The following is a 143,534-nucleotide window of genomic DNA, read 5'->3' on the forward strand; positions in this document are numbered from 1 at the left end:
CGCAACAAAATCAACCAATTTCTGAAGCGGTTCGTCACTGGTGATGAAAAGTGGATCACTTACGACAACGTCAAGCGAAAACGGTCGTGGTCGAATCGAGGTGAGCCGGCGGAAACGGTGGCCAAGCCAGGATTGACGGCCAGGAAGGTTTTGCTATGTGTTTGGTGGGATTGGCAGGGAATTATCTACTATGAGCTGCTCCCCTACGGCAAAACTCTTAACTCGGAACTGTACTGTCAACAATTGGACCGTCTGAAGGAAGCAATCGCCCAGAAACGGCCAGCTTTGGCCAATAGGAGAGGAATTGTGTTCCATCAGGACAACGCCAGGCCACACACGTCGATAGTGACTCGCCAGAAGCTCCGGGAGCTTGGTTGGGAGGTTCTTATGCATCCACCTTATAATCCGGACCTGGCATCAAGTGATTACCATCTGCTTCTGTCCATGGCGAACAATTTTGCTGGTGAAAAATTCGCTTCCAGAGAGGCTTGTGAAAATCGACAGTCTCAATTTTTTGCCAATAGGGACGAGGGCTTCTATGAGAGAGGCATAATGAAATTACCTTCAAAATGGCAACAAGTAATCGAACAAAACGGCGCATATTTGACCTAAATCGGATCATTCTAACTATGGTAATTAAAGCCTTCAATTTCATGCAAAAATAATAGATTTCTTTTTACTACACCTGATATTTCGTTATACATATGGATATTCTTTTGTCCTCCCCAAGAATCAACAAGAAATAAAAACTGATGATTACCAACGTACGGCTTGAGAACCAGTTTCAAATATTGCTGGTAGAGAGACGTTGTTAATTTCCCTGATTTGGAGCAGACTGGAACAACATTTTTACATAATAGCAATAACGCATCTACCTCTTTCTGTACCCGGACTCCAAATGTGTCGGAAGTCTCTTGTAAGCAAACGAACACTTTATTTAATAGTTTGCCCGATTGTGTGACAGAATATTGTGCAGTATAAGAGTGAGTCACTTTGTTTAGATCGCCGATATATAATTGTACGAATTTTTCGCCAGTATGCGTGTACGTTCATGCAACATTTACGCGATATTCGCAGCCCGTTTGGTCAGAATTTATTATGAATTCCGGGTCGTAATCCGGTGATATACTTTTAATTAATTCTTGAAAGTGTACAGCGGAATCCATCACAGCTTGCGGTGATATTATTTCTCTTTTTGATAAATACCGAACAACTCGACAGTTAGAAATTTTGTATCCACGTAGAAATGACGTTAACCATGTGTTCGATGCTACAAAGCGGAAAGCTTTGTCATGTTCTTCGCTTTCTTCTCCTTGTTTGTTATATTGAACGCTGCAGCCATCGCCCACTGTTGAAGGAGACGTCGTATAACAAGTTGCCTTTGCTCTCTTGCTTCCGTAAACCGATCATACACATTCCGTTTTATTAATTGCAGCTTATCCCAATAATTTCCACCAGATAAAATGTATTTGCGGAAGCGTGCAACTTCACTGTGATATTGCAAATGCTGTTTAAACTTGCTTTGTAACGTACGGAAGCTCCAATTCGGATGTTCGTTTGCGGTCATAACTATTTTCAATTTTACGTCATACGGCACTAGATCCATCGCTGCAACTTTTTGCGGAGGTTCGTAGTCTTCCGTTCTTTGACTCGAATCAGGCTTGTCCGGAGAAGACTCTTCCGTTCTTTGACTCGTATGAGGCTCGTCCGAAGAAAACGATTGAACATCTTCCATCGCGTCTTCTTCAATCACGTCTTCTCCTTCTGCTATATAATATTCCACCTCATCTGATATTTTATGTTTTCCCAACAGTTTAATTAACTTTTCAAACAATTTTCCGCCAATTAATTTGGAATTTTTTGATAATTTTCTTGGCGCTTCATTATTAATTAAATTAAATTGTATCAGGACATCTGCAAATATGAATTCAATATAATTGATATTGTATTGTATGCAAGGCCAATAACAATACGTACAAATATATCTCTCCATTGCTCACACATTCAATATATTTAGCTCGAAGATATTCTATTGCATCCGTCAACTCTTCTTTCGTAATATCACATTTTGCTAGATTTTGCACATAGCTGATCGTTGTTTCATCTACAAACGTGGTTTCCATTTTTAACACGAGTTTTTCACTGTTCACGTTACGAAGACTGCCCAGAGAATGAAGCGAGCATGTCACAAAACATGAGAATCCCTCTACGAGAAGGGGAAAGGGAAGAGGGTTCCTTTCCACTTGTAACGGTTCTAACGGCTCTCGGGTTTCTCTCACACAAAATAATCACTGTCTGGCCATTTCTTTCCCATACCATACGAAATATTTATGCGAAATAGATTTACATGAAAAAAACATTTTATTGTAATTAATAAAAAAGTTGTGTTCATATTTGAAAGACCTGACTCTCCTAATTAGCCTTGATTAATAGCGTAGAAACAAAAAAAGGAATTATACATAAGTACAATATAAAAATATTTATTACATGTCTTTACATACGAAAAAGAAAACGAACCGGTCGTCGGCGGGACTCGAACGCCGTCGTCGGCGCAAAAGTGTTCGCGGCGCGGGAGCCTCTGTCTGCTCAGCCACGCCGGCATCGTGAAGGAGTGTCGTAACTTGCGCCCTATGTGTGGCACGGCTCCGCGAGCCAAACTTTAACTGCAAATTACTCGTAAACAAAGACGCATTCACGCATATGATGTTAGGGCGTTTATATACGGCATCATAGCTATCGAGTGTGCTATGACTCGTGTTGAAATCGATGAAACAGATTGCATCATCTCCTTGTAAATAAAGCAAGGTCTAGTACCACCTTTTCTTCCGACAAATAGGTAGCGAGATATCGTAAGTTAAATATTGAAAAAGTTATCAAGTTTTTCTCAAATATCCTGAAAAATATTAGACAAATAAAAAAATATTTTAGACAGGAATTGTTCAAATTAACTAGTAGAAAAAAACAGTGTAACAGAAAATAAGGATTCCCATTTGAAAAACTCAAGTTGACCTTCAAATGACCTTGAAAATAGAAGTCGAGGTCAAATTCAAGGTCATCATAAGGTAGCATACTTAAATCCCTACAACTTTTATTCAGATCATTTTCCTTGAAACTTCAATACTGAAGAGTTATTTGTGGTAAGACATAAAAATGGGGCACTATACATACAGGGTCCTCAAAAAGTTCGGGAGCGCTAAAATATTTCAAAAAAATGTGAAAGATACGAAAAAATGTCATACAAAAGTTGTAGGTCTTAAAAAGATCTATATAGTAGTTATATTAGTTTGAGCATAGCTGGCATTGCTAAGGTCATATGACCCCCACCTCCCCATGGGTGCCACCTTGACGTGGTGGGGAGGCTTGAAGGTCCCAATGATGTACAGAGCTGTGCCGGCGGGGTAGCCGGCGGGGTGGTTCGGCCCCTGGCAGGTTCTACCATGCCGGAGTGGTCTGTACTGAGGGACTGGATCAAGAGCACCCGACCGGGCTGAGTGACCAGCCTGGTCCTTGACCAGCACGGTCACAGAGCGGGTGGGAGGAGATCACCATCCCTGAAGGCATTGCACGCCGATGCTTCGGTAGCCGACAGGTATGGCCTCCTCTGCACTCGCTCTAGGAAGGAGACTTCTCTCTCCGAGGCATTGCACGCCGGTGTTCCGGCAGCGGAAGAGAGAGAACCTTTCCTCCTGCCTCGGTTGGACCGTTATGGTTAGACCGGGGTGGAGGGACGTACCCGCACCCAGGACTCCACTCCGGGATCCCATGGGGATCCTCCCCCCATGGGCTTGGGTGGTGGAGGGGTGCTCCGAGCCGCTCGGACGTTTCCGAGGTCGGGGTCAGGGTACCCTTGATGCTTCCTAGGAGGACCCCTCTCTCTGAGGCATTGCACGCCGGTGCTCCGACAGCTAAAGGGAGAGGGGACCTCCTTCCCTCATCCGTCATAGTCATGACTGTGCGGATGGAAGACCCCACACCCGGGTTTGCACACCGTGAGGGTTTGGAACCCCTCACGGTACCCGGGGGATGGAGGGGTGCTCCGGGCCGCTCGGACGTATTCCGAGGCAGGGCAGGAGCCCCTATGTGCTGTGTCCGAGGGAATGCGATCGCATCACCCTAAAGCGGACCCTCGGGCGGCGCGAGCACGCTGGCTGCCATGAGGGAGGCGTTCCCGGTGGGGTGCGACACCGGTGAACTACCTCCTTCCATGGGGTCTCCCGCGTGGCGGCGCTCTGCACGGTGCCCACATTGTCGGAGGTGTGGGACCCCCGAAAGCGGTCTGGCCACCAGAAATGGTGGTCAGGGCGCGTGTAGGGGGCGGGAGGCCAGTGCCGACGATGTAATATTCCGTCGGCCCGTGCCATATGGTGCTCCTCTGGGGGAACTCGGAGGCTCCCCCTTTCCGGGGGGATACGGGCATGCCCGGGCACCGGAGCTGTGCAGAGTTGTGGGTTACAAACCATAATGACTGATTCTTCTTATTCCTCTTCGATGAACGACCCAACGGATTCGGATAAAAATAAGACGACCCTGGCTGTACTTAAGGACAAGAGCGAAATGGCAACTCCTGGTTGCTCTGGACAGAGGGCAACAAGAGTGGCTGCCACGAGGAGCCAACCTGGCGGCAGACAGGTGGCTAGGAGAGAGGGGCTTAGAAGCGCCAAGTCCCGGAAAACAACAGGGGTGGAACAGACTGTAGACGGAGACAGGTCCAGATCCCCCCTCGAAGTTGAGTCTGAGTCCTCGTCAGACTCCATCTCACAGGTGGAATGGGTGGATGACGAAAAGGCCAAAGAGGGGAAATGGGATATCCCCAGGAAGGAAAATGACGAAACGGATGAGGAAGCCTTTATTAAAAAAGTCACTAGAGGTAGAGGTAGGCCAGAAACTACCGGTGAATACCGAAAAAAGAAAGAATTCATGGCCAAGAGAGTTGCCTACCTGGCCAAAGTAAAGGAGGAAAGATTAATTAAAGGAATGGAAAACTCGGCTGAGGAATTTAAAGATTGCTCAATGAACCGGAAGTATAAAGCTGAGGTTCAAAGGCTAACGGAGCACCTGGAGGAAGCTCCATTTAGGGACCTGTCTGCAACGGTTCAAGAAGCAGCCATGAAGATCCTAGGCTTCTCGGTGAAATCAAGAAATTTGAAAGGGACTCATGTTAAGATCCTCCGAGATGCGGCGGCTGCCATTGCGACAGGCACAAATTTAATGGCCAAATACATTGCCAAAGACAAATGTGGGGAGAACCTCGACATTATCGAGGAATTAAAAGTCGAAAACTCCAGCCTAAAAACATCACTAAATGATGTCAAGAGGGAACTGGAGGAAGTGAAGGAGGTACTACGGAGTATAAAGGAGGCACCGCTGTCATCAGTGGTATCCTCCTCGCCTCCGGAATGCAAGAGAAACACAGGTGGGAGTATAAAGGGGACATCGCAACCAGTAGCGAATGTTCCCTCGCCTCCTACCTGTGTACAGGACAAGGAAGAGGAAAGAGGAAGAACAGGAGGAAGAATTACTCCGCCGATGGTGGATATGATGGAAGTTGAGGACGAACCTATAGGGATTATAGAAATCCAGAAAGGAGTAATCCTTAAAGGCAAAGTACACCCGGTGGGAGAAGCGAGAAAGGAAGTCAGGGTCGCTAAAGCTGAGGGTGCTGGCCCCAGGATAAGGGAGAACATTCCACTCCAAAAGAGAATAAGAGTGGAAAGGATAGAAGAAAGTAAAGAAGACAGGGAGGAAGAGCTGGAAGGCAAGGTCACCAAGATGGTGCTTATGGTACTAGACAAATGGGCATCTCAAAAAGGTGAAAATAGGGAAAAGGAGGAAGGAAAAGGGAATAGAAAGGAGACTCCCAAGCAAGAGGCAGGAAAGAATGCAAAGAGTAAAGGAAAAGGAAACAAAAAGGGAAAGGGCATGGGAAAGACATCGGAGGACCAACACAGGGTCCATATTCCTGAGAGAAGGGATAATCGACAAGCCCAAACCCCACTATCCCAAAGAATAGAGCACCCGATACCAGATAATAAGAGGGACAAAACACCCACACCCGCACCTGTAGATCAGGAATTATGGTCTAGGGTTGTAGGGAGAAAAGAAATAAAGGAAATAAAAAAGGAACAGAGAAGGGAGGAAACGAATAGAAACGAAAAACAGGTAAACACCGGAAGTAAGGAAGGAAAAAGGGTCAGGCGCAAGGTCCCAAATACAGCGGCGGTCACAATTACAGCGGACAAAGACCCAATATAAGGGACTACTCGCTGAAGCCAAACAGAAGATCGATCTAACCGGTATGGGCATAGAGAAGATGAAGACCAGGATTGGTGCAACTGGAGCACTGGTCCTCGAAATACCAGGAGAGGAAAGAGGAAGACAAGCGGATCTCCTGGCGGATAAACTAAGAGAGGTGCTATCCGACAGGGCGAAAGTGAGCAGACCACAGAAAATGGGTGAAATCCGGATTAGAAGATTGGAAATCTCAACCTCTGAGAAAGAAGCCGCTGAAACAGTGGCAAAGATTGGCGGATGCATGGTCTCTGATGTAAAGACCGGCAAAATAAGGGAGATCCAAAGCGGCTTCAGGTCGTTATGGGTCCAGTGTCCTCTTCTGGCAGCCAAAAAGGTAGTGGAAAAGGGATCAGTCACCATAGGATGGACACAGGCGAAAATGGAGATGCTGCAGGGTAGGCTCCTGCAGTGTTTCCGATGTCTAGAAAAGGGACACGTGCAAATAAACTGCACAAACAATACAAATAGAAGAGACAACTGCTTCAGATGTGGCGAACCTGGACACCTGGCTCGGGACTGTGAGTCCAGAGCCAGGTGCCAGATCTGTGCAGATGCGGGAATACCATCGGGACACAGAATGGGGGGACCGTCATGCCGACCCCCCCCCCCCTAGGGAAAAGGAAAGCCTCGAGAGGAACAGTAGAGAGGAAAGCGGAATCCGCACCGAATCCGCAAAACCCTTCTGCTCCTCTCGAGGAGAAGGAAGAAGAGAGGGAAAAATCGGAGAAGGGAAATGGGGATGGGATTCAGGATCCCCCACCTCCACTCCCACAAAGAGAAAGAGTTCCTATCCAAAACTCCGAACATGGAAATAGTTGCGAAAAGAGGAGAGAAACGTCCACGCCCGGTGGAAAATGAAGGAAGTGATGAGGGAGACCAACCTGGTGGGAAGGTGATAGTCGGTCCAACAAATCAATAATGGACACCAGGTTGCTCCAAGGAAACCTGCACCGCGCTCGCCAAGCTCAACCGTTGTTCGAACACACAATGGCGGAGCGCGGTGCAGGATTAGGTATAGCGGCAGAGCCCTATTGCATCCCCAGAAACCACCCTAGGTGGTTTGGGGATGACCTGGGTTCTGTCGCTATCGTATGGAAAGCGAGCGATAGCTCACCCCCCGCTACCTTTATTAGTCGCGGTAGGGGATACGTCGTAGCCAGGTGGGGAGTAGTCATTGTGGTCGGGGTATACTTCCCCCCATCCAAGAGCCTGGACCTGATTGGTTACAGGTCCAGGCTCCAAGAAATGGGAGATGCAATTCGAAGGCATCTCTCAGGACCTGTCATCGTGGCCGGAGATTTCAATTCGAAATCGGAACTGTGGGGATCCCGGCGCGATGACAGGCGGAGGAAGGTAACTGCAGATTGGGCTGCGGGCCTAGGTCTGCACATTCTCAACGAAGGGAATAAATCCACGTTTGTGGGGTCGCGGGGTGAATCAATTATTGACTTATCATGGGCAACCCCCGCGGTCCTGAGAAGAGTGCGGACCTGGAGGGTGGCGGACGAGCTCGAAGCTCTGTCAGATCATTTCTTAATAGAAATGGAGCTGTCCGTCACCCCCAATGGCCTGCGGCCCGACCAAGTAAGGGAACCCCGACCTGGTAGATGGTCAGTGGTCCAGCTCGACAGGGAGAGTTTGGAAATCTCCCTGGAGGGCTCCACTTGGCCACGACGGAGAGAAGGGCAGGACCTAGACTCTGAGGTCATGGAGGTAATGTGTATACTCGCACTAGCATGCGATGCCTCCATGCCCAGAGTCAGGTTCTGCCCAAAGCGAACTGCCTGGTGGTGGACTGACCATATTGCTATACTAAGGCGCAGGTCGGTCCACCTCAGGCGGGAGTTTCGAAGGGTGCGGAACTGGCAAAACCCAGACCCTGAGGCCACTCTGGCCGCCTGGAAGGAATTCTGCAAGGCAGCAGTAGAGCTTAGAGAAGCCATAGGAGCGGCCAGAGGAAGAGGGTGGGATGACCTCCTCCTCTTATTAAATGCGGATCCGTGGGGGCGTCCATACAGAATGGTAATGCAGAAGCTGAAACCATGGACGCCCCCTCTGACGGTGACGCTTGATCCCCGGTTCCTTGGGCGGGTGATGGGATCTCTTCCCGTGTAGGGAGAACGATCCCATCAACACGCACATCATTCCATCCCCCGAACAGCAGGGGAAGGTGCCGGAGGTCACAGAGGAGGAGGTGGCCGGGGCTGTCAAGAGGGTCAAGAGCCGGAAAGCTCCTGGACCGGACGGCATCCCCGGCCGAGTCCTCACCCTGGCCTCAGGGTTTATGAATCAGAGGTTCGCGAGCCTGTTTACACGGGCGTTCAAGGAGAGAATGTTCCCTCCAGTCTGGGGGAGGGCCAACGTGATCCTCCTCCAAAAAGAGGGCAAACCGGAGGACTCCCCCTCCGCGTACCAGCCCATATGCCTCCTAGACGAGGCGGGCAGCTCTTTGAGCGAGTTATAGCTGCCCGCCTCCAGAGGCATATGTCTCAGGAAGGTCCTGATCTCAGCGACGGCCAATACGGCTTCCGAGAGGGAAGATCAACTGTAGATGCAGTCTTGCATCTCAAATCCCTCTCGGAGGCCATCGTGACGGAGGGCAGGGTGGCGGTTGCAATATCGCTCGATATTGCAAATGCATTTAACACCCTGCCCTGGGGTAGAGTGGTGGAAGCAATGCGGAACTATTTCCGCTTCCCACCCTACCTCACGGCCGTCGTTGAAGATTACTTCCGGGGTCGGCGTTTGACTTGGACGGACGCCGACGGCGCTGTGCGTGAGAGGGGAATGAGTTGCGGGGTTCCACAGGGCTCGGTACTGGGCTCCCTACTGTGGAACCTCGGTTACGACTCAGTCCTCCGAACAGCTCTCCCCCCCAGCTGTAGCATCATATGCTACGCAGACGACACACTCGTCTTGGCCGGAGGGAACGACTGGGGGGATGCCGTACACACGGCAAACCAGGCAGTGGCAGGAGTCGTGCGCTCCATCCGTAACCTGGGCCTGGTGGTGGCTGAAAGAAAAACAGAAGCCATTTTCTTCCATGCTAAGGGATGGAAGCCACTCCATGAGATATCTGGGCCTCATATTGGACGGCACCTGGTGCTTCAGAGAGCATTTCAACAGGCTGGTCCCCCGACTTAGGGTAATATCTGCCAGGCTGGGCAGGCTTATGCCCAATGTCGGGGGACCAGACGGGAAGGCTCGTCGCCTCCACGCGGGAATTTTGAATTCGGTGGCACTCTACGGAGCGCCGGTATGGGCAAAAACCCTGGCCGTCAGTCGCCCGATGCGAGAGCAAATGCGCAAAGTGCAGAGGGTGCTGGCGGTCAGGGTGGCAAGATGCTACCGTACCGTGTCCTGCGTGGCGGCGACGGTCCTGACGAGTATGTCCCCCATGGAGCTCATGGCCCTGTCGTACAGACATACGTACGACAGGAAGCGTGAGCTCCTAAGAACGGGAGGGATAGGAGAACCGCTCGCCAGGACCATACGAAACATGAAGCACCAGGCTCGACAGGTCCTCCTCCAGAGATGAGTAAGATTACTGGCAAATGCCAGGTACGGGAGGAAGACCGTCGAGGCCGTCCGACCCTTCCTACAGGAGTGGGTAGGAAGGGCCCACGGGACCCTGATGTTCAGGATGGCACAGGTGCTCACCGGGCATGGCTGTTTCGGTGAGTACCTGTGCTGTATAGGAAAAGAGCGCACGACGTCCTGCCACCATTGCAGGCACGATCATGACTCCGCGCAACATACGCTCCAGGATTGCCCCGCCTGGAGCGTTGAGCGCGGAGTCATGATCCGGGCAGTAGGCCGGGATTTATCACTTCAGTCGATAATCGGGGTGATTCTCGAAAATGAGAAGAAATGGGATGCTTCTCCTTCTCCTCCTTCTGCGAAAAGGTCATGACGCAGAAGGAGGAGGCAGAGGAGTTGCGAAGAAGGGCAGAAGGGAAGAGGAGGAAAAGAAGAAGGCGGGAGAGGCACCGTCTATGGAGAAAGGGGAGGAGCAGGAGGGGGATGCATCCTCATCAGAGGAGGATGCACTGAGGAGGATGTTGGGTCCGCCATCACCTCCACCCCCTCCCCCTCCTGCCTTCCCTTTGTTACAAACAGGAAGGGCCCCAAGGAGGCAAAATGCCCCCCACAGGGCAAGTACGAGAAGGAGAGCTACGAGAGGTGGAAGGGGAATTGCAACAGGAACGGTTGCACCGTTACCCTCCACCTCCACGGTGACTCCGATAGACGGAAGGACCGGGAGGAGACCGAGACTTCGGCCCCGACCTCCTAACCGCGGTCCTCCGACTCCCAGAGTGGGAGTCGGATGAAAGTAAGGGGGGGAGAGGATGCCAGTGATGTTCTCACTGAAGAAAGCACCTCTTCCCCCCTACTAGCAAGGTCCAAAGTTAAAGGACATGAAGGAAAGGGGGGTCATTAGGACCCCCCCTCTCATTCCTCTGCGGAGGTGGGAGTGCCCGGCGGCTAGGGGACCTTTTCTCCCCGTAACCGCCGGGCGGGAGGGTGGGGCACCGGGCGGGGATTCCCGGTGCCCCAACCAGTCTTCCAACGTAGGGCGGCCGGCTGAAACGGTGAATTAGCCGGTCGCACAACATGTATTGGCGGCGCTTCGTCTGGTCAGGAACGGTGGTTGAAGTGGGCTTCGGCCGGCTTCCCCCTTCCTGACCGAAGAGACGAGGCGTGAGGGGCGGGATAGGAGAGCGGTGGTCGAAGCGAGCCCTTGGGCTGGCTTCCCCCCTCCCTTGGGGGAGCGGTGGTCGAAGTGAACCCTCGGGTTGGCTTCCCCCCTCCCCCACCCCGCCCCTCAGGGACAGAAGGTGTAACACCTGGACTCGGGGCCTCGATAAGCAGTCACGTGGCTCCAGGGCTCCGATGCCAGTCCCTTCGCAGCGCCACCCGGGGAGGTTTTAGCCGGTAGGAGTCTGGCATAACCCTGGCCCTTCCCCAAGGGTCAGGGTATCCATGATGGATTTCTTCCTCGTCCAAAAAAAAAAATATGACCCCCACGGGCTTCCGAGAGGGACGTTCAACCATGGATGCGATTCAGCATCTACCCTCTCGGAGGCCATCACGCAGGAGGGCAGAGTGGCGGTGGCAATGTCTCTTGACATCGCCAACGCCTTCAACACCCTGCCCTGGGGTAGGGTGGTGGAAGCCATGAGTGGCTTCTTTCGCTTCCCACCCTACCTCGTGGCCGTCATCGAAGATTACTTCCGGGGTCGGCGTCTAACTTGGAGGGACGCCGACGGCAAGGTATGCGAGAGGGGCATGAGTTGCGGGGTTCCACAGGGGTCCGTTTTGGGCCCCCTCCTGTGGAACCTCGGCTACAACTCGGTCCTCCAAACTGCCCTCCCCCCCGGCTGTAGCATCATCTGTTACGCGGATGATACGATCCTGGCCGGGGGGAAAGACTGAAGGGAAGCCATGAGAACGGCAGACTTTGCGGTGGCATGCGTCGTGCGCTCCATTTGCAGTCTGGGACTGGAGGTGACGGAGAGAAAAACAGAGGCTATATTCCTCCACCGAAGGGGAATGAAGCCACCCCAGGCCCAGATCAGGGTAGGAAAGGTCAGGGTCCCATTAAAGGTCCAGATGCGATATCTCACTTGGGCCTCACTTTGGACGGCACCTGGTGCTTCAGAGAGCACTTTAACCGTCTGGACCCCCGGCTGAGAGCGGTATCGGCCAACGTGGGCAGGCTCATGCCCAGAATCGGGGGACCAGACGGGAAGGCATGTCGCCTCCACGCGGGGATACTCAACTCGGTGGCCCTGTACGGGGCGCCGATCTGGGCGGAAGCCCTGGCCGTCAGTCGCCCGATACAAGCTACCCTACGTAGGGTGCACAGGGCGCTGGCGGTCAGGGTGGCCCGATGTTATCGGACCGTATCCCACGTGGCGGCGACAGCTCTGGCGAGCATGCCCCCAATTGAGCTCCTGGCCCTGATGTACAAACGTACGTACATCAGGAAGCGGGAGCTCATCGAGCAGAGGGGGGGGGCAGAAATAGCGCTCGCCAGAGCAGTGCGGGAGATGAAGCACCAGGCTCGACAGGTCCTCCTCCAGAGATGGCAGAGGATTCTGGCTAATGCCAGATACGGTAGGAGGACCGTCGAGGTCGTCCAGCCCTGCCTACCAGACTGGGTGGGCAGGGCACATGGGAACCTGACCTTCAGGATGGCACAGGTGTTCACCGGGCATGGCTGCTTCGATGAGTACCTGTGCCGAATAGGAAAGGAGCGTACGACGCAGTGCCACCACTGCGGTCACGATCACGACTCCGCGCAACACACGCTCCAGGATTGCCCCGCCTGAGCACTGAGCGCAGAGTCGTGATACGGGAATTAGGTCACGACCTCTCACTCCCCACGATAGTCGGGGCGGTCGTGGGGAGTGAGAAGAAATGGGAGGTGTTTGCCTCTTTCTGCGAGGCAGTCCTCTCGCAGAAGGAGGCCGCGGAGGAGATCCACCGGGAGGCGGAAGGGCGCGGAAGAAGACGGAGGCGGAGGGAGCGCCACCGATTATGGAGAGCTGGGAGGAGTAGGAGCAGGGAGGGGGACGTCGACTCCTCTGAGGAGGAGGAACTAAGGAGGATGGTGCGACTGCCATCCCCCCTCCACCCCCTCAGCCTGTTTCTCCCCCTCCGAGGGGGAGACCCCCTCCAGGAAGGGCGCAAACGAGGCGCCAGGGCGCCCGCTCGAAGGCACTCGGACGCGCGTCGCCAGCAGCAATGGCGGGCAATAGGCAGCCGGCCAGGGGAAGGAAGAGAGCGGTGACGGTAACGACACCGCAGCCGACCACAGGCAGTAGCGGGAAGGACGAGGAGGAGGGGAACGATGGTGGGACGCAACCCACCTCCCCTCCCTCACCAGCCACCCACTCCCCCTCAAATGGGAGTAAGATGAGGATAAGGTGGGGGGGAGGGTGCGACTGTGGCGTTGTCACGGTCAGTTAGCCCCCTTCACCCCATTTAACAACGGGATATGAAGGAAGGGGGATGGTAACCTCCCTTCCTCCCCTTTCTCCCTTAGGGGAGGGAGCGCCCGGCGGCTAGGAGACCTTTTCCCCCTGTAACCGCCGGGCGGGAGGGTGGGGCACCGGGCGGGGATTCCCGGTGCCCCAATCAGTCTTCCAACGTAGGGCGGCCGGCTGAAACGGTGAATCAGCCGGTCGCACAACATGTATTGGCGGCGCCTCGTCTGGTCAGGAATGGTGGTTGAAGCGGGCTTTGGCCGGCTTCCCCCTTCCTGACTAAGAGACGAGGCGTGAGGGGAGGGAAAGGGGAGCGGTGGTCGAAGCGAGCCCTCGGGCTGGCTCCCCCCCCCCCCCCCGCCCCTCAGGGACAGGTGTAACACCTGGACTCGGGGCCTCGATAAGCAGTTAGGTGGCACCGGAGCCCCGATCCAAGTCCCTTCGCAGCGCCACCCGGATAGGTTTTAGCCGGTAGGAGTCCGGCATAATCCTGGCCCTTCCCCGAGGGTCAGGGTATCCATGATGGATTTCCTCCTCGTAAAAAAAAAATGCTAAGGTCATATGAAGGCCAACTTTATTTTTTTAAATGGAATCTCTTAGTTTTTATTGGAAATTTTTGTAGCTTATTTCGAGAGCTTTCCAAAACACTAATTATAGTGAAGTCATTTTTTATTAAGTTTTTTCCGAGTTATGACGCTTGAAAGTTACAGTACCATCGGCATTTCGGGGAGGGAATGCAAGCATAGTTCCCCTGACTCTCCTCACTACGGTCCGAGCGGTAGGCACCTCGCAGGGGTTTTAGTCGGTAGAAGTCCGACATAACCCCCGCCCTCCCCAAGGGGCGGGGATATCCATGATGGATTTCCCCTGCGTGACCAAAAAAAAAAGTACCGTCGGCATTAGCATTACCCAAAGTGTACTGTGCGGAGGTGCGTTCAGAGATACTTCTCGGCCCACATATTCTAAAAACGAGTTGCGCTCGCTCGCATCTCGCTCTTTGTCTCTTTTGTTTCTTTTTCCGATTATAATATCACATTTTTCTCTGAAAAATGTTGACCGAAAAAGAAAGAATATTGCTACTAATTTATCGAGGATTTGATGACCGTATTCCGTAGATCATATCAAGAAGTAGCTGATCTATTCAATGTTACACATCCTGATATCGATCCTATTTCTAAATCCACCGTTGGCAGAACAGTAACTCGTTTTTTTGAAACGGGGACAGTTAAGGACCGATTTCGCAGCGAAAGGCCAAAATTCACAACTATTGATGATAAGACTTTGGATGTTCTCCAACCATTTCAGGAAAATCCTCATTTGTCCGTATCAAAAACAGCACAAGCCCATGATATCAGTGAAAGTAGCATTTCTAACATTTTAAAACAGTATCCGTAATATTATCCGTATAAAATTGTTATCGCTCAAGAACTTATGTAATATGATTTTGATAGAAGAATTCAGTTTTGTGAAGAACTGATGCATCGGTATGATGATAATGCTAACTGTTTGAATTTTGTTATTTTTTCTGAAGAAGTCATTTAAAATAAATGGTGCTGTTAATCGCCACAATTGTAAATATTGGAGTGACGAAAATCCACATTGGATGAGTGATCTACGCGCATAATATTCACAAAAATTGAATGTTTGGACAGGAAGCTGTAGTCGCGATATTATAGACTCATTTTTCATAGATGGTGATTTAAATATTGGAAAATATGAAAATTTATTGCGAAATCATATCATTCCTGAAATTGAAAATTTATTTGACGTAAACATGCAAAACATTTGGTTCCAGCAAAATGGAGCAGAACCTCATTATGCGGTACGAGTTCGAGAATTTTTTAACCGTTTTTCCCCTAATCGATGGATAGGTAGGAGAGATGCCATTGAGTGGCTTGCTAGATCACCCGATCTCCTCTTGATTTCTCTTTTTGGGGACACATCAAAAGTAAGGTTTATGCGACGAAACCATGTAATTTGGAAGACCTGAAGAATCGAATGCAGGAAGCATCTCTGATCACTTTAGAACAAATAAGCCATGTGATCAACAGTTTCTATGAACGTTAACTCGTTGCCAAACAGTAGAAGGAAGGCATTTTGAACATCTGATTAATTGAAAAAGTAAAAAACAATACCTTGAAAAATGTTACCTACACCTCCCCCCCCCACACACATACACACACACACGCACACACGCGCACACGCGCACACGCGCATACGCACGCACACGCACGCACACGCACACATACGCACACACACGCACGCACACGCACGCACACGCGCACCACGCGCGCGCGCGCACACACACACACACACATACACACACACTACGGAGAGGGTTTGGAGTCTTAGAATACTGTGGGAGTGACGAACCGTAGGGTCCTGATCTTTATAGTGACACACATACACACACATATACACATTCACACACACACACACACGCGCGCGCACGAGATGTAAATCCGACCACCGCGCAGTACACTTTTAGTAATGCTAATGCCGACGGTACTGTAACTTTCAAGCGTCAACTCGGAAAGAGCTTAACAAAGAAGACTACATTATAGTGTTTTGGAAATCTCTCGAGCTAAGCTATAAGAATTTCCAATAAAAACTAGGAGGTTCTATTTAAAAAATAATGTTGATCTTTATATGACCTTAGCAACGCCACCTATGATCAAACTAATGTGACTACTAAATAGATCTTTATAAGCCATACAACTTTTGTATCAAACATTTTTTCGTATCTTTCATATTTTTCGAAACATTTTAGCGCTCCCGGACTTTTTGAGGACTTTGTATATATAAAACATTATTGCATACAAATTACACTCAAATGCAAAAAACCCGGTACACTAAAAATTTGGGAAAAAATTACAAAATTTCAAATGATCATAACTTGGTAAATAATGAAGATACAAATATGCGCAGAAATGCAAAATGAAGCTTGAAACGTCCTCTTTAAGAATATCTGAATGGCAATTATGCTCGGCCATTTTTTCAAAATAGCGGATGATAAAGTGAGGATGCAAAATTGATAATCAAAGGTCCGTGTTTGCGATGGTGCATGGTGTGCATCAGGTATCGCAGCGTAATGGGACCATATGCACATGAAAGCATAGAGTGTTATCTTTAAAATGCTACTTTACCGAGCTCGATGTGATCATATTTCACTGAGTTGTTCCAAATTTTGCTAAAAATGCGGTTTTCTTGTTAAATTTGCATAATTCAGTGAATAAGTATCGCATCAAGCTCTATAACGAAGTATTTTAAAGAAAACATTCTATACTTTTAGGTACTTTTCGTCCCATTGAGCTGCGACACTTACTTTGCTCCATGCGCCGTCGCATGCTCGAACCTTTTTTTTAGCAACTTTTCATGTTTTCCTTTTTATCACCCGCCATTTTGAAAAAATATCGTTGCGCACAATTTCGATAAATCTTTCGAAAAGTACGGTTTCAAAGCTTTCAAACCGTTTTTGAAATTTGCTGCTAGGATATTTAGGTGTCGAGATATTCAATTTCGAATTTGCAACAAATGTCGATTCAGCGTGGCTTAAGGGGCTAAGAGGCTCTGCGGTTCGTTTGGCTCTTTCATAATTTCAATAGCCGCGTTCATTATTCTCTATATAATAATTTACACAATTTTGCGAATTGGAAATTTAATTTTTATCAAAAGTTATCATTCTTTACCCTTCAGTTACGCATGATCACTGTGATCATATACACTTTAGTTCGCGAAGCTATCCCTAGCTCTCTACCTTCTCCGTACGATTGGCCATTATGGTACACAGCTTGAATATGCTGTTCAGGATCGCGCCTGAGTTCGCGCTGACCCGGCGCGCGGGATACCGAGTCGCTGGACGCCACCTGAACGTCGAAGTTCCCTGGCGTTCCTAGTCCACGGAGCCGCCGCGACGCGGCGATCTGGGTTGTCACGCGTGCGAGCCCCTTGGCTCGCACGCGAGTTCGAGCTGCCCAGGGCATATAAGAGTGCCCGCGGAGACGATCAGAGATTGCCTTCGTACAGCTTTTGGCCTTCGTATGGTCCACCGCCGATAATGGCACTATCTCTTGTACGCTGGACTTCGCGAGTTTGTCAGTACGCCGGGCTTACGTTCTGGCTTGACTGAGATTCTGTCGGTGCGCCGGGCTTTAACGCCTGGCTTGACTGGATTTTTCTTAAATGTATGTGCCAAGACAATGAACAAAGACAAACAATTTTCCTTTTCTGAACGTGTTCACTCCGATAAGCGCTGCCTCGTGCGACTTTTCTTTTTCCGTGATCTTTTCCTTTCGAGGCGCGTTGCTTCGTGCAACTTCATCAATTTAAACCATAATTGATTGTTTCGCATCGAAATTATTGCGTCGATTATGGCGACGATAAATCCTGAAAAGGCTGCGCAAGTTATTGCTTTAATTGAAGATGGCAGAAGTCGAAGGTACGTTGCTCAGCCACTTGATTTGTCAGTGTCAACTGTGCAACGTGCTTATATCAGGTATTTACAAACCAATTCTTTCCATAGAAGGCCTGGTTCGGGACGTCCTCGATGTACCAATCATAATGATGACCGATTTATTGTTTCAAATTCATTAAGAGACAGACATCGGAAATCTGTTCAAATTAGAAACAATTTAAGGGATGTCCGCAACATTAATGTATCCGTTAACACCGTTCGGAGAAGATTAAAGGAACAAGATCTGCTTTCGCGCAGGCCAGCAGCTGTACCTTTGCTTGAATGTCACCATCGCGTACCTCGACTCAATTTTGCAGTTGAGCATAGAGACTGGACTTACGCAGACTGGAGCAAAGAACTCTTTAGCGATGAATCTCGTTTTTGTGTCTATTCTCCAAACGGACGAGAACGAGTTTATCGTCGCGGTGGAGAACGATTTGCAGACTGTACGGTAAGTGAGAGGCATAGCTACAATGGAGGCTCTATAATGATTTGTGCAGGAATTTCAGCTAATGCTCATACAGATCTGCACTTCTTTGACAAGAATATGAACGCAGATGTATACGTGGAAGACACACTCATTCCGTATGTTGTTCCGTACGCACCCTTCATCGGAGAGAACTTCTTGTTTATGCAAGACAATGCTCGACCACACACTGCGAGAAGAGTGCTTGATTTCTTCGATGAAGTTGGCATAAATCGACTCGATTGGACAGCAAATAGTTCATATTTAAATCCAATCGAACACTTATGGGACAACCTCGGCAGGGAAGTACGAAATCACGTACCTGCTCCTCAGTCACTGCGAGAACTGCGAATAATTCTCGAAAACGAATGGAATACAATTACGCAGGATAAAATTAAAAGACTAATAAGGAGTATGCCTGATCGTATGAATGAGGTAATACGTGAACGAGGCGGTCATACCCACTATTAGTACACACACACCACGTGCGTGCGTGCGTGCGTGCGTGCGTGCGTGCGTGCGTGCGTGCGTGCGTGCGTGGTGTTACAGCAGAGATAAGGACCCCGCAGTTCGTCACTCCTGCAGTAATTAATGACTCCAAACCCTCTCTGCTGTGTGTGTACTAATAGTTGGTATAACTGTTTCGTGCGCGTATTACCTCATTCATACGATTAGGCATACTCCTTATTAGTCTTAATTTCATCCTGCGTAATTGTATTCCATTCGTTTTCGAGAATTATTCGCAGTTCTCGCAGTGACTGAGGAGCAGGTACGTGATTTCGTATTTTCCTGCCGAGGTTGTCCCATAAGTGTTCGATTGGATTGAAATATGAACTATTTGCTGGCCAATCAAGTCGATTTATGCCAACTTCATCGAAGAAATCAAGCACTCTTCTCGCAGTGTGTTGTCGAGCATTGTCTTGCATAAACAAGAAGTTCTCTCCGATGAAGGGTGCGTACGGAACAACATACGGAATGAGTATGTCTTCCACGTATACATCTGCGTTCATATTCTTGTCAAAAAAGTGCAGATCTGTATGAGCATTAGCTGAAATTCCTGCACAAATCATTACAGAGCCTCCATTGTAGCTATGCCTCTCACTTACCGTACAGTCTGCAAATCGTTCTCCACCACGACGATAAGCTCGTTTTCGTCCATCTGGAGAATAGACACAAAAACGAGATTCATCGCAAAAGAGTACTTTGCTCCAGTCTGCGTAAGTCCAGTCTCTATGCTCAACTGCAAAATTGAGTCGAGCTAAGCGATGGTGACATTTAAGCAAAGGTACAGCTGCTGGCCTGCGCGAAAGCAGATTTTGTTCCTTTAATCTTCTCCGAACGGTGTTAACGGATACATTAATGTTGCGGACATCCCTTAAATTGTTTCTAATTTGAATAGATGTTCGATGTCTGTCTCTTAATGAATTTGAAACAATAAATCGGTCATCATTGTGATTGGTACATCGAGGACGTCCCGAACCAGGACTTCTATGGAAAGAATTGGTTTGTAAGTACCTGGCATAAGCACGTTGCACAGTTGACACTGACAAATCAAGTGCCTGAGCAACGTACCTTCGACTTCTGCCATCTTCAATTAAAACAATAACTTGAGCAGCCTTTTCAGGATTTATCGTCGCCATAATCGACGCAATAATTTCGATGCGAAACAATCAATTATGGTTTAAATTGGTGAAGTTGCACGAAGCAATGCGCCTCGAAAGGAAAATATCACGGAAAAAGAAAAGTCGCACGAGGCAGCGCTTATCGGAGTGAACACGTTCGGAAAAGGAAAATTGTTTGTCTTTGTTTATTGTCTTGGCACATACATTTAAGAAAAATCCAGTCAAGCCAGGCGTTAAAGCCCGGCGCACCGACAGAATCTCAATCAAGCCAGACCGTAAGCCCGGCGTACTGACAAACTCGCGAAGTCCAGCGTACAAGAGATAGTGCCACTATCGGCGGTGAACCGTACGAAGGCCAAAAGCTGCACGAAGGCAATCTCTGATCGTCTCCGCGGGCACTCTTATATGCCCTGGGCAGCTCGAACTCGCGTGCGAGCCAAGGGGCTCGCGCGCGTGACAACCCAGATCGCCGCGTCGCGGCGGCTACGTGGACTAGGAACGCCAGGGAATTTCGACGTTCAGGTGGCGTCCAGCGACTCGGTATCCCGCGCACCGGGTCAGCGCGAACTCAGGCGCGATCCTGAACAGCATATTCAAGCTGTGTACCATAATGGCCAATCGTACGGAGAAGGTAGAGAGCTAGGGACAGCTTCGCGAACTAAAGTGTATACCACAGTGATCATGCGTAACTGAAGGGTAAAGAATGATAACTTTTGATAAAAATTAAATTTCCAATTCGCAAAATTGTGTAAATTATTATATAGAGGATAATGAACGCGGCTATTGAAATTATGAAAGAGCCAAACGAACTGCAGAGCCTCTTAGCCCCTTAAGCCACGCTGAATCGACATTTGTTGCAAATTCGAAATTGAATATCTCGACACCTAAATATCCTAGCAGCAAATTTCAAAAACGGTTTGAAAGCTTTGAAACCGTACTTTTCGAAAGATCTATCGAAATTGTGCGCAACGATATTTTTTCAAAATGGCGGGTGATAAAAAGGAAAACATGAAAAGTTGCTAAAAAAAAGGTTCGAGCATGCGACGGCGCATGGAGCAAAGTAAGTATCGCAGCTCATTGGGACGAAAAGTACCTAAAAGTATAGAATGTTTTCTTTAAAATACTTCGTTATAGAGCTTGATGAGATACTTATTCACTGAATTATGCAAATTTAACAAGAAAACCGCATTTTTAGCAAAATTTGGAACAACTCAGTGAAAAATGATCACATCGAGCTCGGTAAAGTAGCATTTTAAAGATAACACTCTATGCTTTCATGTGCATTTGGTCCCATTACGCTGCGATACCTGATGCACACCATGCACCATCGCAAACACGGACCTTTGATTATCAATTCTGCATCCTCACTTTATCATCCGCCATTTTGAAAAAAATGGCCGAGTATAATTGCCATTCAGATATTCTTAAAGAGGACGTTTCAAGCTTCATTTTGCATTTCTGCGCATATTTGTATCTTCATTATTTACCAAGTTATGATCATTTGAAATTTTATAATTTTTTCCCAAATTTTTAGTGTACCGGGTTTTTTGCGTTTGAGTGTATATTACAAAATAACGTTTCTGCAATGTTGCTGCAATGGTGCACTTTTTTATCACGCAGGGGAAATCCATCATGGACACCCCCGACCCTTGGGGGGTCGGGGGTTATGCCGGACTCCTACCGGCTAAAACCCCTGCGAGGTGTGTACCTTTCGGACCGTGGTGGGGAGAGTTAGGGGAACTACTCCCATATTCCCTCCCCGACACCCCGGTCCCTGGGCTCATCCCAAGAGTCCCCCTCCTATGTACTGCGCCTCCACTCACAAAAGGGGTCGAGAGTGCGGACCCTAGCCGGTTGCCTGGCCGGGTTGGCCTTTTGGTTATACTTACTGGAGGAAGGAGACACCCACCCTCCCCCCCGCCCCCTTGTTCGTAAAGCGGGGGGGGAGTGGAGCCCGGCCCCATCCAGGCTTCCACTCCCTCTTCGCCTGACCCCTACCGACGCCAGGGGGAGGCGGGTGTGTGGGCTTCGCTCACCTGTCACTCCCTCCTTCCGCGCGTCCGAAAGCGTGGCCGTGGTGGCCGAGGAGGCGACTCCCGGCGAGCCGGTGGCCGCTCCTCCTCGGCCGACGCCACCTCGGGCCCGCTGCCCGTACCGGGGAAGCGCCGCCTCCTTCGCCGCTCCCTGGGGCGGATTCCCGGGCGGCGCTCCCACTCGGCTGCCTCCTTCTGCTCCATCACGTCGCGGCAGGAGGCCACCGCTCCCATGCCTCCTCGCTCCACGCAGGGCATGTTGCCAGCGTATGATGTGCCGTGTCCACGGGCTCCTTCCCTATGAAGGGATCGTCCAATCTCCGGCCAGGGCAAGGTGTTGAACACGTTTGTTATGTCTAAGGATGTAACGACACATACCGGCAAATGTGTCGTTACGCTGACTGCCGCTGAACATCACGCGGCAGTCAGCTGAGCGCACACCCCCCGACCCGCGCTGTCACCGCGCCTTTCAACGCGCTCACCCGAGGCTGGCCGAAGACCCGGCAGCAACGCTCGGGAATGATCGGCCACCGAGCCGAACTCGCGACGCCGCCAAAACGATCCTCGGCGAACGTCGCATACTCACGATTAATCTCGATCAAATTCGGATTAATAAACGAAAGAAACCGAAGACAGAAAATGACGGATATATAAACCCGACAGTTCTTGTCTTTGGGCAGTCGAGTCTTGGGGACAAGCTTCAAGCAGTCTTTGAGGAGTCTTCGAAGCAGCTAAGGAAGTCCGTCATCTAGGCATAGCCGTCAGAAAAGTCCGCAGAAAGCATCCAGGAAAATCGAGAGTGCGAGTAAGTAATCTACCAGGCCGCAGCCGTCGGCATCCGCGATTATTCCTTGTACTTTGCGATATAGAGATCGGACGGCGAGTTTGCCGTCACTCCGGTGTGTTCACCGGAACGATCTTATATTTGTACCGTCTTTGCGATATAGAGATCGGACGGCGAGATTGCCGTCGCTCCGGTGTGTTCACCGGAACGATCTTATTTTGTGCCGTCTTTGCGATATAAAGATCGAGCGGCGAGTTTGCCGTTACTCCGGTGTGTTCACCGGAACGATCTTATATTTGTACCGTCTTTGCGATATAGAGATCGGACGGCGAGTTTGCCGTCGCTCCGGTGTGTTCACCGGAACGATCTTATTTTGTACCGTCTTTGCGAGATATAAAGATCGGACGGCGAGTTTGCCGTCGCTCCGGTGTGTTCACCGGAACGATCTTATTTTGTGCCGTCTTTGCGATATAAAGACCGAACGGCGCGTTTGCCGTTACTCCGGTGTATTCACCGAAACGATCTTATAGTTGTGCCATCTTTGCGATATAAAAATCGAACGGCGAGTTTGCCGTTGCTCGGGTGTGTTCACCGGAACGATCTTGTTTGTGCCGTCTTTGCGATATAAAGATCGAACGGCGAGTTTGCCGTTGCTCCGGTGTGTTCACCGGAACGATCTTGTTTGTGCCGTCTTTGCGATATAAAGATCGAACGGCGCGTTTGCCGTTACTCCGGTGTGTTCACCGAAACGATCTTATAATTGTGCCGTTTTTACGATATAAAAATCGAACGGCGCGTTTGCCGTCGTTCCGGTGTGCTCACCGGAACGATCGTATTTTGTGCCGTCTTCGTGATTCAGAGATCGAACGGCGAGTTTGCCGTTACTCCGGTGTATTCTCCAGAACGCTCTCATAGATATCTTTCTTTTGTTTCTCCCTGTCTACTTCCTATAGGACTCAGAGCACGTACGGATACCAGGGCAGGAGAGAGTCGTCGCCCACACCTACCGACTGTCCGGCGCGGCCGCCGGCCCGGAGTAACCCCATCAGAAAAGCGCTTCGCGCCGACCAAAAATCGAGCGACGACCGCGGCGAATAGAACCGGGGATCAAGCCCGATAGGCATCGCGAATCTCTCCCGTCGTCAATAACGCGAAGAAACAAAGCAAATAATTACGGCGTGTCGAAAAACAAGCGTGAGCCGCACGCCCGACGCCCGACATAACTATTGTGCGCGCACCACAAAGCGATAACGCGGCTCGACGCGACGCGTTTTTGCGCACTTTCTTCTATACACCGACAGTCAGACGAGACGAGGACTCGGTCTTTAAAAGCCGACGAAAGGCTGCGACGACGCCCGCACGGAATTTCGATTTCTGCCGACGCCCGGACCCTCTGACAGCGAATTTTTCTTTTTTTTTCTTCTCTTGTCCATTACCTATGTATTAAATCCTATGTATTAAAATAATTACTGCTGATACGTGCTAGACAAGTCGAGAATCACGCATTAGACAAAACCACTGTCACGTAAACACGACCGCTCCCAGAGACGGCGAGTATAAGCGAAGAAACAAAGCCGCGCGTCGAGACGGCACCCAAACAGTGGGAACCTCGCGCAATAACACACGGTCATTACATGCTGAAGCAATAAAATAAAGCGTCACTGTCTATAAACACCGACCGACTTCAATTATTCACCAAGATCACCTTCTCCTAAAATTTCTGCGCGCGATTCGCTGCCAACGGTCGCAACGCAGGGCCGGATCGATAAAGAAAATCGAACCCGGAGGCACCGGCGTTACAAGGACACCTCGAGCAACACCCCGCCCGCTCCTCCACGACCGTGAGGGTCAGATCCCGGACGTACTGGATTGCATCCAGCGTGGATCGTCCGTGCCTGAACACATATTGCCGGTCGTGGAGGTTCGGCCCCTCCGAGGACAAATGCTGGACGAGGCGGTCGGCAACGATGCGCTCCAGCATCTTGCCCGCCTCGTCCAGCAAGCATATCGGCCGGCGCACCTCCGGGTGCTTTGCTCTCCTTCGGGAGGAGGATCAATTTGGCTCTCCTCCACTTTGAGGGGAAGAGCCCCTCCCTGAGTCACCCGTTAAGCACTTCCCGCGTGGCCGCAGACAAGTTTCTCTCTCCGAGGGCAAGAGCCCAGGCGCGGCCAGGAATTCCGTCGGGGCCAGGAGCTTTTCCCCTGACCCCGAGCTTCTTCCTGGCCTTGGCGAACTCCTTTGGAGTGACCATCAGGTCCTCGCTCCAGTTCCCGTCTTCTCGTTCGGGAACAGGGATCCGAGGGATCCCCCATCCACCCTCGGTAAGAGGGTGTCTAGAAGCCCATCGAGGCCCCGGTGGTCCATCGATTCCGTTGGTGAGGGCGCCCACGAATGGATCTTTCCGACCGTCCGTTTGTAAGGGCGTCTCCACCGGTCTTCATCTAGGGAGTCCACCAATTGCTTCCAGGCTCTCCTTTTAGCCTCGGCAAGGGCGGCCTTGAGGGCTTCCCTCGCTTGGAGGTAGCCCTCTCTCGTCCCCGGCATTTCCGCCTCGTTGCCGGGCCCGGATGTAAACCCGTATGGCTTCGACGGAGCACAGTGGGACAAATAGATCTTTTTGTGGACAAAAATCGCTGGACGGCGTAATTCTTAACCGATTTCCATGCTTTTTTTTAATTTACTCGCGATGAATTGCTCTACAATCATATCGAGCCTGTTTTCTAAATTAGACCCTCAATTCAAAATGGCGGACGCGCAAATTTGTCAAATGTATAAAACCTGTAAAATATCGAATATTTTTAGATCGGACAAAGTTTATACGGGATTTTAAGGCCTCCGATATACATATGTAAGATCGAAATTCTCAGTTTTTGCCAGTGGAGAGGATCTACAGTGGCCCGATATATTTTATACCTGCCTGATATCCTTACATTATCAATGTATTCTACTAATAAGTTTGCGTATATATATTGCATATACAGAGTCATCGAAAAGTATCGAACCCCCCTAATATCTTCAGATAGAATGCATTTTGGAGAAAATGTCCAATAGCAAGTTGTATGGTTTCAAGGAGTAAGATGATGACCTTGACTTTGACCTTGATCATGTCCTTCAAGATCATTTCAAGGTCAACCTTATTTTTTTAATGGAACCCCCAACATTTTATTGCATATTCTTATAGCTTATCTCGAGAGCTTTCTAAAACACTATAATAAAATATTTTCTCATTAAGTACTTTTTGAGTAATAAAGGTTTGAAGTTAACAGTTTTTTGACACAAAATGTAAAATATCTTGTAAAATATTATTTAGTTTTCAGTAATCATAACCTTAATACTTTTGTGCGCGAAATAATGAGACCAATTAATTGGTTTAAGGAAAATACATTAATCGAAAAGTATCGGCCCCCTAATATTTTCAGTAAGAATGCATTTTGGAAAAATGTCCAATAGCAAAGTTGTATGGCTTCAAGCGGTTATGCTAGTAGGCTATGGCGGAAAACTGCCCGAAGGTGATCGCGAGAAGCTACTCGAATGCGTGATGTCCGAAGGCGTTAGTGGGAATCTGCCCGAAAACGTGGGCCGATCTTTATTGTCTCACTCTCGCCAGGCACCAATAGTAATACAAGCTCTTGAGCAAACAATGCGGATCACTGATTTGAATCTTTGATGCAGTGCTATCTTCTTCTTAGCGAGCAGCAGTCACCTCGTGGATGAAAACGGAAGCCCCAAAAATTGTTTCTGTAACAAAAGAAGCCATTGCGCTTCAATTGTTTGTCCCAAACATCTTCATTTTGTTTCCAATAGCCCAGAACTTTTTCGTAAATATTATTAATTGATCTATTAGATTTTCAGTTGCTCAACGAGCTTTTTGCTAGTGCTGGTTGAAATAAACAAATCGATAATTGGACCAACACTTAATAATTAATATTTTTCTCTACTTAATTATTTAGATCAATTTCCTATCACTTACCTGATTAATTCTTCTTTGCTCTAATTAGAATGGCGGAGCTTTCTGAAAGAGATCGAATAACACTGTTAATGATGCGGGGATGGGGAGATCAACAAAGAGGGTATAAAACAGTAACGTGATTATGTAATGAAAATTTTCGGGATGAAAATAATAGGATCTCCAAAAGTACTGTAATCCGTACTATTCAACGTTTCGAGGACATTGGTAGCATTAAAAGCCGCCCAAGATCTGGTAGATGTAAAACAGCAACAAATAATGATAAGACATTAGATGTTTTACAGTCTTTCGTTGAAAGTCCCCACATTTCCATCAATCGCGTTGCACAAGAACACGAAATCGGTCACGCATCTGTCAGTAAAATTCTGAAATTTAATAAATGGCATCCATACAAGCTCCATTTGGTCCAAGAGTTGTCCGAAGACGATTTTGATAGACGCATAGAATTTTGTGATCTTATGATGGAGATGATTGTCGACGATCCTCTATTACTTAATAATATTGTTTTCTCTGATGAGGCAACATTTGAACTGACTGGAAATGTAAATAGACACAATTGTAGATACTGGAGTGACGTTAATCCTCACTGGAAAAGAGACAATCATACCCAATATCCACAAAAAGTTAACGTATGGGCTGATATTCTTAATGGTAGATCAGTTGGCCCTTTCTTCATTGAAGACAATTTGACAGCACAAGTATACACAGTCATGCTTCGCGAAGAGTGAGTCCCAGATGCGCATAGAATAAAACGGACACAGCAGGTTGAATGAAACAGACACAGTGACAAACGGACACAGTAAGAAAAGGACACAGTAACAAACGGACACAGTGACAACCGGACACAGTAGGAAATAGACACATGGTGGTTGCAATCGAACACAGTGACAATCGGACACAGTAGGAAACGGACACACGGTGGTTGCAATCGGACACAGTGAGAAACGGACACAGTGAGAAACGGACACAGTAAGAAACGGACACAGTGACAATGGGACACAGTAACAAACGGACACAGTAGAAAACGGACACACGGTGGTTGCAATCGGACACAGTGAGAAACGGATACAGTAAGAAACGGACACAGTGAGAATCGGACACAGAAAAATGGACACAACATGAAACGGACACAGCAGGAAACGGATACACTGTGGTTGCAATCGGACACAGTGAGAAACGGACACAGTAAGAAACGGACACAGTGACAATCGGACACAGTAACAAACGGACATAGTAGGAAACGGACACACGGTGGTTGCAATCGGACACAGTGAGAAACGGACACAGTAAGAAACGGACACAGTGAGAATCGGACACAGAAAAATGGATACAACATGAAACGGACACAGCAGGAAACGGACACACTGTGGTTGCAATCGAAAACAGTAAGAAACGGACACAGGAAGAAACGGACACAATGACAATCGGACACAGTAACAAACGGACACAATAGAAAACGAACACAGTAGGAAACGGACACAATAGGAAACGGGGTGCGAAAAAAGTGAAGAAAAAGTAAAATCTGATCGTACGTGCATTATTTATGTGTATTATTGCTGAATCGACTCATCTTTTCATACTGTGCGGTCACTTCTGCAGTTGTGCAGATTGTTCTAGTTAAATCATGCAAGATAGTGATGATGTTAAAACTTGTTCAATTTGCAAAGCACAAATTTCATCGGTGTACAAAATATATATGCCATAAACATGTCTTACTTTTATTTGAAGTGTATAAAAATATTTAGAATTGTCAGCATCTTTTTTAATACATATTCTTTATGACGTTTATCGCACATATTCTAAGACAGTCGATTTGTTGCCAATATAACAGTATTATATATGTTAAGCATTACGTACTGAAATGTATTGTAGACTAAGGCTGTATGCAAGATTAGGTTGAAAGTATTTACTGCTAATTTCTCACAATACTTTAAGGTGAATTATATAAAAATTACTTATTTGCTAATATTTAAAGTTAATTTCTTTAATAATGTATTATAAACATTTCCGAAACAATGTGTGTTACATAATTACATAACAATTACATAACAAGCCAACAAAAGAACAGTAGAAAGCACGCATACTAAAATATAACGTATATCTTAAAATATAACGTATATCTTAAAATATATATGGTTATTTTTATCTGCAACGACTGCAAGGTTGACGTGCTTTCCGTTCTCTTCCGTTTTCGTGTAATCTGGAACATTATGTAAATGTTTCAATGTGTAAATATTATATATGTCGATAATGAGTAACGTTTCAATGTATACTTACTTTTGATGGAATAGTGTTTTCAATAAACGCTAATGGTTACTGACTATTCTTAATATATTTTTGGCAGTCTTGACGTGTGAGCTTTATTAGAGTAATCCTAGGTTCTAATAGATTTATTGGGATATCTTTGGGATCTATAGTAACTTGTATTTTTTCTTCACAATTTTTTCCAGTATTGTCTATCAAAGATATATTTGAAATATTTTCGTTTCCTGAAGCGTGATAAGGCAAGTTAATAAGAATGTAAGTCCGACATACATAATACAGTTAATACTAACTTTGCATATTTATATGTTGTTCATAACAAACAGTTTCAGGTAGTCCGATAAATAATTCCTCTTCATAATTTTTGTCATTTTCATTTTGCAAAGATATGACTAATACATTTTCCTTCTCTAGAGCATGATAAAGATAGTTATCATTTTAAAAAATAATTGTTAGTAACATATAAAAATTATTGTTAATACTAACCTTGCATATGTGCGTGTTCTTGATGTAGAATGTTTTTAGATATTCCGATAAATATTCGCAAAAATTGTTCAATGGGTAACCTTGAAAAATATTTTAATATAACGTTATATATATATATATACATGTGTGTGTGCTTGTGTGTTCAACTAATGTTAGAGAATAATTCTTTTTTTACGGGGCCTAATATTCATCTTATACAGGATGCTAAATTTCAAACGTAACAGACAAAAAATTTTGAAAACTATGAAAAATATTGAAAAAACTAAAACACGTTTTCCATGATTTCGAAGGGGAAAGAGAATGGCATTATCAGTTTTTTATTTGAAGAGCATTTTCAAGGTCAGTTGAAGGTCAACTTAATTTTTTTAAATAGAAAGTCTAATTTTTTATTATATCTTCTTTTTATACCAATTAATTTTAACAACTTTTGTCTGAAACATTTCTTTATTTGCCTAATATTTTGTTAAATATTTGAGGAAAACTTTTTGAAATAACTTTTTCAACATTTAACTTACGATATCTTGCTAACTATTCGTCGAAAGAGAAAATAGTATTACACCTTTTTATTTTATTTACTATCAAAAATATAATACTATAATAGTGCCCTAACTTTTGTTAACTTATCGACCTTTGGAAATTTCAAATTATTAAATTAACAAATTCTGTGTCCGATTCTCACTGTGTCCGTTTCTTACTGTGTCCGTTTCTCACTGTGTCCGATTGCAACCACCGTGTGTCCGTTTCCTACTGTGTCCGTTTGTTACTGTGTCCGATTGTCACTGTGTCCGTTTCTTACTGTGTCCGATTGCAACCATGGTGTGTCCGTTTCGTACTGTGTCCGTTTGATACTGTGTCCATTTTTTACTGTGTCCGATTCTCACTGTGTCCATTTCTTACTGTGTCCGTTTCTCACTGTGTCCGATTGCAACCACCGTGTGTCCGTTTCCTACTGTGTCCGATTGTCACTGCGTCCGATTGCAACCACCATGTGTCCGTTTCCTACTGTGTCCGTTTGTTACTGTGTCCGGTTGTCACTGTGTCCGTTTCTTACTGTGTCCTTTTCTTACTGTGTCCGTTTGTCACTGTGTCTGATTCATTCAACTTGCTTTATCCGTTTTATTCTGTGCGCATCTGGGACGCTCCCCTTCGCGAACAAATTGTTCCAGTATCGAAACATAGCTGGTGGAAATATGGATGAAATTTATTTCCAACAGGATGGAGCTCCACCTCATTATGGTGTCATTGTCCGTCAATATTTGAATGAGGTCTTTCAGGGCAGGTGGATAGGGCGAAGGGGTTATATTGAGTGGCCACCTCGGCCTCCGGACTTGACCCCACTTGACTTTTTTTTTGTGGGGTTGAAAAGTAAATATTATGCCACCAAGCCTCAAGATTTAGATGATTTAAGAGGGAGAATAACTCGAGAGATAGAACTAATACCGCTGGAAACGTTCCGGAATGCGGTTTCAGCTGTTTATAACAGATTGGCGTATTGCCAGGCTGTTGAAGGGCAACAATTTAAACATTTGTTGTGAATTGTTTGGTACAATTGCAAAAATTTTGCCCAAGCTGACCAATTGGAATGAAATTCGCCTTAACTGGTCGGAATCACACACCACTCTTGCCTTAACTGGTCGGAAATACACACCACTCTTGCCTTAACTGGTCGGAATCACACACCACTCTTGCCTTAACTGGTCGGAATCACACACCACTCTTGCCTTAACTGGTCGGAATCACACACCACTCTTGCCTTAACTGGTCGGAATCACACACCACTCTTGACTTAACTGGTCGGAATCACATACCACTCTTGCCTTAACTGGTCGGAATCACATAGCACTCTTGCCTTAACTGATCGGAATCACACACCACTCTTGCCTTAATTGGTCGGAATCAGATACCACTCTTGCCTTAACTGGTTGGAATCACACACCACTCTTGCCTCAACTGGCCTGAATCGCACACCGCTTAACAAATTGTTAGCTTCAAACCTTTATAACTCAAAAAGTACTTAATGGAAAAATGTTTTATTATAGTGTTTTGGAAAGCTCTCGAGATAAGCTATAAGCATATGCAATAAAATGTTGGGGTTCCATTTAAAGATATAAGGTTGACCTTGAAATGGCCTTGAAGGTCATGGTCATGGTCAAAGTCAAGATCATCATCTTACTTCCCGCTTGAAACCATACAACTTTGCTATTGGATATTTTTTCCAAAATGCATTCTAACTGAAAATATTAGGGGGGTCCGATATTTTTCGATGACACTGTATATGTACATAAACTTTTAAAAGTAAAAATTATATCGTGTTATAAAAATTTAACGTTTTTAATAATGTTCAATATTAAAAAAAACATCTTTTTAAAGGTTATGTTATTCAAAATATTCAAGAAAACCTAGCTACAAAAAAAATGTCCATAACATAAATTTTTACAAGTAAAATTTATCATTCTTTATTAGAATACTGAGTTATATGGTTATTTTACTTGTTATTGTAACAAATTAATTATTATAACAATGCAATAAAAAATATTTATTACAAAAAATCTTGGTGCAGCTGCACCAAAAGCTATATCGAACTAAAACTTGTTTAATACATATATGACAGCATTTTTATTATAATATATTCTATAATGAAGGTTTATAATTTATTTATTATAATACTATATAAACTTAAATAAAACATTATACCGTATATATATAAAGAGAATTTACTAGAACATTTTATTATGCTAAAAATGCTGTCATATATGTATTAATCAAGTTTTAGTTTGATATAGTTTTTTAAAGTCAAATTAGATATCATTGACATTTCGTCAATTATAATAAGAATAACATCTTTGAATAAAAAAATATCAAAATATGTAGAATATATATACATTCGATATGTATATTCTATAGTGAAGGTTTATAATTTATTATAATACTATATAAACTTAAATAAAACATTACATCGTATACAGGATGAAGAAAAAACCACGGGACCCCTGAAAATTTCGAAAAATATACACTTTATAAAAAAATGTTTCAGACAAAGTTGTAGCGTCGAAAAAGATCTATTTAGCGATCTTAACAATTTGACCTTGGGTGGCGTCATCAAGGTCAGGACAAGGTCACCTCGGATTTTTAAATAGAACCCCCAATTTTTTATTGCATATTCTTATAGCTCTTCTTCAGACCTTTTCAAAGCACTATGATTTTGTCCAATTTGAATAAGCTGTTCCGAAGTTATCGAGTTTTTATAATAAGATATCTAGCCAACTAAGGCAAGATCGGAGGATGATCCGGCCAACTAAGGCAAAGTCGGAGTGATCGAGCCAACTAAGATAAGATCGGAGGATGATCCAGCCAACTCGTAAAAATAATTGCGCGACTAACTTCCAGGCGTTGGCTCCTATTGGCTTGTCTTAATTTCGTTGATTGATTTATTTCAGTTATTTATTTATTTGAACTATTCTGCTGTTCTATGTTTATTTCGACCATTTACTCATTTAATACTCATTACAGTTTAGTGAATCGCAAACTCGACTGAAATTCCTCTATTTTTTTGAAAATTATTAAGAAACAGTTTGAAGCTAGTTATAAGCTGACTTAATTGCACTTCATTCCGTGCTCATTATTATTCTTCAGCACTGTCTTTAGAATAACTTTGAATTGATCCAAATATTAATTTAGTCGATTAGACTAAATCTTACCACTTCTGCTTCAATATGGCAAGTCTTTCAGAACGAGAACGCATATCTCTTTTGATGATGAGAGGATTGGATGATCGACTAAGGTCGTACAATGATGTAAGGCGGCTTTTTAATGAAACTTTTCGTAATCAGGGTAATGCCATCTCAAAATCTACCGTTGAAAGAACGATAAGGCGTTTTCAGGAAACTGGAAGTGTGAAAAATCGTGCAATACCAGGTAGGCCAGTATCAGCAACAAGTGTAGAAAAATCATTAGATGTTCTACAATCCGAAAATCCGCATGATTCGACCCGCAAAGTAGGACAGCAACATAAAATAGATCAAATGTCTGTGCTTAAAATATTGAAAATGAATAAATTTCATCCTTATAAGATCCATCTTGTACAAGAGCTAAATGAAGATGATTTTGATAGGCGCATTGAATTTTGTGATTTGATGATGGAAAAAATAGCCGAAGATCCTAACCATCTATCAAATGTAATATTTTCAGATGAGGCAACATTTCAGTTAAATGGCCACGTTAATCGACACAATTGTAGATTTTGGTCAGATACAAATCCTCACTGGATTGAAGAAACACATACGCAGTATCCACAAAAAGTGAATGTTTGGGTAGGCATTTTGAATAATGTTCTCATAGGTCCACTCTTTATTGATGGAAATCTAACAGTGATAAAATATGAGAATATGCTAAGAAACGAAATAATTCCAGCGATACAAGCAATCACGGATGACAACTTCGAGCATACATGGTTCCAACAAGATGGTGCCCCCCCACATTACGGAAGGGACGTCCGTAATTATCTGGACACAGTGTTTCCTCATCGATGGATAGGTAGAAGAGGACCTACAGAATGGCCTCCTCGATCACCTGATTTATCATCTAACGATTACTTCCTGTGGGGCCATTTAAAAGATAGAGTTTACAAAACGAAACCAAAAAATTTGGATGACTTACGAAATCGAATTCTTGATGAAGCTGCTCTCATCCCTGCTGATTACATTCAAAAAGCCGTTTCATCTTTTTACGATAGATTAGCTTATTGTCAAACTGTTGATGGCGGACATTTTGAACAATTACTTTAAAGCTTTCCAGTATTGCTTTAGTTGGCCGGACAACTCCCGACCTTGCCTTAGTTGGCCGGATCATCCTACGATCTTGCCTTAGTTGGCTGGATCATCCTCCGATCTTGCCTTAGTTGGCTAGATATCTTACTTTAAAAAACTCGATAACTTCGGAACAGCTTATTTAAATTGGATAAAACCATAGTGCTTTGAAAAGGTCTGAAGAAGGGCTATAAGAATGTGCAATAAAAAATTGGGGATTCCATTTAAAAAATCTGAGGTGACCTTGTCCTGACCTTGATGACGCCACCCAAGGTCAAATTGTTAAGATCGGTAAATAGATCCTTTTCAACGCTACAACTTTGTCTGAAACATTTTTTTATAAAGTATATATTTTTCGAAATTTTCAGGGATCCCGGGGTTTTTTCTTCACCCTGTATGTAGAGAAAATTTACAAGTACATTTTATTATAATAAAAATGCTGTTTTTATTATAATAAAAATTATAATAAAAACTCATATATGTATTAAACAAGTTTTAGTTCAATATAGTTTTTGGTGCAGCCGCGCCCAGATTTTTTGTATTAAATATTTTTTATTGCATTGTTATAATAATTAATTTGTTACAATAACAAGTAAAATAACCACATAACTCAGTATTCTAATAAAGAATGATAAATTTTACTTGTAAAAATTTATGGTATGGACATTTTTTTTGTAGCTAGGTTTTCTTGAATATTTTGAATAACATAACCTTTAAAAAGATATTTTTTCTTTAATATTGAACACTATTAACAAACGTGTTAAATTTTTATAACACGATATAATTTTTACTTTTAAAAGTTTATGTACATATATATATCTTACAAAAAAGGTAATTTGATAAGTTTTACTTATAAAAACTTATGTTATGTACATAATATTTAAAAAGATATTTTTTTTTAATATTGGACACTATTAACAAACGTGTTAAATTTTTATAACACGATATAATTTTTACTTTTAAAAGTTTATGTACATATATTATAAAAACTTATATTATATACATAATATATATCTTAAAAAAGAAAATAATTTGAATTTGAGATTTCTAAAAATATTAAGTTAAGTATACAATAATCATATATATATGTTAGGTTTCTCAGTTGGCGCTACTGTTCTAATATCATTTCTTTTGTACAATAGGAAAGTGTTGCAGAGTTTTATTATAGTTATAAGTTTTACTTGTAAAAACTTATGTACACATATATACAGTAAAAAATAATTTGAGTTTAATACTTCTAAAAATAACACAATACGTGTTGCGCTTATACTTGGCGCCTTTTTTTTACCTTTTTGTTTAAAAGCTAAGTTTCATATAAGTTAAGGAGCTCACCACCAAGTGCCACCACTGCCCCGTGCTGATGGACACGGCGCTCCACACCTTGGCCGCATGTCCGGCCTGGAGTGAGGAGCGCCGTGTCCTGGCAGGGGCGATGGGGTGCCCAGTAGGGGACATCTCGCTCCCGCGCATGGTTGAAACCATGTGCGGGAGCGAGGAGGGGTGGGAAGCGGCGGCCTCCTTCTGCAGGGACGTTATGTCCATGAAGGAGGCCGCCGAGAAGGAGCACCGGCCGAACGAACCCCGTCGCAGAAAGCGACGGAGCGGTCGGCGACCCAGTGGAAGGGATATAGGTAGCGGGCCTGAGGTGGCACAGGCCGAGGAAGAGGAAGGACCCCTGGATAGCAAGGGTCCAAGCCCTCCTCGGCCTCCTCGGGCCTGCCTCCATCGACAGGGGGGATCCGGCTCTTCTTTTTCCTAGAAGAAGATGGATCCCTCTGTCACGGACATGTAGGGATAGGGGGTGTCCCGGTTTGGGACGGGTTCTCTCCCCCAGAAACCCTCCCTCCCCGCCTAACGGGTAAGGGGGTAAGGGGTGAGGGCGGATGCCCCCTCACTTCATAGGTGAAACCAGAAGGCCAACCGGTCGGTCTTAGACCGATCGGGACCATGCCCTGGATTCTCTTTGCGGAACAGGGTGCGGTAATAGGTGACGTGGGGCTCTTGGAAAGGAGCCTTGGAGCTGGGGTGTTGGGAAGGGAATGCGGGAGCAGCGCCCCTGACTCCCCACAAACCGGTCCGACAGGTAAGCATCCCGCAGGGGCAGTCGGTAAGAATCCGACATAACCCCCGATCCCCCAAAGGGTCGGGTGTATCCATGATGGATTTCCCCTGCATCACCAAAAACAAAAGTTTTATATAAGTTTTACTTGTAAAATCTTATGTATTATTTTTAAGTTTTACTTGTAAAAACTTGTTATGTATATATATACCTTTAAAAAAAATTTGAATTTGAAATTTCTATTAGGTGCGCAACTAAGTTCTCGCTGTTTTTTTGATGAAAATGCAACTTTATTGTGAAAAAATGGTTACAAATGAATGATTCAAAATATTGCCCATCACTAGCGACAACTTTTTCCCATTTTTCTGGCAGAGCTCGAATACCGTCACGGTAGAAGTGTTCGTCTTTTGAGGCTATTCACGAATCAAGCCATTTTGAGATGTCTTCATATGAGCGGAACTGCTGATTAGCCAGACCATGTGCCATCGAACGGAACATGTAATATTCGGACGGCGCAATATCTGGGGAATATGGCGGGTGGGGTAGGACTTCCCATTTGAGCGTTTCTAAGTAGGTTTTAACGGGTTTGGCAACGTGAGGCCGAGCGTTGTCATGCTGTAGAATCACTTTTTCGTGCCTCTGCTCGTATTGTGGCCGCTTTTCGCGCAGTGCTCGGCTCAATCGCATCAATTGAGTTCGATACCATTCCCCAGTGATGGTTTCGTTCGGTTTCAACAGCTCATAATAAATAACACCGCCCTGGTCCCACCAAATACACAGCAAAACCTTCGCAGCATGAATATTCGGCCGAGCCGACGACGTAGAAGCATGACCGGGCAGTCCCCATGATTTTGTTCTCTTTGGGTTGCTGTAATGAATCCATTTTTCATCACCCGTAACGATGCGATGAAGAAAACCCTTCCTTTTTTGCCGCTGGAGCAGTTGTTCACAGGCGAAAGAACAACGCTCAACGTCTCTTGGCTTCCAATCATAAGGAACCCAAGTTCCTTGTTTTTTAATCATTCCCAACGCATGCAATCGCTTGGAAATGGCTTGGCGGGTAACTCCTAATGCTGAAGCAAGCTCTTTTTGCGTTTGGCATGGATTCTCATCGAGCAATGCCTCCAATTCAGCATCTTCGAAGGTTTTTGGCCTTCCTTCACGCGAACGGTCGTCAACATCGAAATCACCGTCTTTGAAGCGACGGAACCAATCACCGCACGTTGTTTCACTTAGAGCAGCATGTCCGTAAACTTTTTGGAGTTCTCGATGCGCTTCAGCCGCCGTTTTCTTCGAATGAAAGAAGAAAAGCAACACTTCCCGCAAATGACGATTATTTGGCACAAAATAAGACATTTTCACACAACCAAAAATATATGACGCAAAAACAAAATCACTAATGTGTCAAAGCGGTTTGTTTACCATATGTCTAAACTTGGTTCATGACGTTTTGGTTATGTCACAATCGACCAGCACTTACTACTGGAGCCATCTCTTGAAAAACAGCGGGAACTTAGTTGCGCACCTAATAAAAATAACACAATACATGTTGTGCTTGTATAAGTTTTACTTGTAATTTTATATACAGGGTGGGCGATTATAAGTTGTCAACCCGAAATGTGAAGGTAGATTGGGTTAAGACAAACATAAAATTCCCATATCGTTTTGCGAAATTCGCAATAATTATCGAGTTATTAATGACAAAAATCTGAGGAATGGGAGCGCGCCGACATAGACGATTGGAGAAGCGTTGCAGCTATTCAGGCCACAGCACGACCCATTCGACCTAGCGACTGTTGGCGGCGTGCGGCGAGACGTAGGTCCGGCGAGATAAAACAACGAATAGCAGCGCATTGTCTTTCCCCTCGCCGCGCACCGGCAACAGTTGCTGGATCAACTGGGCCGCGCTGCGGCCTAAGTACCTGCAACGCTTCTCCAATCATCTATGCCGGCGCGCTACCACTCCTCAGATTTCTGTCATTAATAACTCGATAATTATTGCGAATCTCGCAAAACGGTATGGGACTTTTATGTTTGCCTTAACTCAATCTACCTTCACATTTCGGGTTGGCAACTTATAATCACCCACCCTGTATACGTCACGTACATACATTATTAATATATAAATGTTATTAATTTATACTTACTTGTTAATTATATGTTTTACATCGAGGACAAATTATTTGTCGTCGAATTACGTTGTAATTCTGGGTCGGCAGAACTGGCCTCGGAGGTTGGCCGTGCACTCGGCGCGGTTCGGCTTGTGTCGTCTCCCTCGTGGACGCCACCTTGACGTGATGGGGGAGCTTGCGTGTCCCAATGATGTACAGGGCTGTATCGGCGGGGGTTTCAACCCCTGGCAGGTTCTATCATGCCGGGGTGGCCTATATGGAGGGACCACACTAAGAGCGTCCGTAACACTCTTGGAGGGGCAGCTGCCTTCAAGTTTTACATAAGGACTGGAGGACCGTATTCGTACGATCCAAAGGTCCCTACAGCGCGGGCAGAGCGGGCTCGTGAGCCGGGTGAAGGCAACCGATCTAGGGGAAGGAAAATCCTGAATTCAAACCGGTAGTTGTGAGACACATACAACCCCACACTTTTGCGAGGGGCCAGGGTGTTTTGGCACCCATGGGGGATCCAGGCGAACCCCGGCAGACCCTAGCCTATCACACCGTAACCCTAGGTCATGTCTCTGGGGCCGTCTTGCCTTTATTGACCGGACCGCAAGGCGGGTCCTCTGTAAAACACCACGTAATCCTACGGTTGAGGCATGCCATGCTTATGGGATGAATGTCAGGTGCGTGACCTGTCGCTTGTGGTTCCTCACCTGTGGCACCTGGCGCATCACGGGGACATGCTAGCCTTATCCTGGGTAATACGGGGGCTCTACTCAGGATCGACGCACCCTTCCTGCCGTACTCGTGGGAACAGAATGATGACCACCGAAAAACTTTTAAAAAACAACCCAGAGTCTTCGGACTCTAAGTCCCTAACGGACGGGTGTAGCAACCCGTCCATGAGCTTACCGTCTGCGGGCGATTTTTATAGGACGGATGGTGGACACGGGGTGGTAGGTGGTCGCGAGGCAGGAGCACACCTTCCCACTCCCAGGGAGGTGATTGCGGCGGACCCCAGCGGATTCGCTGCCGGGGGGCCGTCTTACGAGAGCGGACCACGGCTCTCCCTGGCGTCAAGCCAGGCATGCTGCCCTGACCGCAGGGCTAGCAAGGTGAGCCCGTCGGAATCTGAGGGCGGCCACCCGACGCGGGACGTACACCCCCGGGGTCCCCACGCGAGTGGGGTACCGGGCGTTGCTAGGCCTGCCCCCTTCCCAAGAAAGGGGTGGCAAACAACGACCCCCTATCCACCAGGGGGGTGAAGGAGGGCACCGCGGCTCGGGCTGGGGAGGGGAGTGGGTCCGAGCGGACCACCGGTCCGCTCCGGTCCGGTGATTCGCTCAGACATCCTGCTTGGCCCCCAGCCCTGAGTCGTGTTGCAAAGGATGGAGCAGCCCTCTCAGGTCGCGAGCAGCATTGGCAGCGGGAGAGGGAGAGAGGACGCCAACGACAAGGAGACCAGGCACCGGTCACAACAGCGGCAGGACCAAGAGGCCGAGGGGGACGACGAGTAGCGAAGGGTCGTCCTCAGTCGTGGAGGTGACCCTAGAACCGGAAAGGAAGAAGAGGGGGAGGCAACTGGTTCCGGTAACTGGGAAAGGGATAGGGATAAGAGAGAGAAAGGAGAGGGAGAAACAAGAGAGGAAAGAGGAGGAACTGGCCAGAAACGAATAGGTGGCCCGGGATCTCCTCAGCAGGGGCATATTCCGTTCGCTCAAGGACGGGCGCCCTGCTGAGGAGATCTACAGAGACCCGATGTGTAGGGCCATAATTAGGGAGGCCACATCGCCGGAATTGGCCTCCAAGGCGGGCAGGGCGCTAGGGGCAATATGACTGATGGCCCACAGGTCTAAAACCCTGAAAGGGACGTATGTCGGACTGATTAACCGCGCCCTGGTCGCCTCGGAGTTGATCATAGGGACTCTGATCGCGAGGACGGGAGCGGACGCGGACAGGGAGGAAGCAGGGTCGGCGACTGCTAGGGAGTTGGGGGAGCTCCGAGAGGAGCTTAGGAAGATGCGAGTTGAAAATAGACGGCTCGAAGAAGAGCTAGAGGCCGCGAAGGCCTCCGTCGAGACAGCTCTCATCCCCCCTTCCCCAGCTTCCAGAGGAAGAAGGACCTATGCCGAGGCCGCCGGGGGCAGCTCAACAGCAGAAGAGGCTACGGGACCCGGGCAAGGGAAAGAGAAGGTGAAGAAGAGGGTGATGACCCAAGTCTCCTTCTCCTTCAGCTCGTCAGAGGAGGAGGCCGGGGACTCCTCCGGCGACATACCGTCCTTCGACAATAACTTGCCGGAGGAGCCCCCCATACCGGCTTGGAGGCCGGCTGTTCGCGGGGTGATGAAGGAGCTGGACGACTATATGTCCAGCTCCGCCCTCACCCCGGAGCAGGTGGCAACCTATGACCGGTTGATCGGCCACATCATGAGGCTGGTGGACAGGAGAGCGAGACTGAAGAATGGTCAGCCGGCCTACAGAGAGTTGTCCGGACAAATAGACCGGCTGTTGAAGGAAAGGGAAGGACTGAGGGCAAGGCCAGGAGGGAGGTTGAGGACACCCCCGAGAGGCCCCGGTGGCGACACTTCCGACTCCCCTACGATAGGCCTCCACCCCTGAAGGGGGCGGGAGCTGACGGCGGGGGAGAAGGTGGTGAAGCCACAAGGGGGGAGATAAAGGAGGGGAAGAAGAAGAGGACTCAGGCGGACGGACCATCAAATCAAGACCTGTCTGGTGGTCAACGAAGGCCTGAAGCATCATCGGTAAGGAGGGAGGAACCGATGAGGGGACTTCCGGCAAAGGAGCTTGGAGGGACAAAAATGGACCCGGCACAGGTGGCCCTATGGAGGGCCCTCAATGTCCCCCCTAAGCAAGGTAAACAGGTCAAGCAGGGGACCGATAACGGCCCTTCCTCCTGCCCATCCCTTCCCCCTGTGACGGAGACCAAGGGCAGTGAGCTATGGTCTCAGGTCCTGGGGAGAAGGGAGAAGCGGAAACAGAGGGAGGAGAGGAGGATTGGTCCTTCCCCCTTCGTTCCACCCCCTAAATCCGGAAAGGGGAAGAAGACCACTGGGCAGGTGGTGCCTAAGCCGCCAAGATCGGCGGGCGTCGCAGTATTCTGCCCCCGCGGGGAGTATAAAAACTTTATGGCGGAGGCCAGGACCGCATCCGGCTGGTGGACGTCGGGATCGACGGACCCATCAGGATCCGCCAGGCCCTCAATGGAGGGCTACTGGTCGAGGTTCCTAGCCTCCGAGCTGGCGGCGGAGAAAGGCCCCGATTATCGGAACCGGAGGCCGGTTAATGTCGCGGCCGTGCGACTGACCGGTCTGGATGTGACGATCGGGGCCGAAGAGGTGACGGCCGCTATGGCCCTCGCTGGGGGATGCCCACAAGGAGAAGTCTCCGTGAGTGGGATAAGCATCTCCCAGGGGGGGACTGCAGCCGCGGTGATGAGGTGCCCGCTCGCGGTGGCCGCTAAGGTCACCGCAGCGGTGCGGGTCCGCGTGGGTGGACTCGCGCCGGGGTAACGGCGCTGCCCGATCGCGCGCAGCTATGTGACCGCTGTTTGGAGCGGGGACATGTGCTCGAGCGGTGCACGGGTGCCGTCGACCGCAGCGAGTGTTGTTACCGCTGCGGTAACTCCGGCCACCGTGCCGCGGCCTACGAAGCGGCAGCACACTGTCCGGTGTGCGTAAAAGCGGCCAGGCCCTCGGATTATAAGATCGGAGAGCCTGCCTACAAACCTCCCGCTTCTCGGAAGAGAAAGAAGAAGGGGAGGAATCAAGGAGGGAAGGAAAGGAAGGGGAATCCAGAAGGGACCAAGGTGGAGGAGGCCCGCACCCCCAACGGTGCTCAACTGGACCCCGCACACCAAAGGGAGGGAGCTGGCCTGGCCCCCTCCTCAACGGGGTATCCTGAGGGGAAGGGGGTCGTACTGACCCCTCCGGAAATGAAGGACTCAGGATCGGGGGGGACCAGGCCGGTTCTTCCCGCAACGGGGGAGTTGGAAGGAGAGGCCTCTCAGGATATTGATCCTGGAAGGGAGGAGATCATACCGTTCTCCTCCCCAACAAGGGAATGGCCGGAGAGCGGACTGGCCTTCTCCGAGGAAGGGGATTCGGAAGTATCCCTGTTCACCCCCGTCACCTAGGAGGAGGAGATCCTGCCACAGCCCCAGAGGAAAAGGAAGGGGGACACAATGGAGCAGCAGACCTCGACGGATGAAGAGGAGACCCCGTCCCACGCCGTGGATAAGGTGAGGAGGGTGGTGTCCCAGGACCCACTCCCACCAACCGTAGGACAGGGGGAGCCGGGCGCACCCGTGACTCCCCCATTAAGCTGTCCCTCCCCATACTCCCCAGGGGAGGGGACGGCACAGGTAAGGCTCCCCTATACCTCCACAGAGGAGCCTGCGATTGGAGCCACCACGGCTGAAACCCCTTCTTGCGGGATTGGCGTGGCTAAGCCGCAGGGAGTCTCAAGAAGGGGCGGAAGCAGGCCGCCCGGAGGAGGCGTGAACGGCCAAGCCTTCACGCCATTACGGGTCATACAGGCCAACCTCGGCCGCGGCCGCCGGGCCCAGGACCTGTGGGCACACCTGTGGGATCCTGGAACTGGGGGCCGAGCTGGGAATAGCCACCGAGCCAAACTGGGTGCCGCCCAGCAATCCTTGCTGGTTCGGCAGCCCTGATGGCTCGGTGGCTGTGCTGGTTCAACCCGCAACGGGGGTCCCCTTCCTGTCGTCTCAGGAAGGCGGGTGCCTCGTTTGTGGCAGTTGATTGGGGGCCCATCACTGTGGTAGGGGTATACCTCCCCCACCGCAGAAATAGGGAAGGCCTAGGAGATCCTGTCCCCATAACGAGGATCCTCGACAGGGTCGGGGAGGTGGTACGGCAGTGCCACCCGGGAGTGGTCATAGCCGGGGACTTCAACGCCCACTCGGAAGAGTGGGGGTGCAGTCCCCGGCAAAGGGATCCTCGGGGCAGGGTCCTGGTCGAATGGGCGACGGGACTGGACCTACTCCTGAATGAATAGGGGGTCCGCCAGCACCTGCGTAAGGCCAGGAGGAGGAAGCGAATCGGTCATTGACCTGACGTGGGCCTCCCCCTCGGTCGCCCGGATGTTTCGGGAATGGGCGGTGGACGTGGAGGGCGAATCATTGTCGGATCACCGACACATAGTGTGGGCCCTCCACGTCCCCGCCCCTGGGCAGGTGCTGGACCGCCGCCCAGGAGATGGGAACCTTCCCCTCCTCCCTAAGAGATGGGCCCTTGGTCAACTGGACTCGGACAGGTTTCAGGCGGCCGTCCTTGCGGCCACCTGGCATCTGGATGGGATGCCGGGTGAGTGGGACCCTGGCCCCCAGGAGGGGGCCAGGGAGATAGTGGGTGTCGTGGGGTCGGCTTGCGATACCCCGGTCCCACCTCCGTCGGCGCCGGGCTGCGTACTGGTAGACGCGGGAGATCCCGGAACTCCGGGACTCCTGCGTCCGCGCCAGAAGGGTGTACACCCGGGCCCGGCGACGAGACGGGGATGCCGCAAGGGCGAAGGAAGAGTACCTCATTGCGAGGGAAACCCTAAAGACCGCCATCGTCGAAGGGAAACGACGAGCCTGGTAGCAACTAGTGAGCTCCCTGGATGAGGATCCTTGGGGGCGCCCGTATAACCAGACAGTGGGAAAACTGCGTCCGTGGGCGTCCTCGGTAATGGAGACTCTAGACCGCCAGGCTCTCGATGGGTTCCTGGATGCCCTCTTTCCGAGGGCAGGAAGAGGCCCACCTCAAATCCCCGGCCCCGAGTTACGGGACGGGGACTAGGACGAGAGCCTGGAGGTCGATCCAGAGGAGCTCGCCGGGGCCAGGAAAAGGCTTGGAGCCAGGGGGAAAGCCCCCGGCCCCGACGGAATTCCTGGCCGCGCCTGGGCTCTCGCCCTCGACGAAGGAAACCTGTTCGAGGCAACGCGAGTTACCATGAGCAGGTGCCTAAAGGAGGGGGGTTTCCCTCCAGAGTGGAGGAGGGTCAATCTGGTCCTCCTCCAGAAGGAGGGCAAGGTGCCCGGGAACGCGTCGACTTACAGGCCGATTTACCTGCTGGACGAGGCGGCCAAGATGCTCGAACGCATCATAGCTGACCGCCTCGTCTAGCACATGTCCTCGGAGGGGCTGGGCCTCCACGACCGCCAATTCGGGTTCAGGCCCAGACGTTCGACGCTAGATGCGATCCAGTGCGTCCTGGACCTGACCCGGGCGGTCGTGGAGAGGGGGCAGGGTGTTGGTTGATGGCGGTGTCATTAGACATCACTAATGCTTTTAACACCCTGCCCTGGCCGGAGATAGGCAGGGCCCTTGAATTTCAAGGTGTGCCCGTCTATCTCCGGCGGGCCCTGGCAGCCTACTTCGAGGGCAGAGACCTCGCTTTCGCTAAAAAAAGGCGGGGTTCAAGGCCGGCGCGTTATGGAGCGCGGTATTCCACAGGGGTCCGTTTTGGGACCCCTGTTGTGGAATATCGCCTTCGACCGGGTGCTGCGCATTCCCCTCCCCCTCGGGGCCCATGTAGTCTGCTACGCAGACGATACATTGGTGCTTGCCGAGAGGGATACCTGGGGGGAAGCCCGCCTCCAAGTGGAGGTGGCACTAGCATTGGTGGTGGGTGAAATCCGGGACCTGGGTCTCAGGGTGGCGCCCCATAAGACTGAATGCATGTTTTTTCATGATGGCAGTTGCGGGGCGCCGCCGCCGACCCGAGTCCGCGTCGATGGAGTCCACGTCCGAGTGGGACCAACGATGAAATATCTGGGCCTCACGTTGGACAGTCGGTGGGACCTCCGGGCCCATTTTAGGAATCTGGCCCCCCGGGTGCGCGGGGCAGGGTTAAAAGTAGCCAGCCTGATGTGCGTCCGGGGAGGTCCAGGATGGAGAGCCCGCCGCCTTTACGTCGGTGTGGTGCTCTCGATGGCCCTGTACGGGGCGCCTATTTGGGCGCCCCAGCTGGCGGCCACCGACCGCAGTAAGCGCCTGATGCGCCAGGCGCTGCGGCTGGTGGTCATATGGGCCATTCGGGGGTACCGCACCGTATCCCATATGGCGGGAGCCCTGGCCGGCTCCCCTCCTGTGGAGCTCATCGCCGAGGAGAGACATATTCTCTATTGGCGGGTGTGTGAGCTCCGCGAGGAGGGGGGGCTAACGGCCAGGGGAATGAGGGCCCTGAAGTTCTAGGCCAGAGCCCGGACCCTGGGGAAGTGGGCGGACTTGCTGTCCGACTCCCGGGGATTCGGGAGTCGAACGGCCGAGGCTGTCCGCCCCTGTCTAACCGAGATGGCGGACAGGGCTGGGCGTGGATTAACGTTCCATCTGGTGCAGGTATTGACCGGACACGGTTGTTTCGGGTCGTATCTACACCGGATCGGAAAGGAACCCACCACACGATGCCACTACTGCCCGGTGCTTGAGGACACTGTGGAGCACACCCTGACACACTGTCAGGCGTGGGCTCCGCAACGCAGTGTCCTCTCTCGGGCGGTGGGGTGCCAGGAGGGGGACATCTCGCTCCCGCACTTAGTCCGGACCATGTGCGGGAGCGAGGAGGGGTGGGGAGCAGTGGCCTCCTTCGCGAGGGATGTAATGTTCCGGAAGGAGGCCACAGAGTGGGAGCGTCGCCCGGGAGTTCGTCGAAGGGAGCGGCGGACGGGGCGGCGCTCCCCTGGGTTAGGCAGCGAGCCAGAGGTGGCGCCGGCCGAGGAGAGGCCCCCGATTCCTCGGGGACTCCCTCGGCCGCCTCGGGCTCGACTCCGTACGCGCGGGGGAGGTCGGAGGTAACTGACCTTCATCGCGCGCCTCGGACAAGAAGGAAGGGGAGAGTGAAGGCCCGTTTGGTGACGGACCTCACTCCTCCGCCCCCCTCGACCGGTGTGCACACTGGAGGGGGGCGGGGAGGGAGAGTGGATGTCCTCTCTCCCTCTCGTAATCGGGAACCAGAAGGCCAACCCGATCAGTCACTGATCGGGGCACCGCGCTCTGACCCCTCCCTGCAGAGGGGGCTTGGGAGCGCGGTACTTAGGGCGTGGGGCTCCCATACCGAGCCCTGGGGCCGGGGTGTCGGGGAGGGAATGCGAGAGCAGTTCCCCTGACTCCCCCCACACCAGTCCGGACGGTAGACATCCCGCAGGAGTTTTAGTCGGTAAGAGTCCGACATAACCCTCGACCCCCCCAAGGGTGCCCCACGCCCTAAGTACCGCGCCCCCAAGCCCCCCTTCGCAAGGAGGGGGTCAGAGCGCGGTGCCCCAATCAGTGACTGATCGGGTTGGCCTTCTGGTTCCCGATTAAGGATACCCATGATGGGTTTCTCCTGCGTGAAAAAAAAGGTGCAAAACGTTAAAAGGGTCCTACCAGGCACTGCTGAACGGTGCCGTGGCCACCTCCGAGGCTGTCCTGTCGACCCTCATTGCGAGGATCGCGACATACGATGGGGAAGAGGATGCCGCCGCCGAGGTTTGGAAACAGATGTCGGCATTGAGAGAGGAGTTAAAGGAGGTGAAGATGCGGAACCGCGAGCTCGAGGAGCAGCTTAGTGCGGCCAGGATGTGGCTGCCAACGGTTCTGCTCCTACTCCCGCTCCCCCAACAACAGCCAGGAGAAGGACATACGCCGACGTGGTGTCCGGTAGTGACCCCACCCTCTCGGAGTGGGAACGGGAGAGAAGAGACCGTCGAGCCGGAAGAAAGGGAAGCGGCTCAAGAAGATGAAGGCAGTGAAGCCTTCCATCCTGGAGGAATCTAGTTCCACAGAGAATATGAAAGTGGATGAAAGTAAGATTAAGGTCTACAATGATAATCTAGACCTTTTTAGGAGAGAAGAGGCCACTGCCCCGATGCCGAAGGTTTACAGACCGGAGGTACAGGGGCAGAAGAAGGAGCTCGAGGACTCCTTAATGATCAGCAACCTGGATGCTGGGACCAGGGAGTCTTACGACAAATTATCAAGGAGGATCGACGAATGGATCGACGAGAGGGAGGGCCTTCACCTGGGGAACAAGGCACATGAGCTCCTGACACAGGAGCTTGACCGGCTCACGTCGATGAGGGGGGAGACCATGAAGAGCAAGCCAAGGGATGTGGTCCTGGGGCCAGTGATACGAGCGGGGGCTCCCGACCCTGTCCCCCTCTCGGTGGGAAAGACGACAGCCAACCTGACCGGGAGTGGGGGCGGAAGGGGACTGGAAAGCCCGCGCCCAAGATCCCCGGGACCAAGTCCCAGAAAAGGAACGCCCGGAGGAAGCGACAGGAAGAGAAGAGGAAGCAAGTGGCAGCCATTCGGGGGGCGAAGGTTGCCATACTGAACCCGGCGAAGGGATGCCCGGGGACAGGGCATCCCCCAGAGCGAGGGGGTTATGCTATACTCGCAGGCGGTTGCCCGGGCAAGAGGAGAGGAGAAGAAAGTGGGACCCACCAATAAGCCTCAGCCTACCCGGACATCAGTGGAAGGAGAAAGGGAATGGACGGCGGTGAGGAGCAGGAGGGAGAAGGAGAGGATGAAAGAGGTAAGGAGAGGACCTCTTCCTCCCGCCAACCCTCCTCCCCAACCCACCTCGGGGAAGTAGAAGGGGGGGCAGAAGCTGAAGCCGCCGAGGTCAGCCGCAGTCACCCTCACGTGCCCTAATGGCGAGTCCGCCCATTTCATGGCAGACGCCAGGCGCCGTATCAGGCCGGCGGACCTGGAGATCCCGGGATTCTCTAGGGACCGCCGGGCATTTACGGGGGCCTTGCTTGTGGAGGTGCCTGGTCTCAACGCCGGGGCATCAGCCGACCGGCTTGCGGAGGAGCTCCGCAAGCTGGCGGTTGAAAAGGGCTCCGAGTATCGGGTCCAGAGACCGGAGCTCGCCCGCGGGTGTGTCCGTGCGAGGGATAGTTGTGGTGCGGTGTTCGCAGGCGGCGGCCGCGAAGGTCGCCGCTGCGGAGCGGGTCTAGGTAGGCTGGACCCGCGCCGAGGTGGTGGTGTTGCTCGCTCGCACATAGCTGTGTTTCAAGTGTCTGGAACGCGGTCATGTGGGCGAGCGGTGCAAAAACACCGCCGATCGCAGCGATATTTGCTATCGTTGCGGTAACCCCGGCCACCGTGCCAAGGAACGCGGGGCGGACTTGGCAAAGTGCGCCGTGTGCGCCGAGAAAGGGGGTCCGCCCGACCATAAGGTCGGCGAGCCGGCCTGCAAACTCCCGAGGAATCGGGGGAGGAGGGGGAGGAAGAGAACTCTAGAGGAAGGAAGGAGTGGGGAGGGGGTTGGAGCCTTTCCCCCCACTACTCAAAGGGACCCCCGGAAAGGAAGGGGGAAACCAGACCGGTCTCCCTCTCAGCGAGGGACCGAGTACAGGAGCCGGGAGAGGAGGGATGAAACTCCACTCCTTCCCCTATAGAGCTAGAACCATGGATGGTGGTAGTCCAAGTCATGGTCCACAGGGACGCGGAGCAGGAGGAGCCGCTCCAACAGAGGATCGTCAGGAAGAGGGGAGCGGCCAAAGGGGACATTGTGGAGCCTGCGGACCAGGAGCCAGGAGGAGATACCGGACCTTTGGAGGCCGAAAAGATGAGGAGGGTGATGCCGGAGTGCTCACCCCCAACAGCCCTAGAAGGAGGGAAGTCGAAGGATGCGCCCCCTCTGACTTCCCATATTACGGACCTCTCCTCATACTCCCCAGACGAAGGACACGTCGAGGTAGGATCTTCCTGCACTCCTACGGTGGCACCAATAATCGAGGCACCTGTAGGTGAGGCACTCGTGATTGAAGCCATCATGGCAGAAGCCTCCACAGACGGAGCCGGTGCGACACCCCTGTCGCCTGAGGCTCCCTCTGTAGGGGTAGAGGTGGGTAGCCCGGAGGAAGGGCCGAAAGCTTAGCTTTCGCGCCCCTTCTCCGGGTCCTGCAAACCAACCTCGGCCACGGCCGACAAGCCCAGGACTTTCTAGCCCAAAGGCTGAAGGAACTGGGGGCCGGGCTGGGGTTGGTCACAGAGCCATTGTGGGTTCCGGTGTCCAGTCTTAACTGGTTCGGGAGCCCGGACGGCTTGGTGGCCATGGTGGCGCATCCCGATACGGGGTCCCCTCCCAACAAATGTGAAGAAGGGGACCTCGTACGTGGCGGTTGACTGGGGGCCCATCACTGTGGTAGGGGTGTATCTCCTCCACCGCAGAAATGCGGCCGATCTTGGTGAGTTGCCCACCGTAATGGGGATCCTGGACGAGATCGGGGATGTGGTGCGGCAGTACCACCCCCGTCATGGTCGCTGGGGACTTCAACGCCCACTCTACGGTGTGGGGTTGTCGTCCCCAGCAGGGAGATCCCCGGAGGGGCGATGCCGTGATCGGCTGGGCGGCGGGACTCGGCCTCCTGTTGATGAACAGGGGGTCGGCCAACACCTGTGTGCGGCTGAATAGGGAGTCGGTCATTGATCAGACCTGGGCCTCCCCTTCGGCCGCCTGGATTTTCCGGGAGTGGGCAATGGTGACCGAGGGAGAGAACTTGTCTCATCACAGATAAATTCTCTGGACCCTCGGTCCCCAAGTCCCTCCGCAGGTGCTGAACTGCCACCTAAAGGGGGGAACCAGGCTTCTCCCCCCCCAAGATGGGCCCTTAGTCAACTAAACGCAGACATGTTCCGGGCGGCCGTCCTCGTGGTCACTTGGCACGCGGAGAGGTGCCGGGTGAGTGAGACGCCGGCACCCTGGAAGGGGCTAGGCAGATAACGGGCATCGTGACGTCGGCTTGCGACGTTGCGATGCCCCGGTCCCACTCCCGTCGTCGCCCAGCAGCTTACCGGTGGAGCGAGGCGATGCCGAACTCCGCCAGGATTGCATTCGGGCCAGAAGGAAATAACCCGGGCCCGAGAGGACAACGGGGATGCCGCGAGGGAAAAGGAGGGCTATCGCGCTGCGAAAAAGGCCCTCACGGTCGCCATAGCCGAGCAAAGGAGAGAACCTGGGAGCAATTAGTGAGCTCCCTGGATGAAGACCCGTGGGGGCGCCCGTACAAGCGGACGGTCGGTAAGATCCGTCCGTGGGCGCCTCCACCAACAAGTCAATGGACCCCAGGTTCTCGAGAGGCTCCTCGACACCCTCTTTCCGAAGGTAGAGGGGGCCCCCCTCGGATCCCCCCCCCAGAGAGAGGTAATTGGAGCGAGGACCTGGAGGTCGACCTAGATGAGCTCATCAGGGCCAGGAAAAAGCTGGGGACCAAGGGCAAAGCCCCTAGTCCCGACGGCATTCCTGGCCGCACCTGGGCTCTCGCCCTCGGCGAAGGGAGCATGGCCGTAGCTACGCGGGATGTCTTCAACGGGTGCCTCAGGGGGTTTTCCCCCTAGAATGGAGGAGGGCCAAGTTGGTCCTCCTCCCGAAGGCTAATAAGACACCCGAAGGACCGCCGGCCTACAGGCCGATTTGCCTGCTGGACGAGGCGGGCAAGATGCTGGAGCGCATCATTGCGAACCGCCTCGTCCAGCATATGTCCTCAGAGGGGCCGGACCTCCACGACAGGCAATTCGGGTTCAGGCCCGGACGGTCAACGCTGGACGCCGTCCAGTACATCCGGGACCTGACCTGTGCCGTCATGGAGGGGGCGTGGTGCTGTTGGCGGTATCCTTAGATATCATCAATATCTTCAACACCCTGCCCTGGCCGGAGATTGGGCGGGCGCTCGAATATCATCGAGTGCCTGCCTATCTCCGGCGCATCCTAGCGGCCTACTTTGAGGACAGAGACCTCGCCTATCAGGTTCAGGGCGGGGTCCAGGGCCGGCGGATAATGGAACGCGATGTTCCGCAGGGGTCCATTCTAGGCCTCCTGCTATGGGATATCGCGTTCGACAGGGTCTTATGAACGCCGCTCCCCCTGGCTGCCACGTCATCTGTTATGCAGATGACACCTTAGTGATGGCCGGGGGGGAGAGCTGGGGGAGGCCTACCTCAACGCGGAAGGCCTCCCCCAGCCTTCGCAACGGTGGTGGGCACCATAAGTAACCTGGGTCTGAAGGTGGCGCCCCAAAAGACGGAGGCCGTCTATTTTCACGACGGCAGCCGCGGGGCGTCACCGGAAACCCAGGTTCTAGTGGATGAAGTCCGCACCCGCGTCGGGCCCAAGATAAAGTATCTGGGCCTGACGTTGGACAGCCAATGGGACTTCAGAGCCCATTTTAAGGACCTGACCACCCGGGTCAAAAATGCAGGTCTAGCACAAGTCTTGTCAGAATTATGCAGACCCAGGGGGGTCCGGGTTGGCACGCTCGCCGCCTATATGTTGGAGTGGTTCTCTCGATCGCCCTCTATGGGGCGCCGATATGGGCGCCCCAACTGTTGGCCAGCACCCAAGGCAGAAACCTGATGCGTCAGGCGCTGAGGGCGGTGGTCGTGAGAGCGATTCGGGGGTTCCGCTCCATCTCATATATGGCGGCGACGACCCTGGCGGCTCCCCCCTCCCTCGTGGAGCTCCTTGCGAAGGAACGTAGTGTCCTCTACTGGAGAGTCAGGTAGCTCCGCGAGGGGGAGGGGTACTAACGGCCAGGTTACTGGCGGCCCTGAGGTCCTGAGTGGCTGCCCGAACTCTGGAACGGTGGGCGGACGCGATGTCCGCCCCGCGGGAGTTCTGGCAGCTAATGACGACGGCTGTCCGCCCCTGCCTGGAAGAATTTTCAGGCAGGAGGGGGTGCGGACTGACATTTACTCTGGTGCAGGTGATGACCGGACATGGCTGTGTCATGCCCCGAGTGAGCCTGACGATCCCATAATTAATATACATTAATTATATGGCGAAAGTGCCATACGAAGCACTTCCGCCTGCGCCGCACGTGTTGCAGATTAAGCATCACGCCACACAGCGGAAGTCCAAAAAAGGCAATAGGCAAAGAATGCACAGTCTGCATGAAGGTCGCAAGTGGCGTGATGTTTCCGCTAAATTTGCAAGATTCCTTCGGCGACGAGTCTATAAACCGACCGCCGTCACCGAAGGAAGAGAGAGCCAGTCCACCGGCCGACCGAACCAGACGTATCTATCTCTAAGTTATATTCTCTAACTATATCTCTAACTATATTTTGTAACGCGCTAGCAAAGGGTTAAGTCAGTAAGACTCCTTTCCAAAATAAATCTAAGTTTTATTAAAACACCTCCTTCACCACTGTCTCGTTTCCGATCCCGCAACAAATTGGTGGCAGCGGTGGGATTGTTTTAAAATATTGACAGCCTGCATCTGAAACAAAAAACGAGAAATATTCGTGAAAAGTATTTCACGGAAAACAGTGGTAAAGTCAAGGAGGAGAGTGAGTGAATAAGAGGCTCGAAACACACTGAAGGAGCCAACGAGTGCAGTAGTCAGCTAGGACAGCCGCCAGGAAAATCGTATTACGACTAGCAAAGTGGAGCCGAGACTGACGGAAAACTGCCGACCCATAGAGAGGCACCAAGCAGTATCGTCCCCGGAAAAGCTCATCAAGGAGAGGAAAGCCCAAGCCGTCAACGCGAACATCAACTACTGGAGAACCGATCAGGGGCAGCGACCAGTTGAGCAACGGAAATCGCGACAACGGACCCGAGAACGACAGCGAGACTGCGACACCGAGGTACCGACCTACCGCAACAGTATCACCGTCCAGACGCCAGCCAGTTCGAGCCGTTCGCAGTACAGCAACATATAGTATGCGCTAATGTAAGTCGAAAAACGAATTACGATAATTGTATCGAGTAATTATTGCGAATGTCAGAGGGACATCTCGAGTCGTACGCACATTTAAAAAACAAATCGTGGCTGCATAGTGAACCCGCTTTAAACTCTATTAGGCGACTCATGCAGATTCCTACGGTTAAATTATTACACCTTGCTGAGTCAGCCGTACAAGATATCGCGGAACGCGTTCAGAAAAACCTAGAATATTATTACTCTTCTGAGGAAGAATTTGATTTACCCGACCAAGCAAATAGAGTTACACAATTTGACAAAGCGAAAGGTGCGTCCGATGCTTCCCTCATAATTATCGACGAATGCGAGCGAGCGAAAACGTCCGAAATAAAACATAAGAGTGCGAGGCTAATAATCAGCCGAATGCCGAATAATCCCTCCCTCAGAGGAGAATTCTTTTTATCGTCGTACGATAGCGATATTTTCGATCCAAATAAAATATTTAGAGAGGACAGTATGTCTGTCACACCACCACCGGATACGTCCGCGGAAATTGTAGGAAACCGGGAAATGAGATACGCGATTGATAAAGAAATAGCCAAAATGCGGAAAACGTTGACAACGACACCAATTGACGGGACACAACAACCCCGTGAGAAATTCGCGCCGCAATTTGAAAACATTCAGTCGAATCCGGACCGACCAATAACAGGAAGTTTAGGGATAGATGCGGATCGATTGTTTGCTTTACTTGAAATAATAATCGAAGGCATAGAGGATCTAAAAAATACATCCGCCACGACAGCGCAAATACTCGCGCAAAGAAACGTCGGAATATCTCTCACCGACGCCGCGCCAATAGAGCCATATGAGCGAGATTCCTATAATAGACTACAAGAGATAGATAACGTCGGCCGTAACCCAAGGAATCACGGCAGGCTGCGCGAAGCGAAAGACCATATTCTACCTTCCGATGGATCAAATGAGGAAAGATTAATAGAATTCCTCACTGCATGTGACTACGCATTCGAGATAATACACCCTGCAGATGAAGCTGCATTAGTACGGGCAATAGTTTGCACAAAACTAAAAGGAATCGCTTTAACCGAAATAAAAAATCGAGATCCGCGCCTCGTTAAAAAATACGTTAGAAGAATGTTACGCGAGGAAAAAGTCCAGCACGCGATTACAGCGCGAGTTTAATTACGCACGCCAGCAACCGGGGGAAGAAGCACGTGTTGTAAACGGATAGAGAAATTAGCGACCGAATTATTCACGGCCACCACCAACGGTAACGAATATTCAGAGCACGAAAAAAGCACGATACATCGCTACATCAAACAACAAGCGCTTATAAATTATCAACTAGGATTAAACGAAAAGCTACAAATCATAGTACGCTCTTGCGCCCCCGCTACATTAGCCGACGGAAGCCGTCGAAGAAGAACGAGTAAAAGGGGCAGGAAGCGGCAGCAGCCGCCCAAATGATATCGCAATGACCACGCGATATCATAGATACGCAAATAGTATGCCCGCGCGAGAGCCGTCCGTATTAAAATATTTAAAATGCGGAAAGCTGGGTCACACCGGGCGAGAATGCCGCAGTAGCCGATATGGGACTCGGTTCTCACTGCCTAAACCGGAGGGCAACGCGCGTGTAAACAATGTTCTAAAACATTGCACTCTCTGCGACAAATCGGGATATAACCGCGAAGAATGTAGAAACCTCCACAAGAGGACGACGCCCGCACACACCGCAGACACTGTAAACACGCGAAATCCGAGCCCGCGAACGGTGCAGTTCCGCGAGGAAAAAATTAGCCTCGCGAAGAATACGCAAAGCGACGAGGACAGCGACCGCGACGAAGAATGCAGACGGCGCAAACCCGGCCGCGCGTATCCTATAAATCAATTACAATCTCGAAACAATAATAATAGAAAAGAAACGGGATTAGAATTACTCTACTTAACGGTGAAACAGTTCAAAAAGGAGAAAACACCGTTTCTGCTCGATACCGGCTCCGCAATAAGTTTTATTAAATTACGAAACATCAGGGATGAAACCCTAATTGATGAGGACCAAATAGCATTAACTGGGATAATCGGGCACACGATATATACCCTCGGAAGATTCCGAGCGACGTTCCTGTTAGGAAAAACAGTTGTCAAACACACTGTTTATGTGGTGCGCAATGATTTCCCTATCGACTATGAAGGAATAGTAGGAATCGACTTCCTACAAGCAACAGGGGCCTACTGCGACTAGAAGAAAAGACAGATCATGCTAAAGGATACACGATTGAAACTGTATAACCATACGGTCCTCCGTTTAAAACCGCGCTGCGCGACGATAGTCCCCGCGACGATAGATAAAAATAAAACTGGGTTGATATATTCTAAAGAAATACGCCCTAGAATATTCATCGGCAACTGTTTAGTAAAGCCAACAAACAATAGCTGCAAAATCAGCATATTAAATACCACCGAGGAAGAAATCGAAATGGGCATACCGCACGTAACTCTAGAAGCCCTAGATAACTCCGTGGAAGTATACGCGACGCGAACAAGTTATCGCAACGCGATGCCTATATCACGCGCCGACCGCGTAAAAGAATTATTACGTGTAAAACATTTAAATAGCGAAGAACGAAAAGCCATCGAACAAATTTGTGCTGACTATAACGATATATTTCATTTAGAAGGCGATTCATTAACTCACACGGACGCCGTGCGACACGAGATAAACGTGCAATCCGACACCGCGCCCGTAAACGTGAAGCCATACCGCCTGCCGGCGAGGCATAATCACGAAGTCAATTCGCAAATAAATGAAATACTGCGAAATCAGATAATTCGTCCGAGCCGCAGTCAGTGGAACGCTCCACTCCTAGTGGTGCCCAAGAAATCTGACGCATCCGGAAAAACAAAACTTCGAGTAGTCATCGACTTCAGGAAGTTGAATGATTTAACCATAGGCGACTCATTTCCACTACCCAATATCACAGATATACTAGACCAATTAGGAAATGCGAAATATTTCACAACGTTAGATCTCGCCTTGGGATACTATCAAATCAAGATGGCAAAACACGATAAAAAGAAGACTGCGTTCTCAACCCCGTACGGACACTTTGAATTTAATCGGATGCCATTCGGACTAAAAAACGCGCTAGCGACATTCCAAAGACTTATGCACACGGTATTGACGGGACTTTAAGGAATCGAGTGTCTGGTATACCTCGACGATATAGTACTGTATGCCGCGAGTCTAGAGGAACATAATACGCGACTCAAACACGTGTTGAACCGTCTGCGCGAAAATCGATTAAAACTGCAGCCAGACAAATGCGAATTCTAACGCAAAGAAGTGGTGTACTTGGGCCACGTAATTTCAGAAAAGGGAATTCTACCGGACCATACGAAGCTAGAGGCCGTCCTAAACTTCCCTACCCCACAAAAAATAAAGGATATACAATCCTTCATCGGGCTAGCAGGCTACTATCGGAAATTTATAGAAGATTTCTCACGAATCGCCAAACCTCTAACCAAGCTAACCAAGAAAAAGGAGCCATTCTTATAGACTCAAGAGCAACAAAACGCGTTCGATATATTAAAAGCTAAATTGACTACCGCACCAGTCCTAACGTTCCCTGACTTCACGAAAGAATTTATCATTACTACCGACGCGTCAGATTACGCCATCGGAGCCATACTATCGCAGGGGAAGGTAGGTCAAGACCAGCCGGTAGCCTTCGCTAGCAGAATTTTATCACACGCCGAACAAAATTATAGCACAACGGAAAAAGAACTGCTCGCAATCGTATGGGCAGTCAAACATTTCCGACCATACGTGTACGGGATAAAATTTAAGATTGTCATCGACCATAAACTTCTAGTCTGGCTTTTCAATGTAACTCACTCAGGCTCTCGCCTGATAAAGTGGCGATTAAAATTAGAAGAATATGACTACGAAATAGTTCATAAAATAGGTAAGGCGAATACGAACGCCGACGCGCTAAGCAGAATAATAAGTGGACCAATCTACACCGCAGACGTGGACAAGATTGAAGAAGATACCGAGAGTCGTCAAGATTACTCTAAAGAAGAAAAACAAAAAATACTATACGAATATCATGATGCACCATTAGAGGGACATCAAGGAATCAAAAGAACGCTAAAACGGATACGATTAGCGCATAATTGGCCTGGAATGGCCCGCGATATAAAAAATTACATAAGTAAATGTGAACATTGTCAAAAAAATAAATTGACACAGCGAACAAAATCATCACTAGTATTGACTGACATATCTGATCAGCCATTTGAAAAGTGTGCGTTAGACATAGTAGGACTTCTAACGACAACCCACAATGGGAACAAATATCTACTAATGTTCCAGGATAACGTGACGAAATTTTCTAAAGCAATGGCGATACCAAACCAAGAAAGCGCATACTATCGCGAAAGAATTCGTGACAAAAATAGTGTTAGAATACGGGATATCTACAAAGATCCTCATCGATCAAGGTACGAATTTTTTGAGCAGCATGTTCAAAAATACATGCAAACTCCTAGGGATAGAGAAAATACAAACGACGGCATATCACCCGCAAAGCAATGGCGCGCTCGAACGATCGCATCGAACGTTAGCCGGGTATCTATGTCACTATATAAACGCAGATCAAACGAATTGGGACGAATGGGTTCCCTACGCAATGTTTACATATAACACGACGCCGCACACAAGTACGGGATTTACCCCCTATGAATTAGTCTACGGACATCGCGCGAAGATACCGTCTACACTCCTATCACCGCCTAAACCCACCTACACTATTGACGATTACGCACAGGAAATAAAGGAACGCTTACGAGCAACAAACAAGATCGCCAAAGAAAATTTCAAAGAGGAAAAAGAAAACATAAAGAGATATTACGATAGGAAAACGAAACCAAATGAGTTCCGTGTAGGGGACAAAGTCCTACTTCACGACGAAACCGTGCGACGGGGACGCTCCAAAAAGTTAGACACGATATGGCTCGGACCATACGAGGTCCTAGCGAGAAATTCCGACGTCAACTATACTATTAAAAAGGGACGAACTACCCTTTTTTTTTTATCACGGTGGGGAAATCCTCATGGATACCCCCGCCCCTTGGGGGGGCAGGGGTTATGCCGGACTCTTACCGGCTAAAACCCTACCGGGGTGTCTATCATTCGGGCCGGAATGTGGGGAGTCGGGGGAACTGCGCCGGCACTCCCTCCCCGACACCCGGCCCCGGGGCTCCAATGGAGCCCCACGCCCAAGTACCGCGCCTCTTCCCCGAGGGGAGTTGAGAGATGCGGTGCCCCGGCTGGAGTTCCGGCCGGGCTGGCCTTCCGGTTCAATTAAGAAGAGGGGGGACACCCACCCACCTCTCCTGCTAAGCCTCCCTCACTACTTGAGGTAGGCTGGAGGAGTGGGGCCCGTCCTCAAACAGACCACCATTTCCCCTTTCCTACCATGTCCATGGCGCGGGAGGAGTCGGGTTAACCCCGTCTCTCCCCCGCGCTAGCGGAGGCGGACCCGAGGCGGCCGAGGAGCCGCCCCCGATTCGTCGGGGGCGGCTCCTCGGCCGGCGCCATCTCGGGCCCGCTCCCTATACCCGGGGAGCGCCGCCTCCTCTCCCATCGCTCCCTGCGACGGGCTCCCATTCGGCGGCCTCCTTTCGGGTCATTATGTCCCTGGAGAAGGAGGCCGCCGCCTTCCATGCCTCCTCGCTCCCGCACATGGCCTGGACCATGCGCGGGAGCGAGAGGGGGGACGAACTACCCTACGTACGCACGCGAATCGACTTAAATTATTTATCGAAAATTAAATAAACTCACCAGTCTGAGAACCGTGACGGCGAACAGGGTGGAGTACTCGGAATGAAGGTAGAGAGGTTTCGGGGCCACCTCAACACCGCCAGCCTCGGTGTAATTGGCCGCACCTCCAGATCGGGAGCCCAAAAAATGGTCACCCGGCGATGTCCAGCTCAAGCGTCGACTTCGATGATAATTCCTATCAAATCCTACACACACACACACACACGCACACAATATTGTTTATACATACACCAAAAGGGAGAAAATATAATTCACAAGAAAATAAAAAAGATATATGTGAACACATGTACGTACTTGTCGATTCGACATCGTGACACAAACTGAAGTCACGGTCTATATATAAACTGCAAAGAAGAAACTGCAGAGCACACTTACCTAGTGTTAGATAAAAACGAGCTAAACTCGTGTATAAGATTAAACAATCACTACACTTGTATACAAAATAAACCCACTTATCGCATAGATACGAAAATACCATGTGAAATACAAATGTTCGCTGCATCTTAAACGACATCGTGTCCAATTATTAAATACTTACGCGCAGCACATCCTATCATAATACAGGGTTTTTCAATTGGTGCGGGTCGATGTTGGCAGCCTGTGGCGGCCATGTTGTTTTGGCGGCGTCTGTCTAACTTGTTGTTTATTATTCAGTTACTGATGCCAAATCACCATGACAAGTTACACGATTGAGCAGCACGTCCAAATGATAAAACTTTATTATCAAAATGAGTGTTCGTTAGTGCAAACGTTGCGCGCGTTGCGTCCATTTTACCACAGGCGCGGTGGCCCTTCAAAGTCGACTCTCCAACGTTTGGTGGCCAAATTCGAAACGACCGGTTCGGTAAACGATCTGCCAACACCCGTACGTCAAAGGAACGCTAGATCGGCCGAGAACATCGCCGCTGTAAGTGAAAGTGTGCAGGAGAACCCGAGGCAGTCAATTCCTCGCCGTGCATAAGAACTCGGCTTTTCGCAGACTTCAACTTGGCAAATTTTGCGTCGGGACTTAGGCCTGCACCCGTACAAGATCCAACTGGCCCAGGAGCTCAAAGTTAATGACCATAGACAACGCCGTTTGTTCGCTGACTGGGCTTCGGAGCATTTGGAAGAGGACCCCAATTTTGACCGAAAAATCATCTTTAGCGACGAGGCGCATTTTTGGATGAATTGCTATATTAACAAGCATAATTGCCGTATATGGCATGACGCCAACCCACACGAGGTTCAACAGGTAGCAATGCATCCACAAAAAGTTACTGTTTGGTGCGGATTTTGGGCCGGCGGCGTCATTGGTCCGTACTTTTTCGAAAACGACGTTGGTGAGGCCATCACCGTCAATGGCGAGCGCTACAGAACGATGATAACCAATTTCTTTTGGCCCAAATTGAACGATATGGACGTGGACGACATGTGGTTCCAGCAGGACGGCGCTACGTGCCACACAGCGGACGCCACGATGGACATTCTGCATGAACGATTTGAGGGTATGGTTATCTCTCGCAGAGGTGACGTGAATTGGCCACCAAGATCGTACGATTTGACCCCGCTAGACTTTTTTTTGTGGGGTTTTCTGAAGTCGCAGGTCTATGCCAATAAGCCGCAATCGACCGATGCCCTTAAAGTCAACATAACCCAGGTCATCGCTCAAATTCAGCCAGATATATGCGGCAGAATCATTGAAAATTGGACCACTCGGATCCGTGCCACCGTGAAAAGTCGCGGCGGACATTTGAACGATGTTATATTCCACACATAATGGCGTACATGGGCCTTTCAAATAAAAAAAGAATTTCGTTAATACCTCACGCACAGCTTGTTTTATTCCATTGCAACATCAACCCGCCCTTATTGAAAAACCCTTTAGCTTTGAAAAATACCAATGCGTGGTTAGTCGCAACACACGAGGAACAAACACTAGAGGCACGTTGTAAAAATCGAACGGATTACGTGACTAAAATCTCAAAAATAAGTCTAATTCAGACACACGTACCGTGTACATTTACAATAAGTAGCGTCATCATACAAACACAAGAGCGCATTGAGGCACGAGTAATTCAAATTTACGTGCCGAAGTTTAATTTAACCCTTCCTGCAGTCAACGAGACTAGGACAATAAATAATAATAAAATATCCCACCTAAAAAACAGAAAGGTTATAAAACATCCTGACGAATTGACAAAGCTAGGAAACGAATTATCAGGAATACAAGACAATATACATCAATATTACCATCCGCAAAACACACATATGTTATATGTATATACAGCAGTACCAAGCGCATTTGTAATTATAATTACTATTACTATCACAGCAATTGTAATGAGAAAATAAAATAAAAGAAAAAGAGAAAAAAAATAAAAAAGCACTGGATAAAATAAAAATATCAGCGCACCCCGAACCCCACTTACCATCGACATTTAAAATTTGTCAAGAAATCATAAGTGCAAGTAGAAAATAAGAACAAATATATTGTAAAAAGGTACTCTAAGAAGATACTTATATTAGCGGGTTAAATTAGAAAAAAACGATTATATTATAATTGTATACGGGATATAAGCACATTATAATAGCGTTCGATAGAGAAAACGCCGTTCTGCGAGAACGCCGTTTTCTTTCTCCAAGGAGGGGAGGATGTCATGCCCCGAGTGAGCCTGACGATCTCATAATTAATATACATTAATTATATGGCGAAAGTGCCATGCGAAGCACTTCCGCCTGCGCCGCACGTGTTGCAGATTAAGCATCACGCCACACAACGGAAGTTCAAAAAAGGCAATAGGCAAAGAATGCACGATCTGCATGAACGAAGGTCGCAAGTGGCGTGATGTTTCCGCTAAATTTGCAAGATTCCTTCGGCGACGAGTCTATAAATCGACCGCCGTCACCGAAGGAAAAGAAAGCCAGTCCACCGGCCGACCGAACCAAACGTATCTATCTCTAAGACTACATTTTGTAACGCGCTAGCAAAGGGTTAACTCAGTAAGACTCCTTTCCAAAATAAATCTAAGTTTTATTAAAACACCTCCTTCACCACTGTCTCGTTTCCGATCCCGCAACAGCTGTTTCGGTCATTACCTGCACCGGATAAAGAAGGAGCCCACCACCGGGTGCCACCACTGCCCGGAGCCGGATGACACCGTACATCACACCCTGGCCGAATGCCCAGCATGGGACAGGGAGCGCGGTGTCCTGGCCCGGGCAATGGGGTGCGGGAATGACGAACTGTCGCTCCCGCGCATGGCAAAGGCCATGTGCGGGAGCGAGGACGTATGGGGAGAAGCAGCCTCCTTGTGCCGCAGCGTGCTATCACGGAAGGAGGCCGCGGAGTGGGAGCGTCGCCCCGAAGACCGCCGCAGGCAGCGGCGGGGAGGGCGGCGCTCCCCAAGTTTGGGCAGCGGGCCCGAGGGGGCGCCGGCCGAGGAGGAGGACAGGCCACCGGTTCGACGGAGGCCGCCTCCCCGGCTGCCTCGGGCTCGACTTCGGACGCGCGGGGGGAGGGGGATGACAGGTGCGCGTGACACCCACCCGCCTTCCCCCTAGAGCGTCGGTTAGGGTAGGGTAGAGGGGGGAGTAGAAACCCAGGTGGGGCTAGGCTCCACTCCCCTGCCCCCTTCCTTAGAGGGGGAGTAATGGGGGGCGCGGGAGAAGGGTGGATGTTCCCTTCCTCCAAGTTAAACACCAAAAGGCCAACCCGGCCGGGAAACCGATCAGGGACCGCGCCCTGGACTCCCTCAGTGGGACAAAGTGCGGTACTCGATGGCGTGGGGCTCCCGGAGAGCCCTGGGGCCGGGGTGTCGGGGAGGGAACGCGGGAGCAATTCCCCTGACTCCCCCCACCACGGTCCGAATGGTAGACATCACGCAGGGGTTTTAGTCAGTAAGAGTCTGACATAACCCCCGACCCCCCTCCCAACGGGTCAGGGGTATCCATGATGGATTTCCCCTGCGTTACCAAAAAAAAATTACGTTGTAATTGAATAAATATTCTAATAGCTGATTCTCGTCGTACGTTAAGCGCATAAACTCGTGGAGCAACATCTTAACTGTTTTGATGTTCACGATATACTGAATATACAAGCGATATTAGCTTTGTTTACAAACAGTCGCTTATAGTAAGTTTCAACTGTACTCAAGTACTTCAATAATTCTAGAATTAAAATGTTATTGTACGAGCTTCTATATTTAATGTACGACAATGTAAATAAGAAAGTTAATAACAGACAATAACAGATTTTTATATATAGTGTACATTTAAGTATGGTGAACAGTACATGTATATGCGCGTGGGAGGAGCTCCGCCCCTCGCCCTCCTCAAAAAACGAACCTTAACTTAACTTATCTAATGAAATATTTTAAACCGTACATTATAGTTTAGGTTAGGTTGGAGTTAGCTTTTTCGGGGTGGGAGTGCGGGGGGAGGGGCTTTGCCCCTCCCCCGCGCATATACGTGTACTGTTCACTATATTTCAATGTACATATATATAAGTTTCATAAATATAAGTTTCATAAATTTTTCCATACAGTTAATCCAAACACAATGTATTAGGAGCGCAAAAAGTTCTGAGCCTTTTTTTGCAAAATTCAAAATTTATTTAAAAACAAACAAAACTATATTAATCAACGAAATATTCCCCGTTTGCATCGATGACCTTTTGCTATCTTTCGGGCAGCTTGCGAATTCCCTGATGGTAGAAGCTCACCGGCTTCGAAGCGATAAAGTCATCAATGCATTTTCATATCTCTTCAAGTGTCACAAAATGTGTATCAGCCAAGAAATGCTGCAGAGACCGGAATAGGTAGTAATCGGAAGGCGCCATATCTGGGCTATACGCCGCGTACGGGAGAAGTTCCCAGCCTAACGCAAAGATATGGTCCTGAGTCACTTTCGCAACATGTGGTTGGGCATTGTCATGAAGCAGTATCACTTTACGACGTTCTGTGCCAGTAAATGGCCTCTTTTCTTCAAACGCATCGCTCAAATTGCTCAATTGTTGCTGATAGCGATTTGCCGTTACTGTTTCACCCGGCTGTAACAACTCGTAATACAATACACCTTTCCAATCCCACCATATGCAAAGCAAAACCTTCTTGGCATGGATATTGGTCTTTGGCGTCGATGTCGAAGGTTGACCAGGGTCAACCCATGATTTTTTACGCTTCGGATTATCATAAAGTATCCACTTTTCATCACCTGTAATGATTTGGTGCAGAAAATCCTTTCTCCGGAACCTTGAAAGCAAAGTGAGTGCCATATCACGCCGTCGATTTTTGTTGTCTTCGGACAGTGCATGCGGAACCCATCTGCCTTCCTTTAGAACTTTTCCCATTACATGTAAACGTGTGGAAATAGCTTGTCGCGTAACGTCAAGTTGCTCTGCAAGCTCCTTTTCAGTTTGTGCAGAGTTTATATCCAACAATGCTTGCAGTTCGTCCGTTTCAATATTTTGAGGGCGTCCTGCACGCGGTTCATCTTCAAGACTGAAATCTCCTTGGCGAAATTTTTGATACCACCTTTTACACGTAGCATAACTTACAACGTTCTCTCCATATGCAACACAGATCATTTCAGTGGCTTCAGCAGCATTTTTCTTCAGATGAAACGCGAAGTGGATGGAAAATCGAATATGCTCTTTTGTTATTGCCATCGTGAACACTGCTGATTTTAAGGTTATGTGCATCAAACGCCAAATCGCACGATGTTTCGAAAGACCAAATGTCACTGCTTTAAAACCGCAAGAGGGCGGGAAAATTAATGCAATTTAAATTGTGGTTTCAGTAGTGTGAAATCTAGGGCTCAGAACTTTTTTGCGCTCCTAATATATATAGAAATGTAGGAAACAGTACATATAAACGGCAGAGGGGCTTCGCCCCTTCCCCGCACCCCATCTCCAAATAAGTCCTAACCTAATTTAACTTATTGCATCTTTATATGAAAAGATTTCTTTAAAACCTATAACACCTAATTGTATGCAGATATAGTAAGTTAAATTGGGTTAGGTGACAGATGTTAAGAGAACTTCTTCAACAATGTCCAAAAATATATAAAGATGCAACAAGTTAGGTTATGTTAGGATTTATTTGGGGAGGGAGTGCGGGGGAGACCCGGTACCATCACTGCCTTGTGCTGGAAGATACGGCGCAACACACACTGGTTGCATGCCCGGCATGGAGCCCGGAACGCCGTGTCCTGGCCAGGGCGGTGGGGTACCGTGATGGGGGACTCTCGCTCCATGGTGAACGCCATGTGCGGGAGCGAGGAGGCATGGTCAGTGGCGGCCTCCCTGCAAGAACGTGATGTCCAAGAAGGAGGCTGCCGAGTGGGAGCGTCAACCCGGGAGGCGCCGCGGTAGGCGGCGCGGGGGTCGGCGCTCCCCGGGGAGAGGGGGGATCGACAGTGGGCCCGAGGTAGAGTCGACCGAGGAGGAGCGGCCACCGGTCAACCGGAGGCCACCCCCTTAGCCGCCTCGAGCTCGACTCCGGACACGCCGGGGAGGAGGTGGTGGTGGGTGAGTGAGCCCGCCCACCCTCCCCGTGCGTCGGTAGGGTCAGGGAAAAAGGGGAATAGATGTCCAGTTGGGGATGACTCCCCTATACCCCCCTCCTAGAGGGGGAGTAATGGGGGATACGGGGGGAGGGTGGATGTCCCCTCCTCCAAGATAAAACCAGAAGGCCAACTCGACCGGGGATTCGGTCGGGGGACCGCACCCCGGACTCTCTTGGTGGGACGGGGTGCAGTACTCGAGGCGAGGGGCTCCCGGAGAACCCTGTGGCCGGGGTGTTGGGGAGGGAATGCGGGAGCAGTTCCCCTAATTCCCCTCACAACGGTCCGAATGGTAGACATCCTGCAGGGGTTTTAGTCGGTAAGAGTTCGACATAACTCTCAGCCCTCCCAAGGGTCGGGGGTATCTATGAAGGATTTCCCTTGCGTTACCAAAAAAAAGGGGGTGTGGGGGAGGGGCGAAGCCCCTCTCCCGCTTATATGTACTGTTTAACATTGTTTAATGTATAATTGTGTCTATGTACATAGTGTCGGAAAATTACATTCTATTTATGAAATTTCTTTTGTTAATTATTTTTTAATAAGCAATAAGCGACGGCTAAAACCTTTTGATTGATACTCAGGAAGGTGTTTTTGATAAAATATGTCAAGGTCAAGGTCATTGGCGGGGGGTAAGTAAGGGTAAATCTTTACCTCGAGACCCTATCAGTTTTTGTCTTATGCACTAGAAAATGTGATGATATTTTCCGTTATGAAACCGCGACTTCATGTAAGCCTTGATAAGTAAAGATTTCTTGATAGCCACTTTTTGCCGAGCGACGCTGCACCTCGGCAACAGCGCGAACGTCTGGTGGCTCAGCTATGCGCGTTCGCAGGCAGCCCCTGTGGCCGCCTTTGACTATTCATATCTCCGAAACCATTCCTATACCCCACTTCAAATTTTTCTCAGATTAATATATCTTCATAAGCTATCATTTAGACCACAATTCGATTCAATCCGTGAGGTTCACTAAACGGGCGAAAAAACAAATGCTTTTGCGGTTACTCTTTATCGTCAGTTTTTGGTCTCTCTCTCCCCCTCCTTCCTTCCTCTTTCCATCCTCACTCACCCTCTCACTCTTTCTTTCTCTCCCCCTCTCTCTCTCGCACATTTTCTCCTATTGTATTCTAGCATTTTGTTCTCTCTCTCACTCTTTCTCGCTTGCTTGTTCGTATTCGCTGCTGCCTGCTTCTTCAGCGCTCTCGTAACGCTCCTGATATCGGAACAGCGAAAAGGATATATATCCCCACTCCTGTGCGTCTTGCATTTCTTACTGAATCGAAATTTTCCGTGATTCGGAATTTATCTTAAAATATTTCCATTTAGACACAGCGTATACAGAAAACGTAAGAATACTTTTCTTCCTATTTTTTAAGGTCGAATCGATTGGGATTGAAAAAACCTCGATCGGTTCAGTCATTGATGCTGAGATATAAATATCTCACTTCGTTTCAACTCGCAGTTTCGCGTAATATAAGCACGGTGTGCCTCGCGCCATTCGGACGCAACTTCGTTGCGCTTAAACTTTGTGCGCGGCACTACCGTGCCTCTTGATTTTGGCTGTGTTCCGATATTCACTGCCAGTACTGAAAATATATAGTTTGTGTCATATATATTATAGATTTTTAATGCTGGCAGTAAATATCGGAACACAGCCAGTGTTTGTAATATAGCAGTAGTAGTTTTTAATATAGTATATCATATTGTTATATTGTTACTATTCGATACATTCGAATATTATCTTGACATACCTATTTTGAGAGTATTTTACATTAGATTGTATTTGTAAAGAAATGTATTAAACAAGTTTTAGTTCAATATAGTTTTTGGTGCAGCCGCGCCAAGATTTTGCATTAAATATTTTTTATTGTATTGTATAACTAATTTGTTGTTAGAGGTATAAGTTGTACAAACTTATTACTTGTATAAGGGAAATAATAAATTACATTGCCTAAAAGTACATGCTCAGGTGCGGTACGATGCACAGTACTAAAAGCTCAAACTTTGTCGCTTATCTTGAATAAAGAATTAAATATACTATAATCATATATATATATGTTCATATATATATATATCTCACGTTTCTCAGTTGGTGCTACTGTTTTAATATATTATTTATTTTGTGTAGTAAAACAGTTTTATTATAGTTATAAGTTTTAGTTGTAAAAACTTATGTTACGTACATATATATCTTGAAAAAAAAAAATTTAAGTTTGAGATTTCCAAAAATACATATATATACCCACACATACACAACATACGTGTATGTATGTAAAATTGTTTATATTTCTGTAACTATCACTATGTACATAATTAATATATTGTTACAAATTATATTTTTTGTTTACTATTTATAATTAAACTTAATTAAATTTATTCTAATATGCTACACAAATATGAGACAAACAGCTACTTTATTCAGGAAATAGTATCATATACAAGCATTGTTTTACATAATATTTATTATTATATATATATTTCAAGTTATTTTCTATTCTCATGATGTGCCATCTAATTCAATTCTTCGACATAATTGTTAGCGCATATTTAATTTGTTACATAATATTAATATATAATAATAATCAGCACGTCCTTTTCATATTTTTTTTGTTTTTGAAAATTTGTTAAACGTATATTGTATTTCACAAGTTTTCATAACCGACCAATGAAAAACGATTATTTAATATCAAATAATTACTTACTATTATTATAATAAACATATGATCTCTATTTCTCCCAAAAAATGGTCGATACATACAATGATCAGTGTTGTATGGTGAAACATAAAAATCCTAAAGGAAAAGAAATGAAACCAATGGTTGCCATTTTTTCTTTGTACTTATTTAAACGCGAGAGTTAGTTTCAAGTATAGATAAAAATACTTGTATAAGATGGAATATACATGCCATGATATTATATATTTGAAATAGTTTGTACACGTACCTTCAATATCTTTACAGACACATAACCCAACATTAAATTGACACGAGTATTAAAATGTACTCAGTGATGTAGCTTTTTAACAATTATTTATGTATATAAATCACTAGGCGCTATTGGAGCATGCACTGTGCATACATACCTTTTACATGTAATTATAGTTACAAGTATCATCTTTTGATTGACAAGTTAATTTAAATACAAAAGACATCAGAAGAAAAATGTTTATTTCTGATTAAAAATGCGCTAAACATAAGAGGACTGTAATAAGATTATGTCTATGGCATAAATCCTTTCCTGCGGATAACACCGTAACCTTGTTAGAATTAAAAAAGAATGTAATTTTATGTGTCTCTGAAGAACTATCACTAGATTTGAGGAAACTATAAGGGATTTTAGATTAGTTTCCTTTTAAATTTTGTCAAAAATGTTTCTTTCCCTATACATAATTTTTTTAGCAGGGAAATTAAAACTATCGATGATGTATTATTATTTTTACTTGTCCATCATTTTCAATTTTTCTTCTCGAGGTTTCGCACCTCCGTAAATAGAACTATTTTTAGTTGATTCTGCAAGTGCATTGACGGGGTCCTTAATAGTTCGTGGTTTAAGCTCCAAACGTTTTCTCCCAGTAGTGTCTAAAAACGAAAGTTGTATTTAATTCGTGTATAAATAAAATATAGTAGAATATAATGAAAATTCTTCATTTCTTCTTCTATATAAAATATGTTACAAGATTTCTACTATTCTTTGATAATAAGTTTCTTGACAACTCTTTTTCTTTGCTGAATTGTTTAAATATGACATTATTTGTCGCATCTTCTAATTTCTGATATTATATCTTTGTACTTATAATTAAGAGTTCTAAGTTAAAGTTTATTAAAATAAACTATACATGGAATTAATTGAAGAAGGTAGTTTTATTATTTTTTGGTAGCTTTGCTAACCTAGAGTTAAATTTATATAAAGTAAAATTTTTCAGTTTGTTATAATATAAAAATTATAGATATTTCTTTTATTACCATGAAAAGTAACTATTTTAAAGTTGTTAAACAAATATGTTATTAAAGGATTATGGAACTCTTTTAAACAGTCTGTATATATTTAAACATGTGTACATGATATACATTAATTCATATATATTATTTATATAGTGGTATGAGATACTGTCTTCATGAAAAAAACACTTAAGTTGGGAAATCTTGAATTACTTTCTTCACAAGATTTAGCAAAGTAATAATTATTAAGTATAGTTAATCAATACTGGCACTTGAGTAAGTATAGAAATTGTTAATATTATCACGTATTATTTTGTATTGTATACATTAAAAGGTTAAATTAATTCTGGTCTTATTTTGTCAATTTTTTTATCTTTATTTTAAAGAAATAGGAAAATTTACATCAATCAAAATATTTTCTGTCGTTAACTGTGCTTTTTGCCATCTTTCTACAACATAACGATTCCGCGACGATAGAACGATCTATCTTTCGAAGCAATCCAATCAGACACCCATTTCTGCACATCCTCGTAATTATTGAAATGTGTATCTGTCAAAGCGTGTTGCATAGATCGGAATAGATGGTAATCAGATGGTACTAGGTCTGCAGAGTACGTTGGGTGCGGAAGGATTTCCCATTCGAGCTCTAACAATGTTTGTTTAACAGTTGAAACAACATGTGGACGAGTATTATCATGCAAAATAATCACTTTGTATCTATTGCTAGTTATTGCAGCTATCGTTGGCCTTTTTTGCATCAATTTATCATTCAATTTGTTCAATTGTTGCTGGTATTACTTCCTCGTAACTATTTCATTTAGTTTTAGAAGCTCATAATACACCACACCTTCCATATCCCACCAAATACAGAACATTGCTTTATGACCGTGAATGTTTCGTTTTGGTGTCGATGTTGATGGTTGTCCTAAATCAATCCATGATTTTTTTCGTTTTGGATTATCAAAATAAATCCACTTTTCATTTCCAGTTACAATTCGCCACAAAAAACTTTTCTTTTGTCTGGCAAACAAAGACATGACGATATTCAAACGATTTACAATGGCACTTTCACTCAATTCATGTGGAACCCATTTGTCTTCTTTTTGAATTTTTCCTATAGCGTGAAGGAGTTTGGAAATTGTTAATTTATCGATGTTGAGTTGTTCAGTCAATTGTTTCTCCGTTTGAGCTGTGTTTTCATTCAATAATGCTTGCAATTCAGAATCTTCGAATTTTTTTAGTTAACCAGTACGTTCTTTGTCACTCAAATCGAAATTATCACTTTTGAATCGTTGAAACTAAAATTTACAGTTAAAATATGATGGAGCTTGATCACCATAAGTTGTAACAAACATTTCATAAGCTTCAATTGTCGATTTTTCAAATCAAATAAAAAAGTAAAGAATGTCGAAAATATAATTCTGTACGATCCATTTTAGACGTGTATAAACAATGAAACTATCAGTAACAATGTAAACTGTCATATATCATAGAGAAACATCAAATCTTTCAGTATTGCCAGAATATTCGTATTAATTATTAACTTATTACTAAAGCTATTTATTGCTAATGACCAGAACTGATTCAACCTTCTAATAATTTTAAATCTTAATGGAGTGGTTGCATGGCTTACTCACATACATCAAGCAGGTCATAGATATATTCATCTATCCAATTAATGACAGTGCTGTTTAAGTAACGTTTAATAATTAGAACTTTATGAACTATACTTTATTGCTACTACTTTATTGCTACGTGACTTCGACTTTTTTTTATTTAAATTTTAATAAAACAATATCATAAATAAGATAGTGTTATATATAAGAAAGTATATATACATAGGGTGAGTTTGATAAAAAGTTTACTACAATGTATTGTGAACAAAAGTTCGCTATGTTTTTCTCACAAACGGTTAGAAACAAGAGAAGGCATCTATTATATCAAAATTGTAGAAAAAGATTTATATATATTTTAGGGTGTATATATATTTTGGTGACTTTAATTGCCCTTGAATATCGGTTTTTCATGCCAAAGAACAAAATTAATTTTTCTTTTATGAAAAGGGATATTTCAATCATTATATAGATACTACTCAATAAGCTTAATAATTTTTGTATCAGAGTATCTTTAAAAAATTTATGTATTGTCGGGATATCGACAAAATTATAAGTAAAAAAATTTAATACTTATCTTTTTATTATCATAAAAGTATCATAAAATATTGACCATGTTGATCCAGATATGCCTGTAACTTTCACAGGAAGTTTGTTTGTACTTCTAACTCTTATATAATTATTTCGCAAGAAATATTTTTCTACTATATTTCTAGAAAACAGTAGACAGAATAAAAAATACTTTTTATACATACAATATGAAATACAAGCAAGTTTTCCGTGAAGATTATAGGCATGTCTAGATCAACACAGTGAACATTTTGAACACTTATATTATAATAATAAAAAGATAAATTCAAAATTTTTAAATTTATAATTTTGTTGATATCTCCATAACGGTTAAATTTTCGGAAAATATTCCAATACAAAAATTATTAAACTCAATAAGTAGTATCTATACAATATCTCTTTTTATTAAAAAATTATCTTTCTTCTTTGGTATGAAAAACCAATCAAGGTCAATTAAGGTCACTAAAATGTGTGTGTGTCATAAGAAAAATCAATAAAGAAATAAAAAAAATACAACTGAAAGAAATAAAAAATTCCACTATGTTTGGTACACGCATTGATGTATCTGCATGCAAACATTAATATTTTTATTCAATTCTCCTAATCATTTTACATGTAAAGCGATCAAATAGTGAAAACATTACAATATATTAAGAAACATATGGTAATGCCTTTGTAAAATAGTAATATCTGTATCAAGTGCATGGTTATGTCAAATGCATATGCAAACATCAACTATATCAACAATTATAGTTCAAATATAGATGTAAACAATTAAACAATTAAAATAACAAATATAGATGTAAACGATGCAAACTATTAAAATAACAAAGTGAATTTTATAATTAGAAAATGTTAAAACTTCATTGGAGTTCACTGCATTTTGCATACATTTTCTTTCTCTCCTCTTTCTTTATAAAAGATATAGTTGACACTAATTGTAATTATTTGGTACAAATAATAAAATTTTGTATTATGGAAAACAGAATATAGTTTTAATATTTGAAAATAATTTACATTTAATATTATGAACAATAAATAATTTGTTTTAAAAAAACTGTTATTTATATTTCTATTTGCTTTCTTTAACAAGAAATTCAACTTTTATATGATTAAAATGTTTTCTTGAAGTTTAATATAAAAAATAACTACAAAATTAAAAAATAACATGTACAATAGCTCAATTTATTTTTGCCTACTATGTAAAAAAGAAACTATATTGTTTTCATTAAAAAAAAAATGTGTTTAACATTGTATTAGAAGTTTTAACTTTTATTACAAAAAATTTGTAAATTAAAAAGCATTAAATTTTCCTTTATAATTTATTTAAAATATTAGAAGTGGATTAAAAATTATGCTAATCAATAGTATAAAAGCATTCTATGTATGATATATATGTCCTATATTGATTGTCTATAAAATGTATCATAGCTTTTCTGGACTAAAAGATATTAGTTTCCTTTTGCAAATATTTATATCACATATGAATATACTTTATAAGTTATATGATTTGTGTTAATTATAAGTTGAATTATAAAAGATAGAATATGTATATTATAAGAATTGGAATTTTGATATTTATATGTTAAGACTTAATTTTGCTTTGCAACATACACTGTTAAAATATTTTATGATATATCATTTGTGTATGTATATATGCACACATAACATGGTTCATATCTACATACCTGGGAGGGGATCTTTATAAAGTTCATCTTGAAAAGGTTTTCGATCCGAACCACTGCCACGAAGAGAAGGTCTGTTACTGTACGATCTACTAGATGCACTTCGTGACCAGTCACGACTTCCACTCCCAGGATCTTCATTAAATTGGCCATAATTGCCTCTATTCCCTCTAGAATCCCATCCACTACCTTGTCTACTGCTCCCATGTGAGCTTCTATCACTATATCCTGTTATATTGAGACAAACATTAATAGTATTAAATAAGTATAAAACTTCAATTTCTTTTCATTTATATATAATTAACCAAAATAACATGTTACTTTAAACATTGCATTAAACATTTCATAAAAATAAACAAATAAATTGATACACTATTATTTACGTTATGCACCGCATAACGCTTACTCGAATACATAGATTTGCTACCGAAATCATCGCCATATCCACTACGGCCAGAATCTCTTCCTTTAAAGCCTCCACCACTGCTGCCACCACGACCCCTCCTATCAAAACCACCACTTCGATCGTTTCTTTTTATTTCAGCTACATCAATTTTAATCAAGCTTTTATCTACTTCTACCGCGCCATCCATTTCCAATGCTGCTTCCAAGTCAGCCAAGTCTTCAAACTCAACATAACAAAAACCTTTGAATCTAGAAAGTACAAAATTAAAATTTAAGATAATATATATCTTTTTTTCTGATTATAGTTAATATATACTATTATACATACTTGTCAGTATCTTTGTCTTTAACCAATCTGATAACTTTAACATTGAGCTTTTCGAAGATTTTATCAACATCACCTTGTACAATTCCATTTGGTAAATTTCCCACATATGCTGTATATGGAGGTCCTGTTGGCAAAGGTTTTCTGCTACGATGTCCACTAGAATAATCTCTGTAATATATAAACAAAAAGTTTTAATTTTACTGGTGAATACTATAGATATGAATAGATATCACCATAGATATATAAATATCACAATTGTGTTTCATAATATCAAAATCTTTGGTTTATATAACAAACATAATAAAATAACAATTTTAAAATTTTTGTAAAAATAGATTCAATTTTATTTTATATTAATTGTAATCAATATATATATATATATATATATACACATACACATACATATATATATATATATATAGTGAAATACAAATAAGTTACTTGATGATTTTATATTTATTTATATTTAAATATATATATATACACACATATACAATCTTATCTCTTCTAAATAAAGTTAATAATTATTCATATTATAGATTTTCATATTGCTGTATATTATCATTGTGCTTAAAAAGTTAAGTAAAATTAATAGAATTAAAAATATATATCTCAATGTAATTTGTTAAAAATAAACTTATAATTATAAACTTATCAATATAATAGCTTAGTAAAAAAATAAAGCTTGTTGGTCAATTATATTCATTATATTATATTTTGCTCCACAAAAACTGATCACAATGCCAATCGTACATTCTGTGATATATCTGGTTACTATTATTCAGGAAATAATTTTTTTCCGAAATGCATCACGCGAACCATGCGAGGTACGGACATGCTCCGCATTATTCTAGTCTTGAAATTTCTTTATTATTCCATACTACCATATAAATTCTCTTCTTTGCCGTTACGATTAAAGTTTGACCAAATAGAATAAAGCTTGAAGTTGAAATCATAATGTCCGAAAGATGTTGTGCTGCACTCGAGTTGCTCATAATTCACTTAACCTTAAAGTCGAAAAAAATTTGTAAAAAACTTTTTTTTCTTCAACAGTAAAACGTACCGCTTATGCATTGTGATCGTACTATTCCTGGAGCTTCTTAATCGTTTGAAACTATCAAAAATACAATTGGTACTTGCCTCGAATCGTCGTAACCACCTCGACCTGCCATATTGGATGCACAGAACTGACCGGGACCGCGTGGGTCGGACGAGTTCCTGTATGCGCAATATAATACTTTTACTATATATTAACAATAAAAGTTTTCGGATTAATAATGTAGCATATTACGTAAATTAACTAAATAACTATTAAATTTAAATATGTATAACAGTATCACTGAATATAATAATGAAAGTTTGATGACGTATGTTGTATGTACACTCAGTTTCAATATAATCTAAATACTCTATTTTCGATGCAGTTCTGAACGCACCAGAATGAGTGCTTTCCATTTGCTTGATTTATGTAGATATGGCTCGATCCACAATAGACGTAGAAAGTCTAAGATCCTTGCACAATGCCAGGCAACAGGCAATAAGAATAGGCAGTAGAAATAAGGAATAAGAAATTATCATCACTAATGTACAATAATGCTATAGCGATAAAAACTATCCAGTCGAAACGTTTAAATTCGGATGCCTTGTAGTATTCATAATTAATTTAATCAAATATAATCCAAAAGTAACATAATAGTTTTAAGTTCTTCTATATTTTGGATTCATGCTGTGAATTAAATATTAATATAAAGTCTTTATTATGTGTGTGAATAAAGTAAATCAGTAATATGTAAAACATTGATATATATATATATATATATATATGGGTATACAGTATATAGTTTTATTAGTATAATATTTTCATTGACATCCTTTATCATTAGCTATGGATGATGAAAAACATGATGTCCCACATAGCATTAGATCTCCAAAGTATATTCTAATTTGATCAAAATGATCCTATTATGATCCAAATGAAAAAGTTATCCATAGGAGTACTTGAGGACATGTGCATTAGCCACAAATTACACAAGATATCCGCAAAACATCCGTAAGATATTCTAGTCAGTGATGTCAGATGCAATATATTGCGATGCTACAGCGCATGCGTGAGATGATGTAAAGCTCGCTGCTTGAGTAAAAGTCCCAGTATCGTATCTTTTTTAAGGTGTTATAGCGCCCGTATTATACTATGTATTGAGAATTGCAATCGAGAGTAAATTAGATAATCTAAATCGTGGTTATTTTAATTGGTCTGATAGTAATTCTCAATCTATAATCTAATATGAGTCTAATACAAATATTATGTAACAGTTACATAGTTGAGTAAAAAATTATAATGTTAATGTAACGTAATTATTACTTACAAATCCACTGGAATTATAATGTTAATGTAACTGATATTTCAGTATCTACTGAACAATATAACCTAAGATAAGGCACTTGCGTAAGAAACACGGGAAAACTACGCTGGAGCCTGGAAGACAGCTGATCGGATAGCGCGGGCCCTTTTATGGACCCTGCGATGCGCTTTATTGCCGTCATTGGCATAGAGCTACGTCATCTCACGCATGCGCTGTAGCGTTGCAATATATTGCATCTGACATCACTGATTCTAGTATGTTAGTTAATTGGTTTGTTCTTTTTAGTTGCGCTGCGGAACTAGTGCAATAAGTTAAGCCAGCGGCACACGATGCTTGTTTTCGTGCTGGATTGCTTGCTGGATGAAAATATTGCGTTCTGATTGGTATATTTCCGAAGATGGATGGAAATGCACCAATCAAAATGCAGTATTTTCATTCAGCAGGCAATCCAGCACGAAAACAAGCACCATGTGCCGCTGGCTTTAGAGTGAGACAACTATATTTTTTTTCACTTTAACTCAGAGCTCGGCAAAATGTGCACGCGACGGCCGATTTTCGACTATCTCCGCCCACCGCTATTCCCTTTACCTCATCGCTCCGCGCGCTGCCTATAAGCCACTCGAGTCTCAGGAGCGTGTTTCCAATAGTTTTCCACATCACCCATGAGATACTATTGTTGACGCGCTTTTTTTAAGTGGTATCCTCAGTAGGCCTCTTCATTTTTAAAAAATTGAGTTTATAAAAAATGAGAAGTGTTCTTCTTTAAGCAACGATTCCTTACCACGTCTTATGCCGCTCGCTACATGCAATATCCGAATTGACGTTTCCACTCTTACGGTAAGACGACAGTTCCCCGAAAAGTGGAGGGGATAACGTTGGTACCAATGAAAATCGCTGCACGATATAATTTTAGTTTCTGTAGATTAGTACCACTGTTGAAGTAGTAAGTCTGTAGTTTACGTAAACCTTTTGACAGATGTGCGCGCGTGTAAATAATATTGTACAACTATTATATATAAAAACGTAAATATAAAATATATTGTAGTATTTCATTAAAATAAAATTAAGTAAAAATGACAAGGAAATGGAAACCTAAAATACGTAATAAGTGAGATAAATAAGTGAGAATATAAGTAATAAAATAATAAGTGAGCATACAAAGTGAACAAGAGAAAAAAATAATAAATATTGTATTTACATAAGTTGTGTGTGTGTGTGTGTGTGTAAGTGGATAAACAATAATTATATATTTTTTATAATTAAATATTTTTAATTTTTGACTGTTTTGACATGTCACAGTAAATATTACTCGTTGTTGGAGCATAGTTCTTCGCACTGGAATCAATTTATCTTCATTGTCATCAACAAATATATGTCAGATAAGTAAAGTAAGTTTATATTTACATAAGAAAAAAAATTAAATATTCATGTGCTGTTTATAATTGTAGATGTTGTTAAATTGATTCTTTCTTTTGATTTAATTTTTGTTCCAGTTTTCCAGCTATGTACGCGTTTGCAGAATGTTAATAGAGAATAATTATTGTGGAATAAGGTTGCCAAATTCCAATCCTTGATGAACATCACTCATGGTTATAGCACCGTTCTTCGCACCTGGATCAATTTGCCATCATTGTCATCTGTGGAATGAAATTCATGCATGATAAGAGAAGTGTAAGCAAGGAAACTAGAGATATAGAAATCAAGGATAAACAATTATATCAGATAAGTAGTTTATATTTACATAAGATAAAAGATAAAATGTTTATGTTCATGCTGTTTATAATTGTACATGTTGTTGAACCGATTCTTTTGAATTTTTTTTTCAATTTTCCAGCAATTCATATGCTAGCTGAAAGTTGATATCCAGAGAATAATTTTCTGTGGAATAAGGTTGCCAAATTTTGAAGGTACTGTATCCTAGTTATAAACAGAAGTTGAAATTACATTCTGATGTCAAATATCCATCACCAGCAAAGCCACGACAGATTGATGAGAGCAGGTTTGTAAAATTGATGTTTACTATTATTTTTCATCGACGCTTTCTATAGATATATTCGATGTTTATTACCATCTTATAGCAATACTTCCATCTTGGACCAATATATATTGTTCAAATCCAACCAAATATAGGAATAGCAGATTTTGAAAGAGCGGAACGAAACGCATTAAAAATTGTTTTTCCTGGTATTAAAGTAATTGGCTGCTTTTTTCATTATAGCCAGATAATAAAAAATAACAACACATATAATAATTAACATGAAATGTACATCACTTTTCTTTATATTTATATTGTTTCTTTATTACAGGCGTTAGTACATAATGCAAAAAAGCATAGAATACTAAAGGACAAAAATAATAATGGAGAAATAGGATATGGTGCAATTAAATTATTAATATCTTTAGCTTTGTTGCCTGAACCTTTAATAGAGGAAGGCTTCAATATAATTTCAACAATCATTTTTGCCAATTGCAAATATATTGAGCCATTTCTTAATTATTATAAAAGAGCATGGCTTAACGGTTTTAAACCCGAGTCGTTCTGTGTATATAAACAATTACATAAAACTAATAATATATTAGAGCGACATAACAGAGAACTCAAAGAAAAACTGAATAAACATTCTACAATCGTTGCATTTTTAGATATTTGTACACAGTGTTACACTTATTTTCAGAATATTTTTAATGTTTTCATAATTAAGTATTATTTACAGCAAACTTGGCAGACCATCGAAAAATATACACAGTATTATTAATCACCCTGCATTTTGGTCAAGATCTGAGAATAATATTTTAAAGGAAAAAGAAGAAAAATTACAAAAAATTTGGAGCAAAATAAATAATAATACAAACATAGATATGTTATTAATTTTATACGAACTGTCAGAATTAATAGGAAGAGAAATAAATTATAAACACGTTCTTAATTTTTGTATTCTTCTTTTAATTTTCCTTCTTGTTGCACAATCTTGCGATTATCTGACTTTTCATGGCTTATACATCTACTTATAATACATGATTTTTATTTTGCTACAGGTATTTCTTTTAAAAATTGATCCTCAATTTTTGGAGAAACTATATATTTTTGTACCAGATCTCAAATCCTAATAACCATATTTGTAGAGGCAAGTATTGGCAACAAATCCTATTTGAAAGATAAAAGCTGAAAGATAAAAAATATAGGATTCAGTACACTCAATAAGATGGTAATAAACATCGAATATATCTATAGAAAGCGTCGATAAAGAATAATAGTAAACATCAATTTTACAAACCTGCTCTCGTCAATCTGTCGTGGCTTTGCTGGTGATGGATATTTGACATCAGAATGTAATTTCAACTTCTGTTTATAACTAGGATACAGTACCTTCAAAATTTGGCAACCTTATTCCACAGAAAATTATTCTCTGGATATCAACTTTCAGCTAGCATATGAATTGCTGGAAAATTGAAAAAAAAATTCAAAAGAATCGGTTCAACAACATGTACAATTATAAACAGCATGAACATAAACATTTTATCTTTTATCTTATGTAAATATAAACTACTTATCTGATATAATTGTTTATCCTTGATTTCTATATCTCTAGTTTTCTTGCTTACACTTCTCTTATCATGCATGAATTTCATTCCACAGATGACAATGATGGCAAATTGATCCAGGTGCGAAGAACGGTGCTATAACCATGAGTGATGTTCATCAAGGATTGGAATTTGGCAACCTTATTCCACAATAATTATTCTCTATTAACATTCTGCAAACGCGTACATAGCTGGAAAACTGGAACAAAAATTAAATCAAAAGAAAGAATCAATTTAACAACATCTACAATTATAAACAGCACATGAATATTTAATTTTTTTTCTTATGTAAATATAAACTTACTTTACTTATCTGACATATATTTGTTGATGACAATGAAGATAAATTGATTCCAGTGCGAAGAACTACGCTCCAACAACGAGTAATATTTACTGTGACATGTCAAAACAGTCAAAAATTAAAAATATTTAATTATAAAAAATATATAATTATTGTTTATCCACTTACACACACACACACACACACACAACTTATGTAAATACAATATTTATTATTTTTTTCTCTTGTTCACTTTGTATGCTCACTTATTATTTTATTACTTATATTCTCACTTATTTATCTCACTTATTACGTATTTTAGGTTTCCATTTACTTGTCATTTTTACTTAATTTTATTTTAATGAAATACTACAATATATTTTATATTTATGTTTTTATATATAATAGTTGCACAATATTATTTACACGCGCGCACATCTGTCAAAAGGTTTACGCAAACTAACAGAGTTACTACTTCAACAGTGATACTAATCCACAGAAACTAAAATTATATCGTGCAAAGATTTTCGTTGGTACCAACGTTATCCCCTCCACTTTTCGGGAAACTGTCGCCAGAGAGAAGAATGAGAGCTGCCACCGGCCGTATTTCGGGGGTACGGCTAGGCGCATTTTAGATATGCCATCTGACCAAAATGTGCCTAAACTACGTTCGCTAGGCGCACTTTCGCGATGATAAAAGTAAAATGCGCCTAGGTTCGTGTCCGTACTACTTCCATGCAATGGATAATAGGTTAGAAAAAGACAGACGACAGACAATCGTTCCGTCTTTGTCTCACTACTGAGCGGCGCGCGGCAGTAAACACGAGGCGAGGTAGCGGCGATCTTATCTTTCATCTTTCACATACTGCGTTTCGCGTAATTAAGAAAGGAAATGATTTGGAAACTTCGGAAATTGACAATGAATAAATATAAAATTTGTGGAATTTTCTTTTTTACAATATATATATATTTTTTAATATTTATACATATGTGTGTGTGTATTAGTGTAGAAAAATGTTGATACCAAATGTATCGTATCTGCCTCTTTCCCTTCTTTCACCTCTGCCTCTTCCTCTCCATTCACCTCTGCCTCTTCCCCTTCTACTATCTCTGCCTCTTCCTCTGTCTTGGCTGCTGCTTCTGCCTCTTCCTCTTCCTTTGCCTCTTCCTCTCCCTCTCCCTCTTCCTCTTCCTACTGCAGCCACGACAGCTGCTTTAATAATATTTTGCAGTGTTTTAGGCTATAACAATAAGTTAATTTTAAAATATGAGACAAAGCGTTAAATAACAACTTACAATTTAATATAATATATTATAATTTAATATAATATATAGATCAGCATAGACATATACAGATTTTCATACTTACAGTTAATATAATTGGCTCGGTCGCCATCGTGGCCGTCGTAGCCGTTGTGGCCGACGTAGTCATCGTGGCCGTCGTGGCCGTCGTGGCCATTGCAGCCCCCGTAGACGCCGCCGTCGTGGACATCGTCATCACCGCGTTCAGCTCGTTCTGGAAAAATTCATAAAACATATTTGTTGCATATAATATATATATATATAATTAATATTTAACGATTAAATATATATTCACAGAATCATTCGCCGACATCTCTCGTTGCAGTGCCAGACACCGATTAATTAGAAAACGTGCGCGTACGCTAGGCGCATAGTTGCCGATTTTTTACGATCGCGCGTACGGGCGCGTGTTCTATAAAACAGATTGTACTGCAGCACGGTACAGACAACGACAATGGCGTTTAAAATGCCTTTACTCGTAATTATATATCAAATATAGGTTTGAATTTATACTTAATATAATAATATGTAAAATATATGTTAACAACTATTATTTTGCAACTTTTTAGACACGATTTTGTTGTGAATTCTGCTTTACAACAATCTCGGGTTGAATCGCGGACCAATACTTTTCAGTATATGTATTCATTATAATACAGGGAATAGAACGTGAAAATCTTGCCTTTGAATCCGAAAACAATTAGCAGAAGAAGTGAATCTTTTTCAATGCGAGAGTTCGCATTAACTTGAATTCTATCTACTGCGATTGAATGCAAGGAATGTCTTAAGCTAAGTGAATTCTTTTTTAAACGAAAGTTCGTATTTGTTTTAATTTTACCACTCTGAAAGGAAATTCGAATACTTTTCAATGCGTAAGGGCGAAATAAAATATACTTTACTGTTTGGCAATACCATTTTGTAGACAAATGTTTTTTAGTCTAATTAATAATTAAAGAACAAAGAACAAATGATTCTTTATGATAAGAAAGTAAAAATTTATAAACATTTTATGCAAAGCATTTACCACTACCATCTCGCATTCAGCGTGATGAAGTTTAATGTGAATCAATACTTTTCAATATTTCTGTTCGGATCAGAAAGCAGAAATTAGAAGTATTAAAAAATATCAATACTTGTTAATTCTTCTCAATCCAACATTTTTTGCAGAGCATTAAACGACAATACATTTACGTCAACCACGTATAGATTCCACGTGGATACAATATACCTGTTTTTATCGGATAAACGTTCAATAAACAGTCGAATAAAACTCATTATAAACATGAAAACACCTTACGTAAACATATATAACAGTATGTATCACCTTATTCTGGTTGTTTAATAAAACAATCCTGCATAAAATGTCGGATCGAAAAGAATTAAAAAATATTTATATTTTTTCAATATTTCTTAATTTTGTTTTCTGGCCCCAGCGAAGGAATTGAAAACTTTTGGTTTGTATTAAATTTCATTGCACTGAATATGAGACGATAGTGGTGAATGTTTTCATTCAAAATGTTTACAAATTTTAATTTTCTTATATTATAAGGAATCGTTTCTAATTATTAATTAAACTAATAAACATTTGTCTATAAAATTGTGTTGTCAAACAGTGAAGTATATTTAATTTTACATTAAAAAGTACCTGAATCTCTTTTCAGTGGCAAAATTTTAACGAATATAAACTTTCGCATTAAAAAGAATCTACTTAAATCAAAACGTCCCTCGCATTCAATCGCAATAGATAGAATTCAAATAAATGCGAAAAATGCATTAAAAAAAAATTTACTTCTGCTATTTGTTTTTGGATGCAGAGGCATACAAGATTTTCACATTCTATTCTCCGTATCGCACTGAAAAATATTGACCCCCGATCCAATCCAAGATTATTACAAAGCAGAATTCATGACAAAATTTCGTAAATACGAAACAATACTTTTGAAATAAGATTTTTTATGCAGTGAAGTAATGTGGGATATTATGACTTGATCAATAAAGTGATATAATTCCTTTTTTGGACCATTGAGTCACGCTATACGACGAGTATCCGCCGTATCGAAAAGGTTAAAATATTATAGCACGTTCATTACGAATTATTATTCGATACAAGCTATAATGATTTCCGAAGCACATCAGCGTTAATAAACCGAGTGCTGTTTGCAAATATTTTTCAAGACAGTTGCGTCAATAGATGCGTTCAATAGAAGAAGTTGTTTTACAATTATTGTAAAATTCGTGAATTTATTATAATTAGTAGATGCTCTTTGATTCAGCCAAGATTAAGGGATCGTCTACAATAGAGGCCTAAAATCATTAAGCTGTAATTCAAAAGACTATTGGCCAATACACAGTTCATTATTTTCCATGCGGTTCAGAAAAAATCTATTGTAATTTTTCAAATCACAATCAATTCTCAATTTGTCAATTTCTTAGGATCTACGACTTTACGACTTTACGACTTCTACTGTAAACATAGCCTGAGAACTTCAGTCGGATTCACGAATTTTACTACAGTTGCAAAGCAGTTTTCTCTTAACATAACCAATGGCTTTTACGCACTGTATCTGTACGTATGATACGAAACGTTCCCCGCTCGAGTAGGCGGAGCCTTTTTTAAAGCCCGTCAGTATTCGACTAATCGCTTCATGCTCGATACCGAGATGATGTTAAATTATCTGTGCGTAAAGAATGAAAGGTCTAAACTACTGATGATTAACGATCTATTTTCTTCTGAATGATTAAAAAGATATTTTTAGAAAGATACGTTTATAGAAAGGGGAGAGAAAAAGAGAGAGAGAGAGAGAGAGCAAATATTTATTTATTTATTTATTCTTTGCAATTTTATTCAAAAAGAATAAGTAAAAAATATAAAGTGCATTGTTATAAATATTTCAGTTATGTTTATACAAAGTTAACAAAGTAACAAGTCATTTTTATTCTATTTATACTTATAGTGTTAAAGAGTGATATTTACGTACACGACACATACATTAACGAAATTATGCTATTATTTGCTTATTATTATATAGCATGTCATGCACTAACTTTACAGTTTAAAACGATGTCTAATAAATTACAAGGAAATTAATATATACTTTATTCGGAAAAGCATGTACTGAACTTTGTACAGCAACGAGAAACGCTAACAACGGGAAGCGCTAACAAGTTTACATAATAAGAAAACATAATAATCAAACGAATGTTTAATTTAATTTAGTGATATGTGCTGTGACGATGATATATATTCGACGCCGTTGATACTTTATTATTCCCAACATCGATAGAAATCGATAGTCATTATATATTTTTAATATTTTCTTGCCGGGAGCGTTTCTAGCTGTATTTATTATGATTGTTCTTTCTTATGATTGTTCATTAATCGAAAAAGCGGGAACGTGTTCAAAGCAGAAGTGGCATTTTCAGAGTTTTACATTTCATATAGTTCAATAAAGAGGATTTTTCCTTTAATATATTTTTTTACGCAATTAATAAAAGAATGTTAGGATAGTTAAAAAGAATATTAAAAAAGATAAGTTTAAGGTTAACACACGTTATTTGTTATATTATTATTTTTTTATTTATTATTTTAATAAATAATTCAAACTTGAATTACCAAAGATGCGATAAATAAATGCAACTTATGACTTTGAAAAATCTTGAGTTTACAATACATTGCTAATAGGTTTAGACACAATGAAGTTGGAAGCTCACGAAATTGGCAAAATTGAAAGTCATTACCGAGCAACTTTTGCAATAATAATATTATTAAAAATATAGTAAAGAACACTTAATAATAATAATAATAATAATAATAGTATTGAAAGCAGAATCTCGATCTACAGATTCACATCGCGAGCGATCATCTCGACATTATCGAGTAGCCTGACAACGAGAGTCAATGTAAACAGTTTTTGTTGCTCGACTCAATAATAGGCGGTATCGACGATTCCTTCTGGATTCCTTCTGAAATCGTCGATGAGGAATCTGAAGGACTGATCGAGAATTGTCTTGACGGTTATATAAGTCACCTTGCGAAAGAAAGTGTGCGCTCTTCTTACGACTCTTCTTATGAGACTTCTTGCGACTTCTTGCGGGTCGTTTACAATTTCCGCGTAGAACTGGAGCTCGCGAATAACGTCAGTGTACGGCTTTGTAAAAGAACGATTAAATACAAATTTTCAACTTCTCACTCTGAGTACGCGTCGATATACCTCTTTGCTCTTTCCGATATTCCACTGCAATATACAGGGTGCACGATTTATCTGAAGACATTGAAATATCTCGAGAACTATGCATTGGATAAGAAAAAGTGGTTAATGAAAGTTGTTAGTCTCGAAGGGGGACATCCACTGATATCAAACTCGACCTCCTACCCCACCCCCTGGGGGTGGGGATTGGGGCAACTTTGAAATCTTAAATAGAAATCCCCATTTTTTATTGCAGATACGGATTCTACGCCACAAAATACATAAATTTTGTCCGAAACTTTTTTTTTGATTCGTGATAGATGGCGCTGTAATCGCAAAAAATTATATTTTCCGCAATTCTCCAGAAATAATCATTGGATTGAGAAATAAAAAATACCTGTTCAATATTTTTAAAGAACATAATAAAAGTTATCCCTCCCCATCCTCTCGGGGTATGGTGGGTGATGACGTTCAAATCTCAAATGGGGACCCACATTTTTCATTGCAGAATTAGATTGTACGTGAAATTTTTATTGAAACAATTTTTTTCATTGAAACAATTTTTTATAATAAGCCGTAGTTCGCCATACACCCACAGTGGCGCGTCGAGCAGTTCTCTCTTCGATTCGGGTTCCCATTTGAGATTTGAACGTCATCGCCCACCATACCCCGAGAGGATGGGGAGGAATAACTTTTATTATGTTCTTTAAAAATATTGAACAGGTATTTTTTATTTCTCAATCCAATGATTATTTCTGGAGAATTGCGGAAAATATAATTTTTTGCGATTACAGCGCCATCTATCACGAATCAAAAAAAAAGTTTCGGACAAAATTTATGTATTTTGTGGCGTAGAATCCGTATTTGCAATAAAAAATGGGGATTTCTATTTAAGATTTCAAAGTTGCCCCCAACCTCCACCCCCAGAGGGTGGGGTGGGAGGTCGAGTTTGGTATCATTGGATGTCCCCCTTCGAGACTAACAACTTTCATTAACCACTTTTTTTTATCCAATGCATAGTTCTCGAGATATTTCAATGTCTTCAGATAAATCGTGTACCCTGTATAATAAAATTACTTAATAAGTCTGTCAGTAGTAATGACTTATAATTTTGACAATGTAGTTAGCTCAACTTCATTGTATCTAAATCGTTTTGCAATTCACTGTATGTATATCAGATTCACTTTTCAATATTTAGTGAAAATTCTCATTTGATAATTCAGAATCTCAATAATTCAGAATGATTCAGAATGATTCAGAAAAATCATTCTATATAAGTGGAAAGTTATTAAAAATTATTGCACATAACTAAAAAAAGTTTGAGTGACTCGGTGATGACTTATTTTCTTTTTTTTATTTTTTTATTATATTTCACTCAAAGAAATTTTGTGAACGGCATATCGAAAGGATAAAAGTTGCAGCATATAATAACTCGAAAAATAACTCGTTCATCGACGTCGAAACAATGTCGAATCGCCATCGAAACCGTCAAGTCGACGTCCATTCGACATTGTTTCGATGTCGATCGATGACTTATTTCTCGCTGAGATTAAATGCATTACGTATTCTCTATGTTTTGCGACGATTTCTCGCGTCAATTACCGTCGGCTTTCTGACCCAGCTCGAAAGCTAATGTTTGAACGTTGGGCGCCAGGTACGGCAATCCTGTATAATTCGCGAAATGGGTCGCCGACGCTAAAATTTTCCGCTAATTTCCGAAAAAAAAAGAAACCTTCCCGTGATCGATTGTCCGCACGAGATCGGTTGCTTTTACATATTTTGAATCGGAGAAGGAATTATCCGAAGGGAGTCGATTTTGGGCAAAAGATCTGCACGCCAATTTTGAGAGAGCTAACAAGTTTTATTTTGCGCTGGCGGTAGTAATACAAGAGTACAGGAGAAACCGTTATACGAACAATCTCTTTGGTCTCGTTATATTCCTCTAATGTAATATTCGAAATTATTTGCTAAATGGAGACGATCTTCAAGGGCTATATTTATTTACTTCCTATTGCCGCTTCAATTCGTCCGGCGGGATTACCGACTGACACGGTTGCGATGCTCACCTTGAGAGATCTTGACATCATAATAACTGTGAGATTTAATTAATAAAAAGTTTTTATCAAAAAAACTTTTCTATATATAATATTTTATATGCTAACAATATATTTATATTATTAAAATTATAATGTATATGTAAAATTATAATGTAATTATAATGTAATTATTATGTAAAATTATAATGTATATTATTAAAATTATAATGTATCAATAGATTCCACATCACCTAAGAGTACTATTGCCGATGCGTTTTTTTTTAAGTGGTATCCCCAATAGGCCTATTCCACTAAAGAAGCACTTCAATTAACTTTTAAACTTCATTCTACAATTTAATTTATATTAAATTTTTTAAAATATATTATATTANTTTTTATTTTCTTCATTCTCAACCTCTCCTACCGCCATTTTTATTAATTCCACTCTCTTTGAAATCCGGTTTTAGTGGGCCATTATTCTGTGGTATCCATCCATCGAGTCCTCCACCTTTTCGAGACGGTATACGTGATAAGAGATTAATAAATCTGTTAATAGTCTATTTTCAATCAAATAATTTCAAAATCATTCCTACAACCCCACCTTCCAACAGTTGCCTCATGGTCCTATCCCCAGTAAAGGAATTCGCATCCCTGACGGAAAGACGGAAAAACGCTCGTCGTACGTCAGCGAGCGAGTAAAGGGACCCGTCGGATTCCTGACCCGTTCCCTGGCACACGTGTACGAACGAGGTTCGTCTTTTCTGCGAACGAAAAAGTTGCGCTCCTCCTCTAGAACGTAACGGTAATTATAAGCCAATCTCGTTTTCCAACTAATTATTCACAATAAAAATTCTCCCTTCCCTCAACTGTCGCTCACGGTCCTATCCCAGGTAAAAGGATTCAGTTCCTTGACCTAAATAAAGGATCACCGACGTACGTCCGTGCCAGATAAAGGGGTCATTCCGATGTTTGATCTGTACCGATCTGTACCGCAGACTTGCGAGTACGTCGGAGCTTGTGAAAGCAAGCGTCAAGTTGCGTTCCTCCTCCAGGACGTAACACGGCGAAACATCGAAAGAAATGATATATGATACGGATACGTAATACGGATAAGTATGAATATAGATGTGACTTATCCTACTGAGATTCTGCATCAATCTGACAACATAGGATCTTTCGTTTTATTCAATTATATCTGATTTCTTATCTGGCAGTCATGGCAGATGATGGCTATAAACTGATTACAAGAGCAAGTAGTGAAATTAATAGATTCTTATAAAGAAAAAGTTTGCTATGGTATCCAATGAATTCCGTCCATAACAGATTAATGCTAGATTATGCATGGAAGGAAACTGCACGCAGCACAGGAAAATCGGTTGAGCAGTGCAAAAAGATGATAGAATATCTTTTTCTCTAGTTTGAAGCAAGAACATTTAAGAAAGATTAAGGAAACGGAAAAAGAAGACAGTAAGTACTGAAAAACGTAAATTATTTTTATAATATCAATTTTATAGGTTAGGAATTACTTCCGATTTCTCAGTCAAATGAATTTATTCTATTCACTTTAACGTTTGATCATTGTTTACGTATCTTCTTAAGATGTTAACGAAATATTCATATTAACATCTTATAATAATGTTATTAATATCATGTCAACTAAATTAACGAATATTTAATATAAAACATTTTTTTATCTTATTGTGTAGGCAACAATTTGTAAAATATTCATTAACGTAGCTAACAAATGTTTGATGTATGTTCGAGATTCAAGATTAATGCGGAAAAATATTGTCTTGAATCTTCGAGAATAATTTCGGTCACACTATCATACAGGTAACATTCGTCAGTCACCTGAATATGATCATTAGCTCACGTGAAGATTATGCGTCGATTGACGCACCGCGCGCCGATATTATTTGTCGCGAAAGATAAACATTGAACGCACGTACGTCGCGCGTCGGTTCGCGAGCGAACTTGAACGAATAATCAAATCACGTTTCAAACTGATTTTTTTCCTTTTCTCTCTCCTTTAGTTTAACGTTTATCGAAATAGATTCAAAAGCCTCTCGTTTTGCATCTTGCTAGGAAAACTTACGCTTCTTTCCTTCTTTCCTCGTCGGTAATTTTCTATATCTTTTCGAAGCTCACTCCCTGTCGGAGAACTCTCTGTATTACTGATTCAATTTAAAACGCAACTGCATCATTTTCTGTTTCAAATTTATTTATTAATTTATCTTTTCCAAGCTCACTCCCTGTCGGAGAACTCTCTGTATTACTGATTCAATTTAAAACGCAACTGCATCATTTTCTGTTTCAAATTTATTTATTAATTTATCTTTTCCAAGCTCACTCCCTGTCGGAGAACTCTCTGTATTACTGATTCAATTTAAAACGCAACTGCATCATTTTCTGTTTCAAATTTATTTATTAATTTATCTTTTCCAAGCTCACTCCCTGTCGGAGAACTCTCTGTATTACTGATTCAATTTAAAACGCAACTGCATCATTTTCTGTTTCAAATTTATTTATTAATTTATCTTTTCCAAGCTCACTCCCTGTCGGAGAACTCTCTGTATTACTGATTCAATTTAAAACGCAACTGGCATCATTTTCTGTTTCAAATTTATTTATTAATTCATCTTTTCCAAGCTCACTCCCTGTCGGAGAACTCTCTGTATTACTGATTCAATTTAAAACGCAACTGCATCATTTTCTGTTTCAAATTTATTTATTAATTCATCTTTTCCAAGCTCACTCCCTGTCGGAGAACTCTCTGTATCGCTGATTCAATTTAAAACGCAACTGCATCATTTCCTGTCTCAAATTTATTTATTAACTTATTGTCCAACAGATTGTGTACGTCATAACGATAGAATAAACTATTAGTTTTAAGATTCATTTTATGTTAAAGTTCTCTTTTCGCGTTTTTATTTCTCTTACCTGTTTCTTTCTTGTTATTCGTCGGGAACACATCATTCGCGCCTCGCGAATTCAATTCATGGACGATTCCGACATTCGGGCACGTTAAGTACGAAAATCAAGTCCGAACAATATAAATAACATATTAAATGCATAATATATATTTTGAAATTTTAAAAAGAACCTGTAAACGATGACTAAAACATACGGCTCGCGGCAGAACGAAGACGACGAGCCGCTTTTGACGAGACTGTTGCCGCCGATTTTCGCCAAGAAGCTCAACGAACGGAAAGTCTCCAAGAGTGACGGCTTTCTCGACCGCGACAACGGCCGGCCGGCGGCCGAGTGCGAGGTTTGCCTGCCGTACAAGCAGGCACTCGATCCGCTAGAGACGCGTTAAATGAGAACTTATTTACCGTGAGCAACGATCACCGCGAAGATAAACCAGACGAAGATATTAAGAAACCGTTCTGTTCCTTCGACAACGAAAAGTTTCTATTTACTCAGACCTGTACCTGACAGCGTCGAACGGTCGGACGTTAAATCGCTCATAACTTCGTTAATATTTCGAATTTCGAAAAATCACTACACTGACATATTCTTAAAATGTTGTCCTATAAAAATATGTAACAAAATTTTTTCCGATTTTCTGAAAGTTCTGGTCCATAAAGTCCCTTTAACGGCTCATATTATCGCGTCGTCGAAAAGCGAGGTGCCGAAATCAATCAATCAATGTCGACATAACCCCGAAGCCAGTCGAGGCTGAGGCCGAGTTGGTTATTCCGGCGCGTCGATGCTGACGGACGGCTTCGAGTACATCGAGTAATAAAAATAAAAAAGAAGGAGATAGACTCACCCAATTGATGTCACTGTGCCTCGCGAGTCTCGTGTGCGAACATAGGAGCGGTTTCTTAGGATCCTTGTCCAGCTTGGGGCAGTGCTCTTTGCGCATGGTAAGTGAGTTTTCGGCAGGTTGATCTTCGGCAGGTAGACCTTGCACTCGGCTGCCGGCCGGCCGCTGCCGCGGTCGAGAAAGTCGTCACTTTTGGAGACCTTGCGTTCGTTGGCTTCTTGGCGATAATCGGCGACAACCGTTCGTTGTCTTCGTTCTACCGCGAGCCGCTACGGAAGTGCTGACTCGCCGTCTTGGCGGCGAAGTCTCTCTCTTTGACCAGATAATCCAACGACTTGTAAGGGCTACTGCCGTTGTTTCTGAAAAGACTGCTACCGCTGCTGTGAAACCTGTCATCCAAGCTGGTCCTGCTGCGCTCGCTGAGGAACGGCTCGAAATTGTTGGTACAGCCCTCGTGCGTTCTTGTCTCTACGATGTACTTGTCGCAGTACTTATCCGTCCTGGTCTCCACCGTGAAGTCGTTCCACGGCTTTGGGCCGTCGAGGTAGCCGTTGGTCGGGATCTTGTTGGTGATCTTCTTCTCGTATCCGTATACCTTGCCGTTGTCCTCGTGTATCTCCTTCTCGAAGATATACTTCTCGTCGTTGCTGTTGATGCACGTCTCCGTGATGTAGCGTTTCGGAGACGCGATTCGGTTCGGCGTGACCGACGACAGCACGATCGGCTTATCGATGAGCTCGGATTTCTTCATCGGCATGTTCGTGCAGTTGTTCTGGGCGGCGAATAGTTCTTGTTAGCTAACAGCCTGGACTTAATCTTGGATTCCAAGAGGTCTCAGCTCAGCTTGGACGTCTTGTTGAAGACCCTGCGGTCGTTCTGCCTCGACGATGACAATAGTTCACGCTGTCCCGCCTGCAAGAGTTGGCCCTGCCGCGGCTGTAAATGTCCACGAACACAATCGAGGTGTATTGGTGTTGCTGCTATCGGGCTTGTCGTAGAAAGGCCTGTTGATTTCATCGGACTCGTGTTCATTTAATCAATATCTGGTAGTAGTCCTCGAAGGTGGTCCTTATAAACGGTATGCAACTTCACTTTGTGTTCCTCACATATTTTCCCATCCAAAAAAAAGAATCGAATCACTGACCGATATTGCTTTTTTTCTATAGTTGTAAACTCTGGCTTGTGTGTTTTTCGGCGAGCCCGCGACAAAGCCGTGTTCCGCTCAGACTTGAATGCGAGGACCGGTGGAGATTATTTTGGTGGAGGATCCAGTGAGTTACAGAGCGCGAGGTCTTATAAGGTTTTTATAAGTTTTCAAAACAACGAAGCGGTAACAATGCGCCAAACACGAGATAAACTTTGTTATTATCCGAATCCTTTGTCGCTCGAGCCTGGAGTACTACGCGTGTCGCGCTACGCATGATCACGGGTGGCCAGCATGCTTTCCTTGTCTTCGACGAACCGTCCCGAGATTCGTCTTGTTTTACTTGTCCGAATTTCTAACACAACAAATTTACACGAATTTACAACACTTTCAACAGCGAACACAACAAACACGAACTTACAACACTTTCAACTTCAACAGCGAATTATTCGCCGTACCGTCCGTATGTTTAGATTAACTGGTCGTTTCGACCAGTGGCTGCTTGGTCACATCGTTCGCGTACTTGTCGCATTTCCGCTGCTCGGACGGCGTCAGGTTCACGTTCGGCGATCGGTATGCCGTCATGTTTGATGCACTGCTGGCTGACGAAACCCTCCTCCTCGGACTCGAACTGCTCGCGCCTGTCGACTTCCTGCGAATCCCGCCTGTAGTCGTTCTCGATCCCGGAATCAGCCACTCGGTCTTTTCGGTCAGGGTCACTCAAGCGGGTCTCTCGATGATAACGATCAGTGTGACTTCGCACCTCCTGCACTTTCACCACCGCGCGTGTCGCGACTTGCCCTCATGGTTAGGGTGACCATATATACTCTTTTAAGAGTATATGTACTCTTTTTAAGGTGGTAAAAAGAGTACTTTCTACTTTTTACGTATCGTACTCTTGTACTCCTTTCTCGTAATGTTAATTATAATTCGTCGATAATGACCAGAGAGCAGACTTCGGTGACGTTTTCATCACTCACAGCATTTGAGCGCCGCGATCGCCAATATCGATTATGTGCAGTAGAAATATAGTAGCGCAACGGTGCCGCGCTACTATAAATCGTGCAGCATAATCGACACTGGCACGTGGCGTGCGTTCTGGCATTGTGAGTGCGGAAAACGGTGCTAATGTCCGCTCTTTGGTAACGACAACAGTGAAAACCGAAATTGTAATTGTACGAAGTAGTGCAAAATATAATTATAAAATATCTTAATAATATAATAAAATAACATATATGTGTTCGACTAATATTTCTCAGTTTATTTAGCACCCACTATGTTTTATTTTAAATATTATATCTAGTAATCCATTCATCATTGTCCCAGATAAAATACAAAATCATTTTGATGTCCAAATGACATAATTTTTATATTATTTGACGTCACCTTGACTTTTATATGATTTTGTGATTCTACTTACTGTACCTTTTTAGGACCGTAATTAGTACTCTTTTATATACTTTTTTCACCCGTCTTTTACTCTTTTTTTATGACTGGAATATAGTCACCCTACTCACAGTGGTAAGTGCGTGGCGGTCTCGTCGGGCTCTCGTCGAAGATCAAGCGGCTCACTGAGGTTACCTTGCCGCGCGGGCCGTTCCAGTCGTCGAAGTAGTCAACGTTTTCTCTTTAAATCAACTCTTTCCGCTCTGTCGTTGATATGATACGTATCATAAGTGAAACTGGGAGTAATTATAAGATTGCAGAAAGATTATATACCGAAAGATTTCCTGATAGACGATATTCAACGTCATATTTATTTATTTTATTTATTTATTTTATACGTCTATTTTATTAATATATTATTTATTGTCAATTTTATTGTCACTTGCGTTGAATATCGTCTATCAGGAAATCTTTCGGCATATAATCTTTTTGCAAACTTATAATTGCTCCCAGTCTCACCTATGATACGAATCATATCAACGATTTCCTGTGGCGAATGGTCCTGTTATATTCAGAATTGATGAAAAGTACTTCCAAGAAACCGAAAACAATGCTATGGCATCAAAATGAATCAATATGATGTACTTGATTATATAAAAGGAATGAAATAACACGATTAGCAAATTTGAAAAAGTATTGCAGAATTATTGTATTTCAAAATTAGTGAAAAGGAGTTCCAAAGAGTACGAGTAAAATTGCTTTTGCGACGTATACAAAATATTTTTTCGAACTTTTTTACACACATAGAGTGTAAACATTTATTAAATGATAACACGCTGAATTAAGGAATATTTTTACGAACTTCGCTAGTCGAGTTATTTCATTCTTATGAATTTAATCCGTGTCGTATTTATTTGACCTAAGCATTAAAACACAAAGATTTTATCCGTAAAATTTTGTAATTAAGCTGAAAATCAAATAAGACAAAATCCGTTATTCTTTTATAATATGCTTTCTTCTGATGAAACCAAATTTCGTAACAATGGAGACGTCCATAGACATAATTGCCATTATTATTTTCAAAGAAATCCACATTGGCAACGGAGTGATGAATTGCAAAGGCAATAGTCTGTCAATCAAACAGATATAATGGGAGATCATATTATTGATCCATTTTTTTTTCAAGATAACGTTAGTGGGCAAAATTATTTGAATTTTTGGCAAAATCAATTGCTGATTCTTTCAGAAAATGTCCCTCTTCATATATTCGAATGTGATCGTATTCGAATGTGATTTATGCAAGATAAAGCCAACGACTGTTGAAAATATGCAAGAACGCATTCGTAATGTATTTAGGAACATAACGCCAGCTGTGCTTGAAAGAGTTGATAACAATTTTTACGAAAGGTAGTGTTTATGTACCCAAAAAGGAAGACATGTTTTCGAACACCTTCATACCAATAAAAACCTTCACCCAATAAAATATGTATTTTATCATTCTTAGATATCCACACTCGCACGCAAACATGATCACACACACACACACACTTGTGCGTATTATGACTTGTGCGTTTTTGACTTGTGTGTGTATTAATGAACCCATTATTAAAATATGTATTTGGAATACTAATGGGCTATCACAATAGAAGCATCACGACAGAATGGGCTATTAAAAGAACTAAAATACTTCCTAAAAAGTATATAATAGATATTGCATTAATACCAGAAACACATCACACATCGAGCAGGAGCTAATTACGTATTCCTGGATATAACATTTATCATACGAATCATTCCGACGGTACCGCGCTTGGTGGAACAGCTCTAATTTAATATAAGAAGTAAAATCAAACACTATGAAACAAATATGTATCAAGAAGAATATCTATAGGTTACAAACGTAATAGTCGAAGACCGGCTGGGTCCTATCACTATATCAGCCATTTATAGTCCCCCAAAACACAAAATCAATCATGAACGGTACAAGGCACTTTTTAGCACCTTAAGTTATAGATTTATTGCCGCAGGGAACTTTAATGCTAAGCACATACGGTAGGGATCGATACAAAATCTAGCTAAAGAACGTGAACTTTGGAAAGCAATGAAAGACTTGAACTTAAAACATATTTCTACTGGTAAATCGACTTATTGGCCTACAGATAAAAAGAAAATTCCAGACTTTATTGACTTTGCTATTGTTAAGGGAATAAATAAGTCATACTTCACTTCAAAATCATCCCTAGAATTATCTTCAGATCTTTCGCCGGTAATAATTACCCTATCCAATAAAATCGCTGATAAAATTAAACAGCGTACTCTACACAACAAAACAAACTGGGCATTCTGTAAGCAACGGATCATAGACCATGTAAAAACCGATATCAAACTCAAAAGATAAGAAGAAATTATATAAGTCTTCGAACACTTCAACGATTGCGTACAACAAGCGGCCTGGAAAGCTACACCAGAAGACGATAATAATAACACCATTGTTACTAGAATTATTATTATTATCGTCTTCTGATGTAGCTTCCTAGGCCGCTTATTGTATCGTTGGAGTGTTTACAGGTTACTCTTGTTTTTAGGCGCGAGAGTATCGCCTTTCGCCCATCATCTATCTGCTATGACCACTATACAAGGTCACATTGCCCGGGGTTCGCGACTTGGACGCTAGATGATGGACTTACTGGTTAGTTGCATGTGTGCAACTCGGCATTGCGCAGCTTTTTGTACATATGCCTCTTTCAGCGAGAGGCGCACCACCGCAGCCTAACCAGTCATTTGAACCCCATTAAGCCCATATTAGACTGTAGATTGGAATTGGATCGAAATATGACCAATTAAAAAATAATCTCAAATATAGTAAACTTAGCTCTGATTGAATAAATTTCAATCCAATACTCAATCCCAATCCGTAGCCTGATACGGGCTTTAGAAGTAAAACAGTTTCTATCGAAACTACAGTTTGGAAGCGGACAAAATGTTCGAAACCCAGCAAACACAATATTACATATAACGTATATCTTAGTTGTAATTTCCTACTCAACATATATTGGGTTGGCAAGAAAGTAATTTCGGTTTGTGCTAATAGATAGCGTTATGTTTGTGTCGTTATTGTTCTGTCAATGTTATAATTATTTTCTTTTCAGATTTGGTAGTTAACACTCTTATGTTACTATAGAAATAAATTCCGTGTAATTTTTACAACTGTTGGTTTATGGTCAATTTTAACACGGAGTGCAAAAATGATCACACAGCGGGAGTCCAAAAAAGGCAATTGGCAAAGAATGCATGGTCTGCATGAACGAAGATCGCAAGTGGCGTGATGTTTCCGCTAAATTTGCAAGATTCCTTGGGCGACGAGTCTATAAATCGACTGCCGTCACCGAAGGAAGAGAGAACCAGTCCACCGGCCGACCGAACCAGACGTTTCTATATCTAAGACTACATTTTGTAACACGCTAACAAAGGATTAAGTCAGTAAGACTCCTTTCCAAAATAAAAGTTTTATTAAAATACCTCCTTCACCACTGCTTCGTTTCCGATCCCGCAACAAATTGGTGGCAACGGTGGGATTGTTTTGAAAGATTGACAATAAACCTGCATCTGAAACAAAAAACGAGAAATATTAGTGAAATATTTCACAGAAAACAGTGGTAAAGTCAAGGAGGAGAGTGAATGAATAAGAGGCTCGAAACACACTGAAGGAGCGTCACCAACGAGTGCAGCAGTCAACCAGAACAGCCGCCAGAAAAATCGTATTACGACAACTACCAAAGTGGAGCCGAGACTGACGGAAAACTGCCGACCCATAGAGAGGCACCAAGCAGTATCGTCCTCGGAAAAGCTCACCAAGGAGAGGAAAGCCCAAGCCGTCAACGCGAACATCAACTACTGGAGAACCGACCAGGGGCAACGACCAGCTGAACAACGGAGATCGCGACATCGGACCCGAGAACGACAGCGAGACTGCGACACCGAGGTACCGACCTACCGCAACAGTATCACCGTCCAGACGCCAGCCAGTTCGAGCCGTTCGCAGTACAGCAACATACAGTATGCGCTAATGTAAGTCGAAAAACGAATTACGATAATTGTATCAAGTAATTATTGCGAATGTCAGAGGGACATCTCGAGTCGTACGCACATTTAAAAAACAAATCGTGGCTGCATAGTGAACCCGCTTTAAACTCTATTAGGCAACCCACGCAGATTCCTACGGTTAAATTATTACACCTTGCTGAGTCAGCTGTACAAGATATCGCGGAACGCGTTCAAAAAAACCTAGAATATTATTCCTCTTCTGAGGAAGAATTTGATTTACCCGACCAAGCAAATAGAGTCACCCAATTTGACAAAGCGGAAGATGCGTCCGATGCTTCCCTCATAATTATCGACGAATGCGAGCGAGCGAAAACGTCCGAAATAAAACATAAGAGTGCGAAGCTAATAATCAGCCGAACGCCTACTAATCCCGATATAAAAAATTACATAAGTAAATGTGAACCTTGTCAAAAAAAATAAATTGACACAGCGGCCAAAGTCACCTCTAGTATTGACTGACACACCTGATCAGCCATTCGAAAAGTGTGCGTTAGACATAGTAGGACCTCTAACGACAACCCAAAATGGGAACAAATATCTATTAACGTTCCAGGATAACCTGACGAAATTTTCTAAAGCAATGGCGATACCAAACCAAGAAAGGCATACTATCGCGAAAGAATTCGTGACAAAAATAGTATTAAAGTACGGGATACCTACAAAGATCCTCACCGATCAAGGTACGAATTTTTTGAGTAGCATGTTCAAAAATACATGCAAACTCCTAAGGATAGAGAAAATACAAACGACGGCATATCACCCGCAAAGCAATGGCGCGCTCGAACGATCGCATCGAACGTTAGCTGAGTATCTACGTCATTATATAGACGCGGATCAAACGAATTGGGACGAATGGGTTCCCTACGCAATGTTCACATATAACACGAAACCGCATACAAGTACGGGATTTACCTCCTACGAATTAGTCTACGGACACCGCGCGAAGATACTGTCTACACTCCTATCACCGCCTAAACCCACCTACACTATTGACGATTATACGCAGGAAATAAAGGAACGTTTACGAGCAACAAACAAGATCGCCAAAGAAAACCTCAAAGAGGAAAAAGAAAAAATAAAGAGGTGTTACGATAGGAAAACGAAACCAAATGAGTTCCATGTAGGGGACAAAGTCCTACTCCACGACGAAACCGTGCTACGGGGACGCTCCAAAAAGTTAGACGCGATGTGGCTCGGACCATACGAGGTCCTAGCGAGAAATTCCGACGTCAACTATACAATTAAAAAAGGTCGGTCTACCCACGTACGCACGCGAATAGACTTAAATTATTTATCGAAAATTAAATAAACTCACCAGTCTGAGGACTGCGACGGTGAACCGGGTGGAGTACTCGGAACGAAGATAGAGAGGTTTCGGGGTCACCTCAACACCGCCAGCCTCGGTGTAATTGGCCGCACCTCCAGATCGAGGGCCCAAAAAATGGTCACTCGGCGACGTCCAGCCCAAGCGTCGACTTCGACGATAATTCCTATCAAATTCTACACACACACATACAATATTGTTTATACATACATCAAAAGAGAGAAAATATAATTAAAAAAAAAGAGAGATATAGTATATGAACACATGTACTTACTGATCGATTCGACATCGTGACACAGACTGAAGTCACGGTCCATATATAAATTGCAAAGAAGAAACTGCAGAGCACACTTACCTAGTGTTAGATAAAAACGAGCTAAACCCACCCTATCATAATAGCTTTAGAAAATACCAATGCGTGATTAGTCGCAACACACGAGGAACAAACAATAGAGGCACGTTGTAAAAATCGAACGGATTACGTGACTAAAATCTCAAAAATAAGTCTAATTCAGACACACGTACCGTGTACATTTACAATAAGTAGCGTCACCTTACAAACACAAGAGCGCATTGAGACACGAGTAATTCAAATTTACGCGCCGAAGTTTAATTTAACCCTTCCTGCAGTCAACGAGACTAGGACAATAAATAATAATAAAATATCCCACTTAAAAAACAGAAAGGTTATAAAACATTCTGAAGAATTGACAAAGCTAGGAAACGAATTATCAGAAATACAAGACAATATACATCAATATTACAATCCGCAAAACAACAACGATGATCTCAAATCTCACTTGGTTGAGTTTTTTGCTGATAAGGACCAGCAGTTCTATAAGCGCGGAATCATGAAGCTACCAAAAAGATGGAAAAAGCTCATCGAACAGGATAGAAAATATTTGACCGATTAAAGTTCATTTTTTGTATAGAAAAAATTGAGTTTTATTTCACACTAAAAAACCGAAATTACTTTCTTGTTAACCCAATAACTGTTATATAACACATGTGTACTTCATAATCTCCTCGATGGATAAAATTGCCACAGAAATGAAGTAAAAAAAATGCAATACTTGATTTTTAACTCGTTGCGGTTTTATGAGCATCACTCGACACAGCGTTTCGTTCCAGCGAGTTCTATATGGACGTTCTCTCTATATAGCGTTTCATTCCAACACGTTATATAGGGAGGACTGTTCCACATAATGTTTCGCTCTACACGTTCTATGTTGACAGAGTCTTCGTCGAACGCTAAAAGAGATAAGATAAGAACTGCGGTGTAGCATATCCCGAATAGGCTACGCCTCTTGAAAGCAAGAGCTTAGTTTTAGTAGTTTCAAACCTACCGTGGGGTACAGTTGGAATGTGTAGTGCAGTTAAAAAGTATTTTCAAAGTCGAAATTGCCATAAGAATTTTTTTTTCGAAAGATTATGGCTTCTTATGTTTTGAGTTTGATATCGGTTTTTACATAGTCTATGACGTTGCTTAAAGAATGCCCAGTTTGTCTTGTTGTTGTGTAAAGTATGTTGTTTAATTTTATCAGCGATTTTATTGGATAGGGTAATTATTACCGGCGAATGATCTGAGGATAATTCTAGGGATGATTTTGAAGTGAAGTATGACGATTGTTACGTGCCACAATATATATAGTTGTATTATTTTATATGAATAATCGTAATAGAGACCACGACGTATATTTCCTCATACCTGCCTTATCTAATCTTGATGACCGATCTCATCCTAAAATAACAAACTAAGGCAAACATAACACTATGTAGAACTGTACATGACAATGAATTTGAAAGCAGTGACAGTGATTATATGGCTGATATTGACATGAATTTTAAAGAGTAATTCAATATGATGGCCAAAATGATGAAGACTTAGACGAACTGGCTGGTACGAAACTGTGAATGTAGCGCGGACCAGTTGCAACGAAATGGTGAAAACTGCGCGGACAGCAAAGGGTTAAACTGCAACTCCTTAATACCCTTCGTGTATAATGTGTATAACACTCGTATATACCACTTAAGAGAACCGAAATTTTCAAATTGCGCGTTCTTTAACACCGTACTCTCTTGAGTGTTATACACGAAGAGTTTTCCTATTAAGGGGTTGCAGCTAGGGTGACCATACCCTAGTAGCACATTTCATTGGCGTTACATTGGTGTTACAATGGCTATGGTTGATATGCGCTTTTTATTAAAGGGCGCTTTTTATTAAACGACTTAATACTCTTCATTAAAGTTCTAACATGTTGTATAATTCTAGTAAACATTTTTACATATTACATGTAACATGTACATGTACGTGTAACATTGTGTTTGCTGGGATATAACAGAATATCTAATAGCGAATTTCCACGCCACCCTGGAGGTTTCACTAATGGCGCGTTAGGTTTTTTTAAAGTGGTCCTTCACCTGGAGTCCTATTATACCACTTATTTCAACGGCAAGTTTGCCGTTGCCCTGATGCGTTTTCCGGGACAGCCTAAATCGTTTCGCGACTTATCCCTTCTCGTTTGACTTACGAGCCCTTACAATGTTTGTTTGTATAAATGTTTATTTTGTTTTATTAATTTTGTTAGAAAGTTAGTTGTAAAATTAACTTATCTTTTCTTTATGACATTGATATCTATTTGATATCCCTGTGTTACATTGCAAGAATATATTTTACTTATTGTATTTTATGTAATTAAAATAAATAATAACCCAGACAACACAATGTCCAAAATCGGGACATAAAAAACGTCTTAAAGACGTTTGGTTGCGCCGTTCGATCGTGAATGCAAAACAAGAAACAATATAAGATCGTCCCGGAAAACCCACCGGGCAACGGAAAACGCGTCGTCCGATCTGTTTGCCCAAACACTACGGTGGTCTCGCGATGCGCCGAGTTTTTGCGCGGGTTCTTCTCGCCATCAGCCACGAACCGTTGCGGGCTACCTCGCCTTTAAATCCTTTGGTGAAAGGAAACCAGCGGATCAGCTAATTACGAATTCCGGCGCACTACACCTGTCAGTGGGCATATCGCTAGATATAGCGCTCTTATGCGTCAGCCTTATCGCTTACATAGCGCCTCTAAATAATCTGTAAATATTGCGTGTCGGAAAAAATAAATCTTATTTAGTCTATGTACGAGTGTCATGGTGTCATCTCTTTTACGCATATATATATATATATATATATATATATATATATATATATGCGTAAAATGTGTGTGTGTAAACATCGCGACAAAGCCTCCGAATCAAGTGCGACAAAGAACCAACAGCCAGACAACGATAACGACGTGTCTAGCACTAACACGAAAACGCGACGTGTTTCGCACAAAATAATCAAACATGCGCTACAACTCATTTAAATAAAAAACTCAGCTTATTATTATCACAACTTTCGCCTCAAATCCTGCGCCCCGACACGTTACGACGATCGGAAACGTAGGGTCGGTCGACCAAAAAATCAAACCGGAGGCGTGACCGTTACAACACATCTCCTTTGATAGTTGAACATAAAAGTTGACTGAAACGGATACTTCTTTTGCTTCTACCATTTTGAATCGATCTATAATTTTCCGTAAATAGATTTTTGAGAAATTTTTATCTTTCCTTTTTCCCTGTCTCGTTCAATTTCAAGACCTATAAAATAGCTTGGATTACATATTTTCATCTTGGAAACCTTGCTGAATTGGGTAAATATTTAGAAATACACAGTCAGCTCCGATTTTAATGAGACTAGCCTCATTCGACGCGTTTTTGCACGAGAAACAACTTTTTTCTATAGCAAAATCATCGCTCAGTTCTTTTATTTACCATTTAATGTTTAATACTTTAATTATTAATGCTTTATCAGACGATCATCCAGAACAATGGATGATAAAAATGTAATAATGTATAATAATAATGTATAATAATATATAATATAATAATAATGTATAATATATAATATGTAATATAATAATAATGTATAATGTATAATAATAATGTATAATAATAATAATAATGTAATAATGTATAGTTATTACATTTATAACCAATAACATTTATACTACTTTAATTATCACATAAAGATTTTTCTTATAATAATGTAATAATGTAAAGTTATTACATTTATAACTAATAACATTTATACTACTTTAATTATCACATAGAGATTTTTCTTTTATTGTTTATATTTGTTCTTTTAATGTTTATATTGATTAAATATATTGAATAGATATACGAGGCCTGTTCAAAAAGTACCGAACCTTTGTTCGGCAAAATTACAGTTATTGATTTGGAGGTCTGAAACACTAATCCCCTTCAAAGTAGGTTCTTTGGTAATGCACACACTTCTTCCAGAGCTTCTGCCATTGTTGGAAACACATCCGGAATGCAGATTTTGGAATGGTGCGAAGCCGGTCTGTCGCATTCCGCATGATGTCCTCTCTTGACTCAAATCGGGTCCACTCTTTTATCCGCGAAGTGCTCATGGCATCGTCCTCGAAAGCTTGCTGAATCTTTCGAATGGTTTCCACTTGGGTGTCGCCAAGCGTTTGGTAAAATTTGATGCAATATCGCTGCTCAAGTTGTCCTGTCATTTTACTAAAAACTGAAATCCGACGATCGCTCACTACACGTCTTCATTTGTAGGCTGATTGGCAGCGACTGACACTTTCTGCGGGCGGGAAAAAATGTACAACTGCGCATGATTGTCTCCCCCACATCTCCACTGAAGGAAATCTCCCGCGCTTCATTGGTTTACGCGGGAAAAAATAAGGTTCGATACTTTTTGAATAGGCCTCGTATAGATATATAAAACTAATAGTAATAAGTAATAGTAATAAATAATAGCAATAAGCAATAACTAATAGTAATAAGTAATAGCAGTTATTTACTATGCCTCTTATATTAATAATATATAATAATATGTAATATAATAATAATGTATAATATATACTATGTAATATAATAATAATGTATAATAATGTATAATAATAATGTATAATAATAATAATAATGTAATAATGTATAATTATTACATTTATAACCAATAATATTTATACTACTTTAATTATCACATAAAGATTTTTCTTATAATAATGTAATAATATAAAACGTTTCACAGCCGAAAAGTTCACAATTGATATGACTTCGTCAAATAATTAAACATATTACGATGACGAAGATCTTTTATGAATGAAAAGTATTCTTTTATTTTCGGTCGATGGCGAGTATCTTTTCCTAAGACTACTACTGGATGTACTACTGGTGACATGTCCTTCAGTCTTTTTCATTTCTACCCTCTTCCTCGTCTCAGACTTTTGGATTTCCTTTAATTTTCTCTTGTCTTCAAATTCTTTTCTTAGTGTCCAAATGTCTTTTCTAGATAGATGAGTACTAGATATACTAGATATATGAGAAGATGACGAAATATTTCCATGGGAACTAGAGGCTGACTGTTGATGTTCGGAGGGAATAGCAGATGATGAGCGAATCTGTTTGTTAGCACTAGGAACCGACTGACGACGTTCGTGGGCACTAGGAACTGATTGATGATGTCCGGAGGAAATAGGAGATGAATATGTTTGTTTGCGGGCACTAGCAGTTGACTGACGATGTTTATATGCACTAGGGGTCGACTGACGATGTCCGTGGACACTAGGAGCTGCTGACTGATGATGATGTCCGGAGGAAACAGCAGATGAGTAAGTCTGTTTGTCGGCACTAGGAGCCGACTGACGATGTCCGTGGGCACTAGGAGCTGCTGACTGATGATGATGTCCGGAGGAAGCAGCAGATGAGTGAGTTTGTTTGTGAGCACTAGCAGTCGACTGATGATGTCCGTGGGCACTAGGAATCTCCCAGACATCATCTGACTGATGATTTCTGAAGGGAATATGAGATGATTGAGTCTGTACGTGGGCACTAGGAGCTGACCCATAATGTATGAGAGGAGGAGATTGAGGTCTGGGGTCAATAGTAGATGGGGGACGCAATATCTGTACGTAGGCACTAGGAGCTGACCCATAATGTATGAGGGGAGGAGATTGAGGTCTGGGGTCAATAGTAGGTGGGAGACGCAATATCTGAGGGGGTACACTGGGTAATAATCGTCTAACGGGTCTAACGGGTTGAGGTCTGTCTCTCATTTCACACTCTTGACTAGTTTCTTTCCGCGAATCGAGTTCCTCTTCTACCAAATCTCTTATCTTCTCTATTTCCTCCGAAGGCATGTCAGAGATCATTATAGCAACATCAACGTTTATCGATCTTGTTACCACATTTTCATTAACAATTCTTGCAGGGTTAACGTTAACCCTCATTGCAGTATCATATAGACCGTCCGTTGGACCTGCGTGTTGCATATTTGCTTTCGACCTATTTCATAAGAAATACCGGTGTTAACCCCTTCCACTCTACGATCACACTCATACAGAAACTAACGGAACTAACATTCACGACACTCATTAACACTACGATTTACGACTTGGTTCAATTATTCTGACAGCTAATATTTTATCCCGAGCTAATACTTCGACCTGAATTGCTTCTTGTATCTTAGGCAACACCAAATGGCAATGTTGTTATATAGGCCTAGCCTGTCCGACATCGATTTTATGTTTGGTCTAGGCGTTTAAAGAAGATTTGTTGTCCCGGAAACAGCTGACTCAACCAGAGCTCGAGGATGCCGGAGACGGCTAATTTAGACGCGTGGCTTTACAAATTGACGCTCGAGCAATTGCGTAAGCAGGCGCAGGATCACGGATTAGACGGCAAGGGCACCGCGCAACAGGTTCGTGCGCGCCTGTTGCAAGAGGCGCAGGCCTCGGCGGAGGGAGGTGAAAGACCACCCCCGGCGCTGGATGCGGTGCATTCGCGATCTTGGGGATCAATTTTTTATGCTTATTTAGGTTAACGATCGATTTCACCAGGAACGATTGGAGTTTTACCGGCGATTCGACCTTGAATTATCCATTTATTATCAGCAACAGACGCGAGGAGGCATAATACAACGGGATTCTGAAGTTATCATCAGACCGACGGAGATTAGACATATTTTTAGAGGATCTGCTACCAACCATGGTCGCGAGTCCGGGCGTTACGTCTCTCACAGTCGGTAGCAGATCTTCTAAAAATATGTCTAATCTCCGTCAGTCTTCTGGTAATAACTCCAGAATCCCGTTACATGCCTCCTCGCGTCTGTTGCTGATAATAAACAGATAACTCAAGGTCGAGTCGCCGGTAAAACTCCAATCGCTCCTGGTGAAATCGATCGTTAACCTAAATAAGCATAAAAAATCGATCCCCAAGATCACGAATGCATTGCATCCAGCGCCGGGGATGGGGGTGGTCTTTCACCTCCCTCCGCCGAGACCTTCGCCTCTTGCAACAGGCGCGCACGAACCTGTTGCGCGGTGCCCTTGCCGTCTAATCCGCGATCCTGCGCCTGCTTACGCAATTGCTCGAGCGTAAATTTGTAAAGCCACGTGTCTAAACTAGCCGTCTCCGGCATCCTCGAGCTTTGGTCGAGTCAGCTGTTTCCGGGACAACAAATCTTCTTTAAACGCCTCGACCGATTGTATGTGACTTTTCGACAAAGTTAGTCTTTTGTTCGCCTCCGTAGCGGTTAGATGTGATTCCTGTAACTACGCATATTTTTTATCATGGGGACTGCGTACGCGTTGTCCCTATTTTTATTTTACTTTCGTAATCGTTGACTGACGTAGGAGATAGAGTCTAACATTAGGATCGTGACATTAATGTTATATGTAGCGGCGAACTATCGTCATCCAATTTTGGCGGTTTTCGACCACTCGGAGATATATTTGTATTAGTTGCCCTGTGAAATCTTTTATCTAGTCTATCCATCGCGATGGGGAGTGGCCTCTTGATCTCTTGCTCTCGACTTTACCCTGCACTATCAGTTTTTCCAAGTTATCCTGGTCTCTTCGCGTGATGTGGCCGAAATATTGGAGGACCCTTCTGCGACATATAGTGTAGCGACATATCATCGATCAGAAATGTTGAGTTCATTAAGGTTTGATATGTTCGTTCTTTTCGCTGTCCAAAGAATACGCAGCATCCTTTTCCAGCGCCACATCTCAAGTGTATTTATGCGGTTTATTAGCCATTTTTATGGTCCATGCCTCTGCTCCGTATGAAAATAAGGAGAATATTAGGGAACGTACTAGAGCTATCTTTGTGTCTTTTGTTATTTGTTTATCCGCCCATATCTTTCCGAGGTTCGCCATAGCTGTTCTTGATATTCCTATGCGCCTTCTTATCTCCGTTTCGCCGCTCGCTTCGTAACCGCCTATGTTGGTAATTTGCGATCCCAAGTAGGAAAACTCGTTGACCATTTCAATCTCAGGAAGTAAATTGTTCAGCTGTACCATATTTTCTCTGTCAATCAGCATTAGTTTAGTCTTCTCTAAATTGATTTCTAGACCTGCCTCCTTGCTTTCTTTTTTAACCAATTCCAAAATTCCAGCCATTTCTTCCTCGGCTATCAGTGTGGTATCATCAGTATATCTTAACGTATCAGTGTAGACTTCTTAAAACCATCAACTTTTAAAGCGCTCCTCTAATTATTTTGAATATATTATTTTTGTCTTGTTTTGAATATATTAGTTTTGAATTGAATATTATTTTTAATGAAATTAATTAAAATAATGTGTATAATACCAAATTAGGGTATATATAGAAACTATCAAACCACAATAAATAGAAAAAAGTATACATGGATTGTGTTTTCCATTTAATATATCTTTCTTTTCGACCAACTTTCTGTCTTTGGCCAACTTTTTGTCTTCGATCAACTTTCTCTCTTGACCGGACTTATCGTCGGGAAAAATGTCTCTGAGCTTGTGCATATCTGTCAATTGGCTGTTTATGTTGGTCTGGACACTGCTTTTGTGTTCGCTTTCAACATAGTCTTCGCATTCGCCAACTGTAAAGTACTGAGCATCGTTATTAATTTGCTGTTTGTACGCCTCGACGTCGAGTACACCAACAACTTTTTGTCCTAATCGAATGGTAAGATAATTTGATGGCTCGCTGTCCTTCTTTCTTACCGGCGAGGGGTCACGGGACAATGAAATTAGTATTGAAATGTAATCTGGACGCTCTCGTTCATTTATCACATTCGGTTCAGAAGTTTGTCGAAAGTTCGGCCTTTCGTCCAGCACTCGCAGACTTGCTTGTTCATGAAACAAGGTTATTTGATTTTCTGGCCGCGGCGGCGCTAATTGATCTATCAATGAATATGAGGCAGAACTGTGATTTTTAGACTCACAACTTTCTCCGATTCCCTCTAAGAAAAGTATTAAATTCTCCTTCAAAGAGTCCTTTTGTCTGTCTTTGACAGCTTGTATGAATTTTTTACGTTGCTTGTTGCGTCTTCGAAGGGTAATTGCTGGTCCTCAATTTACTGAGGCGGAGAAGTGCGATCACCGTACAGAATTTCTAAACCTTATTTTGATTTTATTTCGTCCATCGTCACACCTGATTCTGTTCTTTCTTGGATACTTTCTATCAAAACTTTTTTTTTTTTAGTGGCTTTTTCGTGTAGCAAAAATGAAAGACACTTGGATAATTTTGATATTTTGTCTTTTAGAGACTGAAAATAAAATTTTATACTAAACAGCGACAGGTATCATCTAAGCACCGATTGTTGTCACAAGGAGAAAGAAGCTAAGGATTTCCAGTGTGGCCAGTTCGGACAGGTGGCGGCGAAATGTACGAAAAGTCTACCTATGTTAATGAGTGCCATGAATCGAACCATTTGTGCTTACGAAGCAGTCGTAATTAACGGTAAAGAAGTTGTAACCCTATTTGATATCGGCAGCAATGTATATTTAATGACGGTGAAGCAATATGTAAAATTAGATTTACCTGCGTTAGACGGTCCGGAAACTGTATATGAAGATATCGATTCGAATAATGTAACCACGTTGGGAAGCTTTGCGATTGATGCAACGATAGACGGTAGTACAGATCTATAGCCTTGTCATTCATATAATTTCTGATACATACTTGAATCATGATTTACTTCTGGGTTCGGATTTATTAAGACACGCGGATATATAAATAAACGGAACGAAGATTACGGTTACAAAACGCAAAAATGAGAACGACGCTATAGAATTTTCGCAAGATATTTCAGAAATGTTCTGTATCAAGGCGATAAAAGATTCTAACTCTGAAGTTGACGAGAAGTATCAAATTGATATGAATAACATAAACGATGCGGAGTTAAAATTGAGAAGGAAGTCGTGAAAAACTATAATCCGTGCGCAACGAAACATGTAGGAATTAAGCTCGATTTAATTTCAAAAGATAATATTCCGGTATATATGAGCGACCTAGGAGACTTGCGCCCATAGATAAAGAGAAGGTGAACGAACACATCCGAGAATGGCTTCAACTAGACGTAATAAGACCGAATACATCTGAATACGCAAATTCCGTAGTCTTAGTAAAGAAAGGAGATGACAAGACACGACTTTGGATAGATTATCGGAAGTTAAATAAGAAGATGGTGAAAGATAGGTATCCCTTGCTTTAATTGACAACCAACTAGATCGGTTGCAAGGATCGAGTATATTTAGCATGATTGATTTGAAAAATGTAGCGTTTTTCTATGTAGCCGCGAGCGAGAATAGTCAGAAGTATATTGCATATTTTTAGTGCCGGATGAACATTACAAATTTTGGGAATTCCTTTGGGTATTTGTAATGCGCCGGCGATTTTTCAAAAGTTTATCAACGCAATCCTTTAAGAACATATAACTAGTGGTAAAGTTCTTACCTACCTTGACGATCTTATTTTATATCTTCATATACTGAAAAAAATTAAGAATCCGTACGGTTTGCGATTCGAGAATGTGTATGTGTACTCTAAATCGCTACAGCAACCAAAATATCGTTACTTATAATAACAATATATACTTTGAAAATGTATTAACAGCAATAGATGAAATTGGTTATTTTACATTCTCAAATAATATTGACGTCATTCCATCGAACGAAGCATTACCAAATTCCATCTTTATCGTTGATAATGTTGTGTATGACAAGCAGGATCTGATAAAAGAATACCTTGCTGTAGGACACCATTCGATAGTTTTTATCTTTGTCAGACTTATGCAAAGATACCTAAGCATCTCATACGTGATAATGCCAATTTGCTGATTTTTTTTAAACAGGATGGCACTAATTTAAAGCATATATGCAACGATCATGTAAATACCGACATGTCGTATGATAAGTTTTGTTCAAGGTGCCGCGCATGTTGTGCGCAGCACAAGTATGGTTTCGTAGTGATAGATAAGAACAGTTCCATAGTCAATGGACGATATCGAAAGGAGTTTAACGAATTTGCGATACCGTAAAATAATTAATCGCCGTTCGTACGTCAACGTATACAGGGTGATTCAAAACAACCTTCCATTATTAAAAGTATAAAATCCTGATAAAATTCTAAAACAACTTTTCCTCTTGCAAAATTTTGGCAAAAGCTTAGATTTTAAATAATTAAAAAAAGTAGTAGACCTATTGCGGGTCGGGTACGGGAGGTAGACAGGTGCGGCGCAACTCACGGGTACTCCGCGTCAGACGTGGGCGCTAACGCGGAGTACCCGCAGCAATCAGCTGATCACACTACACATGTTATACACTAACTACGTTCCAATATTCATTGCCAGCATAAAAATCTGTATTTTCTGTGACGTTAGGTGATTGTTATAACGGGCAAAAATTTTGGAAAACAGACTCGAAGAGACCGAGAACGTGCTTGCATGTGTGTGCACGTACAATCCTGGCTGTACACCTGCGGCTGTCCGACCCGCAATAGGTCTACTACTTTTTTTAATAATTTAAAATCTAAGCTTTTGCCAAAATTTTGCAAGAGGAAAAGTCGTTTTAGAATTTTATCAGGATTTTATACTTTTAATAATGGAAGGTTGTTTTGAATCACCCTGTATAGATCGAAAATGGCAATAAATCAAGTCGACAGCACTAGCCATATGGAGGATCGCGAAAGAAGAAGAAGCGAAAGAAATTGCGAAAACGAGTGCCTCTATTCGCAAGAAATACCGTACTTTGAAGACAGGACAAGTTGAGAAAGATGTAGCGTTAGAGAAACAATTTAGACCTATCATAAAGCCTCTTAAACAGATAGCTGAAAGTGCTACGGCTGTCAAATCAGTTGATTCATTGTCGGAGAATATAGAAATTGGAAATACATCAACTGATGACAGAAAGAAACATCTGACGTCAACGCGCAGTACAAAGCGAAAACGATGTAACAATTAATCGATTGGCTCTGTTGCAACCACTACTCCGATTGCCGCTAAACGGTTACATGTCACCGTCAACAGATGTTTCTCTGGCAGCTTCCACGCCGACAAACACATTTTTTCACGGCAAGCCATCGCAAGAATTATCACATCCTGTCCCAACGACAAACACCGATGTTCGTAAGACAACCGTAAGATCCACTTGTTGGGCCTGAGTTACAAACATCCGAAGGAGAAGAAACGTTGTGTGATCATTTCGGTCCATTGGGACGAAAATACATGGGAGCAGAGGAATGACAAAGACAAGGCCATAGATTACGTATACGGCTACTTTAATAATAACGGAGCAATGTTCAGTGATAAACGCGATAAATGTGAAATGCAGTGCGATTAATATTTTCTCTGCTCTGTATACAGATAGCAGTGGTAAATGCAGTGCGATTAATATTTTCTCTGCTCTGTATACAGATAGCAGTGGTGCGATTACATGTTTGTATTTATATCCTCTATTACTCAATATCTGATTTAGAGGGTTGTGACTACATCTGTGAGTATTCGTTGCTAGTAGTGCATCTTTGTATTCTTGCTTGTCGGACTAGGTATATAGAGTAGCATTCGGAATTTTCATAAAATTTAGCTCATACAGACCGAGAGTTTCTACATACTTTACAACGCTTATATGTTATCATCAATACCAAAATCGATGATTTTGAGTGGAGCGGGCGCGGATGGGCCTCAATCGGTAATATATGATTTTAACTGACTTATGCTAATTATCTACCGTGCGTGTCAATAAAGCAGACATGCTAATTAGATAAATAGGTAAGCGATGCACAATCCGCGGGATTATCATGGGTCGGTACGTGATGCCACGTGACGAACGTGCTTGACGGCAGTCGAGCTTGCACGTCCGAAACGCGATTTGCCACAAACGTTTTCCAGCGCGATGGATGATGCGTAAATAGGTAAGCCACGTGAACGCGACCGTAGAGTCCGTTCAACAAAAACAGGAGACGTTGTGAAAATTAGCGGAAACCCGAACGAATTCAAGGAGCCACGCGAGCAACACAGTAGCTGATAATTCGAGTCGCGGTACGCTGAGAGGAGTTAGCGGAGCGACCCTCGATTTACCCGCGAACAAAGTGATTGTCACGTTATTCGAATGCGTGACAACCTTTAAATAAACAACTACGGAATAAGCGGCGTTAGAAGCATCCGCGAACCCGTGCAATTCTGCGTAGAGAAGATCGCCTCCGTGTCCCGTCCATCGAGGAATTCGCAACCTGTCGAGAGATGCTAGACCTAAATAAATAAATAAATACTTTGCCACCGCGCGGGAAGCGGATCCGGAACGACCTCAAGATTCTGCATAAATATCTTTGTAATGATTGCGATCAGAGTGACCCAACCCAGGGGGTCATAGAGTTTAGCGATAGCCGAAAGAATCGCGCGCTTGCTAGTCGAAAGTTTATCTATCAATCCTACCTTCAATTGAAAATAATCGAGTGCAGGATTCCATCCAATTCCGAAGATCTTGATACTTTCATCGATCATGAGCCCCTATGTACAGGCGAGTCCATGATTTTCTTCGTCAATATCGAAGAGTAGAGAGGAAGAGTTGCTGGCCCATTTGCGCAATTCGAACCCATCGCGACGAAGAGGCACAATCAACTGGTCGCGGGTTTGACGTAAAAGTATCGCTCCCGAACAGAACATCATCGACATAAAGATGATCCTTTAGGGTCGGAACCACGAGTGAGTATCGTGAGCCTTCGTCCGACGTTAATCGTTTAGTGACTCGTAAAGCGAGAAACGGAGCGCAAGACATCCCGTAAGTGACCGTTAACAATTGATACTCGACAGATCGAGAGGAGAATTTTTCCATAAGACGCGCTGATAATTAATATTAATATCACACGAGTCTATCTGAATTTGGCAATACATTTTCGCGATGTTGGCCGTGTACACATATTTAAAATTACGCCATCGAAGAATGACCGCAGGTAACTGCGTTTGCAACTTCGGACCGATTAGCAAATGATCATTGAGGCTAAATCCGTTTGAAGTGACACTTGACACGTTAAAGACGACGTGCAAGTATGTCGTGCGACTATGCGCACGAAAGACGAGATAATGCGAAATATACTGATCGCGTGACTCGGATGACCCGGAGGCTCGACACATGTGACCTAGACTTTCATACTCGCGTAAAAATTCGTCATATTCTTTACCTTGTGCGCAATTAGCAAGTGACCGACGAGTAATAGACTTAAGACATTTCGCGGCTTGACATCGCAATTCTCCGATAACGATGGGCGGGCCAGTCTTGAAAAATAGGCATACAATGTATCGTCCGTCGGGAGACCGCGAATACGTAGAGCGGAAATGTTCCTCGCATTGTTCATCCTCCGGCGACTGTACTGATGCGCGTGGAAGCTCTTCAACTTCCCAAAACCGATGGAGCTCTTGATCAAGCGATGGAGCGGTGAGACAATGATAAACGGACACGCTAACGGAGGGCGGAGCGGCCGCGGGTCGCGCAAATGATTGAGAAACGGTATCATACCTCGCGTCGAGTGGTCCGGCAATAACTTACCCAAAAATTGAATTTTGAACGACGGGCTAACCGAGAGCTTACTTGCGAAAACCGTCCCGAAAAAGAAACGCTGTAAAGATCCGCACCGACAATAATGTCGATCGGATCAGCATTCGTCGGATTCGGATCAGCCCACGGCATATCGGATAAGTGCGTCAGACAAGAAGCGTCCGCCGCGCAATTCGGAGTGAGAGATTTTTAAATTAAAGCGATAGTTGAAAACGACAGAGACAACGAATTCCGAGGAGACACGAAGACTTCAGTTGCAAAATGAATCATGCCAGTATTGACGCAGCAGCAGCCGACGGCAGAGACGGAGGTCGGCATGCGTAGGCGCCTCGTGCGCAAAATCTGCGCTAATTTCTCCGTAATAAAAGTCATCTCGGAACCCTGATCGAGTAACGCGCGCACCGTGACCGATCGGCCGTATGCTGAACCGACCCTTATCCAGGCTGTTGCTAACACCACCCATGCGCGACGCTTCGCGAATGTCGAGGCGAGCAACGAATGCACTTCCGCGTTAAGTTCACCCGGCGACGACGACGGAGCAGCCGGTGCCGCCGTCACAAGTACATTCGCGTCGGAATCCGAGACCGCGTGCAATAGAGAATGGTGCCGTTGATGACAGATTCGACAAGAGTATTTACTCTGGCTCATTCTTGAGCCGAATGATTCTGACTGAGACAATTAAAACAGCGGCGATGCCGTTTAACGAGATCTCGCCGCTAGCTCGGATTTCCGCGGACGAAAGACGGACACGCGCTAAAACAGTGACGAGCCTTACAAATCGGGCAAGATGACTGAGCGGACACAAATGCAGTCGCGGCGTGAACCCGCGTAACAGACGCAACTTTATTTGTCGACTTGCCGGACGAAACGTTAGCGAACTCCTCGAGAGCCCGAATTCACGTCGCGAGAAAGTGAGTCAATTCATCGAAGGATGGCGGTTCGGTTCGATCACAAGTTTCAAGCCTTGCGAGTAACTCGATCTAATTTTTGAGTGATAATGTGAATGAGGACAACGTGCCACAACTCCTCGAAAGTTCATTACAAATTATTTAACAATGCGACCGCGATGTTGACTTTGTCGCAGAGCGACTGTAATTCGCTCACGGAATTTCGCGACAACGATGGCAAATTTAGCAAAGTTGACAAATGTACTGTCAATAAGCGACGCTTATTTTCGTAACACGCGGTCAAAGCGTTCCATGCTACGTTGAAATTCTCGGCGGTAACAGAAAGAATCGTTATACATTCGAGCGCACGGCCGGAGAGACACGACGTAAGAAAATGCACGCAGGCGAAATCGTTCAAATTTTTATTATTAATAATGAGCGCGCTGAAACGATCATGGAAACGATCGGTCACGATGCCAGTCACTCAACGACACTCCAGAAGAACACGAATTGCCTTCTCGCTTGCGCCCCAGATCTAGCTCGAAGAACCAGAAATGTTTCCGTATGACCGGTCACACACATAAACCATTCGCCGGAACTATTCAGAAAAGAGCGTGGAGGCGCGTTTGGAAATGTCTTCCGCGCAGAAGGGCGAAACGCGAAATCAAGAACATTGAATCTCGCGCGCACAAATTCTTTATTAATTTCTCCGAAACCAGACCGTCGACAAGCCCCGAAATTTAACGATCGCAAAAAAATGAGAACAAAATAACTCCAAGCGCTTGCTAACGAAGCACCGATTCGATAATGCAATCGCGCGTTGAGAAATTTTACTTGACTCGAGAGCGAAGAATAAAGTTTCGCAAACTCATAGAACCGTTGTTCGGAGCTTAGATCTTCGAAAATTCGCAAAACTCGCACCGGTCGTTGATCTACGAATTCTTATTCTAATCCTTCGCAGATCTGGCACGCGCTGATTAGCCCGAGAGCCCGCAACCCGACGGCTTTGATGCCTCCTGCGAATCGTGTCCGCGTTCGAGGCTATTGTTAGCACGACAATAATTTTGACGTTCATTGTTTTGATAAGGAGTTTGACTAAAACCGTAGGATCACAAAAACATCACGCCCAACACGCGTGACGCTGATCTGGAGCTTCCAGAAGATTCTTGCTCGGAATCTTCTAGAAGGCCAGGACACGCTTCAGATTATCGAATCCGAATACAGTATACAGGCATACAAAAAAAAGTGGTCTGTTCTTTTGATCAGATCACTATGCCCCAAAATATTTTGGCCAGCTGAACACGAATCCGGTGTTGAGATTGCTTCATCATCCTTCAGTTTTTGTAAAACCGCAAAAAATGCCTCAAAATTCCAAAAACCCGTCAAAACATCATTCCATTAAAGGTCGCCGTTAGACGGAGTTCTGAAAACGGACACCAATACCATATCCTTATATATTTAAACCTACTGAAGACAAATCCGGTGTCAGAATTGCTGATGGAGCTGATGGAGAGATTCGTTGTCTCTGTCGTTTTCAACTATCGCTTTAATTTAAAAATCTCTCACTCCGAATTGCGCGGCGGACGCTTCTTGTCTGACGCACTTATCCGATATGCCGTGGGCTGATCCGAATCCGACGAATGTTGATCCGATCGACATTATTGTCGGTGCGGATCTTTACAGCGTTTCTTTATTCGGGACGGTTTTCGCAAGTAAGCTCTCGGTTAGCCCGTCGTTCAAAATTCAATTTTTCGTTGACGCCTTCATTAAGTATATAAAGTTATACGCTACTAAGAGCACGATCACCTCCGATGTTATAAAATTACTTCAATCCTACTTTGAACGTTACACCGAACATTCGACCGTTACGTATTGTTTCAGACCGAGGAACCTGTTTTACGTCCCGCAAGTTTAAAGCATTTCTAGACGATCACAATATTCAGCACGTTAAAATCGCTACTTCTTCTCGCCGAGCAAATGGTCAAGTACACTGCAAACTCAAGTGTGTTATTTTGACACGTATAAGCTGAAGCTTTCTTTACGCTTTTACGCGTTTCTTGTCGTCTGAAATCACGTTATTTGATGCATTTCGATATCACTTAACGCGTTTAAAAGCGTTAAACGACGTAATTTAAGACGACAAGATATGCGTAAAGTTTCAACTTATACACGTCAAAATAATATACTCGGGTTTGTAGTATAGAGAGATACAATCGCACTATTTTACCTATGTTAGCGAAACTAACAGCGGAATACACATTGGAGTAATGTTCTTAAAGAGAACTTGTGACTCCAACCGTAGAATTCGTATGCAATAATACTATGTCAAAAATCACGAATGAGCGCTCAAGTATATTATTTTTCGGTATGCAACAACGAGGAAAAGCGATAGACGGTTCCGCTCGCTCGCGGCAGCCGTCCAAGAAACTTACCTCATGTATTCCTCCATGATGATGTGTCGGCCCATGTGTTGGTGATTAGTTGTTGATCAAGTGTTTATCAGGTCAAGCAGTGCAGTGTTGATTTGTTATGCTGTCACTCGCTACTCGCCTCTTGGTGAGAACAGCGAGTTCACAAAGTTCTTGTCTCCGCGCCAGTACTCGGTGCTGAGTGCCCCTATGCTTGATCTTAGAGTCTTTCTTTCACTTTCACGTAACCACAAAATGCTCAGTGTTGCGAACTTGTGCAATTGCGCTTTTGTGAGTTTCCACACCTCTTGCCCCGGAATATTATATCTGTGTTCGCCCGGAAATACAAAATGAGACGAACCGTCAAGACATGAGAAGTGTGTTCACCGTCGCGTAACACACACTAGAAAGCAAAACGGTTTCGACAATTTTTTTTCTAGTAACATGATACTAAAAAAAACTTGTCGAAATCGTTTTGCTTTCTAGTGTATGTTACGCGACGGTGAACACGCTTCTCATATCTTGACGGTTCGACCGCTCTCTAATTTCGAACACTTAAGGCCGGTCCAAAATAGGTTGCTACACCCAGTTGCGAAGGATAGCAACTACTAGTTACAAAGTGCTATTTCGAGTTGTAAGAGACAATTGTGATTGCCAAATTGTGGTTGCCAAGAAGTTAAAAATTAGGCAACTCTCTTTTAGCAACCACAACTGTCTTACGACCGAAAATAATACTTTGTAATTAGTAGTTGCTATCCTTCGCAACTCGCAACTGGGTGTGGCAACCTGTTCTGGACCGGGTTTTAGTAAACTGACCAACTCGGTCGGTTGTCGGGAGACAACTGAAATTTGGGTGCGGCTGATGGGAATACGTAAAGTAGGGAGTCCCCCACTCACTAGAGAAAAAATATTTTCTACGGGAGGTATGTAGGAGTGGGGTTATTTAGTGTCGAACGTTCTCCCACCTATCCCTTAAACCGACCAATCACGTTTGAGAAGGGGATATAACAGGATATACGGGAGAAAGGAGGGCAGAATAATATACAGAACACCGACATAACTGAAACGCTATACCCTCCCTTCTTCTTCAACTCGACGAAAGTGGGGCGCCCATCATCATCCAGCCCACTGATAACACGAGTACGAATCGCAACAAGGTAGATTTATCGATTTACTTCGAGGAGGGATATCGGCGACTAGGAAAGGGAATGCAACGAAGGAAATAGCGGAGGAGTAGGAGAGAACGAATCAGCGTGCAGGTCACCGACATAACTGAAACACAGTACCTCCTCCTTTCTTGAATCCGCCAACCTGAAGCCAAGCATCAGCTACTACCCCAACTGACAGCGCAAATACCAATCGCAACGCAAGATAGATATACCCTTCTACCGTAGGAGGGATATGTCGGAGAGGGATATTGGCAAAGAGTATAACGAGAGGAATAACGAAAGAGTAGGAGGGCGATTATTGCGTAGGTTCCCTTCCGTAGCCCAAAATCAATATTCCCACTCTTCCCACTCCAAAAGCTCAGCGCCAGCAGTCAGCATCGTCACTTCGTGAATGTCACATCTCACGTTGTGAAACTTCCATCTCGACGGCTCTTCTGGAAAGTCAGACCAACACTCCATCACCAGCTGCAAAACGAGCTCCATAATTCCATAACGAGCTCCACAACTCCATAACGAGCCATAACGAGACGAGCCACGACACTTGCTACAGCATATTGGACAGATATATTGTAAGTTTTTAATTGCATAATATACACCCTCTGTCCCAAAAATAACCGACATAGACTCCAAATATCGAGTTTGTTGACATATTCAAATTGTTTTAAATAGTTTTCAATGCTCGTATGTGATATGTTTAACTTCTCAGTGATTTCTTGTGTCGTATAATGGCGGTTGGATCAAGCAATGTTTTTATTTTGTCGTCATCGACCTCAATTGGCCGGCCTAATCGCAGTACATCTTTCACAAAAAAATCTCTTGAACGAAAACGAGCAAACGCTGACACACGTTCTGTTTTATTATATAAGAAAGAACACCTGTTCAATCAAAATTGAATTTTATATTGCCGCGCTATTTCAAATATTTCATGTAAAATGTCGAAATGCTCTTCCGAAATTATGAGTGTCAGAAAAAGTTTGTCCAACAGAAGTTGCATCGTACAGAAAGAGTCATCAGATGGTAGTGATGAATTTTTTTATAGGTAAAGTTGCTTCAAAGATATAAAAGTTACCTTTGTTTTTTAAATGGAATACTATGTTTTTATATCTACCATCTGATAGAGGTTGCTAAGACAAATACAACGACCTACAACACAAGATCATTCATAGTCATTAAGGTCGCTTACGTTTACAAAAGGTGCTCAAAGTCAATCGTCGGCATCGAGGCAATATTATAGTCTTTCTATCGCCGATTCGGTTGCACGTCTTATTATTTTGAAACTTATTGAAGCATGTGTTGTAATAATTCGTGGTAAATATACAGAAGTACACAGTCAGCTCCGATTTTAATGAGACTAGGATCATTCGATGCGTTTTTGCACGAGAAACAACTCTTTCCTTTGGCAAAATCGTCGCTCAGTTCCGCGAAGCGAGATATGAAGCGTTAAAGCAGATCATAATTCAGGTTAGGAAAGCTATTATATCGGCGAACTTTGGCGATATAAACATGCCTCGTAACTAATTCCGAGTGTTCCGTGACCTTGATGTTGACATATCTAAACCGATTTGTGATATCGTTGCTCAGTAATACATTCGTCGCCTAGAGAAGTGCGTGTATTCGTGCATTATTCCCGCCAATAATAGCAATTTCTTAACACGACATAAACATGCCTCGTAACTAACATAAACTTCCCGAGTAATATGCAAAAAGTTTTAGTCCGTGCTCACTGTTCGTTAAAAAGTTATTAACAAATGAAGTTAGTGATAAGAGTTTGCACCGAGCATGTGTACACACACACACACACACACACACCGAAGGGGGTGTGCGGGGGGGCCTTCGGCCCCTCACCTGCACCCCCCTCGAGGGTCCACGGGTGCAACTGGCTTCATGTGGAAAATCGCAATAAGTCGCAAACTCACATGTAACTTTCCATATGAAGCAAGTTCACCCGTTAAAACGTGTCGAATGAGCCTAGTCTCATTAAAATCGGAGCTGACTGTGTACTTCTGTATATTTACCACGAATTATTACAACATATGCTTCAATAAGTTCCGAAATAATAAGACGTGCGACCGAATCGGCGATAGAAAGACTACAATATTGCCTCGATAGTGACGATCATTGTTCGCGCATCAGTTATAGGTCTAAGTTGCTTTAAAAATAAATTCTGTCGACTGGGCATTGCGGAGCTCAGCGACAAAGAATCGAGAAATTTCCGCGAGCGTGCCTCTTTACGTAACGCGTATCGGACGTGTGCCACACCCATGTCACACGCGTGACTAACGCTCGTCTTCGCGACTCATCTCATCTTCATATAGAAAAAACGGACAAGGTGCCGCGAAGTCGAGCGAATCACTTCTAGCCACCGTGTACTCGGCGGAGTTGAATTTTCGCTCCGTTTCTCGGGTCAATTGCACTTTTTCTCAGTCAGCCGCTAGCACCGCGTTTCAGGACGAATTCGTTGCTGCCTATATTCGGTGCTCATACTATTAATCCGAGAAATCGTCCACGGAGAGCGGAGCTGCGACTGCACTCACGCGCAAGAGGCACGTTCGCGCTCTTTTCGCAGACTATCCATATCTCGCCTCATTTGTTATCATACGCCGCCTAGGAATAAAGGTTCAATCGGTTACGGTTGTCGTTCGCGCCGTTCAATCAGCCAAGAAGATTTCCGCGTATGTCACGGCGAGATCTCCGATTCGACGCATTCATAAGGAGATTTCTGCCGTGAACGCGAAGGCTGCCGTGCCGCGGCAAGATCTCCGTTCGCCTTAACCGACGCAACGGACCGACTCTACTCGTCGTTGTGTATGACATAATAAAGTTTAGTTTTAGGATTTTGGAACTCTGAACACCGATCATTTTTTACGCTCGCCTGCTCACTTGTCCATTTCCGCGCTACGTACGAGGCGGTTCTCGGCGTTCGTTCGCTACCTCTCGACGCGAACGAAGGAGGATAAGTAAAAGATTTTTGCCCAAAAAGGTGTAAATGAAAGTAGCATTGTTTTGTATAGATTTTGATCTGCTGAACACGATAAAACTATTAACAAGTTCATGGGGCATCGGGAACACTATGAAAATTGAGCATAAACATGGTGTCTTCTTCAAAAAAGTGTGCGTCAATCGAAAGTCGAAATCTCTCGAATATCTCGAAATGTTGAACCCTTTTTTCCACGATGCTGATTGGTCGTCTCGACGCTGCATTGCGGCCGGCCTCGAGCCGTTTGCAGGTGTCATCGCGGCGAATGACAGCCGAGTGACAGTACGAAAGGAGTTTGAATGGGGCTATATGAATGAGAGAGAGAGAGAGAGAGGGAGAGAGAGGGAGAGAGAGGGAGAGAGAGAGAGAGAAAGGGAGAGAGAGGGAGAGAGAGGGAGAGAGAGCGAGAGAGAGAGACAGAGAGAGAGTGTGTGTAAGAGAAAAGAGCGAGAGCGAAGTGAGGGAGAGAGAGTATGTAAGAGAGAGAATATGAGAGAGTGAGTGTCAGAGAGAGAGAGAGAGAGAGAGAGAGAGAGAGAGAGAGAGAGAGAGAGAGACAGAGAGAGAGAGAGAGAGAGAGAGAGAGAGAGAGAGAGAGAGAGAGATAGAGAAAGAGCGAAGAGGAAGAAGCGCAGGAGAGGAAGAGGGAAAACGGGAGAAACACGTATGTAGACAAATCAATAATAGTGCTCGAGAACGACTGCCATCAAGCGGCGCTTTCCGGAAACCCGACGTGCTTTCAGGGTAAAGTAGAGCACGAGGTTACCGATTACCCGGATAATGATTTTGCAAAAGTACTAATCCATATGCGCAATGTAGAATTCGAATATGGTTCGAAGTGCACAGATCAGTTTGTGGGACGAAAAGCGTGGGCTTGTAAAGGCACACTCATATATTTTGTAGACACACGCGTCTTGGTGCGAACGACATTCCTTTCGAGATGGACTCGCCCTCCGGACGCTCCGCTGCGAACAACGCCTTGGACAAGTTGATGCCCAGACACGTACAATGTACGTCCACGTACAACCGCGGCGCGATCTGGATAGAAAGAGAGAGAGAGAGAGAGAGAGAGGGAGAGAGAGAGAGAGGGAGAGAGAGAGAGAGAGAGAGAGAGAGAGAGAGAGAGAGAGAGAGAGAGAGAGAGAGAGAGAGAGAGAGAGAGAGAGAGAGAGAGAGAGAGAGAGAGAGAGAGAGAGAGAGAGAGGGGGGGGAGGGAGAGAGAGCGAGAGAAAGAGAGAGCGAGAGGGAGAGAGAGCGAGAGAAAGAGAGAGCGAGAGGGAGAGAGAGCGAGAGGCAGAGAGAGAGAGAGAGAGAGCGAGAGAGGGAGAGCGAGAGAGAGAGCGAGAGAGAGAGAGAGAGAGAGAGAGAGAGAGAGAGAGAGAGCGAGAGAGAGAGAGAGAGGGAGATGGAGAGAGAGATGAGAAAGAGAGAGAGAGAGAGAGGTAACGCGACAATTTCCCGAAAAATGGCGGAGACAAAGTTGGTTATTATTATTTTTATCAAGTTTGAAATTAATCGTCTGCTTAGTTTCCGAAAAAAGAAATTCTCGAAAATAGCTTATTTTTCTGGTCTATAGACAGAATTGGCTCCTTGATCGGCATTTCTGCTAAGGAGAAAAGAGGGAAGCGCGATATATGGCTATTAGAGCGAGCAAGATACCTATAGAGACAGCGCGGTGTCTCTATAGCTGTCTCACTCATATTGCCTGCATTCAAGCGTAGAGAGAGTGAGACAGCTATTGGGGACACTATTAACCGTACCACGTCTGGTAATGCTTTCTCTCTCGATCGTGCGACGTGCGATACGGATGCAACATCGGAACGTCTTCCACCACTTCTACCTCTTCGCTTCTCTCGCGCTGTACAGTACGCCCATATGCATATGCGTATATGCCCATCATGGCTTTCGATTGTTTTACAATACGTTTACGACATCGCCGAGGGACACCATACCTGCCTCTGAGTGTACATGCATATATATGTATATGTGTAACTAGATAAATAATTAAGTGTAAACAAATAATTTAAATTTTTCAGTGTTTTGGCGTGCTTCACCCACACAGCACTGCAATATTGCAGCAATATTGAAGCAATATTATAATATCGTAGCAATATTACAAAATCACAAGATTATTATATAATATCGTAGAAATATTATAACAATATTGCAGAGTGATATATCAGATTACAATATCAGTGAAATATTACTGCAATCTTACAACGTGACTATTATATGGCAACATAGTGACAATATTACAACAATATTGCGCGATGATAAATCTCATTGCAATATCATAGGAATATTGCCGCTATATTCCAGCATGGTAGACCGCTACGTAATATTTCTGAATATCGCAGTAATACTTCAATGTGATATATCAATATACAATATCGCAGGAATATTATAACAATGTTGCGGAGTGATATATCAGACAGATTGAATAAATCATAAGCATTATAAAGTGAAAAAACGTTAGAAAAATCGATATAAGATGAAATTCGTGATTTCGGCTGTAATGTTGAGTCCGCCATATTGAAAAAAAATTTAGAAAAAGAACTACCCACATATTTTTAAGGTACAAATGTTAGTAACGTGATCTTTGTAGTTTTCGGTATAAAATAACAATTTTTTTTAAGAAATCAATGATTTTCATAAAAGACAGACTGAAGAAAATACGCCGTTTTGTTTTAGATCTAAATGGTCAAATTGTAAAAAGCTTACCCGAAAACTCTTAAAAAAATTATTCCCGAAAAGAATTATTAGCGATTTCTTTAATATCTGTTAGCTCAAAGTTTATAGTCACGCTATTGACGGTTGCTGTATTCAGTTTCAGAATCCTTTACTGAATAAGACAAAATTTTTTCGATTTGCGAAAAGTTCTTATTGAGAACTTCTATAAACATTATTCTTTATGCTATCATTATATTTATATTTCTATTATTGAAAATTGTTTTATATATATGTATGTTAATATTACATCTGTATTTTTATTATAAAAATGATAATGATAAGATACTGATTTTAATAAAACTTTTTAGCAATTATGATTTATAGCATCTTACAAATCTTATAAAATTTATGATTCTGAAGCTATGATTACCGAAAATATTTGCGTTTTGACTTAACAGATGAGCGATATATCAGACAATATCACTAGAATATTACGATATCACTGGAATATTACTGCAATGTTACAATGTGACTATCGTATGGTAACATAGTGGTAATATTACAACATTATTGCGCGATGATAAATCTCATTGCAATATCACAGGAATATTGCCGCTATATTCCAATATGACAGACCGCCACGTAATATTTCTGATTATCGCCGTAATACTGCAGTGTGAAACAATTTATATACAGGGTTACCCATTTTAATGTCACATCACAAATATCTCAGAAACACTGCGTTAAATAAAAAAATGTTTCAGACAAAAGTTGTTTGGCTTGAAGGAGGACAAGAAAGCGATAGCATTTTGTTTATAAATGGCGCCACTTTTGAGATATTCACTGACAATCAATTTTCATAAATGGAAATCCGAATTTTTTATTATATTTTCCTTTTCTATCAATTAATTTGAACAATTTTTGTCTGAAAAATTTTTTCATTTGGTTAATATTTTTTGAGATATTTAAGGAAAACTTGATAACTTTTTCAACATTTAGCTTACGATATCTCGCTAACTATTTGTCGAAAGAAAATATAGTATTAGACTTTTTTACTTTACTTACTATCAAGAATATATTATTATAATAGTGCCCTAATTTTTGTTAACTTATCGACCTTTGGAAATTTCAAAATTATTAAATTAACAAAAGTTAGGGTACTATTAATATATTCTTGATATTAAATAAAGTAAAAAAGTCTAATACTATTTTTTTTGTCGACGAATAGTTAGCGAGATATAAGATTGTTACGCCTGGCGTGCGTCCTCGCAAGTCCTTCCTGCTTACGGTGCAGAATCGGGCTCCGCCGAGATCCGGCCCGTCGGAACCCAGAGGCAGGAAGGGATCGTACTCAATTGATGCGTTTGCTTGCGTGTTAATAATGCTTTATTAAATAAAATAAGCGATGTAGTAAAATAGAAGATGCCGAGATCGGCCGAGACGGCAGCGGTGATTTGTTGCGCAAACGGGTCGCTTGACCAGGGCTGCACGACTTCCGGTCGTGACGACACGGCGGTCGCGTCCGTACGGGGATCGCTCGCTCGTTGTTCGCGTTTCTTCGCTCAGGCGGGCCGTCGTGCCCGTCGCCGGGATTCCGCCGTCGTGCTCCCGTGACGCCCAAAATCGTCGCGCGTGCGAAATCGTTCGGTCGTCGGGGCTTCCGCCCCTAATCTCAGTCCCGCTGGGCGGCGAGGACTCTCGCCCGGGAAATCACGAATACGCTCGTGTCAGGAGCGGCGAGGACTCTCGCCTCGGTATTCACGAGTACGCTCGTGTCAGGAACGGCGAGGACTCTCGCCTTGGTATTCACGAGTACGCTCGTGGCAGGAGCGGCGAGGACTCTCGCCTCGGTATTCACGAGTACGCTCGTGTCAGGAACGGCGAGGACTCTCGCCTTGGTATTCACGAGAACGCTCGTGTCAGGAGCGGCGTGGACTCTCGCCTCGGTATTCACGAGAACGCTCGTGTCAGGAACGGCGAGAACTCTCGCCTTAGTATTCACGAGTACGCTCGTGGCAGGAACGGCGAGGACTCTCGCCTCGGTATTCATGAGTACACTCGTGTCAGGAACGGCGAGGTCTCTCGCCTTGGTATTCACGAGTACGCTCGTGGCAGGAACGGTGAGGACTCTCGCCTCGGTATTCACGAATACGCTCGTGTCAGGAACGGCGAGGACTCTCGCCTTGGTATTCACGAGTACGCTCGTGGCAGGAACGGCGAGGACTCTCGCCTCGGTATTCACGAGTACGCTAATGTCAGGAACGGCGAGGACTCTCGCCCTGGGAAATCACGAGTACACTCGCTATTCTGCCGGAGAACTGTCGACTCGTCTATCTGCAACGAGACGTCGGAAGGAAAAGGTGTCTCTAACGAGTCGCACGGCGCCTTATATCGGCCGCCTGTACGACTCCAGATCGTTCCTCTCCCGTATTCCATGGTATGGAATACACGTGACGGCCGCATGCCGTGCGCGCCGAGGCGGTCCTTGTCTCCACGCGCGCACCGCGTGCTCGCTCGCTCCTTTGTTTTCTCGCTCGCTCGCAGTTCTTTTCGCTCGCTCGCGGTTCTTTTCGCTCGCTTGCTACTCCGTCTGCTCGCTTGTACCCGGCGCAGAGTGCATGACCCGGGGTCGACATGTATTTCGCGTGGCCCGATAAGTAACGATTAGCGTATCGTTACATCTCCCCCCTGGTTCACGCGGGGAAAAGAAAGGAGATTCGGAAACGTGCGTTTTCGAATGCACAAGAGTTCTATTTTATTTTCTTTACAGACCTTATTGAAAAATCGGTGTTATATCGTATGAGCCACTGTCCTCCGGCGATTCGTGCCTTGTATCGGCGTGACCGGTAGCGGGCGTACTACGGAACGATAACCGTAAGACCAGGGGCCAAGGCGACCAGGCTCGGTGGAGTGCAGGTAGAGCGAAACGCCGCTGTGGTCGGGTCGGTCCTGGTCGGGGGGCGACGCTGGGCCTCCTGCACCGTCCTCGGGCTGGTCGGCGGGGTGGGTGACGGCTGGATTGCCATGCCCCCGTAGCAGGCCTCCACCTTAGGTGCCTGGTCCGTGGAGCGGCCCGTAGTGATGGTCGGCTGGTTGGTCGTGCCATCGGCGTGGCACGGGGCCGATCGTCTGTTGCTAGTCGGTGGCCGGACACCCGGTTGCAAAATTTGGATAGCCGTGATAGTTGGCTTCTGCGTGGTCGACGGTGGCCGAGGGCACGTAGGCCGGCGCTGGGTGGCCGGATTGACAGGAGCCTTGCTGGCTGTTGCGGCATTTGGCTGGCTGGTGACAGGTGCCGTTTTCGGCTTGTTCGCTTCGTGGTCGATGTCGGAGAGATCGTCGCCGAACAAGTCAATGAGCTCGATTCGTGCTTTTGCTCCGCTCGTCGGCTGCACACTCCCTGTTTTCGGCGGTTTTTCTTTACCCGCGGTCGCCGAGTTCCGGGGCATCGCGCGAGGTTGTTCCCGTGGCGTCCCCGCGGTTTGCTGGTTGACTTGCGGCGTGGTCGGCTGAGGATTGCTCTCGGTCGCCGAGGTCCGGAGCGTCGTGTCGCTTCCGATCGTTTGCCACACGCGGTGAAACGGAGCGCTAGCCAGGATTTCGCGTAAGAATTCTTCGATTGCGTGGAGCTCCATTTTGATCAAATAGGATGAGCGCGGATGTGCGGTCGCTTATATACGTGTGGATTCTATTGTTTGCCTCGTGTTTTACTTTCGGTAATCATGGCATGGCCTCGTGTTTGTCGACGTTTACTGCCTTCAAATCTTGTATATGTATGTGCCTGTACCAACGTCCTCGCTCATCCTTTAAATCTACAATTACCGGGGATATACGTTTTTGAACCGTGTATGGTCCGGAGTATCGGGGGGCGAGTTTCGCATTGAAAGCCTCCGCTTTCTTTGACAACGGGTACTCCTTTTTCCATACGGTTTCCCCGATCCGCGGTTTCCAGTCGCGTCGACGGAGATTATAATGTTTTTCTTGTTTCTGGAAAGCGCGCGCGAGATTTATCTTGACGACGTCGAATGCCGCGTGTAGTTGTCGTAACAGCTGGTCACCGGTCGGTATGGCAGGTTCCTGTTCTTGCCCCAATCGCGTCGGTTCGGGTTCGCGTCCATAATTAAGGTAAGTGAAACCGGTTGCCTCGTGCCAGGCGGAGTTATACGCGAATCGTAACGCGGGAATTTTCTCATCCCATCGCCGCTGGTCCTGACCCACGTATTGCGAAATCATGGTTTTTATGGTCCGATTAGTCTGTTCCACAGGATTACAGTGAGGGGCATGCACGAGGGTGGTCTGGTGGTGTACCCCATGTTCTTGCAATAGTCGGGCGACCTATTGGGAGCGGAATTAAGTCCCATTGTCGGAAATGATACTCTTCGGGCATCCATGTCGGTACAAAATGTCGGTCCGGAGGGCCGTGGCGACGGCCTCCGCCGTGGCCCTGCGTAAGGGTGTCAACTCGACCCACTTTGAAAATCAGTCCTGCATCACCAATAGCCACTGGTGGCCCTTGGCGGAGCGCGGAAGTGGTCCCACCAGATCCACAGTGACTTGCTCCCATGGCCCTTTGACCACGGCGGCATGCATGCGTCCCGCCGGTTTGCTCTGTGCCACTTTATGTGCCAGACAGGACGCACACTTGCGTATATACCGGGCGACGTCCCTAAACATCCCCGGCCAGTAATAATTGGGCGCTATGCGTGCGATCGTTTTGGTGATTCCCAGGTGGCCGGCGGTGGGGGCATCATGATGCTGGGCCAGGATGGCAGCGCGTTGGTCTCTTGGTACACATAGTTTCCATTGAGAAGCGGCCGGAGTGTCTTTAAGATCCAGGTCGTGTAAAAGATGCCGATACAATTTTCCCTGCTGGAACATGAAATCGGGATACTCCTCGGGATGATCTCGTAATTTATTTTCCCGCAAGCGACGATACCAGGAACACGTAGTTCGCCATTTCACTGATCATTGGTCGGCGAGATAGTGCGTCGGCAACAATATTCTGTCGCCCCTTGCGATACTGTCGAAGTCATACAATTGTAATTCGAAGGCCCATCGCCCCAATCTCCCGGTGGACGAGTCCAGTTTTTGCAGCCATTGCAGGGATTGATGGTCGGTAACAACGGTGAACTGGTACCCCTCCAAGTAGGCTCGCATACGTCGCACCCCCCAAAGGACCGCCAGGCACTCAATTTCGGTGGCGCTATAATTTTTCTATGCCTGATTCAAGGTGCGGCTGGCGTAGGTGATTACTCGCTCGCCCTCCGGAAATCGCTGGAATAGCACCGCCCCTAGTCCTTGAGTGCTGGCGTCGGTTTGTAGGATGAATCGTCGTGTAAAATCGGGGCACGCTAGAATCGGGGCGGAGCTTAGTGTACATTTCAAGGTTTGAAAGGCGGTCTCCTCTTCGGTGCTCCATCGCCACGCGACGTTTTTCCGTGTTAAGCGCGTGATCGGGGCCGCAATCTTGGCGAAATTAGGTACAAACCGTCGGTACCACGAGGCCAGGCCCAGGAATTGGCGCACCTTCCTAACCGTGGTCGGCGTGGGCCACTCGATAATGGCGCGTGTCTTCTCCGGATCGGTGTGTATGCCCTCTGGGTTGACGACATGCCCGAGGTACTTGAGCTGTTGTACGCAGAACCGACATTTGTCGGGGTTTGGGCGGAGTCTAGCGGCTCGTAGCCGGCGGAACACCTCCTCAAGCGTCCGGAGATGCTCATTGAAGGAACGGCTAATGACAATAATGTCGTCGAGGTACACTAATACGGAAGGCTCCAGTTCTGGGCCCAGGACCTCATCCAATAACCGCTGAAACGTGGCGGGCGCCGAATGTAGGCCGAATGTAGGCCGAAAGGCATCACCTTAAACTAGAACAGCCCTTTGCCCGGTACGGTAAAGGCAGTGATCAGTCGGCTATCCGGGTGCAATGGCACCTGCCAATACCCGTTCTTGAGATCGAGTGTTGAGAGATATCTGGCTCTTCGCAGCTTATCCAGAGTGGCGGTAATCTGTGGCAGCGGATAGGCATCTTTCACGGAAACCTCGTTAACCTTACGGAAGTCTATGCAGAACCGATGGCGGCCATTTTTTTTCCGGACTACAACTACTGGGGAGCTCCACGCGCTCCTGGCTGGTTCAATCACCCCGTCTTGCAACATTTGGTCGACTTCCCGGTCGATGATTTGTTGCATCGCGGGGTTTCGTGGTCGGTATCGCTGTTTGATCGGTTGTTCTTTCGTGAGGTATATGCGGTGTTCGAGCAGAGGCGTGGGGCCCCTAATATTCTGGAACTTGGCTAACTCCTTGCTGAGGAATTGTTCCAGTCGGCCACCTTCGGCGGGGGTGCTTTGTTGCAACCCTATTTGGATTTCGCATATCGGCTATATTGTTGTCCCCCCGGTGAGAGGCGGTGGCGGAAGCCACAGTTTGGTTTTCCGCCGCAAATCAACCCCAATCAGCATTGCATTCTTTAGCTCGGGTAAGATGCGGAATCTGTGGCGGTAGTAGGCGGTTCCAAATTGGACAGGGAGCCACATGTCTCCTGGTGTGGTACACACGGCTCCGTCGGCCAACAGGACTTCCTCCTGGCGTATTCTCGGGCCGGAACCCGCGGTCACAGGCCAGTTCAGCGGTGGCGGTGTTGATGCAGGAAACCTCCGATCCTGAGTCAACCAGGGCTTCGATCGAGGCGTCCTTCACCCGTACCTTGATGTGGGGCCGTGGTGTGTAATAAACTTTACATTGGCGGACCGAGGCGCGGCCACCCTCTACTCGGTCCGTTCCTCGTTTCCCGCTCGTGGATGACACTGGCGAGTCAAGACTCCGTCTTTCCCACATTGGGAGCAAAATTTACGCGATGGACGAGTGCAGTGGAAACGCGTGTGTCCGCGTTGTTTGTATTTCCAACAGCACTCGTCTCGTTGGTATTCGATGGCTGCGACGGTTAGCTGCCGGTCAGCTTTAGCCCGGCTCTTTTGCTCTTGCAAAATGGCTTCGTACTCGGTAGCTCGGGCTTGCAGGTCGGCTAGGGTGGTCACATCGACCAACCGGATGTATAGTTTAAATGCGGGATCCATGTTATCGTAGATCCGCTCGATTTACTGTCGGGTGGTAAAACCTCCCGCACGCCGCATCAGAGTGAGGAGGGCCGTGGCATATTTCTGGAACGGTTCTCCCGTCTTTTGTCGCCGATCCAGCGCTTCGCGTTCTAATTGAGCGCGATATCGATTCGGCAGATATTGTTGTTTTACCGCGTCGGTGAAGTCCCGCCATTGCGTCCATTCGTCGTGGTTGAGCATCTCCGGTAGCCCGAGCAGAAAGTGCTCCTTCCGGTACCCATATGTACGACTCAGTTCCTCTACCCGCTCCAAAAACGCCCACGGGTCTCGACCATCAAAATGGCATCCCCATTTTCGTATTTAGTTCATTATCCTTCCCGGGTCGGCCATGGTCTCGTCGATCTCCTCATGAGGAGCAAAGCGAGGTAAATTGACATTGGTAGATTCGTGCTGGAGGTTCATCGCGTCGTGTGGCGGACAATTTTCCTCTGGTTCGGCCACGTTCGCAGTCGGTGGAACGTCAGTGAAACTACTGAGGTCGAGCGGGGTTTTGAATTCCAATCCTGGGTTTTTTACAATAAACGTATTGAATCGCTTACGAAGCTCGTCAAGCGACCCTTGCGTCTCCAACTAATGCTCTTCTAAGAGCCTGCTCACCGTTTCTTTATTTAGGAAACAGACCCACCTCGGCATGGTTCTTTACAATTGAGCAAGATACCGGTCCCTGTTCGGGCGCCATGTGACGCCTAGCGTGCGTCCTCGCAAGTCCTTCCTGCTTACGGTGCAGAATCGGGCTCCGCCGAGATCCGGCCTGTCGGAACCCAGAGGCAGGAAGGGATCGTGCTCAATTGACGCGTTTGCTTGCGTGTTAATAATGCTTTATTAAATAAAATAAGCGATGTAGTAAAATAGAAGATGCCGAGATCGGCTGAGACGGCAGCGGTGATTTGTTGCGCAAACGGGTCGCTTGACCAGGGCTGCACGACTTCCGGTCGTGACGACACGGCGGTCGCGTCCGTACGGGGATCGCTCGCTCGTTGTTCGCGTTTCTTCGCTCAGGCGGGCCGTCGTGCCCGTCGCCGGGATTCCGCCGTCGTGCTCCCGTGACGTCCAAAATCGTCGCACGTGCGAAATCGTTCGGCCGTCGGGGCTTCCGCCCCTAATCTCAGTCCCGCTGGGCGGCGAGGACTCTCGCCCGGGAAATCACGAGTACGTTCGTGTCAGGAGCGGCGAGGACTCTCGCCCGGGAAATCACGAGTACGCTCGTGTCAGGAACGGCGAGGACTCTCGCCTCGGTATTCACGAGTACGCTCGTGTCAGGAACGGCGAGGACTCGCCTCGGTGTTCACGAGTACGCTCGTGTCAGGAACGGTGAGGACTCTCGCCTTGGTATTCACGAGTACGCTCGTGTCAGGAGCGGCGAGGACTCTCGCCCTGGGAAATCACGAGTACACTCGCTATTCTGCCGGAGAACTCTCGGGCTGGGCGACGACTCGTCTATCTGCGACGAGACGTCGGAAGGAAAAGGTGTCTCTAGCGAGTCGCACGGCGCCTTATATCGGCCGCCCGTACGATTCCGGATCGTTCCCCTCCCGTATTCCGTGGCATGGAATACACATGACTGCCGCATGCCGTGCGCGCCGAGGCGGTCCTTGCCTCCACGCGCGCGCCGCGTGCTCGCTCGCTCCTTTGTTTTCCCGCTCGCTCGCGGTTCTTTTCGCTCGCTTGCTACTCCGTCTGCTCGCTTGTATCCGGCGCAGGGTGCATGACCCGGGGTCGACATGTATTTCGCGTGGCCGGATCAGTAACGATCAGCGTATCGTTACAAGATAAATGTTGGAAGAGTCACCAAGTTTTCCTTAAATATCTCAAAAAATATTAAGCAAATAAAAAATGTTTCAGACAAAAGTTGTTCAAATTAATTGGTAGAAAAAGAAGATATAATAAAAAGTTGGGATTTTCATTTATAAAAATTGATGGTCAGTGAATATCTTGAAAGTGGCACCATCTATTAACAAAATGCTATCGCTGTCTTATATCCCTCTTCAAGTCAAACAACTTTTGTCTGAAACATTTTTTTACTTAACGCAGTGTTTCTAAAGCGTGGTCTACAATGGCCGTAAGCAATAAGAAGAAAGCGTGAACGGTAAGAAATGGACCAACCACAGTTAATTATTTTTGTCATAATCGACTGTGATTGGTTTATTTCTTACGATATTTCAACAACATTATAGCAATAGTCCTGTGATATTGTGACAATATTCCTACAACATCATAACAATATCCTCGCAATATTTCTGCGAGACTTATGCCTAGGCTTAAATATTTCTGCAATATTGTTGTCATATTTATGCAATATTTTAGTAATATTCCTGCAACATTTCTGTAATATTCCTGCAATATTGCGGTGCTATGTGGGCAGTAAATTATCGGTCATGGTTGTGACTTAGTTCTTCGCATTGGCATAAATTTGCCACTATTGCAATTAAGAAATACATATCAGATAAGTAATTAATATTCACATAAAATAAAAGATTAAGTATCCATGTATAATCAGTAATGATAGATGTTGAACCGATTCTTTCTTTCGATTAATTTTTTGTTTCAGCTTCCCAGCTATTCAAGTTCTTGCAGAATATTAATAGTTGAAGGCCACTTTCCTGTAAAGTAAGATTACCAAAGTCTAAGGTTACTGTGTCCTTGAATGCGTCCCAGTAAGCAAAGTTGAATCACATCCTAACGTCAAATATCAGAGTAAGATGTGTTACTAGCAGTGTAATGACAGATTAATGCATCAAACTAAGAATAGGTTAGTAACATTGATGTTTACTGTCATATCATCAATGCTTTCGACAGCTGTATTCGAAATTTTGTTATCACTATCATGTAGCGTACTGACTGATATATTTTTCTTATCTTTTAGGAAATAGGATGTTTTGCCTATGTTTGCCTCTGCAAATAAGGTTATTGTGATTTACGGCCAAGAATGATGAACTTTTTCCCAAAAATTGAGGATCGGTCCTTAAAGAAGACAACTACTAAAATTAGTAAAATGAAAAATAAAAATCATATGAATGGAAGATGCAAGAGTCACGAGAAGTCAAGGATCACAAAGAAAATAGAAAGTAAGAACATGTTATGTTATATGTTTATTTCTTCTTTTCCTATTAATTTTGATAATTCATACAAAATTAATAATAAATCTAAATCTGTGCTTTCATCAATTTTGGCCCAAATATCTTGTACTATTTCTTCTTTTCTTTTCAAGGATGAATTAAAATCGGATCTTGTCCAAAATGTTGGGTTCCTCATCATGTTATGAACGCTTCTTTGATGTTGTGTTAAATTTTCTCTAATACATAATATTAAATTGTAAGAATGCTAAAAATATTCTGGCAATAAATGCAATAGAGTGCTTAATAATATACCTAAAAATGTAATGATTGTAGAATGTTTATGAAGACTTTCCTTCAGTTCTCTATTATGTTGCTCACTTATATTGTTTGTTTTATGTAATTGTTTATATACGCAGAACGAATTGGGTTTAAAATTGTTCAACCATGTTTCCTTGTAGTAATTACAAAAATTCACCCAAATATGTATGTATTTATCAAAAATAATTTTGTTAATTACATAAAAACCTTCTTCTATCAGTGATTCTGGCAACAATGCTAACGATATTAATAGTTTTGTTGCATTCCATCCTATTTCTTGTTTATTGCCTTTTAAAATTTTATGTTTCCTCGCATTATGTATTAATGCCTGTAAAGAGAAAACAATATAAGGAAAATTAAAGTGCATTTCATGTCTCTTATTATGTGCATTTTTATCTTTTATTACCTGGCTGTAGTGAAAAAAGCAGCCAATAACTTTTGCATTAGGGAATGCTGTCTTGAGTGCATTTTGCTCCGCTCTTTCAAGATCCGATAATATATAGTTTGGTTTAATATCTATAATATTAAAAATTTTTTTTAAAACATCTAAATAATTCGGTCTAAATGTCGGTGGTGCGACCTTCCATTATTGCATATACAATAGGGTATGTCTGAAATTTGAGAAAAAAATTTAAGTTGTTCATATATTTATATTGAGTGTCTTTTGCAATAATATAAACTAATTATTATTTAATGCATATATTTTTGAATTCTTTTACTTACTCTGTCATTATTTCTAATAACTAATAATCCATAATTGACTATTATTATTGTGCAATTGAGGCACCGTTGCGAAGGTATCGTCCACAAAAATAGTTAATTCATTTGTTAACTTTTTTTATACTTTTTATTATAAATTTGTCAATAAAAATGACAGCCTTAACGTCATTATTTTTAATAACTGTTTCTACATGAAACGAATGTGTTTCATTTATTTTTAATAGATCTTTCCATTTTTCATTTTTCAAACTGATACTCAGGTCTGTTAAATTTTGTGGAGTCTGTCCAAATCCTTTCTTCTTTTTCGCGCGTTCAATAGATCTTTCGACATTTCTAATATTAGTAAATTGGAGCAAACTATCGTACCTAAACGTTAATTCAAAAATTATCAATTAAAAATTGTATCTAATTTTCCTTTTAATTTTAAACATCTTAAGTATAATTTTCATCTTAAGCTTAATGTTTTCTGTTTATCGTTTTGTACTCACTTTGAAATAATTGTGTTTCTTATTAATCTTGTAGATTTAAACTGACTTGATGTTTCTATTTCTTTTCTAATGTCTGATAATTTAAAATCTGGTTTTTATGATTATGACTTCCCTTTATCGTAACGTAATCACCGTTTTCTATTTTTAAACGTGCTGTACACCTGAAGTTTCTATTTTTTTGAAAACTGCATTCATAATATCTGTAATAAAAATATTCATAAATACAAAAACATCAAATTCAACCTAGTGAGTTTCTATGCTGATTAATTAAATAATTATTTAATTTTTACAGAACAAGTATAATAAAAAAGAAGATGTACCCAAATAGCAAATCCACGTCATTTAGATGCCAAATAACTTGGGTCTGTTATCTGGTTAGTATATAGTTAAAGAAGTATTAAACATTGGAGTAAAAAAGTTATTAAATTATTTCATTGAGAAAATACTATATAACACAGCATTTTTTGCAATTAACAGTCATAAAAATTAATAATGTTACTCCAAAATATTTCGTTACCTTTTGTCTTCGTAAGATTTATTAAAATAGAAATGATATCCATGATGAATCAATTTTGGCTGTTCTATAATTCATTAAATATGCAAAATAATATTATTTTGCATATTTTCTGTATTTCACCGAGATGTCACATCCAAATAAGTGCAATAATAATATAAGGATGCAACAGCCAAAATTGATTCATCATGGATATCATTTCTATTTTAATAAATCTTACGAAGACAAAAGGTAACGAAATATTTTGGAGTAACATTATTAATTTTTATGACTGTTAATTGCAAAAAATGCTGTGTTATATAGTATTTTCTCAATGAAATAATTTAATAACTTTTTTACTCCAATGTTTAATACTTCTTTAACTATATACTAACCAGATAACAGATCCAAGTTATTTGGCATCTAAATGACGTGGATTTGCTATTTGGGTACATCTTCTTTTTTATTATACTTGTTCTGTAAAAATTAAATAATTATTTAATTAATCAGCATAGAAACTCACTAGGTTGAATTTGATGTTTTGTATTTATGAATATTTTTATTACAGATATTATGAATGCAGTTTTCAAAAAAATAGAAACTTCAGGTGTACAGCACGTTTAAAAATAGAAAACGGTGATTACGTTACGATAAAGGGAAGTCATAATCATAACAAACCAGATTTTAAATTATCAGACATTAGAAAAGAAATAGAAACATCAAGTCAGTTTAAATCTACAAGATTAATAAGAAACACAATTATTTCAAAGTGAGTACAAAACGATAAACAGAAAACATTAAGCTTAAGATGAAAATTATACTTAAGATGTTTAAAATTAAAAGGAAAATTAGATACAATTTTTAATTGATAATTTTTGAATTAACGTTTAGGTACGATAGTTTGCTCCAATTTACTAATATTAAAAATGTCGAAAGATCTATTGAACGCGCGAAAAAGAAGAAAGGATTTGGACAGACTCCACAAAATTTAACAGACCTGAGTATCAGTTTGAAAAATGAAAAATGGAAAGATCTATTAAAAATAAATGAAACACATTCGTTTCATGTAGAAACAGTTTATTAAAAATAATGACGTTAAGGCTGTCATTTTTATTGACAAATTTATAATAAAAAGTATAAAAAAAGTTAACAAATGAATTAACTATTTTTGTGGACGATACCTTCGCAACGGTGCCTCAATTGCACAATAATAATAGTCAATTATGGATTATTAGTTATTAGAAATAATGACAGAGTAAGTAAAAGAATTCAAAAATATATGCATTAAATAATAATTAGTTTATATTATTGCAAAAGACACTCAATATAAATATATGAACAACTTAAATTTTTTTCTCAAATTTCAGACATACCCTATTGTATATGCAATAATGGAAGGTCGCACCACCGACATTTAGACCGAATTATTTAGATGTTTTAAAAAAAATTTTTAATATTATAGATATTAAACCAAACTATATATTATCGGATCTTGAAAGAGCGGAGCAAAATGCACTCAAGACAGCATTCCCTAATGCAAAAGTTATTGGCTGCTTTTTTCACTACAGCCAGGTAATAAAAGATAAAAATGCACATAATAAGAGACATGAAATGCACTTTAATTTTCCTTATATTGTTTTCTCTTTACAGGCATTAATACATAATGCGAGGAAACATAAAATTTTAAAAGGCAATAAACAAGAAATAGGATGGAATGCAACAAAACTATTAATATCGTTAGCATTGTTGCCAGAATCACTGATAGAAGAAGGTTTTTATGTAATTAACAAAATTATTTTTGATAAATACATACATATTTGGGTGAATTTTTGTAATTACTACAAGGAAACATGGTTGAACAATTTTAAACCCAATTCGTTCTGCGTATATAAACAATTACATAAAACAAACAATATAAGTGAGCAACATAATAGAGAACTGAAGGAAAGTCTTCATAAACATTCTACAATCATTACATTTTTAGGTATATTATTAAGCACTCTATTGCATTTATTGCCAGAATATTTTTAGCATTCTTACAATTTAATATTATGTATTAGAGAAAATTTAACACAACATCAAAGAAGCGTTCATAACATGATGAGGAACCCAACATTTTGGACAAGATCCGATTTTAATTCATCCTTGAAAAGAAAAGAAGAAATAGTACAAGATATTTGGGCCAAAATTGATGAAAGCACAGATTTAGATTTATTATTAATTTTGTATGAATTATCAAAATTAATAGGAAAAGAAGAAATAAACATATAACATAACATGTTCTTACTTTCTATTTTCTTTGTGATCCTTGACTTCTCGTGACTCTTGCATCTTCCATTCATATGATTTTTATTTTTCATTTTACTAATTTTAGTAGTTGTCTTCTTTAAGGACCGATCCTCAATTTTTGGGAAAAAGTTCATCATTCTTGGCCGTAAATCACAATAACCTTATTTGCAGAGGCAAACATAGGCAAAACATCCTGTTTCCTAAAAGATAAGAAAAATATATCAGTCAGTACGCTACATGATAGTGATAACAAAATTTCGAATACAGCTGTCGAAAGCATTGATGATATGACAGTAAACATCAATGTTACTAACCTATTCTTAGTTTGATGCATTAATCTGTCATTACACTGCTAGTAACACATCTTACTCTGATATTTGACGTTAGGATGTGATTCAACTTTGCTTACTGGGACGCATTCAAGGACACAGTAACCTTAGACTTTGGTAATCTTACTTTACAGGAAAGTGGGCCTTCAACTATTAATATTCTGCAAGAACTTGAATAGCTGGGAAGCTGAAACAAAAAATTAATCGAAAGAAAGAATCGGTTCAACATCTATCATTACTGATTATACATGGATACTTAATCTTTTATTTTATGTGAATATTAATTACTTATCTGATATGTATTTCTTAATTGCAATAGTGGCAAATTTATGCCAATGCGAAGAACTAAGTCACAACCATGACCGATAATTTACTGCCCACATAGCACCGGCAATATTGCCAGGAATATTACAGAAATGTTGCAGGAATATTACTAAAATATTGCATAAATATGACAACAATATTGCAGAAATATTTAAGCCTAGGCATAAGTCTCGCAGAAATATTGCGAGGATATTGTTATGATGTTGTAGGAATATTGTCACAATATCACAGGATATTGCTATAATGTTGTTGAAATATCGTAAGAAATAAACCAATCACAGTCGATTATGACAAAAATAATTAACTGTGGTTGGTCCATTTCTTACCGTTCACGCTTTCTTCTTATTGCTTACGGCCATTGTAGACCACGCTTTAGAAACACTGCGTTAAGTAAAAAAAATGTTTCAGACAAAAGTTGTTTGACTTGAAGAGGGATATAAGACAGCGATAGCATTTTGTTAATAGATGGTGCCACTTTCAAGATATTCACTGACCATCAATTTTTATAAATGAAAATCCCAACTTTTTATTATATCTTCTTTTTCTACCAATTAATTTGAACAACTTTTGTCTGAAACATTTTTTATTTGCTTAATATTTTTTGAGATATTTAAGGAAAACTTGGTGACTCTTCCAACATTTATCTTGTAACGATACGCTGATCGTTACTGATCCGGCCACGCGAAATACATGTCGACCCCGGGTCATGCACCCTGCGCCGGATACAAGCGAGCAGACGGAGTAGCAAGCGAGCGAAAAGAACCGCGAGCGAGCGGGAAAACAAAGGAGCGAGCGAGCACGCGGCGCGCGCGTGGAGGCAAGGACCGCCTCGGCGCGCACGGCATGCGGCAGTCATGTGTATTCCATGCCACGGAATACGGGAGGGGAACGATCCGGAATCGTACGGGCGGCCGATATAAGGCGCCGTGCGACTCGCTAGAGACACCTTTTCCTTCCGACGTCTCGTCGCAGATAGACGAGTCGTCGCCCAGCCCGAGAGTTCTCCGGCAGAATAGCGAGTGTACTCGTGATTTCCCAGGGCGAGAGTCCTCGCCGCTCCTGACACGAGCGTACTCGTGAATACCAAGGCGAGAGTCCTCACCGTTCCTGACACGAGCGTACTCGTGAACACCGAGGCGAGTCCTCGCCGTTCCTGACACGAGCGTACTCGTGAATACCGAGGCGAGAGTCCTCGCCGCTCCTGACACGAACGTACTCGTGATTTCCCGGGCGAGAGTCCTCGCCGCTCCTGACACGAACGTACTCGTGATTTCCCGGGCGAGAGTCCTCGCCGCCCAGCGGGACTGAGATTAGGGGCGGAAGCCCCGACGGCCGAACGATTTCGCACGTGCGACGATTTTGGACGTCACGGGAGCACGACGGCGGAATCCCGGCGACGGGCACGACGGCCCGCCTGAGCGAAGAAACGCGAACAACGAGCGAGCGATCCCCGTACGGACGCGACCGCCGTGTCGTCACGACCGGAAGTCGTGCAGCCCTGGTCAAGCGACCCGTTTGCGCAACAAATCACCGCTGCCGTCTCAGCCGATCTCGGCATCTTCTATTTTACTACATCGCTTATTTTATTTAATAAAGCATTATTAACACGCAAGCAAACGCGTCAATTGAGCACGATCCCTTCCTGCCTCTGGGTTCCGACAGGCCGGATCTCGGCGGAGCCCGATTCTGCACCGTAAGCAGGAAGGACTTGCGAGGACGCACGCTAGGCGTCACATGGCGCCCGAACAGGGACCGGTATCTTGCTCAATTGTAAAGAACCATGCCGAGGTGGGTCTGTTTCCTAAATAAAGAAACGGTGAGCAGGCTCTTAGAAGAGCACTAGTTGGAGACGCAAGGGTCGCTTGACGAGCTTCGTAAGCGATTCAATACGTTTATTGTAAAAAACCCAGGATTGGAATTCAAAACCCCGCTCGACCTCAGTAGTTTCACTGACGTTCCACCGACTGCGAACGTGGCCGAACCAGAGGAAAATTGTCCGCCACACGACGCGATGAACCTCCAGCACGAATCTACCAATGTCAATTTACCTCGCTTTGCTCCTCATGAGGAGATCGACGAGACCATGGCCGACCCGGGAAGGATAATGAACTAAATACGAAAATGGGGATGCCATTTTGATGGTCGAGACCCGTGGGCGTTTTTGGAGCGGGTAGAGGAACTGAGTCGTACATATGGGTACCGGAAGGAGCACTTTCTGCTCGGGCTACCGGAGATGCTCAACCACGACGAATGGACGCAATGGCGGGACTTCACCGACGCGGTAAAACAACAATATCTGCCGAATCGATATCGCGCTCAATTAGAACGCGAAGCGCTGGATCGGCGACAAAAGACGGGAGAACCGTTCCAGAAATATGCCACGGCCCTCCTCACTCTGATGCGGCGTGCGGGAGGTTTTACCACCCGACAGTAAATCGAGCGGATCTACGATAACATGGATCCCGCATTTAAACTATACATCCGGTTGGTCGATGTGACCACCCTAGCCGACCTGCAAGCCCGAGCTACCGAGTACGAAGCCATTTTGCAAGAGCAAAAGAGCCGGGCTAAAGCTGACCGGCAGCTAACCGTCGCAGCCATCGAATACCAACGAGACGAGTGCTGTTGGAAATACAAACAACGCGGACACACGCGTTTCCACTGCACTCGTCCATCGCGTAAATTTTGCTCCCAATGTGGGAAAGACGGAGTCTTGACTCGCCAGTGTCATCCACGAGCGGGAAACGAGGAACGGACCGAGTAGAGGGTGGCCGCGCCTCGGTCCGCCAATGTAAAGTTTATTACACACCAGGGCCTCACATCAAGGTACGGGTGAAGGACGCCTCGATCGAAGCCCTGGTTGACTCAGGATCGGAGGTTTCCTGCATCAACACCGCCACCGCTGAACTGGCCTGTGACCGCGGGTTCCGGCCCGAGAATACGCCAGGAGGAAGTCCTGTTGGCCGACGGAGCCGTGTGTACCACACCAGGAGACATGTGGCTCCCTGTCCAATTTGGAACCGCCTACTACCGCCACAGATTCCGCATCTTACCCGAGCTAAAGAACGCAATGCTGATTGGGGTTGATTTGCGGCGGAAAACCAAACTGTGGCTTTCGCCACCGCCTCTCACCGGGGGGACAACAATACAGCCGATATGCGAAATCCAAATAGGGTTGCAACAAAGCACCCCCGCCGAAGGTGGCCGACTGGAACAATTCCTCAGCAAGGAGTTAGCCAAGTTCCAGAATATTAGGGGCCCCACGCCTCTGCTCGAACACCGCATATACCTCACGAAAGAACAACCGATCAAACAGCGATACCGACCACGAAACCCCGCGATGCAACAAATCATCGACCGGGAAGTCGACCAAATGTTGCAAGACGGGGTGATTGAACCAGCCAGGAGCGCGTGGAGCTCCCCGGTAGTTGTAGTCCGGAAAAAAAATGGCCGCCATCGGTTCTGCATAGACTTCCGTAAGGTTAACGAGGTTTCCGTGAAAGATGCCTATCCGCTGCCACAGATTACCTCCACTCTGGATAAGCTGCGAAGAGCCAGATATCTCTCAACACTCGATCTCAAGAACGGGTATTGGCAGGTGCCATTGCACCCGGATAGCCGACTGATCACTGCCTTTACCGTACCGGGCAAAGGGCTGTTCTAGTTTAAGGTGATGCCTTTCGGCCTACATTCGGCGCCCGCCACGTTTCAGCGGTTATTGGATGAGGTCCTGGGCCCAGAACTGGAGCCTTCCGTATTAGTGTACCTCGACGACATTATTGTCATTAGCCGTTCCTTCAATGAGCATCTCCGGACGCTTGAGGAGGTGTTCCGCCGGCTACGAGCCGCTAGACTCCGCCAAACCCCGACAAATGTCGGTTCTGCGTACAACAGCTCAAGTACCTCGGGCATGTCGTCAACCCAGAGGGCATACACACCGATCCGGAGAAGACACGCGCCATTACGAGTGGCCCACGCCGA

General features: G+C 43.8%; 4 protein-coding genes and 1 long non-coding RNA gene across 6 annotated transcripts; 1 reads left to right on the top strand and 4 right to left on the bottom strand.

Moving 5' to 3' along the window:
- Nucleotides 1-9,232: 9,232 nt before the first annotated feature.
- LOC112590205 (uncharacterized) lies at nucleotides 9,233-9,829 on the top strand. Its single transcript, XM_025306083.1, has one exon. The coding sequence runs from the start codon at nucleotides 9,233-9,235 to the stop codon at nucleotides 9,827-9,829; it is 597 nt and encodes a 198-aa protein (XP_025161868.1).
- A 58,722-nt stretch (nucleotides 9,830-68,551) lies between these two features.
- Nucleotides 68,552-75,394, bottom strand: eIF4H1 (eukaryotic translation initiation factor 4H1). Of its 2 annotated transcripts, XM_011143994.3 has the most exons (6): nucleotides 75,377-75,394; nucleotides 75,081-75,158; nucleotides 73,941-74,108; nucleotides 73,614-73,861; nucleotides 73,211-73,435; nucleotides 68,552-68,979 (listed from the first exon to the last, which is right to left on the bottom strand). In XM_011143994.3, exons 2-6 carry the CDS (start codon nucleotides 75,110-75,112, stop codon nucleotides 68,837-68,839), a joined length of 816 nt encoding a protein of 271 aa, XP_011142296.1. In that variant the 5' UTR covers nucleotides 75,113-75,158; nucleotides 75,377-75,394; the 3' UTR covers nucleotides 68,552-68,836. The 2 variants fall into 2 exon arrangements, with proteins under 2 accessions (XP_011142296.1, XP_011142297.1); XM_011143995.3 differs by lacking the exon at nucleotides 75,377-75,394 and having other exon boundaries at nucleotides 73,635-73,861.
- Nucleotides 75,395-96,795: 21,401 nt separating this feature from the next.
- Nucleotides 96,796-100,393, bottom strand: LOC112590214 (uncharacterized). The gene is made up of 3 exons (XM_025306096.1): nucleotides 99,695-100,393; nucleotides 99,412-99,596; nucleotides 96,796-97,598 (listed from the first exon to the last, which is right to left on the bottom strand). The coding sequence occupies exons 1-3, from the start codon at nucleotides 99,735-99,737 to the stop codon at nucleotides 97,503-97,505; spliced, it is 324 nt and encodes a 107-aa protein (XP_025161881.1). The 5' UTR covers nucleotides 99,738-100,393; the 3' UTR covers nucleotides 96,796-97,502.
- Nucleotides 100,394-104,532: 4,139 nt separating this feature from the next.
- On the bottom strand, nucleotides 104,533-117,921 carry LOC112590213 (serine/arginine repetitive matrix protein 1-like). Its single transcript, XM_025306095.1, has 2 exons — nucleotides 117,624-117,921; nucleotides 104,533-105,779 (listed from the first exon to the last, which is right to left on the bottom strand). The coding sequence occupies exons 1-2, from the start codon at nucleotides 117,656-117,658 to the stop codon at nucleotides 104,573-104,575; spliced, it is 1,242 nt and encodes a 413-aa protein (XP_025161880.1). The 5' UTR covers nucleotides 117,659-117,921; the 3' UTR covers nucleotides 104,533-104,572.
- Nucleotides 117,922-138,736: 20,815 nt separating this feature from the next.
- LOC112590212 (uncharacterized) lies at nucleotides 138,737-139,354 on the bottom strand. Its single transcript, XR_003114058.1, has 3 exons — nucleotides 139,215-139,354; nucleotides 138,899-139,100; nucleotides 138,737-138,755 (listed from the first exon to the last, which is right to left on the bottom strand). It is a non-coding gene; the product is annotated as an uncharacterized LOC112590212 (long non-coding RNA).
- Between the last annotated feature and the right edge of the window lie 4,180 nt (nucleotides 139,355-143,534).

The sequence above is a fragment of the Harpegnathos saltator genome, unplaced genomic scaffold (genome assembly GCF_003227715.2).
Source record: "Harpegnathos saltator strain DR-91 unplaced genomic scaffold, Hsal_v8.6 scaffold751, whole genome shotgun sequence".
In the NCBI taxonomy this organism is placed as follows: domain Eukaryota; kingdom Metazoa; phylum Arthropoda; class Insecta; order Hymenoptera; family Formicidae; genus Harpegnathos; species Harpegnathos saltator.

What these genes read in the sequence shown, in the direction of transcription:
- LOC112590205 (XM_025306083.1), top strand. Translation starts at nt 9,233, where the DNA reads ATGCCGTACACACGGCAAACCAGGCAGTGGCAGGAGTCGTGCGCTCCA.
- eIF4H1 (XM_011143994.3), bottom strand. Translation starts at nt 75,112, where the DNA reads ATGGCAGGTCGAGGTGGTTACGACGATTCGAG. An exon ending in AAAGACAAAGATACTGACAA is followed by an intron (nt 73,862 to 73,940) that starts GTATGTATAATA and finishes TGTACTTTCTAG; the next exon opens with ATTCAAAGGTTTTTGTTATG. An exon ending in TTATAAAGATCCCCTCCCAG is followed by an intron (nt 68,980 to 73,210) that starts GTATGTAGATAT and finishes TTTCGTTTTTAG; the next exon opens with ACACTACTGGGAGAAAACGT.
- LOC112590214 (XM_025306096.1), bottom strand. Translation starts at nt 99,737, where the DNA reads ATGGACCGTGACTTCAGTCTGTGTCACGATGTCGAATCGATCA. An exon ending in TCACGATGTCGAATCGATCA is followed by an intron (nt 99,597 to 99,694) that starts GTAAGTACATGT and finishes GTGTGTGTGTAG; the next exon opens with AATTTGATAGGAATTATCGT. An exon ending in CCGTCGCAGTCCTCAGACTG is followed by an intron (nt 97,599 to 99,411) that starts GTGAGTTTATTT and finishes TTTTTGTTTCAG; the next exon opens with ATGCAGGTTTATTGTCAATC.
- LOC112590213 (XM_025306095.1), bottom strand. Translation starts at nt 117,658, where the DNA reads ATGGGCCGACACATCATCATGGAGGAATACATGAG. An exon ending in ATCATGGAGGAATACATGAG is followed by an intron (nt 105,780 to 117,623) that starts GTAAGTTTCTTG and finishes CTTATGAAATAG; the next exon opens with GTCGAAAGCAAATATGCAAC.